Source organism: Odocoileus virginianus, chromosome 4, assembly GCF_023699985.2.
Source record: "Odocoileus virginianus isolate 20LAN1187 ecotype Illinois chromosome 4, Ovbor_1.2, whole genome shotgun sequence".
NCBI lineage: Eukaryota > Metazoa > Chordata > Mammalia > Artiodactyla > Cervidae > Odocoileus > Odocoileus virginianus.
In genome coordinates this window covers 82,638,117-82,782,295 of record NC_069677.1, presented here as the reverse complement: position 1 = coordinate 82,782,295, position 144,179 = coordinate 82,638,117, and the positions used below count along the sequence as shown (strand labels likewise).

At 50.3% G+C, this 144,179-nt stretch overlaps 1 protein-coding gene and 1 non-coding gene across 12 annotated transcripts; one reads left to right on the top strand and one right to left on the bottom strand.

Annotated features, from left to right (window-relative positions):
* Positions 1-26,965: 26,965 nt before the first annotated feature.
* Positions 26,966-139,886, bottom strand: ADARB1 (adenosine deaminase RNA specific B1). 11 transcript variants are annotated; one of them, XM_070466881.1, is made up of 12 exons: positions 139,677-139,886; positions 94,076-94,212; positions 65,374-65,448; positions 65,171-65,209; positions 60,676-61,610; positions 56,573-56,687; positions 55,689-55,857; positions 54,941-55,089; positions 53,480-53,648; positions 48,262-48,443; positions 31,461-31,639; positions 26,966-30,616 (listed from the first exon to the last, which is right to left on the bottom strand). In XM_070466881.1, exons 3-12 carry the CDS (start codon positions 65,399-65,401, stop codon positions 30,437-30,439), a joined length of 2,145 nt encoding a protein of 714 aa, XP_070322982.1. In that variant the 5' UTR covers positions 65,402-65,448; positions 94,076-94,212; positions 139,677-139,886; the 3' UTR covers positions 26,966-30,436. The 11 variants fall into 11 exon arrangements, with proteins under 11 accessions (XP_070322982.1, XP_070322977.1, XP_070322979.1 ...); XM_070466876.1 differs by having other exon boundaries at positions 54,941-55,086; positions 139,677-139,760; XM_070466878.1 differs by lacking the exon at positions 139,677-139,886 and adding an exon at positions 120,235-120,330.
* On the top strand, positions 36,064-36,170 carry LOC139034972 (U6 spliceosomal RNA). Its single transcript, XR_011487533.1, has one exon. It is a non-coding gene; the product is annotated as a U6 spliceosomal RNA (small nuclear RNA).
* Positions 139,887-144,179: the final 4,293 nt, after the last annotated feature.

Below are 144,179 nucleotides of genomic sequence, written 5' to 3'. Positions count from 1 at the left end.
GGGTTGCCATGCCCTACTCCAGGGGATCTTTCCAACCCAGGGGGCGAACCCGGGTCTCCTGCATTGTAGGCAGATTCTTTACCACTGAGCCACCAGGGAAGTCCCCATAGAAAGGTGTAAACAAACCCAAATATATCAGCAATTCCAATAAATGTAAACACATAAAACTTCCAATTAAAAGACTAGATTGAGTAAAGGATGAGACCAACCCTTTAGTCAAGCTCTGAGCTGCTCTCGAGAGGCCTGTCCTGTCCTGGGTGGGAGATGTGGCCAGGCCTCTGGGAGCCTCTGCTGTGACGTGAGCTGGCATGGGCTGGCCCTCTGGGCCCCACAGTGAGGGTACAGCCCCACTGCTTTGGATTCTCACACCCAGGGCTTCAACCCACAGAGCTCAGATGGTCAGAAGTCCAGCATGGAGCCCGAACAAAGAGGTCTTACCTGGATCAACGTCTGGCTCCCTCGGCTGTTGGGGAGCTCAGCCCTTCTCGTGATTTCCACGTGGCTCCTACATCTCTAGTGCCTCGTGGTCTGGTGCCACCGGGCTCTCTGCACCTGCCCCATCACCACCCCCACCTGCCTCTGCCTGGGGGACTCCATGGCCACACCCACGTGCCTGGGTAACCCAGGACAGCCTCCTGTTTTCAGGTCCGAGCCGTGATTGCTGACGTGCATCAGCACCACCCCTTGTGCTGTGAAACGTAAGAGGCTCCTGGGCATCTTGCTCGGGGACAGAGATGACCTGGCCAATTTCTGCCAACCACACCCAGGATCTGAGCCAATCTGGTGTCCTGTTGGTTTCCAGAAGGGATGGAGCTGGCCAGTAGCCAGAGGTGAGGGCCTCACCTGGAAAGGGAGTTTTGTTAACCTTCACCTGCAGGAAGCAGCAGGGCCATGTCAGGGTTTGGGTTCCAAATACGGAGGGAAATATGATTCCCATGCAAGCTCCCTCCTTTTACCCCCACACGTCTGTCTCCTCAGAAGCACTGTTAAGTGCAACCAGGGCAGGATCAGGAAGCCAGTGCATGGGCGCAGGCACTGCAGGGGGCCAGGCAGTGCAGGGGTGCCGGGGTGAAGGGTGAAGGCAGGCAGGTTGTATACGGGTCCAGGGTGCAGGATGCGTAGGGGTGCCGGTGGTACAGGGGTCCAGGGGTGCAGGCAGTGTAGGGGTGCAGGGCTGTCGGGGTGCAGATTGTGTGGTGGTGCAGGTAGTTCGGGGGTCCAGAGGTGCAGGCTGTGTATGGGTACAGGGGTACAGGTTCGGGGTAGAGGCTGTGTAGGGGCTCAAGGGTATAGGGGTTCAGGCTGTCTAGGGGTTCAGAGATACAAGGTTTTGGGGTTCAGGCTGTGTAGGGGTGCAAGTGGAACAGGCGTGCAGGAGTGCAGACTGTGTGGGGGTGTAGATAGTAGAGGGGTTCAGGGGTGCACACTGTGTAGGGGTGCAACGTGGTGCCTGGGACCTGAAGCTGAGCTCTGCATTTTAGGGCGGGTTCTGCCCTTCCCTGAGCTCACATGCATAAATGGGAAGGTGATCCCGTACCTTCGTCTAGTGAATAGGGCTGGTTTCTGACTTTCGTGTCCAGCTGGTCGGGGAGTGGCTTCCAGCTCTAACACAGCTGGGTCTCAGCCCAGCCACCAAGCAGGGGCAGTGCCCTAGACCACCCTACTTCTCACCACCTGACTTTGGCCTCTTAGTCCTCCAGGTCCCAGTTTCCAAAGCTCTGAATGAAAATAGAGCCCCTGTCTGGGCTTGGGAAGGGCCCCCTAGGCTGCCAGGAACATAAAAAGGCTTCAATAGATGTCAGCCAATGAGCATTATCAGTACAGATAGTGAATCTTCTGAAATGGAAGCTTTTTTAAAAAAGTCAGCCACAGTAAAAAGAAAAAGGCTCAATTAGTGAAAAACACAATGGAGATGGTAGACTGTGTTTTTTTCTGCTCATCTGTGTACATACTTCTTTCTTTCTTTTAGAACATCTGTGATGTGTCTGAGAACCTAAGACTCCTGACTCTTTTGAACCAACTTAAACACAACCCCTCTACAAATAGTACTTAGTAAATTACTACTATGTTATCAGTTATAGCAAAAGTCCCAGAGATGGGTATGTGCTTTGACCCAGCAATCTTGCTTGGGGTGCGGTGAGGGTGGGGGGGTAGCTGAAGAAAATAACTCACCTCAAATAAAACCCCCATGAAGATGTCCATTGTAGTGTTAGTTATAAAAGTGTGCGATGACAAGGCACATGTTGGTCAATGTACGTGTCCTAAGTGGACAAGGGGGCACTGAAAAGTGTAATAGAATCAGGTGTGTAGATGAGCCTTGATGTGAAGTCAAGCGGAAAAGGGATAATATCAGAATAGCACAAACTCCATTTTTACAACCATGAGTTAATTAACGTAAGACATGAGCAAAAATTAATGTGTCCGTTTTGGTGGGTTGCAGATAACTTGCTCATTTTCAGGCTTGTCTTCAGTATTTCTGGTTTCTTGTGATAAGAAAGGGCTTCAGGTGGTGCTAGTGGTAAAGAACCTGCCCGCCAATGCAGGAGACATAAGAGATGCAGGTTCGATCCCTGGGTTGGGAAGATCCTCTGGAGAAGGAAATGGCAGTGCACTCCAATATTTGAAGGGCAGTGTCAACTACAAATTGGCACCCGCCATGGGTGCTTACCATCTACCTCTACAAGGATTAGATCATGTGCGCTGCAGCTGCTGACCTTCAACACCCCCTGAGGGAGTTCAGGGTGGAGAGCAGGAATGAGGCATCTGTGCTCAGGGAAAACTGGCAGGACAGGTCTTCAGATAGTTAGATGGTTTCAGGACTGGATTTTATGAGCCCAGTTTTTGCATCTCCTCGTACCTAGAAAGGGGCTTCCCTGGTGGCTCAGGCAGTAAAGTGCCTGCCTGCATTACGGGAGACCCAGGTTTGATCCCTGGGTTGGGAAGATCCCCTGGAGTAGGGCATGGCAACCCACTCCAGTATTCTTGCCTGGAAAATTCCATGGATGGAGGAGCTGGTGAGCTACAGTCCATGGGGTCACAAAGAGTCAGACACGACCGAGCAACTTCACTCACTTATCACATATCTAGAAAGGCACTACAATCCTCATGGTGACAACTGTTCCCCATGGCTAGCAGAAACCTTCTGGACAAATGTGTGCTAAATTGCATGTACTCCCCCTTCACCAAAATCACATGACCTCCACCTGCCTCTTTGGAGCAGTGTCTCAGAGCTCTCTGCTGCAGTCCTCATTTTGCCCCAAATAAGACATAACTCAAGACTCTTGACATTGTGCCCTTTTTCAGTCGACAACACTCTGTGGGGGTGACCCTGAAGAGGCCCCTGTGGCCACACGTCCAAGGGAAGGTTATTCTCAGCCCTGATCGTGGGTTGGGTACGCGTCTGCATGACTGAAAAGTCATATGTGGTCAGAAGGCCATGAACTCCCTGTAACAGGGACCCTCACAACGCTGTAGGCTCACCCATAGGCCCAGGTGACCACCCCCCGCCTGAGCAGCTGCCAGAGTCCCCCACCACCCACGCTGAAAGAGGAGGACTCGGGAGAGGCAAAGAACTACTGGCTCGTGAGAGAAGCAGGAAGCAGAAACACTGCCACCCGTGGTGTCTCGCCATTAACTCCCTAGTCAGAGAGAAGTAGCCAGGGCTGTGATGCTGTCCACCCTATCTCTGCCGCCAATAGGACTCAGCATCCTTAAATAACAAATTCCCGCCGGAAGCACAGCCCCCACCGTCACCCACCATGAATTTTCTCTGCTTCTGCAACTGCTCTGCTCTGCTGGTTAACATTGTGAGAATTCCTGCTTGGCCAGACCAGAGCCCCCTCACCTTCCTGACTCGACGTCCCCGGGATGCTCCTAGTGGGTGTCAGTAGGCGGACGGTGGTGTGGGGTCTGAGGGGGGCCTGGTTTTCCTCCCCTCATCACCTTTGTCCCTCTGGCTCGCTCGTGCCTCACACCTGGAGGTCAAGCTGCCGCATCCCCCCTGGACAGTGGAAGGGCGCAGCCTGGCCCCAGTAGGGTGACTGTCCAAGTGTGGGCCTTGGGAGCACAGCAGCAGGTGGCTGTGTGTTTGGCCGTGGGGCCCCTTTGTGCTAAACTCTGGGCAATGTTTTCTGGGGTCAGTGATCACCTCCCAGCCAAAAGATGTCTGTGTAGGACTTTCAAGGGGTTCGCATGCTTATGGGCTGGGGAGGAGGTGGGCAAAGATGTGTGGAGGTTTGGCCAAGGGACCCTCGGAAGTTTGGAGTTTTGCCCTGGAAGGACTGGGGTGTCAGCGGGAGGCTGAGATTCTGTGAGGGCAGTGACAGCGGCCAGGGGACAGGCGTGGACATGCCACCAAAGCTGGCTTCCTGCCAGTTCACCTAAACTGAACTTGCCAATCAGATCACAGGCTGATGGCTGGCGGCCCAGAGCCTCTCCTTGAGAGCAGAGCCTGTCATCCCACCCCTGTCCCATGAACCACCCCCAGAGCATCCAGTGACCTTGCCCAGGGCCCACCCACCAGGGCGGGATGACAGGAGAGCTGCAGGGCCAGGAAGATGGAAACATCATCAATTCACACTACTTCTAAAAACATGAGATTTTACTTCTGTCAGAAATCATAACCTGGCCTGGCAATGACACCCCAGTCCAGCAGGTGTGGTCAGAAGTGCACAGGTCTCTGCACTTCCCACTCCTTCCTCCCCGTCAACCACCTCTGTACAACCCTCCTGCCACTTCTGCTGCCCTGACGACTTGGTACCCAGAGCGCCGTAAAGAGGCCAAGAGATGCAAACCAGGGCAGCCGATTCCCTGGGGGCGAGAACCTCAGTCAGTGGAGAGTGGGCACTAGGAGGGGCCCAGGCAGAGACCTTCCCTCTCCCCGGCCCCTGAGTGCTCCCAGAGCCATTTTCTCTGTGCAGCCTGTTCGGGGGAGTCCCTAGAGCTGAATGGATGCAGCTGCCAAGGTGGGTCATTCCAGCTCCTCTTGAAGCAGCAGCCAGTGCCCATGCCTCCCTTTGCACCGACCACATCTCTCCTTGCCCACTTCCCAGTTTCTTACACTCTCTGCCCTGTGTCTTCACCTCCCAGTTAAAGTACCAGCACTTTCATCCTGGCCTCAGTCTCTGTTTTCTGGAGAACCTCAGCTAAGACGAGCCATACCTAAGGGATACCGAAAGCGAAGAACAGCTGTGAGGACTTCTATTTCCTGTGTCTGGCAGATTAGATGCCCTGAACAACCCTTCTGAAGAAAATAGATGGATAGCTGGATTAAAAGAAAACATACAATATATCATAGACCTTTCATGAAAACAAAGAAATCACATGGCACCAAACAGAAGAAAATCAGGAACCCAGGAGGCAAGCTAGGTCCAAACCAGCGTTCAGATGTGAGGTGCCATGCAGGGTCCTACAGACCTGATGCCACTCTGACAACCACCCAGGGCTTGGAGGAAGACATAAGGCTGAGAACCTTCCAAAGTGGGAAACAGACAAGGACAATTCATAAAGCTGGTTGGAAACATAGGCAGAAGTAAGCAGACACACAGGAAAGATTCCCGTGTCAGCCCTGATAGTAGGGAAGGATAAAAGCCCCTCTGAGAATTCATCAACTCAAGCCAGACGTCAGTGACGTTGGTGATCTAAACTGACACTAACTGTGTGGCCAAAATTTCAAGCTGATTATTTATAATAATGGTCCCATATTGGTGGCATCCCCCAGGTAACAGAAGTGAACACAAAATTTTGGCAGAAAAATCAAGTGAAGGACTCAAAGAATTCCAACCAAATACATTTCCAAACCAAGCAAGCAATGATCAAATTATAAAGGAAAAAAAAAAAGTCACCATAAAATTCAGTGTCTAACAACAGATTAGATGCAGCTAAAGAGAGAAAGAGTGAACTGGAAAACAGATCCAAAGAAATTATACAAAATGCAATACAGAGAAACAAAGATATGGAAAACTTACAAGGAGCTGAAAAAAAATTGGAGGATACAAATAGAGGATTAACCATATGTTTAATAAGATTTTTCAAAAGAAATGATAGAGAAAACAGGGAAGAAGCAATGTTTCAAGAGACAGTACCGAGAACTTCTCTGGTAGATTAAAGATACCTGAAAGATTCAGTAAGCCAAATAAACCCAAAGGAGGGTAAATAAAAATAAATCTCTATTAAAATGTATGATGGTGAAACTGCAGAAACCAAGGGAAAAGAGATGTCTAAGAATAGCCAAACAGAAAAATCAGATTATGTATGAGAGAATGATGGTTAGACTATTGACTTCACATTGGTATCAATTGAAGCCATGATTGGTATACTGTCTTCAGTGTCCTGAGAGAAAATAGCCCAGTGTTATAGAAGCTATCATACTATAATTATGGTAATTTTCTTTCAAGCAAAGGAGAAATGTGAGAGTTTAACACAGAAATATGTAATTAAAAGTGAAAGCATACTTCAGATCCATGTTGTCTGATACTGTAGCCGGTAGGTACACATGGCTCTTTAAATTTAAGTTAAATTTACATTAAATAAAAAATTCAGCTCCTCAGTCACCCTAACCATATCTCAGTTGCCCATGAGCCACGCGTGGCTGGTGGCCACCAGACTGAACAGCACAGACTTTCCATCATCACTGCAAGTTCTATTGGACAAGGGATCCTTCATTATCTCCCAGAGCTTGCTCAAATGTATGTCCATTGAGTTGGTGATACTGTCTAACCATCTTATCCTCTGCTTTCCCCTTCTCTTTTTGACCTCAATCTTTCCAAGCATCAGTGTCTTTTTCAATGAGTCAGCTCTTCACATCAGATGGCCAAAGTATTGGAGCTTCAACTTCAGCATCAGTCCTTCCAGTGAATATTCAGGGTTGATTTCCTTTATGTTTGACTGTTTTGATCTCCTTGCTGTCCAAGAGACTCTCAAGATTTTTCCCCAGCACTGCAATTCTAAAGCATCAGTTCTTTGGTGTTCAGCCTTCTTTATGGTCCAGCTCTCATATCTGCACAAGATTATTGGAAAAACCATAGCTTTGACTATACGGACCATTGTTGGCAAAGTGATGTCTCTGTTTTTTAACATGCTGTCTAGATTTGTCATAGCTTTTCCTTAAAGGAGCAAATGTCTTTTAATTTCATGGCTGCAATCACTGCAGTGATTCTGGAGCCCAAGAAAATAAAATCTGTCACTACTTACACTTTTCCCCCTTCTATTTGCCATGAAGGACCGGATGCCATGATCTGAGCTTTTGCAATGTTGACTTTTAAGCTTCTTTCATTTTTGGTTTTTGGCCTCAGGGCATGTGGGATTTTAGATCCCCAACCAGGGGTTGAGCCAGCACTCCCTGAAGTGGAAGTTTAACCACCAGACCACCAGGGAAGCCCCATATACCACAGACTTTTTAAACTAAGTACGCACTCACGAAAGGACACTTAATACCTGAATGATCCCAGAGAACACAACTAGTAAATACATAGAAGAAAAAAGGAAATGACAAAAGGATTTTTAAAGCATGTCAGCAAACAAAATGAAGATAAAAAAGGAGGGAGGAAAAATCTATAAGGGGACAAATTAAAAGCATACACATTAGATCTGAAATGCTGCTATTGTGAATCTTACCATTTTGTGTATAATTAAGGAAGAAAACAGTTAGAACTGGACATGGAACAACAGACTGGTTCCCAATAGGAAAAGGAGTACATCAAGGCTGTATATTGTCACCCTGCTTATTTAACTCACATGCAGAGTACATCATGAGAAATGCTGGGCTGGAAGAAGCACAAGCTGGAATCAAGATTGCCCAGAGAAATATCAATAACCTCAAATATGCAGATGACACCACCCTTATGGCAGAAAGTGAAGAGGAACTAAAAAGCCTCTTGATGAAAGTGAAAGAGAAGAGTGAAAAAGTTGGCTTAAAGCTCAACATTCAGAAAACTAAGATCATGGCATCTGGTCCCATCACTTCATGGGAAATAGATGGGGAGATAGTGGAAACAGTGTCAGACTTTAATTTTTTGAGCTCCAAAATCACTGCAGATGGTAACTGCAGCCACGAAATTAAAAGACGCTTACTCCTTGGAAGGAAAGTTATGACCAACCTAGACAGCATATTAAAAAGCAGAGACGTTGCTTTGCCAAAAAAAGGTCTAGTCAAGGCTATGGTTTTTCCAGTGGTCATGTATGGATGTGAGAGTTGGACTATGAAGAAAACTGAGCACCGAAAAATTGATGCTTTTGAACTGTGGTGTTGGAGAAGACTCTCGAGAGTCCCTTGGACTGCAAGGAGATCCAACCAGTCCATCATAAAGGAGATTAGTCCTGGGTATTCATTGGAAGGACTGATGCAGAAGCTGAAACTCCAGCACTTTGACCACCTCATGAGAAGAGTTGACTCATTGGAAAAGACTCTGATGCTGGGACGGATTGGGGGCAGGAGGAGAAGCAGACGACAGAGGATGAGATGGTTGGATGGCATCACTGACTCGATGGACATGGGTTTGAGTAAACTCCGGGAGTTGGTGATGGGACAGGGAGGCCTAGCGTGCTGCGATTCGTGGGGTCGCAAAGAGTTGGACAGGACTGAGCGATTGAACTGAACTGAACTGAAGGAAGAAAAAACACTAACAATTGAAGGATGATGATAATTTCTTACCATGTCAATTATAAGACATATACTAATTTTGCATATATGTGAAAAATGTACATCTTAGAATTGATGGAATCAGGTAATAATATGGAGAAAATTAATCCTATTTTGCCAGCATTTACATGTGTAAATATAATACATAAAGTATAAACATGGACTAAGTCACACCATTTAAAGATATATAGTGTCGGGTTTTTTTTTTTCTCTTTTAAGTATTTATTTATTTGGCTACGCCAGGTCTTAGTTGCAGCATGTGGGATCTAGTTTCCCAACCAGGGATCAGACATGGCACCCTGCATTGGACATGTGGAGTCCCAGCCACTGGAACCAGGAAAGTTCCTGGATAACTTTTAGAATTTCAAATTATCTACTGTTTAGAAATCAGGCGATCACACACCATATTGTCCAAACCAGGTTACTTTGGACCATAAGAGGGGGTTCTAAACCTGGTTCTGGTTTAGAACCAGGGATGGCATAAACCATCACTCTCCAGGGCAAATCAAGAAGTATGGTTCTCCCACTTATAGGAGTGTTCAGTCTCTCAGTTTTGTCGACTCTTTGTGACCCCATAGACTGTGGCCTGCCAGGCTCCTCTGTCTGTGGGATTGTACAGGTAACAATACTGGAGTGGGTTGCCATTTTCTTCTCCATGAGAGATCAACCTTAAAAACAAGGGCATTAAAAAAATAGGTCAAAGTTAGAAGCAGAGAAACAAATTAAGCACTAATGAAAGACAGATGACAGATGACATAGTCTTAAAACGAGCGCCTGAGAGGGGCTGTGTCTGTTGCATCGTCTCCCCACAGGTTATGAAGGACAAGGACCCAATCTCACCCTGTATCCTCTCTTCTCCGAGGAACCTCGGGACTCCCAAGGAATGCACCCTGGGCGCGGGCCCACCTTCCTGTCGTTTCTGTGTCAATCTCTCCCCGCTGCATCATCTGTATCTGGCGGCCCTCTGCATGGGACTGTCCCCCGAGGTCTCACTGTTTGCTCTAGGACTGTTGATGTTCAGGAAGGGCTCACAGACTCCAATGTGCTTGGATCTGGTATTGTTGCCAAAGTGAGCATGACATTCTCTCCAGCTGTGACCCTGACTACAAACGCTCCAAACACACCTATTTTTTCCCTTAGTTTTGTCGCCAGGGGTGGGAAAGTAGGCAAGTAGAGCAAACTGAGTGACAGTAATGAATTTTGAATTTCAGTGTCCTTTTAATGTCAGGGGCTAAGTCACCCACCCTGCTGGTCACTAGGAATCCAGGGATTGGCTTTGTCCCCACGATGCTTCAGTTTCAACACAGGTAACCCTAAAAAGGGTGCCTTCTTCTGGATTCAGGCAGCACAGGGGTTGGGGCACAGAAGGAACGGCAGCCCATCTCCAGCTGCCTGGGCTCCAATCCCCCAGTGGATGAAGGGCGAGTGACCAGGCTCTGGTTGCTCTGCTGCTGGGCAGGTGACAACATTTTAAACTACGGTCGGCATTTCCACCCTTAAAGGTTAAAGATCAAGCAGTTTGAAATAATCTGGAAAAGAAACTGTCTCTACTTTGTCCCTTACATGACCCAGGGTTAGCTGTTCCTGACAGAAGGTCTAGAATAAACCAGGCACTTGTGAGACATGGGATTTTTTTTAAATAAAAGATACACTCTGGATGCGGTGGATCCCCCATCCCAGGGCCCCAAGGCATCATGATGAGCTGATTAGCTCTGGGCAGAAGGAGAAAGACAAACACTGCTTTGAATATCAATGTCATCTGACTTTGCTTAAAATTATTCCAGCTCCAAAAAGCCCTTCCCACCCACACTCTCTCAATCTCTTGGTTCTTTCTCCCCAAAGGAGGCTGTAGGGAGTGGGCTCAGGACATACAGTTGGACACTCAGCCCTGCAGACCCAAACCTGGGAGGGTCCTGTGCCCATGACATTCAGGGGACTGTCTTATGCCCTATGGGCCCAGTCAGCCTCATGACGGGGTCTCAGGGGTATCGGTCTTGGCTAGAGGCCCACACCAGGGCTTGGGAGTGGGGCAGTCACTACCCAAGCAAAAGGCTCTGTGGGACTCCCAGTGTGGACAGGATGGGTGGGGCAAGAGGGTCTCGAAGAGAGGCCCTCACAATTTCAGTTTTGCTGACAATCTCTGAGAGATTTCTGACACCCTGTTGTTATTGTTTAGCGGCTCAGTTGTGTCTGACTCTTGTGACCCCATGGACTGCAGCACAAAAGGCTTTCCTGTCCTTCACCATCTCCTGGAGATTCCCCAAACTAATCTCCACTGACTCGGTTATACCATTCAACCATCTCATCCTGTCAACTCCTTCACCTCCTGCCTTCATTCTTTCCCAGCTTCAGGGACTTTTCTAAAGAGTGGGCTCTTGGCATCAGGTGGTCGAAGTATTGGAGCTTTACCTTCAGCCTCACTCCTTCCAAAGAATATTCAGGGTTGATATCCTTTAATATTCACTGGTTTGATCTCCTTGCAGTCCAAGGGACTCTCAAGAGTCTTCTCCAACATCACAGTTCAAAAGCATCAATTCCTTGGCACTTATCTTTCTTCATGATCCAACTCTCACATCTATACATGACTACGGGAAAAACCATAGCTTTGACTATATGGACTTTGGTGGCAAAGGAATGTCTCTGTTTTTTAATACGCTGTCTAGGTTTGTCATAGCTTTTCTTCCAAGGAGCAAACACCTTTAATTTCATGACTGCAGTCACCATCTGCAGTGATTTTGGAGCCCAAGAAAATGAAGTCTGTTACTGACTCCTCGTCTATTTGCATGAAGTCATGGGACCAGATGCCATGATCTTAGTTATCAGAATGTTGAATTTTCAGCCAGCTTTTTCACCCTCCTCTTTCACCTTCATCAAGAGTGTCTAGAGTTCCTCTTCACTTGTCTATCACAAGGGTGGTGTCATCTGCATATCTGAAATTATTGATATTTCTCCCTGCGATCTTGAATCCAGCTTGTGCTTCATCCAGTTCAGCATTTCACGTGATGTACTCTGCATGTAAGTTAAATAAGCAGGGTGACAACATGTAGCCTTGACATACTCCTTCCCCAACTTTGAAAGTGTCCGTTGTTCAACGTCCGGTTCTAACCATTGCTTCCTGAACTTCATACAGGTTTCGCAGGAGGCAAGGTGGTCTGGTATTCCCATCTCCTTAAGATTTTCCACAGTTTGGTGTGATCCAAACAGTGAAAGCCTTAACATCATCAATGAAGCAGAAGTAGATGTTTTTCTGGAATTCCCTTGCTTTTTCTATGATCCAGAAGATATTGGCAATGTGATCTCTGGTTCCTTTGCCTTTTCTAAGTCCAGCTTGAGCAATGGGAGTTCTCGATTTACATACTGTTGAAGCCTAGCTTGGATAATTTTGAGCAGTAACTCTTCATATACTTTACGACTAAATTTCGGATCACAGGTATTCCCACTCCTGCGTCCTGCCTGGGACACTGTGCCCCTGACTTTCAGGCAGACTCCTGCTGCCTCAGACAGCAGCACCAGTGTCTGTCCTGGCGGGAGCCTGTCACCCCTCCCGGCAGCCGGTGGACGAGTCTACAGACCAGAAGGGACCACCTCTCCCCTGGTTCCTGTTACCCGATCTTCTGCTCCCTAGACTTGGACCTCTGGGTCCCCTGGACCATGCACCTGGGTGACTTCTTCAACCCTGGATCCAACACCCAGGACAGTCCTGGGGCCACCAGAGGAGCCCCGAGACGTTAACTGAACAAACGGAAGGAAATAACGGAGAACACCCCCAGCCCAAACACACACTCTGATCCAGGACACTGCAGTGCAATGCTCACTCGAACACACCTGGACGGCTCCTTTGCAGGTGGCTCTGCCCCAAGGCTGCCCTCTGGGCACCTCCCCAGGGCCTGTACCTGACCCCAAGGTCTGCTGTGAGCCTGGGTGGGACACACTGCCTTCCCCCACGGCCACCTCCCCGAGCCTGGACACGAGCGACCCCTTTCTAATTCAGAGCCTCTCCTGAGAACTGTCTCCCAGACCCTGGCATGCCTCCCCTCCCCCACCTCAGTGACCAGCCCTGGTCGTCAGGCACCTGTTTCCCTTGGAGACGGAACACTCCCCAAGGTTCTGAGCGGTTGGTGGTGGCCCACAGGACATTGGCCCTCGGAGGCGGAGCTGGCGAGCCCTCCCTGCCATGGAGGGTGTGCTGCCTGCGCCTGGGGTCCACAGCCAGCTAACCCTGGAGCAGCTAGGGGGCGCTCTGCTGCTGGCTTCTGAGAGCTTGACCCGCGTCCCAGGCCTCCCTCTGCTGTCCGGGGGGGCCCTGGTTTGCGTCGTGTGGCTGCTCTGGGTCCTGAGGAGACGGCACAGTGTGCGCAGAGGGAAGGCGCCCGGCGGGAGGTGTCCTGCCCGCGAGGAGGCCTGTGGACGAAGGAGCCAGACAAGCGGCCCCCCCACGGCACCGGCCGCCGGAGCCCCCGGACCGCCCGACGGGGAACCGGGCGTCCCCGTGCACCGCACCCCGTGCCTGTCGGCACTGAACGCACAGCCGAGCGGCTCCTCTCATCAGGACACCGTGGCCTTTGTGGAAAAGGCGCAGAAGAGCCGGGAACCTCAAAGCCCCCGAGTGACCGATGACAGACCCGGCCTCAGAGCATTCGAGAAGAGTGGGGAGCAGCCTTGCCCGAAAGCTGTGAGCGATTTGAATGAAAACGCTCTTGTTGCCGAGCGTCCAGGGCTGCTGGCCCAGGAACTTGCGAGATGGAAGCAGAGAGTCCAGGAGAAGGAGGAGGAGAAAGAGAGGCTGCGGGAGGTGAGCGCACGGAGGCAGCAGGAGCTGGAAGCCCAGGTCTGCCAGGCAGAGGCCCTGGCTAGGCAACTGCTGCGGGTCTTCCCGGTCCCCGATCTCCTTGGGGGCTGTGGGGGTGACGGGGACGTCGAACCGGCTGGCTGTGCCCCGGTCCAGCAGCCAGAAGGTGTCCTGAAGAAGGTGGGCGCTGGCGGGGACTTGTGTGTGTCCCTCCCGGGGCCAGAGCCCCAACCCCAGGGAAAAGCCAGACAGGAGCTGGAAGAAAAGCGGCGCTTCGCGAGGCTCCTGAGGGAGACGGTGCGTCTGCAGCGGGAGAAGGCGGCCCTGAGAGCAGCGGCCTTCCAGTTGGAGCACGACGTGCAGCTGCTGAAACACAAGCTGCAGGTGCTGCCGGGACAGCATGCTCGGCTCTTGGCGGAGCTGCAGGAGAGGGAGCTGGAGGCGGAGACCCGCTGCCTGGAGCTGGAGAGGAGGCTGCCCGCCACGCTGGAGGACCTGGCCGCCCAGGAGGAGGCCCGTGGCATCTACCGTGAGATGGCCAAGCGCCTGGGCCATGAGCTGGAGGTGAGCGTCACCTTCCATCGCGAGGAGACCCTCTTCCAAGAGAGGATGGTGTGGGAGAGCTGGATGGCTGCCGAGCAGACCTGGAGGAAGTTCCAGGAGCTCAGGAGCGACAACGCGCACCTCAGGCAGGAGCTGGCTGCTGACCTGGCCCCCTCCCAGCCCTGCCCCTGGGGACCCGGAGCACCAGCCAGTGCCCCAGAGGCTCCCTGGCTGATTGGACCCCCTAGGAGGGGGAGCCTCGGGGGTCCTGGGAGACAGGCAGGTCTTGATTGGGCTCCAGCATTCAGCCTAACTGCCAGCACTACACCCAAGACCCACGTGTGTCTGTGAAGGAATCGTCCTTCCTCTCCACGTGCAGCTCCCAGGACTAAACATGCCCCAGTGACTCCAGATCCCATCATGACTTCTCATGATGACGAAATTCCCCCAGGGAGCCTTTAGAAGTATATTCTATAAGTCTTGTGGTTTCATTTAAATGAGATGCCCACTGTGATCGTGAGCCTCCTCTGTTTGGGCCTTGAAAGAAGTGTTTCAGATGATGAGAATGCTTCTGTGACTGGGGCCAGGACTAAAATTGACCGGAATAAGTTTTCACTGGTTTTTAAAACAGAAGGAGAGCAAACAAAACAAGAAAACCTTAAGGAAAAAACAAACTCCTGGCAAACTACTTAGTATTTGTGTTAGTTTCGTCTTCACTCATAATTTACTCCTAATTCATAGATTAGAGAAAGCTAGGCAAACTACTTATGATTTGTATTAGTTTATACTTAACTCATAATTTACTCCAACTTCATGGATTAGAAAAAGCTATGCAAACTACTTAGGATTTGTATTAGTTTCGTCTTCACTCATAATTTACTCCTAATTCATAGATTAGAGAAAGCTAGGCAAACTACTTACGATTTGTATTAGGTTATACAACTCATAATTTACTCCTAATTCATAAATTAGAAAAAGTTAGGCAAACTACTTAGTATTTGTATTAGTTTAGTCTACACTCATAATTTACTCTTAATTCATAGATTAGAAAAAGCTAGGCAAAGTACTTTATATTTGTATTAGTTTAGTCTTAACTCATAATTTACTCCTAATTCATAGATTAGAGAAAGTTAGGCAAACTACTTATGATTTGTATTAGTTTATACTTAACTCATAATTTACTCCTACTTCATAGATCAGAAAAAGCTAGGCAAACTACTTAGTATTTGTGTTAGTTTAGTCTTTACTCATAATTTACTCTTAATTCATAGATTAGAAAAAGCTAATATTTTGCAGCCACTGTTTCTTACCTAATTAATTTCTTTTTAATCTTCGTTGCTTTGTTTGAGATCATATTTTCCTTTAACTTTTCTGAAGATGTGCACTCAAATTCACAAGTTTTCTTTTGACGCCATCCTCACGGACACATACACACTTCACAAGACAGGTATTAGACCCTGTTAGCTGTGTCGTGTACCTGAAAAATGTAAAAGAAGACTTAAAAAGTGTTTTAAATAAATATGTGTCTGGGAGGAAACAATGGTGCATGTGTCATTTCTGGAAATCAGGCCCATCTCAGATATGCAGAGGGATGGATTCCCTGAGATCGTGAGCAGGTTCCAGCGGGACACCTCCCCATGGGGAGTACATGAGACACTGAGCTGAGGCTGTGTCCTGAGCAGTGGCAGGAAGAAGGGAAGGACCAAGGACAGGCCTCCAGGGGTCAGCAGGGAAGCTGTCCCTGCCCTGGGCATGGAGGGAGGAGGGGAAGAGGTGGGGTTTGATATGGGGAGGGGCTTGTCAGGATCATGGAAAGAGACCCCACCTGGGTGCTCTCCCCACACTGATGCAGGAGCAGTGGATGGTGCCCTAGACCTGGCTAGTGCTGGCAAAGTGGAGCCTTGGGACAGGACAGGCCAAAGTGGACGCTTGGAGGTGTGGGGAGTGAGCGTTACACCGTAGTGCCCTGGATCAGAGTGTGTGTTTGGGGTGTGGATGTTCCCCTTTATTTCCATCCATCTGTTCCATTAACATATGCGGGCTCCTCTGGGGTCCCCAGCACTGTCCTAGGTGTTGGATCCTGGAATGAACACAACACCCAGGTGCATGGTCTAGGGGACCCAAGGGTCTAGCTCTCGGGAGGAAAGAAACCAGTTGAGAGACGGTCTCATCTGCTCTCCAGACTCATCCACCAGTTGCCTGGTGGGCTGACAAGCTCCCACCAGGACGGACATTGGTGCTGCTTGTCTGTCTGAGGCAGGGCGAGTCAGCGTGGAAGTCAGGGCACAGTGTCCCAGGCAGGGTGCAGGAGTGGGAATGCCTGAGATTCGGTGTCAGGGGCGGGAAATGTGGCAAAGGTGATCTGGGTTAGGGGCAGGGCAGGGCTTCTTGCTCCCAAGCAGGTCCTCTCATGCTGAGACCCCACCACGGAGGGGCAGCCCTGGGGAGGGAGTTGAGGGAAGTGGGGGTGATGGCTGTTCCCTGCAGACCCGTATAGGGGTGGGAAGACTGTAGTGTAGGGGCAGGAGGTGGGGAGAGCACTCATGGGTCTGCAGGGAGTGTTGGGTGGCCCTCGGGTGGTCATCATGGGATGGAGGAGGAGGCTGGGGAGCTTGTGGTGTCAGAGGGGAATGGGATGACCCAGAGCTTTCTAAGGGCACTGTTGTCATCGGGACCTGGGTACCATGTCTGGGCAGGCCTTGGGAAGCCCTGGAGAAGGAGGGGAGGCCCATGAGAGCTCTTCTTGGGGACAGAGGACAGTGAGTGGATCTGTCCCTCTGGACTCATGGGGTTCCTGCCGACCCGCATCCTGCCATCAGATCTCACCACCCAGGACCTCCCACACGGGGCCTCCCAGGGTAGGAGCAGGGGCTGGAAGCAGGTGAGGCCTCTTGAGGGGGTTCCCCTGCCCGCTGTGGTGCTCCTCAGGGACCAGGGTGGAGCAGGCTTCCTCTTGCACTTGCACGGCCTGGGAGGCACCCAAGTGCCCTCGGGTGGGCCTGTACCCTCACTGCTGGAACTGCCTGGCTCTTCACCTGTCTGGGCAGCAAAATGGAGGGAGGATTCAGGGGGGACTCTCTGGAGGGGCTGGCCCTGAGCTAGGTAGTGATGGAGGAGCAAGAGTTTGCTGCAGTGCTTCCCACACCTTAACTCACAGGGACCCCCTGGAGAGCTTGTTGCCAAGCAGGTCCTGATTCCCAGGTTCTGGTCTGGGTCTGACTGTTCACTGTTCCCTGGAGACCCTCAGGTTGGGACCAGTCAGGAAAAACATAATCTTTAGAAGATGAAGCAGCAGGAAGGGGGAATGAAGGGCAGCCACAAACAGACGAGGCAGGAGGAGTGTGGCAGAGCTGGTGTGTAAGATGTGCAGGTTAGCTGCCCAAGCTTTCCTCCCAGAAGCTCCCCTCACCCCTGGACCCACATAGTCCCGAGGACACAGCCCATCTCAGAGCAGCATCAGGAATCTCGGATTCATAGTCATCCTTGGGGAAGCCAGCCTTGGACACTCACTTGCGTCCTGATCCCTGTGGTCAGCAGATGGCTTGGTTTATTTCTGGTTTCTATTGGTTCAGTTGATCCCTTTTTTGTCTGTTCTTTTTAACTAACACAGTGCTGTTTTTACTACAGTAGCTTTGCATTAAACCTGAACGTCAGTTAATGTATTATAATTTCTCCAAGTTTGTTCCTTATTAAATTGTATTGGCTATTCTAGGGATTTTGAATTTAATATAATTTTTGAGAAGCTTGTTTGGTGGTTGATGGTGGCATTCCATCTACAGGTAAATTCGAAGAAACCGACATCATAAAAATTTTGTGTCCAATCCTGTAAACACTATAGTTCAGTTGCTCGGTCATGTCCAACTCTGTGAACCCAAGGACGGCAGCACACCAGGCTTCTCTGTCCTTCACCAGGTCCCGGAGCTTTGAAGTTTCAAAACTCATGTCCATCAGAACGGTGATGCCATTCAGCCATCTCATCCTCTGTCGTCCCCTTCTCTTCCTGAGTTCAGTCTTTCCCAGAATCAGGGTCTTTTCCAATCAGTTAGTTCTTTACATGAGGTGGCAAAGTATTAGAGCTTCAGCTTCACTTTAGCATAAGTCCTTCCAATCAATATTCAGGGTTAATTTCCTTTAGGATTGACTGGTTTGATCTCCTTGCTATTCAAGGGACTCTCAAGAGTCTTCTCCAACATTACAATTCAAAAGCATCAATTTTTAGGTTCTCAGCTTTCTTTATGGTCCAACTCTCACATCCATACAAGATGACTGGAAAAACCATAGCTTTAACTATATGGACCCTTATCGGTAAAGTAATGTTTCTGCTTTTTAATATGCTGTCTAGGTTGGTCATAGCTTTTCTTCCAAGGAGCAAGCATCTTTTAATTTCATGGCTGCAGTCACCATCTGCAGTGGTTTTGGAGCCCAAGAAAATAGTCTCTCCCTGTTTCCATGGTTTCCCCATCTATTTGCCATGAAGTGATGGGACTGGATACTATGATCTTAGCTTTCTGAATGTTGAGTTTTAAGCCAACTTTTTTACTCTCCTCTTTCACCTTCATCAAGAGGCTCTTTAGTTCCTCTTTGCTTTCCGCCATAAGGGTGGTGTCATCTGGGTATCTGAGGTTTTACTATTTCTCCCAGCAATCTTAATTCCAGCTTGTGATTCATCCAGTCCAGAATTTCACATGATGTACCCTGCAGATAAATTAAATATGCAAGGTGACAGTATACAGCCTTGATGTACTCCTTTCCCAATTTGGAACCAGTCTGTTGTTCCACATTTCTTCTGTTGATTCTTGACCTGCATACAGACTTCTCAAGAGGCAGATACGGTGGTCTAGTAGTTCCATCTCTTGAAGAATTTTCCACAGTTTCTTGTGATCCACACAGCTAAAGGCTTTAGCAGAGTCAATGAAGCTGAAATGGATGCTTTTCTGGAATTCTCTCACTTTTTCTATTATCTAGCAGATGTTGGTAATTTGATCTCTGGTTCCTCTGCCTTTTCTAAATCCAACTTGAACATCTGGAAGTTCTCGGTTCACATACTGTTGAAACCTCGCTTGGAGAATTTTGAGCATTACTTTGCTTGGCGTGAGAGATGTGTGCAATTGTTCGTAGTTTGAAAATTGTTTGGCATTGCCTTTCTTTGGGATTGGAATGAAAATTGACCTTTTCCAGACCTGTTGCCACTGCTGACTTTTTCAAATTTGCTGGCCTATCGAGTGCAGCACTTTAACAGCATCATCTTTTAGGGTTTGCAATAGCTCAGCTGGAATTCCATCACCTCCACTAGCTTTGTTTGTAGTGATGCTTCCTAAGGCCCACTACACCTCACACTCTAGGATGTCTGGCTCTAGCTGAGTGACCATACCATCGTGGCCATCTGGGTCATTAAGATATTTTTTGTGTAGTTCTTCTGTGTATTCTTGCCACTTCTTCTTAATATCTTCTGCTTTGGTTAAGTTTGTACCATTTCTATCTCTTACTGTGCCCATCTTTTCATGAAATGTTCCCTTGGTATCTCTAATTTTCTGGAAGAGATTTCTAGTCTTTCCCATTCTGTTGTTTTCTTCTATTTCTTTGCATTGATCACTTTGGAAGGCTTTCTTATCTTTCCTTGCTATTCTTTGGAACTCTGCATTCAGATGGATATATCTTTCCTTTTCTCCTTTGCCTTTCACTTCTCTTCTTTTCTCTTATTTGTAAGGCCTCCTCAGACAACCATTTTGCCTTCTTGCATTTCTTCTTCTTGGGTATGATTTTGATTACCACCTCATGTACATTGTTACAAACTTCCCTCCATAGTTCTTCAGGATACTCTATCTATCAGATCTAATCCGTTGAATATATTTGTCACTTCCACTGTATTTGATTTACATCACACCTGGTCTAGATGTTTTCCCTACTTTCGTCAATTTAATTCTGAATTTTGCAATAAAGAGTTCATAATGTAAATACTATAGATCACCATTGATTTGGGTTCCATTTTATATATCTCAATACCATGCGGGTCTATGCTCAGTCTTTCAGTTGCGTCTGACTCTGTGACCCTCTGGTTTGTAGCCCTGCCAGGCTCCTCTTCCATGGGATTCTCCAGGCAAGAACACTGCAGTGGGTTGCCATTATAGCTTTTGTAATTAAGGTAGTAGGTATTTGTTCACTTACTATATTTTTTACTCTACATGCCCTCACAACTTTTCTTATCTTAGTATTTTATGTTTTTGGATAATATTATAAAATTGTTATTGTTAAATATTTTATAAAAATATATAGAAATTTATATATGTATACACACATACATTTATGTGTATTTGTGTTTGTGTCTACTGCCTGTCCCTCTATCTATATCTACCATCTATCCATCTATATCATCCATCTGGTGTGAGCACCACTTCTCTGAATTGGCTAAATTATAATCCTCAGTTCAGGGAGGGTTCCATCAGTAGCCATGCTTGGCAGGTATGTTTCATGCATGCACACATATGAGTGTATACTTGGTAAGGCAAGAAGCCCCTTTAATGTCTCCCATAACAATAGCTTCACTAGTCATCAGTTGTGTCCTGCCCTCTCCCCAAGACCTCTTGCTCCCCCCTGCTCATAGAATATCATCCTAAACCTACCTCTGAATTGACTGAATTGTCCCTTTGTGTTTGGGCCTTCAGTAACATTTCTAGGTTTCTGCTATAACAAGTAATTCTATAATAAATATTCTTTTTTGGTATATCTAGTCCAAATACTGATTATGTTTCTGGGATGTGTTCTTATAACTGGAATTTTTATGTCATCAACATCCACATTCCACGGTCTACAATGCATCTTCCAATATCCACAATCACTTTCCACCATCCCCAGGTCAATTCCCATGGCCCACCACCTCTCACTCTTCTGCATCCACCATCCACAATTTACTCCTCACTATCCTTCAGCAACCATCAGTCACCACCATCTGCTTTGCACCATCAACATACCACCTTTCACCACCTCCCACCCATCACCCATGACTCACTTTCTTTATCCCATCCTCCACCACTGGCCATCTGCTTTCCACTTTCAACATTCCACACTCCACTACACTCGTTTCCCCAATTACCACCCACCACCCACCCTCCAAAACCCACCACACACCATCTGCCAGCCTCTGTCTACCTCTGACAGTCCACCTGTTACTTCCCACCTTTCACCGCGCACATCCACAATCCACCACCCAACATCCACCATTCATTTACCACCCAACATCCTCTATCCACAATAGATCATCCACCTAAAACCCTGTAACCTCACCATCCATTTCCCACTATCCACTTCCAACCATCACATGCCCTTATTCAAATTCCATTCTCTACTATCCACCTTCCACCACCACCCTTCCACCGTTACTTCACTTTCCACCACCCATCCTCCTTTCCCTACCATCCCCATTCACCACCTTCTACTGTTGATTTTTCACCTTCCACTGTCCTCCAACCTCCATCCACCTTTTACCACCCACATTTACCACCCATTAGCTACCACACACCACCTACCACTCATCATCCAAAACTCACTGTGCACCATCCATCTATTCACCTGCCACCACTCACCTTGACCCATCTGCCTTCCACTTGTCACCTACAACCTCAATCCTCCATTGCCCATCTTCCACCTTCCCAAACCCATATTTCACTGTCCATCATATGACATCCACTACTCACATCCACATAAGTTTTCAGCTTCAACAAGCAGAACAACCTTCCACCTGTGACCACTCATTGTCTACCTACCACCAACCCTCCACCATCACCCTCCACCTTCCAGGCTTTACCATCCACCTGCCTCCTGCCACCTTCCACCATTCACCTTCCATCAAACACCACTATTTTCCACCACCCCCACCAGCCACTTTCTACCACACACCATCCACCATGGACCTATTACATCCTCCCATCTAACTTCTACCATTTACCAGCCACCACCATCATCCATGATCCATTTCTACCTTCTCTGCTCCACCATGCTCCTCGACTGTTTCCAACCCACTTTCCTCTCTTTGACTTTCCAGCATCTTTTATCCTCTTTGCCTATCCTTCCTTTTCATCACTTTGTGATCACCAGATTTTACTTATTCATAATATTTCCTGGATGTGTATTTCTTTTTAAATACTCTCAGTTGACAATTACTCAAACAATGTAAATACATACTGGAGAAAGGAATGGCAAACCACTCTGGTATTCTTGCCTTGAGAATTCCATGGACAGAGGAGCCTGGAGGACTACATAACAACATTGATAGGCGACTATCACATGAAAGTGAAAAAAATGGCTTAAAATTCAACATTCAGAAAACTAAGATCATGGCATCCAGTCCCATCACTCCATGGCAAATAGATGGAGAAACAATGGAAACAGTGACAGACTTTACTTTCTTGGGCTCCAAAATCACTCCAGATGGTGACTGCAGCCATGAAATTAAAAGACGCTTGTTCCTTGAAAGAAAAGCTATGACCAACCTAGATAGCATATTAAAAAGCAGAGACGTTAGTTTGCCAATAAAAGTCCGTCTAGTCAAACCTATGGTTTTCCCAATAGTCATGTATGGATGTGAGAGCTGGACCATAAAGATAGCTGACAGCTGAAGAATTGATGCTTTTGAACTGTGGTGTTGGAGAAGACTCTTGAGAGTCCCTTGAACAGCAAGGAGATCAAACCAGTCAACCCTAAAGGAAATAAATCCTAAATATTCATTGGAAGGATTGATGCTGAAGCTGAAGTTCCAATACTTTGGTCATCTGATGGGAAGAACTGACTCATTGGAAAAGACCATGATGCTGGGAAAGATTGAAGGCAGGAGGAGAAGAGGACGACAGGATGAGATGGTTGGATGGTATCACCCACTCGATGAATATGAGTTTGAGAAGCTCTTGGAGTTGGTGATAGACAGGGAATCTTGTTGTGCTGCAGTCCATGGGGTCACAAAGAGCTGGACACAACTGAGTGACTGAACTGAACTGATTACACACAAAAGCAACATCTGAGGTAAAACGCATTCCTTAATGAGATGAGGACTGTTCTTCTAAATAGATGGTTCTCAGGCGCGAAGGATCAAGAGCAGTCTGCTGCAACAAGACCAGCTCAGTCTTAGCTATGCTTAGTTTTTTCAATAGCTGTAAAGCCAGGACACTTTGCAGAATACAAAGAGAAGGAGGCATTGATACATGATAGCAATGTCCCTCAACTGCTTATTGAACTCCAACCTAATAGCCTTTCATCAGAAGGTGATCTGTAATAAAAATTACAAAAAATTTAAATTGCTTTATCAGGTCTTGACCAGGTTACCTTTTTATTCAAATGCTCTGAAAGCAAAGGATTTGAAACTCTGTACTTGTCAGATGATATGTTATCCTGTCATTCTCAATTGCTGGGACACTTACTGGCACGGCCTCACCTCTGCTTATAGTGATTCTCCATCACCAAGCGGTACTTTGTTCAACCTGATACATTCCAAGAGGGCTGGGAATGTGCAAATGTTCACTTCATTGCTTTTTAGCCCATTTGACATTTTTTCGATAAAATGCTCTGGCCATTCCATTGTTTTAAATCTATTTTCACCAATCCTTGGAGGTGCAGATTATTTTCATTCTATTGATCCTAATGGCCCATGTCTGCCATGCAGCCTAACCCTCCTTGTCAAGCCTGGGAACCGAGTTATACTTGGTCAGACCAGGTCTGACCCAGTTTTCTGATTGAAATAAAAACATTAACATGATTTTCCAGTGATTTTCAAAAAGAAAATCCTGAGAAATAAAATTATAGGACACACCTTATAAATGTCTGAAGGCAGTGAGGCCAAGATTTAGAACACCTAGATATAATTAATTGACCCACTTTATAATCTGCCATTAAAAGAAAATCAGTCTATATACTGATTTCCTAACTTAATTTGTAAAATTTAATGAAAGTATATAGGCAAATGTTCAGGTTATATACTGAGTGAGGAGAATGATGACAAAAAATGTGTATATGTTGGTACTGGACATTATTTCCAGGAGCTAAAGGCTAAGTAAAAATTAAGTCTAAAAAGCATTTTAAAAAGCTCTGCCTCACTAATTCATGATCAAAGGCTCCTTCATGTTTAATGAAAAAGAAAGTTATGCATTGCTAAAACTAATAAGTCTGATAGCTAGCACTTTCCAATGTATGTCTGCAGTGTTATTTAAGAATATTGTTTATCCATGTAAGATAAGAAAAGAGTAGGGAAGTGAGTAGTCTGATTCATGAAATCATTGAAGGCCGGGAGGAATTCAGTATTCACGAGAAGCTCGTGTTCACGAGGCCAGACTTTATCCAAACATAGTTGACTTTCGCTTTGGCTCCGCTGTTTCCTGCCCCAGGAAAACATTTAAACCATAAAAGCAAAAAGAACAGTGTAATGAATTCCTATGTATCAGCTCGAGCAATTTCCTACGTTTGGCCGATAACGTTTCATCTAGACCTTCCCGTCATTTATGCTGCTTTTTCTTTTAAGCAAGTTCCAGAGTTGTTCATCTGCAAAGACTTCACTGTGTATCCTAGCAGCGCCTTTGTGATGGTGACAAATGACATGGACTCCCCATTAGCCAGATGTCAGTACCTGGCTGCTAGTGTCCAAATATTTTAGCATTTCTCTCTTCCTTTCTCCACCGGTTTTCTGATTGTAAATGCATTCTTTTATTGAGATCGTCCATTATGTTCACTATTTCAAATTCTTCTTTGCTCTCACATTTTCTTCTTTCTTTTAGAATGTTCATTGAGCTCATTTTAAATTCTTGGGCTCTCTGTTTGAAAATATTAGCACATACTGTGATGGAGTCTAAATCACTGTCTCCATTCTAATGATCAAATAGTTGTACTCATCACACGTCTTCTGCTCAGGTCATTCCTCAGGGTGCTGTGGCCGCTTGGCAGCTGGCCTCAATGGCCACGGCCCCAGGGAGCTGAGGGGTGGGGAGAGGTGGGGAGCACTGGGCGGGGGTGGGGGAGGGCCCCGGCTCAGCAGCCTTGCCGCTTAGTGCTACAGGTGGACGCTCCCAGCTCAGGGCCCTTGCACGGCCCAGAGCCAATCATCGATTTTACAGCTGTGAAGATGGCAGCCCACGCTTCATAAACGATAAAAAAATACGATGATCTGGCAAGTCCTGGGGCCTGCTGTCCCCATAGACACCCAGTGGGTTCTCACTGTACCCTCGTAACTGGAGCCAGTAGTGTGGGGACCGTGGTTCTGACCAGAGGGTGGTCGCTGTCACTCACGCATCTGATTGGGATGAGCAATGCCTCTCATCACAGCTTTCAGAGGCTGCACCGACCCGTCCTCAATTCTGGGGCCCTTTCAACCTAACAGGTATGCTTCAGCGTGATCTGCACGTCTGCACCCCGTTCTCGGGCCTGGGGACTGCAGGGCGGCCAGTGAGGCCCAAGAGAGGGCATCCAAAGTACAAGGCTCCCCCAGGGCCCGGAGGGCGCCCAGCAGGCCGAGGCTCGGGCACAATGATGAGCCAATGGCTCTGAGGATCCAGCACCTTGTTCTCAACACAGCTGTGAGCTCATATTGTGTGGCTTTAAACAGCAGCTGGGTTCCACCTCTCCCCAGAATGCTGTAGTTTCATTGCTGGGCCAGTGCCCCAGTTCACCAGGCCCACTCAGGCTGGTCCCTCTGTCTTTTACTAAGGAAGTTATTAATGATGTGACTAATTTGATTTTAATGTTAACAATGACGTAGCAACTTACTAGGACTTCCCTGGTGGCTCAGATGGTAAAGCGTCTACCTACAATGTGGAAGGTCCGGGTTCCATCCCTGGGTTGGGAAGATCCTCTGGAGAAGGAAATGGCAACCCACTCCAGTACTCTTGCCTGGAAAATCCCATGGATGGAGGAGCCCGGTAAACTACAGTCTGTGGGGTTGCAAAGAGTCAGACACGACTGAGCGACTTCACTTCACAGCAACTTACTAAGCAGCTGCTTTCCCAGACGTCCAGCAGCCGAGCGAGTCTTCAGGGCAGCCCCCAGACCCCCTCCCAACCTGGGAGCGGATTTTCAGCCTTTCCTGCAGGAGAATGTGTGCTCCTTGTGGTCAGCCCCGTCACAGAACCCAGGGTCTTGCCGCCTCTCAAAGGAGCCACAGGAAGACCCCACGACTCTGTGGACTGAACCTGTGAAGAAGAGGCTGCTCCCAACCTTTTCTCTGAAGCGTCATCGGTCTTTCTGATGACACATATCTTCATTCGAATGTTGCTTTTATTGTGGGGAAAGAAATGGAGACAGAATCAAAACTGACGCGAAGAGAGCAAACCACTTGTCTCTAACAGTGCTGCTTTTTATTTGTATGGGACTGTTCACTTTCCAGAAACTTTTCCTATTTGCTTTTCATGTTGTTGTAGGAATACTGGACAAAGGTAAATTTTTTAAAATGGAAAATAAAATGAAAACGACTTCCCACCCCGTCATCCACACACAGTGACCAGACTCAGTCCTTTCAGACTGTTCCGTGCATGCTTGTACCCCCCTTCCATGAAGCATCCAAATTTCTCCACAACCGTGAACTTAAACACTTGCTTTACAGTCAGTTTTCCACTCTATTGGGAATGTCCTTCCAAAACACTAGCCCTGAACATTATTGCAACCAGGGGCCACCTCACGACCCCAACACCTAGATGGTCTGGTCAGCACCACCCTGGGGTGTGGTCCCCCCTTTGCTGCCCCATCCACGTCCCTCCACACGCCTCCTGTCACGCGGGCTCATGTCCCCCCTCCCCAACAGATGGGACAGGAGCAGGGTGGCTATGCAGTGTCCGCTCCTCTGCCCTGAACTTGCGGACTGGACTTGGAGGGCTGACCCCGGGGCAGGCGCTCGGGGCAGGCGCTCAGAGCAGGCACAGGGGGGGAGTGGAGCCCAGCGGCAGCGCCCCCAGCAGGTGTTGCTCCTGACACCCCTTCCCGAGCAAGAAGGGGGATACCAGGGAGGAGAGAGAGTCTGGGCAAGGCTGTGGTGGTGAAACATGGTTTTATTGAGAACATCTCATGCCCTCTGTCTGAGTGACAGCGTCTCATGCTCGGTTCTGGCTGGTCTCGGTGCAGGAGGAAGCTCATGCGGGGATCACGTGTGGCCTGGACATTAGTGTAGACGTGCGGACACCAAGGGCTGAGCCCTAGTGACAGCGTCCTCAGCTGAGTTACATTCATAGAAAGTGTCTGAGTTCTAGAACAAAATTAAAAGCATATAACTCAAAATCGGAGAAGCAAACCGTTTTCGGGGCTCACTCCACAGACCACCTTGAACTGCTCACGGCTGCGTCCGTGATGCACTGTCAGCACAAGCTATGGCCAAAACACAAATCCTTGGCGGGGGCAGGGGGGGTGCAGACCTCCTGCCAGAATAGGAGCTCAGAGTCAGGACTAAGTGAGAATCCCCCCACCTCCCACCACTCCCAGTTGTGTGGACACAAACCCAGCACCCCGGGCTGGCTGCTGGTGAGGAAGAGATGGTCCCAGGACTCACAAAACTGGACCCACACGGTCACACTCTGCTTTTTCCATCTGTATAGGTTTGATGAAAAATAAACATTCTGAGAGATTCACTGATTCCACAGAATTTAAGAGATGGGAATGCCAGCTCACTTTATTTCTCATGCCGGATCAAAGTGATGATTGGGGCAGACCTTACATGTTGGTGTAAGGTATTTTGGAAATGCCAAACATCCATCCTTTTTGTCTGTTTTGAGAAAAGGGGTAGGTGGTGAACCCTGGGACCTGCCCAGCAAAGAGACCCAGAGGCTCAGCCCCAAGACAAGGAGAGTAAGGGCTCTGCAGTCTGGAGGGCAACGAAATTATTCCAAGGAAATAAATTCCAGAGAAGTATATATCTCACGAAATGCTGGGTTGTACATGTTAAAATAAAACAACTCGTTTTGATCACAATAAAAATCTCCAGGCGAAAAGCCCCTTTAAGACTCCATCAGCAGGGAGGAGGACAGTGCCCTGACCCCAAGCAGGGGTGAGGGCTAGAGAGCCCAGGATAGGGGCCCGCCTCGGCCCCACCCCCACGAGCCCTGGCTCACTCTTCCACAACACAGGACAGCTGCCCCCTGGGCTGGGCACTGCAGAGGGGCCAATGTCTTGGCACAATTAATACTCCAGGCTCAGCCAACAAGTCAAAACAGAGCCCCTCCCATCCCCACTGGTCAAGCTGTCCTCAAAAATGTAACATTTTTTTCAAGAGATCAAGTTCTTGGTTATGTCAAATCTCTGTTTCCAAAGCCCAGATTAAGGACCCGAGAGGTGAAGGACTTGAGGGAACAGCTCCGTGGTGATGCCCTATGGGCATCGGGGAGGGGTGTGTAAGATGCTGGGCTCCCTGATCTCTTTGGGGGTTGAGGGAGTGCGCTCCCTGCTTTTCCTGCCTACAGACAGATAGACACACAGATGGAGGAGACTGGGAGTGCTCAGGATGATCGGACTGGAGACTTCCTGCCTATGAGCAGCATCCAGCTGTCCTGTTACAGGAGCAGGGCTGGAATCCCTCTGGCCCTGCCCACCCAGGGCTCCCTGAGCCTCCCACCCCTGTGAACCTTGGCCACCTTCCCCCTGGCACCTCCTTGGCATCCCCAAGAGGCCTGAGCAAGAGCCCTGCGCCAGGCCCGTGCTGCCTGGGGGCACAGACTGGCCTGGGAGAGGCAGCGGCACACAGCTGAGGCCCCGGGGACCTGCACATAAGGCATTCAATTATCTGGGGTGGGGGGAGATGGGCGTGCAGGGTAGCTTGTGTGTGCGCAACACCGTTCCTCTGGACTTTGCAACCAAAATCCACGTATTTTTTAAAAAACTAAGTCCATCTTCCAATCCCCATTAGAAAAAAATACCATCTATAGAGACGAGAATACAAATGCAGGGGCTCACAGACATCTTCTCTGAGTGTGCAGGTCCCACCGGGCCCTGTGCTGGCAGGGTCAGGCTGAGCCACGCTCCACAGACGGAGGTGTGGGTGATCTGTCCTTTGACCCGGTCATCCCTGTGTGTGGACAGCACCCCCAGCATGCGCCCACAGGGCACACTATCTCATGTCTCTGTGATGCAAGGAGACACCCGGAAGCCAGCCCTCTTCAGCCCCCACCTCCCACCCTGAGCACAAGGGTCACGGCCAGGGCCGCCCTGCTCCTGCTTATTAGGTCCATAGAGGACACCCCCTACTCCCCAACACACCCCCTGGGCACACAGCCTGACTCCTGGACTTGGCTGGGGAGCGGGTCTGCCCTCTTGCCCACACACCCTAAGACCAGGAACTGGCACTGACCCCGCAAAGGGTGGGAAGCTCCTCTGGGGTCCTGAGTGAAGCAGGAGGCAGTCAGTGTGGACTCTGCTCAGCAGGGACGGCCTCCCAAAGCCCCCACCCCCCTCCCTGACCCCAGACTCGCTGGCTCGGCCTGCCCGGGCTCGTCCCTGCAGTGGGGTGCCTACCCGTGTCCCGGGTGTCCCAGACGCCAGACCACCCCCTTCCCTGCCGTGACACCAACACCTGACCTCTGTCGAGACCACGCGAGCAACACGCTGTCTCGCCAGCTTTCAGCCTGAACACTTCTTATATTTCAAACACACGTCTTTGATAAAGTGGGAAGGAATAATTTAAAAATACGCCTTCAGTGGCATTTTCCAAGAGTGAATATTTACGTAGTTCATCCTATTTCCATCCTGCGAGGATTTTGGGACAGTCGTTCACATCCACGCAATTCAGAGGAGGGATCAGAGGGAATCCTAGGCCATTTATTGTGCAGTTGGCCTGTGGACTCCTTCTGGTCCTTAAGAGTTAAATACTGCTTAAAAAACCCAAGTGAATGGCCAGGCTCACCGGCCACGTTTGACCTGTGATTACCAAGAGGTTTTCCAGGATATGGTCTGACAAGGGGTACAGAAGCTTCTAGAAGAGGGGGCTGCAGGACCTGGGCCACGGTCCCAGGGGCCACCTGGCGGGTCACTGTGCGGCAGGTCGGCCTCTGTGGGAGGGCAGCGACTATGGGGGAAGGGGCCATGGGCAGACGGGGATGGTTTCCTTAGGCTAGCTTCCTCGCTACTTCCTAACACCCTCCATATGGAAATGCCTCTTTGCACTTAAAACAATGTGGCATAAGAGTGACCTGGCATAATTATTTCTTATTTTATAAACCACATTCCTAGTTCTGAATAAATTATTCAAGAATTTCACACAAAGTAATTTCTATTTTCCTAAACTTCAGGAAGCCCTACTTAGTAGAACTCAATTTCTAAACGTAAACTGAGATTGAAAGCAGTCACTGGATGACTCAGAGGGGAAACGCTGCTGCTGAGATGCAGGTGGGGACCGGGACCTGGTGCCCCCACCCACCACCCCACCCCCGCCCCGCACTGCACGCCTGCCCCCAGGACAGCGCCCGCCCACCCACACCTGCCCCAGCCCGGCTGTGAGGTTGGGGCTGTGCTGCCCGCCGTCAGGGTGTGAGTGAGAACTGGTCCTGTTCCGTGGGCTTCTCCACCCAGGCGCCCAGCCCAGCCTTGATGAAGGCTCTGAACAAACAGGCCTTGGCAGCCTGGTACTCCTTGGCGACCAGCTTGGACTCATGGTACACGTTGGGTTTGGTGATCTTGGAGCGCAGTAAGTTGGAGGGAACCTGTGAAAAGACAAAAAGGCAAGTACGGCTGTTCAAGCCGTAACAGTGGAAAACACTATCCAGTACGGTGTTCGAAGGATAGCATTTGAACCTGTGCTGCTTCTGGGGGACCCCACTGACCCCAAGAACCACATCACACAGAGCCACGCCAGATGCCCCCGTGCGCCTGCGTCCTCAGCCCCAGTGGTGGCTTCGCAGTTAAACAGGCGGGCTGCTGGCGACCCATGAGCAGGGGACTCAAACGATACACTAACGCTTTTGGGTCTTGAACGAACACCGCTCTGCTGTTTGGTCACAGAGAACTCGGTTCGCCCTGCCTTGGCCAACGCGTTTCTGTGCAGCCAGGATCTGCAGGGAGGGCAGCTGCTGTGAGGCTGCCTGCATGGTGACCCTCTTGCCACGTGGACACAGCAACTTCTGTCCATCCCAGATAAAAGCTTCTGACTCGACTTAATAGGTGAAAACTGGTCACATATGGATCCACCAGAGAAGATTTTATCTGGGGGAAAGGGGACCTGTTGCTGTGGAAACCCTCCAACTCCAAAAGAAATCTCAAAATCAACAGGTTTGAGAGGCTTCCTGAAGGGCTGAGTGAACTCAGGGCAGCCCCAGGTTGCAGGGCCCAGAAGTCTGCAGCGAGGGGGAGCGCCTGCCAGGCAGAGCTGGTGGGGAGCCGAGTGGGGGGGCTTGGGAGTCCTGGGTTCATATGGGGGTGGGGACCAGGGGTTGCGGGGTGAGCCTGCTTTGGATCTGAGGAGGCAGGGCCTGACTGCCCGCTGAGAGCAGCCAGAGGAGACGGGGAAGGGTGGCCGCGAGTGGGTGGGGGATCTGGGCGCCTCAGTACCTTGCCGTGTACACGCATCCAGCGACAGTACAACGCGTGCTTACACAGGCGCGAGGCGCGGCCCAGCTCGTCCTTCCCCGTGGTGGCGTTGATGACCTCGATGGCCGAGTCGCCCACCGTCCAGTTGACGCTGAAGTTGGGGGCCTTCCCTGGCTGCCGCGCCTCCGCATTGCTGATGCCTGGAATGGAACGAGACAGGGCAGGTGACACGGGTGCTGTGGGGACAGGTCTGATGGTTGTCAGCCAGGCACATCCGCCCTCCCAGCAGCTCAGCTCAGTCCAGTGATGCAGCCCAGAAACACGCCCCTGTGGGGAGGCGAGCAGGTCCACAGAAACCCCCAAACCTGAGACTTCATGCACTCTGAGTTCCCTTGGGGCCCAAACTGCTGACATCCAGGAGCAGATGGGCTCCGTTTCCAGGTTAATTCAGGGGCCACGAGGCTGTGCACCTCGGCATGTTTGTGCTTGGGCCCTGCTGCCGAGGCCAGGCAGGTTCAGACCCCTCCCCACACGCATGACACTCAAGACCCAGCAAACTCGCCTCTCAGCTAGTGTGCTGGTACTTTCTCAGCAGGGTACAACTCTCCTGTCTTAGCCAGTCAGAGGCTCGTGCTGTGGGGCTGACAGGTGGATGTCCTCAGGTCACTGGGGACAGAATGCAAGTGCCCACCACGGGCAGAGTGACGCAACCCCACGGATCCAGACAGAGGCCACAGGGCTTGCAACAAGAGCTGGTTTACGGTGGCGGTACCGGACCTCAGGGAGCTCCCCCCTGGGCCCCTCGCTCTTAGTGACCACCTCCTCCTCCTTGCACAGAGTGTTAAAGCCAGGACAGCAGATCCAGGCAGTCCACGGCTGGCACCCAGGCCTTGCTCAGAAGCCTCACTTCTTCAGGGCAAAGCAGCAAGAGAAGGAACGGGGAAAACTCATGTTTACAGGCCACCAACCTCAGGGATCCATTTCAAGGGACAATATGTATTCAATGTGATGTCATTGCCCCCTCCCCAAGATGTGCAGGGGAGGGGTGGGTGCCCACTGTGCCTGGCCTCCCCTCGGCCCCTCCACTGCCTGGTGGGTGCTGGCGTCTGAATTCACATTTGGATAGCACTGGGTGGAGCTTCCTGAAGACCCGGGTATTTAACACAGACCCCACGATGGAACCCCCGGGGTGGCTGCCCAGTCTGTCTTCCCCAGGGAGGTGGGGGCGGGGGGCTGTCCCAGGAGAGGACGGGTATTGGGCACTGGATGGGAGCATGTGCTGGGAGCACTCCACCCTGGGTCACCTGTCCTTCTGAGGTGACTGCCAGGGTGGCTTTAGGTCAGCAAGTGAACACTTGAAAAATGACGATTTGTCCCCAGGAAAGAGCACAGAAGAAGAGGCGCACGTCCCCTCGAGTCATTTGCCCACAGAACTGCCTGGCCCTGCTAATCTTTGTTCTGACTCACCAGTCCTCCTGGATACAGTGGCCACCTCTGAGGTCTTTGGCCAAGCCCCACGCAGGGGGTCCAGCTGCCTGACTGGCTGCACGCCCTCCTCCCAGAGGCAGTGAAGAAGAGCCTAACCACGGAGGGGTGGAGCCCCCGATGAGGCCGAGTGGAGAACACACCGCCCGCGCAGAGCAGAGGCGCGCTGGTCCTGACCTCCGGGGACGTCTCCTGCAGCCCCAGCCCGTCGACCCACCTGGCCTGTCTTCTCGAGTGTGCACAGCCCCCGCCCGCGGAATCCTCCCAGCAAGGCCAGTCCCCCCTGCAGTCCCCCACTGGGGCCCAGGGCGCTCCTCCCCAGCAGCCTGCCTCCAGCTTGGCGTGGGGGACTTGACAGCTGAATGAATCATTTTTTTCATTCTAAGACATGAGCCCTGAATTATTTCACTTTCCATAAATGCTTTAACTAAATTAGAGGACATCTCACAGAGTGAGCAAACCCTCAATAAACTGAGCCTCTGGCCCCAGAGTCTGCCCCCATCCCCACTCCTCCGCCACGGCAGCCACCAGCAGCCTGACCCTGCATCACTGATCGTTGCTGCCTGCCTTAGTATGTGTTACACAAGTGCTTTCCAGACCTTCAAAATTAACGTGTGATCTCTGCACTTACTAAAAACATGTATTAACAAGGCTTATTCCTTACATCCTCTCTGTTCTCAGAGTTACTGTCTCTCAGTTGTTTTCTCACACAGATCACTCTCTTCTGTGTTTATATTCCTCAGAAGTTTGATGGCCATTCATTCACATTTGTGAGTAAACGTCTTGGCTGATGAACAGAGGCATCTGGCATGGCCTCCTGAGCCTCTTTCCAGGAAGGGCCTGAGCATACAGGGAGAGCCTGGACCCACGCCGGTCTAGACCAAGAGTCCAGAGTCCAGCTTGGCCACGGGAGCCTCACCGTGGGCAGGACCCCCGCCAGGGAAGCTCTGGCGTCATCCCGGATGTCCCAGGGCAGCACGTCCTCAATGCTAACCCTCTGTTGCCAGGTCGCTTCTGCCCTGCGAGCTGGGGGTCCCCCAGGCACTTTCATCAGCTGCTGGGTCTGGGGCAGCTGTCACGAGCACACATGCCCAGGTGTAGTTGGTTCTGCAGGTCCCCTGGCCAGCACTGAGTGCACTCAAGGCCACAGCCTCTCGAGGACAGAGTCAGGACCAGTGGCTCGGGGGAAGAAAAGGGGTCTGTTTAGGTACAACTGGTAGGGAATCTTGTAATGGAACGGAATCTTCTGTGAATGAATGGATAACGCTTATATTATTTTCTTTTGCAATCCCATGACTCCTTGACATAAGATCAAAATCAAGGGTTACTCTTCAATGTTACTTAAACCTTAGAATTGCAACATTTTACACTAAAACTAGACATGGTCGGTTAACTAACTGTATAAATATTTTTTACATGAAAGTGTTAGTCACTCAGTCATGTCCAACTCTGCAATCCCATGGACTGTAGCCTGCCAGGCTCCTCTGTTCGTGAGATTCTGCAGGCAAGAATACTGAAGTGAGTAGCCATTTCCTCCTTCAGGGGATCTTACCAAATCAGGGATCGAACCCAGGTCTCCTGCATTACAGGCAGATTGTTTACTGTCTGAGCCACCAGGGAAACTCCATAAATATTTTTCATATTCTGAGTTAAATAAACTACCATCTTTAGAAAGAATGGAGAAAATAAAGCTACAAGACAGCAGCCCATCCAAGGTTCTAGTACCAGCCATGTACTTTCCTGGGGCAGGGAGCCCACATGGGCCCAGGAGCTCCTGTCTATGAGTCTCTGGGGTCAACACTCCCGCAGGACAGACGCCCAGAAGGAGCTTGTGTTTCCGGGGCTGCAAAGTGAGAACGGGAGTAATGAGCTAACCACAGGCCATCATGCAGAAAACAGAAAAAGCAGCAACAGCTTGGCAGCCTTGAGAGTGTCTCTGCTGCGGTATATCCAGCGTGCTGAGTCAGAGCTTCTAGAGCAAAAGCATGAGAAACTGAACTGGCCAGGTAACTGACACAAGGGAAACTCAGGAAGCTTGGCTGGTGGCGCTGGTATTTCTCTTGCTTCCCTTGTGAGGGTGCTTCCTGTGCCGCACACGGTGTGATCAGATGCATCACACACACAGTGAAGAGTAACGGATGCCTAGGGGACCACAGCTCCTGTTACAGAGGCTACTGTTCACTCATTAAATGGCCAGGACAATGTGCAGTTACAATCCGCTCTGAGTGTGGCCTTCATTCTGCAAACGCACAAAAGCCCGAGCAGAGCTGAAGGGGAAGGACACCACGTGCACAGCCCAGCAACGGCCACGAAGTCCGTCGGCCGGGCCGTGTGTCCCACGCCTGCAGCCCCTGGAGTGGAGCACCAGGGGACGTCCATCTCATTTCATCAGCAGAGGCCCCTGGGCTGATGGAGGGGGTGGGAACCAACGGGAAGCATGAGTCTGCGAGGGCACGGCGGCCACACACACTCCTTCTGTCGTCTTCAGCTCCCCAACCCAGACACAGATCGTGAGACTGCGGGCGCCACACGGTGGACCTCAGGCCAAATCAGACCCCCTTCTTACACCAGCTCGGGGTGGGGGGGTGTTTAAAGCCAACTTAGGCGAAACACTGGCTGCTCTGGTCCAGAAGGTGATATGCACGCTGCTGGCAACCTGGCCCAGAGGAGCAAGACAGCCTCACCCCCAGGACAACAGGGCTGGTGGGTGGAAGGGAAAGTGCCCCCACCCCAAGCAACACACCCTGAGGACAAGAGGGGAATTCCAACTCTGGTGCAGGGGAAAGAGAATATCTGGGCAGGGAAGGGCAGCAGACCCCAGGACAGACACAGAACATGCGCCTCCATGGGAGGCAACTCAGACAGGGTTCAAGGCCTCCATGTGTCACTATATATACTAGTGTGGGCAAGAATCCCTCAGAAGAAATGGAGGACCCCTCAAACTGAACAAGAATCCTAGATGCGGTACTTGGGTGCAATCTCAAAAATGACAGAATGAACTCAGGTCATTTCCAAGGCAAACCATTCAGCATCACAGTAATCCAAGTCTAGGCCCCGACCACTAACACCTGAAGAAGCTGAACAGTTCTATGAAGACCTACAAGACCTCCTAGAACTAACACCAAAAAAAGATGTTCTTGTGCTCGCTTCGGCAGCACATATACCAAAATTGGAACTATACAGAGAAGATTAGCACGGCCCCTGCGCAAGGATGACAGGCAAATTTGTGAAGCGTTCCATATTTTTTACGCAAAAATAAACTCAAAATGGATTAAAGATCTAAATGTAAGACCAGAAACTATAAAACTCCTAGAGGAGAACATAGGCAAAACACTCTCCGACATAAACCACAGCAGGATCCTCTATGACCCACCTCCCAGAATACTGGAAATAAAAGCAAAAATAAACAAATGGGACCTAATTAAACTTAAAAGCTTTTGTACAACAAAGGAAACTATAAGCAAGGTAAAAAGACAGCCTTCAGATTGGGAGAAAATAATAGCAAACGAAGCAACAGACAAAGGATTAACCTCAAAAATATGCAAGCAACTCCTGCAGCTCAATTCCAGAAAAATAATTGACCCAATCAAAAAATGGGCCAAAGAACTAAACAGACATTTCTCCAAGGAAGACATACAGATGGATAACAAACACATGAAAAGATGCTCAACATCACTCATTATCAGAGAAATGCAAATCAAAACCACAATGAAGTACCATTACACGCCAGTCAGGATGGCTGCTATCCAAAAGTCTACAAGCAATAAATGCTGGAGAGGGTGTGGAGAAAAGGGAACCCTCTTACACTGTTGGTGGGAATGCAAACTAGTACAGCCACTATGGAAAACAGTGTGGAGATTTCTTAAAAAACTGGAAATAGAACTGCCATATGACCCAGCAATCCCACTCCTGGGCATACACATGAGGAAACCAGAACTGAAAGAGACACATGCACCTAATGTTCATCACAGCACTGTTTATAATAGCCAGGACATGGAAGCAACCTAGATGCCCATCAGCAGACGAATGGATAAGGAAGCTATGGTACATATACACCATGGAATATTACTCAGCCATTAAAAAGAATTCATTTGAATCAGTTCTAATGAGATGGATGAAACTGGAGCCCATTATACAGATTGAAGTAAGCCAGAAAGATAAAGACCAATACAGTATACTAACGCATATATATGGAATTTAGAAAGATGGTAACAATAACCCTATATGCAAAACAGAAAAAGAGACACAGATGTACAGAACAGAATTTTGGACTCTGTGGGAGAAGGTGAGGGTGGGATGTTTCAAGAGAACGGCATCGAAACATGTATATTATCTAGGGTGAAACAGATCACCAGCCCAGGCTGGATGCATGAGACAAGTGCTCGGGCCTGGTGCACTGGGAAGACCCAGAAGAATCGGGTGGAGAGGGAGGTGGGAGGGGGGATGGGGATGGGGAATACTTGTAAATCTATGGCTGATTCATGTTAATGTATGACAAAAACCACTACAATATTGTAAAGTAATTAGCCTCCAACTAATAAAAATAAATGAAAAAAATAAATAAAAATAAATTAAAAGTAAAAGAAATTAAAAAAAAAAAAAGATGTTCTTTTCATCAGAGGAGACAGAAATGCAAAGTAGGAAGTCAAGAGATACTTGGAATAACAGGCAAGTTTGGGCTTGGGAGTACAAAATGAAGCAGGGCAAAGGCTAACAGAATTTTGCCAAAAGAACACACTGGTCATTAGCAAACATCCTTTTCTAAGAACACAAGAGATGACTCAATTCACAGACATCGCCAGATAGTAAATACCGAAATCAGACTGAGTATGTTCTTTACAGCAGAAGACAGAGAAGCTCTATACAGTCAGCAAAAACAAGACCAAGAGCTGACTATGGCTCAGATAATGAGCTCCTTATTGTAAAATTCAGGCTTAAATTGAAGAAAGTAGGGGAAACTACTAGGGTACTCAGGTATGACCTAAATCAAATCCCTTATGATTATACAGTGGAAGTGACAAATAGATTCAAGGGATTAGATCTGGTAAGAGTGCCTGAAGAAATACGGACAGGGGTTCCTAACATTGTACAGGATGACCAAAATCATCCCAAAGAAACAGAAATGCAAGAGAGCAAAGTGGTTGTCTGAGGAGGCCTTAAAAACAGCTAAGAAAATAAGAGAAAAAAGGCAAAGGAGAAAGGGAAAAATATGCCCAAGTGAATGCACAGTTCCAGAGAACAGCAAGGACAGACAAGAATGCCTTCTTAGGTTAACAATGCAAAGAATTAGAGGAAAACAACAGAATGGGGAAGACTAGAAATCTCTTCAAGAAAACTGGAGATACCAAGGGAACATTTCCTGCAAGGATGGGCACAATAAAGGACAGAAACGGTATGGACCTAACAGAAGCAGAAGATATTAAGAGGTGGCAAGAATACACAGAAGAAATATACAATAAAGGTCTTAATGACCCAGATAACCTTGATGGTATGGTCATTCACCTAGAGCCAGACATCCTGGAGGGTGAATTCAACTGGGCCTTAGGAAGCATCACTACAAACAAAGCTAGTTGAGGGGATGGGATTTCAGCTGAGGTATTTCAACTCCTAAAAGATGAATTTGTCAAAGTGCTACACTTAATATATCAGCAAATTTGAAAAACTCAGCAGTGGCCACAGGACTGAAAAAGGTCAGTTTTCATTTCCAATTGCAAAAATGGCAATGCCAAAGAATGTTCAAACTACTGTACAATTGCACTCATTTCACATGCTAGCAAGGTAATGTCAAAAATCCTTCAAGTTAGGCTTCAGTAGTACATGAACTGAGAACTTCCAGATGTACAAGCTGGATTTAGAAAAGGCAAGGGAATGAGAGATTAAATACACAACATCCGATGGACCATTAAGAAAGCAAGGGAATTTCAGAAAACACATCTACTATTGCTTCACTGACTATGCTAAAGCTTTGACTGTGTGGATCACAAGAAACTGTGGAAAATTCTTAAAGAGCCTGCCTCTTGAGAAATCTGTATGCAGGTCAAGAATCAACAGTTAGAACCAGACATGGAACAACAGACTGGTTCCAAATTGGGAAAGGAGTACATCAAGGCTATATATTGTCACCCTGCTTATTTAACTTATATGCAGAGTACATCATGCGAAATGCCAGGCTGGATGAATCACAAGTTGGAATCAAGACTGTCGAGAGAAATATCAACAACCTCAGATATGCAGATGATACAACTCTAATGGTAGAAAGTGAAGAGGAGAGTGAAAAAGTTGGCTTAAAACTCAACATTCAAAAAACTAAGATCATGGCATCTGTGGAAATAGATGTGGAAATAATGGAAACAGTGACAGACTTTATTTTCTTGGGCTCCAGAATCACTGTGGATGGTGACTGCAGCCATGAAATTAAAAGATGTTGGCTCCTTGGAAGGAAAGCTATGACGAATCTAGACAGTGTATTAAAAAGCAGAGACATCTCTTTGCCAACCAAGTCAAAGCTATGGTTTTTCCAGTAATCTTGTATGGATGTAAGAGTTGGATCATAAAGAAGGCTAAGTGTCAAAGAATTGATGCTTTCAAATTGTGGTGATGAAGTAGACTCTTGAGTCCCTTGGACAACAAGGAGATCAAACCAGTCAATCCTAAAGGAAATCAACCCTGAATATTCATTGGAAGGACTGCTGCTGAAGCTCCAATACTTTGGCCACCAGATGCGAAGAGCTGACTCATTAGAAAAGACTTTGATGCTGGGAAAGATTGAGGGTATGAGGAGAAAGAGGCAACAGAGGACAAGATGGTTGGATGGCATCACCAACTCAAAGGACATGAGCTTGAGCAAACTCTGGGAGATGGTGAAGGACAGGGAAGCCTGGCGTGCTACAGTTCATGGGGTTACAAAGAGTCAGACACAACTGAGCGACTGAACAACAGCAATAATAACTAGTGATTCTGGGCATCTCTTCCTGTGGACCATCCATGTCTTCTTTAGAAAAATGTCTATTCAGGATTTCAGCCCATATTTTGTTTATTTTTTAGTACTGAGTCGTATGCACTTTTTGTACACATTGGATATTAACCTCTGATCAGTTATATCATTAGCAAATATTTCCTCCCAGTTGGTAGGTTGTCTTTTCATCTTGTTGATGGTTTCCTTTGCTATGCAAAAGCTTTTATGTTTAATTAGGCCCCATTTGTTTAATTTTGCTTTTATTTCTTTCCTCTTTAGAGACTGATCCAAGAAAATACTGCTACGATCTTTGTCAAAGAGGGCTCCACCTAGGTTCTCTTCTAGGAGTTTTATGGCTTCAGTTCTTACAACTAGGTCTTTAGAAACCATTTTGAGTTTATTTTTGGGTATGGTGTGAGGGTATGTTCTAACTTCACTGATTACAGGTGGCCAGCTTCCCTAACACCACTTGCTGAAGAGACCGTCTTTTCTCTATTGTATATCCTTGCTTCCCGCCTCAAAGGCTAATTGACTACAGGTGTGTGGGTTAGTTTCAGGGCTCTCTAATTCTGTTCCACTGATCCATGCATCTCTTTCTGTGCCAATACAACACTGTTTTGATTAATGTAGCTTTGTTGTATAGTCTGAAGTCAGGAAGCATGATTCCTCCAGTTTTATTCTTTTTTTTCCAAGATTGCTTTGCCAATTCAGGGTTTTTTGCGGTTCCAGAGAATTTTAAGATTATTTGATCTAGATCTGAAAAATGTCATGGGCATTTTGATAGAGATTGCATTATATCTGTAGATGTCTTTGGATAGAATGGCCATTTTAATAATATTAATATTCCCAATCCAAGAGCATGGGATATCTTTCCATTTCTTTGCATCATCCTCAATTTCCTTCATCAATGCTTTATAATTTTCAGGTCTTTCAGATCCTTGGTTAAGTTTATTCCTAAGTATTTCATTCTTTTTGATGCAATTTTAAATGGAATTCTTTTTAAATTTCCTCTTTCTGATACTTTATTATTAGTGTGTGTGCTGTGTGCTAAATTGCTTCAGTCATGTCCAACTCTTTGCAACCCTATAGACTGGTAGCCTGCCAGGCTCCTCTGTCCATGGGGTTCTCTAGGCAAGAAAACTGGAGTGGGTTGCCATGCCCTCCTCCAGGGGATCTTCCTGACCCAGGGATTAAAACTGTGTCTCTTATGTCTCCTGCATTGACAGGGGGGTTCTTCACTACTAGCACCATCTGGGAAGCCATTATTAGCATACAGGAACAAAAATGATTTCTCTATAGTAATCTTGGATTCTGCAATCTTGCTGAATTCACTTATTAGTTATAACAGTATTTGGGTGGAGACTTTAGGGTTCTCTGTAGAGATTATCAGATCATCTTCCAACCTGGGTACCTTCTATTTCTTTTTCTTCTCTGACTGCTGTGGCTAAGACTTCCAAAACTGTATTAAATAGAAGTGGCAAGAGTGTTGCCACTTGTCTTCTTTCTGAATTTAATAGGAAAGCTTTCAGCTTTTCACCATTGAGTATTATGTTGGCCGTGCGTTTGTTGTAAATGGCCTTTACATTGTTATGTTCCCTCTATGCTCGCTTTAATGAAAGCTTTGATCATGAATGCATGCTGAATTTTTTCAAATGCTTTTCTTGAGTCTATTGAGATGATCATATGATGTTTATCTTTCATTTTGTTAATGCGGTATATCACATTGACTGACACGTGAACATTAAACCATCCCTGTGACCCTAAAGTAAATAAATTTGACCATGGTACATGATCCTTTTAATGTATTGCTGGATTTCGTTTGCTCATATTTTGTTGAGGAATTTTCTATCTATATTCATCAAAGATTGGCTCAAAGTTTTGTCTATTTATAGTATCTTTGGTTTTAGTATCAGGGCAATGGAGGCCTCATAGAATCAGTTTGGAAGTGTTTCATCCTCTTCAATTTTGGGGAAGAGTTTAAGGATATATAGAAGTTCTTCTTTGTATGTTTGGTAGAATTCCCCTGTAAGGTCATGAACTTTGTTTGCTAGTTTTTTTTCTAATTACAAATTCAATTTCACTTCTAGTGATTGGTCAGCTCAAATCGTCTGTTTATTCTTGACTCCATCTTGCCAGGTTGTGTGCTTATAGAAATCTGTGCATTTCTTCTAGATTGTCCAATGTGTTGGCATATAACTATTCATAGTACTCTTACGATCTTACGTGTTTTTGTGGTATTTCCCCTCTTTCACTTCTTATTTTATTTGGATCCTCTCTCTCTTCTTCTTGATGAGACTGACTTTGTTATCAACTTTTTATGTCTGTACCAAAAAACCAGCTCTGGCTTTCATTTATCTTTTCCATTTCCTTTTTAAAACTATGTTTAAATTTCTCTCTCTGATCTTTAATATTTCCTTCCTTCTGACTTTGGGCTTCATTTGTTCTTTTTCTAAATTTTTAGATGGCAGCTTAAGTTGTTTACTTGAAGTTTTTCTTCTTACTTGAGGAAGGGCTGTATTGCCATGAACTTCCCTTTAGTACTACTTTTGCCACATACCATATATTTGGAAAGTTGTGTTCCATTTTCATTTATATCAAAGTATTTTCTGACTTCCTCTTTGATTCATCATTGACCCATTGTTTTTCAGTAGCATGCTGTTTAGTGTCCACAGATTTGTTTTCTTTCTGTTTCTCTATCAGTAGCTGATTTCTAGTTTCATACTACTATGGGCAGAAAAAAATACCTGATATAATTTCTGTCCTCTAAAATTGCTGAAGTTTGTTTTGTGACATAGTATGTAACCTATCCTGGAGAACATTCCATGTGCACTTAAAAGAATGTATGTTCTCCTGGTTTGGGACATAATGTCTTATAGATATCAATCAAGTCCAACTAGTCTAATTTGTCATTTAAGACCACCTTTGCCTTATTGGTTTTCTTTCTGATCTGTCTACTGATGTCAGTGGAGTGTTAAAGTCGCCTATTATTGTGTTATTGTCAGTTTGCTCCTTTACATCAGTTAGTATTTGCTTTATAAATTTAGGTGCTCCTGTATATGTTAACATATTATTGATTGGGTTTTTTTGCAGAAACTAATGCCTGTGGCTGGCAATTTGTTATGTAAATAAATATTGAAACACTCCAGTTAATAACATTCTGGTAACAAAAGGAGTATTAATACATCTCTAGTCATATGTGGTTAAGGAATGTTATATCCTCCTCTTGTACTGATTTCCTTTATCACTATATAATGCCATTCTTTGTCTTTGTTAATAGTCTTTGTTTTAAAGTCTACTTTGTTTGATATGAGTATTGCTCCCTTCTTTTTCTTGTTGTTTCTATTTGTGTATCTTTATCCATCCCCTTTCAGTCTGTGTGTGTTTCACCCTGAAGTGAGTCTCCTGTAGGCAGCATACTGAAGGGTCTGTTTATTATCCAACTAGCCACCCTGTGTCCTTTAATCAGAGTACTTAGTCCATCAACACTTAAAGCAATTACTGATTTGTACGTTTTTATTGCCATTTTGTTACTAGTTTTCCAGTTGTTTTCATAGTTCTTCTATGTTCTTTTCTTCTTCTTTTTGCTTCTCCTGTCAAGGTTTGATGATTTTCTTTAGTAGTATGGCTGCAATCCATGGGGTCACAAAAGAATAGGACATGACAGAGTGACTAAACAAAAACAATGCTTCCGTTCCTTTCTTTTTGATTTTTGTGCATCTGTCGTAGGTTTTGGATTTGTTGTTACCTTGGGGTTCACATGTCTTGACCCATAATCATATCTACTAGATTTACACTGATAAGTCATTTAAGTTCAAACACACTCTGAAAGAGCTACATTCTATACTCTCCTCCCCCACATTTTGTGTTTTTGGTATCATATTTTACATCTTCCATGTTTACCCCTTTACTGTTTTATTCTGGCCGATTATGGTTGAATATTTACTATATCTGATAACAGTATAAACTGTTTTACAAATAGTTAAATCAAGATTATATATACATTAAATTGTTTGTCATTCAGAGGGATACTAGGGGTTCACACTAATTTCTAACACCTCAGAACTGACAAATGGGTGAAAAACATTAACCAAGTTTGAATAAGGGGAAATGTCCATTTCTTTGTGATTGACCTGTTTTTTATGAATGGAAATTGTCATAATTTATGAGTTCCAAGCTGCAAAGCATGTCTGCTATTGGACAGAAATATGGGCATTATGATATGTAACTCTATTCAGTGTTACTTCTTTTCCCATCAACTCGCTGTTAAAAGTTTATGAATATGCTTACAAATAATATCAAAACTCACTATAAAATGCATTATTTAAGACAGTAGCATTTTAATCCATAACTTTCTATGGAAAATATAAATAAATAAACCTAGTTTTTTCATTTTTTTGTTTTCCTAATCAAATTACAACATTCCTGTACTTTAAATTATTTTTCACTGTTTACATAATTAAGTTACTACCTAAGGTAGAAGGCAGCATCCCTGCAAAGTCTTCACTATGTTAAGGTCAGATAATCAATTTCCTATCCCAAAAGACACAACTAATAGAGTACAGAGAATTATCACTAAATATTAGCAGATGCTTTTGTTAAGATGAGCTTTTATGGGGACTATTACAATAATGGAGTAGGAAGGAAATAAAATTTCATGTATCTCTGTGAATTCTGTGAAAGCCCCATAGTTTTTTTGTTTTAAACTTATCATTATTTTTAATACACATACATGTATCTATTCTTCTTTAAATTATTTTCCCAATTAGGTCGTTACAGAATATGGAGCAGAGCTCCCTATAGAGCTCTACTGTATACAGTAGGTCCCTGCTGGTTATCCATTTTAAACATAACAGTGTGTGTATGTCCGTCCCGAACTCCCTAACTATCCTTTCCCCCCACTTCCTCCTTGGTAACCACATGTTCATTCTCAGTCTGTGAGTCTGTTTGGTTTGTAAATAAGTTCATCTGTATCATTTCTTTTTGGATTCCACAAAAAGCAATATCACATCATGTCTCTTTCTATGTCTGGCTGACTTCACTCAGTATTGACAATCTCTAGGTCCATCCATGTTGCTGTAAATGGCGTTACTTTATTCTTTTTATGGCTGAGTAATATTCCACTGTATACATGTACCACATCTTCTTTATCCATCCATCTGTCGATGGACATTTAGGTTGCTTCCATACCCTAGCTATTGTAAAGAGTGCTGTTGTGAACACTGGGGGTGCATATATCTATTTTCCTTTACTGTTTATCATAGTCATAGTTGCTTTTATTATTTTTTTGGTCATTTAATTACATACTGGATTATTTAAGTGATTGTCTTACTCCATATTTGCCTTTCCTAATGGGATTTTCTCTTTCCTATATTTTCTTACTTCTTTTCCATTTAGAGAAAGCCCTTCAATAATTCTTTTAGGGTACATTCAGTACTGCTGGAATTCTAGTTTTTGCTTGTCTGAGAAATTCTTCATCTTTTCTTCTATTCTAAATTATAATCTTGCTGGGAAGCGTATCCTGGGTTGTATGTTCTTCTTCAGCACTGTGAATATACTGTGATACTCCTTTCTGGCTGCCAATAGCCTTACCAGGAAGCTCATGTAACTGACCCCTTGTTTTTCTCTTGTTGCCTTAAGAATTCTTTAGCTTTTGCCATTTTAATGATGTGTTGGTGTGGGTTTGATTAGGTTCATGTTGTTTGGGACTTTCTGTGCTTCCTGTACCTGGATATCTGTTTCCTTCTTTAGGTCTGAAAAGTTTTCAGCCATAATTTCCTTGGTTGAAGACATTTTTTACGCTCCCTTCTCCTTCTAGAACTCCTACAACGTGAATGTTGGCACATCTGATGTTACTGCAGAGATCCCGTATGTTCCGTTCACTTTTGTTTTGGTTTGTTGTCTTTCTGTCTACTGCTCTGGTTGGGTGAGTTCCATTACTCTCTCTTCCAGGTCATTTCTGTGTTCTTCCGTGTCATTCCATCTATTATCCATGGCTTCTAGAGTGCTCTTTAACCTCAGATATTGAATCATCTATTTCTGATTGGGGCTTCATTAAATTTTCCATTTCCTGTGCTTCTGTTCAGGGGGTAGGTGAGCCCCGCGCCCTCACCCCACCGCCTCGCGCTCGTCCTCTGTGTTACTGTTTGGTGGCACTGTTGGCAGTGAGATTGGCACTGTGGGTCTCACCCCACGACCCCAGGCAGCCTAGCTGTGACCACAACCCTGGAGCCTGGGCACCACGATAGTCAAGCAGCTCGATCTTCCTCACTGAGTTCTCTTGGTGCACCTGCCAGCAAACAGGGCCAGTGAGAAACTCAGACCTGGGGGCCAGTGGAGGAGAGTCAGGAGCCAGAACTGCCCTGAACTTGCAGGTGCTGGATCTGAAACTAATCTGAAAAGGAGAAACAAGAGAGTTCAGAAGGATGGGAAAGTGCATCACGTGAGCGCCCAAGGCAAGGGTTCACCTCCAAGAAGTTCTTTCTTAAACACACACTTTTCATGCTGAAGTTAACGTAAAATTCTCATTTTTAACCTCGACGGCATTTTCAAACACAGTCTGCAGATAAACCTTTTAATAAGTCTATCCAGATTTGCTTTAGTTTCCGGGGAACCTCATTCAGTCATCTCAGCCTTTCTCTGTGTGGCATTCAGGTCCGTTTCTCTCGCTCCCTTCAGACACTACCGTTCCCTCACAGCTGTTACCCGGCATTCTCCTTCCAACATGGGGATGACTTGCGATAAACTATGAGGTGGAAAAGAGCAACACACAGGGCATGACCTGCTAGGCAGGCAGCCGAGCACCATGTGTGCACAGCAGGAGGCCTGGGAGGGCACAGCCCAGGTGGGCCTGGCCACTCACTGGCTGTGGGGACTCCCTGGGAGAAAGGTGAGGGCTGTGCCATGGGCCCATTTAAAAGGAGTGTGACCTCCTGAGTTCCTGAGACACGGACACCCTCTCCTCCAGACTTCTCCTGTTTGCATCCTTTTGTCTGTGAAGACGCCCTGCACGGTGTCTGTGGGCTTCAGGGCAATACTGGGGAGGAAGAAGGAAGAACAGGTCTTCCTTTGTAAGTTCACGTTTCTAACAAACATACGTGGTGAAACAGTTTTCCAGCATGTGCTCATAGATACAGACCACTCTGCACATGTACGACGTGATAAAAGCACATCTGATTTCACAGGTGAGCAAGCCTGTCAGCGCCCAGGACTCCTTCAGCCAGTGGTGGAGCAACACACCCGGAGCCACCCACCTGGGCACTGGGCGGTGGTGACTTCCGAGTGGCCCCTGGCGCCACCTGTTTCACACATGATGCTCTCAGTGGCTGCGGACACTCAAGACAAGTGACAGCTGGCTGAATCAAGGCACTCTTGCCCCACACACGAAGCACAGACCGAACAAGGAAAACTGTTCTCTGACTCGTGAGAGATTCACAGGCAAACACACATCCACATACACCTGCTTCACACCTACCAGTGTAAGTTCAACGGCAGGGACGCTACAATCTCAACTTGCCATCAAATTTTATCAGTCTACTTTTATCTTTTTTCTCCTAAAAAAATAACGGTTTACAGTAGAGAGTTGTGAAATTGAATTTGGAGCAATTTTTCTCCATTCCCATGTGATCCATGTGCTCTAAAAGACATGCTTTCAAACAAAGCTCCACGTTGCTTTTCTCAGTTAGAGATGGGCTAGTAGCAAGATCACAGACCATGGCAAAACACACACATACCAAGAGGCATTCCAGTTCACGGTTAGGGTTTTAGTTCTAGCTTTAAAAGTAGGTAAAGCGATATTTCCAAAGGATAAAAATACCTTAACTGTGTCCTTTTAAGTAAAGGTGAACTGAGAAGTTAGGGCCCTTGAATTCAAAAGCTCTTGTTCACTTTTCTAGCCACTGACATTCTAGAAGAAAAACAATAAACAACCAGTAACCCAGGGCCCACTAAGCAGGTGCATGTCCCCACTGAGACAGACATCACTGCCTGCCACGGGCACACAGTCCTATCGCCGACCTCCTGCAGAGCTCGTCACTGCAGCTGTGAATCCTCTGTGGGCTGGCCCAGCATCATCTCGGGTGGCTGAGGCCTGTGGAGTCTTCACGGCACCTGCAAGCCTCTACAGTGGATGCAGGACTCAGCAGCATGAGTGCGGGTGAGAGGAAAGCCCACGGGTGCCGAACCTGGGCTCTAATTTCCCTGTAAATGGAGAGGTTTTCAACTGGCAAGAGAGGGGAACCTCGAGGGACCAACTTAAATGACCCATCCGTCGCCTCCGCCCCTTCTGAATAGCCCAACACTGCGCGCCACCCCCCCGCCTCAGTGCAGCCCCCACCGGTGTGTTATTTGTAAGCCCTGCTGCAGTCAGAAAGCGGGGGTACTTGCCGCTGAGCAGAGGCTTGTTGAGGGTGTACAGCGCGGGCAAGTCCTCGATGTTGGAGATGCGCTGGTACATGGCCCTGGAGAGGTGGTCCCCGTGGTACAGGCTGCCCAGAATGATGCTGGAGAAGTAAATGGGCTCCACGAAGATGCTGAGCAGGGACCCCTGGATGCCCACCACATTCCACCTGGAGGCAGAGGAAGAGGGCTTCAGCACGGGATCCCTTTGGCCTGGGCCCTCCATAGCGCCGTGCACGTGGGCATGCTGCTCATTCTGTACAAGTGTTAACCAATTTAAAAGGCAGTTAAATAACTGACTGGGGTTCCCTGGTGGCTCAGCTGGTTAAGAATCTGCCTACAATGCGGGAGACTTGGGTTTGATCCCTGGGTTGGGAAGACCTGCTGGAGAAGGGAACAGCTATCCACTCCAGTGTTCTGGCCTGGAGAATTCTACGGACTGCATAGTCCATGGGGTCGCAGAGTTGGACACGACGAGCGACTTTCACTAAATAACTGACTAAGTAAGATTCTAAAGAGAAAAATCTACTTAATTATTTTATGCTGGAACGATCTTTTGCCTCCATGTTTCCCAAGATGACACATTTACCGAAGATGAGTTCTAAAAACATATCGAGCCACGTTTCTTGTGAGAAAAATCAAAAGAAAAAATAAACCTTAATTTCATTACTTCTAATAAATAAAAAAAACGGCAGCTCCAGAGGGACGGAAACTGGTCTCCTCCTGCTCCCTGGTGGCGGCACTGACTGTCCTGACCCTGCACGTCAGTGCTCTGAGCCCCACAGACAGCAGGAGAGATGCCCTCCATGGCCTCAGGGCTCCAGGTCCCAGCACCCAGGGGGCAAAGCTCACTGGCTTCAGGTGTCTCTTCCCTCACACCCCTTCCCCAGGCCAGCAGCATGGGCATCCTCTGCTCCCTGCAGAGCTCCAGCCCTCAGCCAAGGGTCCCCAGTGCCCCCACCTTGGTCTGTGCAAAGTCCTTGTCTCTGGGCACCCCCCCTCAGCTGTCACTGGAGCCCACCAGGTGCCCCCTCTGCTGAACCCCTGCAGATCTTACCATCTGTCCCCCACCTTCTCCCATTAATGGGCTCCACGCGGGAGGGATTCGTCTGTTTAGCACACTAAAACATCCCAGAATTTAGGGACCTGGCCTCACAGCGCAGTGTATGCTGACTGGACAAATCCCCGGCTCCCCCCACCCTCTAAGAAGGAAATTAGAGCACAGGTTTTCTCCTATCTAGCAAGGAACAGTAAGGAAGGATTCAGTGCGCACAAAACCCACAGGGAGCCCTTTCTTATGTAAATCAGAGGCTTGTCAGGGGGTTTAGGCCCCATTAAGCTGAATTCAGCCTCCTGGGGCAAACTTCAAAACCCTGCTCTTGCAGAAACCTATACGAGTTACAAGTCATTAATTCTGAACACATGCTTCGCAAGCGAGTCCTAGGCCCCGATTGCTCCACGGAGGCCCTGGTGGGAAGTGGTCCACCCACTCGGCTCAGCTCCCCTGGTCGAGCCTCACGGGGAACACGGAGGGGCCGACTTTACCAGCAGCAAACATGCATGGGGTGTGCGTCGTACAAGCCCACCGCCCCCAGCAACCACCTCTGAAAACTGGCTGTCCCTGTGACCCCACAGCCTCCCCACGACAGGGGGGCTCACAGTCAATGCCCCCAGCCCCCTCTGTGTCTGGGGGAGGGGGAGGAGGCAGTGGTGGGGGACAGGGCTCTGCATGGTCACGCACACTGCTGCCCTCAGGCAGGTGGTCTCTGCTTCCTCCCCAGCTCTGCGCAGAGCACAGGCTGTCCTACTCCCTCCCACGGCCCAGTCAACCAAATTCACCCAGAGGTGAGAGCCCCCGGGACCCCTCACCACCACCCCCGCACCGTGGTCTCACCGAAGCCTGCCCACTGCCCTGACCCCTCTGGGACCGGAACCGTCTGTGGGAGGCAGCCCTGCCCTCTGTGAGACCCAGGCCAGCCCCCCAGACCCTGTTCATGGTGACCATGTGACTGCCAGAGGCAGGGGCAGCCCTCAGGGGCACCAAAGATCAGAGGGTGGGAGCTCAGCCCCGCCCCTGCTTCCGGGGTTGAATTAATCACCAAAGACCAAGGATTCAATCATCTGCATGGAGACCCCAGAGGACAGGGCTGGGAGTGTCCTCCACCACGCCCTGCTGCCTTAACCACTCAGCAAGATGGGCTTACTTTTCCACTTGAGTGTCAAGTGCTATGAAAAATGATGAGATTTTGATCGAAGTTACAGATTGGGAGGAAAATCAAGCCACTAGAAATAATGTTGGATGTGGCATATATGTGGATGTTTTAGATTAGTGGACGGCTTGTCATTTTGTTTCCCTTCCTGGCTTGGTCTGGGGATAAGGGATGAGCTGGGGCCCTTCCCCACATTCCTGATCTGTAAAAATGACTGTATGTATGAAGAGGATACCTCCCTAGAATGCAGAGAACTCACTCAAGGGTCTCCTGCAAGAGCTGCATCCTCTTTCTCTGCAGCCAGCTCTTTGATTTTCCCCAATTTATTTACTTCTTGGGAGTGAGGGCGTGACTGGTTTACTTTTTCTTAATGTTTGGAACTCCATTCAAATTTCTTACACATGCTTGAGTCAATTTTAGGAACATACATGTTTCTACAAAGCTTCTATGTCATCTCAGTTTCAATGGTGTCCGTAACTCTCACTGCGGCCATCTGCGCACGTGTCCGTTCCTACTAGATCCTGACACCCTTTCCTCCTCCCCTGACTTGGCCTGGCTGCACCCTGTGTCTTGGTCAGACTTCCAGAGGTCTGCCAATTCTATTACCTTTCTCAAAGTAGCACCCTGGGATTCTGACTGTTCGCTGCTCATCGCTGCCGCATCGAGCACTAACGTCTGCTCTCTGTCCTTCCCTCCCGTCTGCGAATTTGGACTTGCTCTCTTGTTCTCGGCTGTGGTGTTTGATGTCGTTCACTTACGACCATCTCCTTACTTCCCCTGCAATTGCTTCTGTGAGCTGCTGAGGCTTGATGGACATACCGTGCCCTGCCTGGGGTTAGAGCACAGAATTTGGGGAGTCCTGGCATGCAAACACCCTCCTGGGCCGGGAAGATCCCCTAGAGAAGGAAATGGCAACCCACTCCAGTATTCTTGCCTGGAGGATCCCATGGACAGAGGAGCCTGGTGGGGTTGTCACCAGTCCACGGGGTTGCAAAGAGTCAGACATGACTTAGCAACTAAACCACAACCAAACCCCCACCCCCAACCCTCTAGACTCTCCCGCCTTACTCCAGGCCTTCCTGCCCTTCCTGCTCTGCCCCATCCCTGGGCCACCATTGACCTGCTTCTGTCACTTTCTAGAAATCTACAGCAATGGAACCACATGGTAAGCACTCCTTTGGTTCCTGGCATGGCTGCACAGTTCTTCTGTGCTGTGACCACATACCACTGACTAAACATCACAGCTTATTCTGTCCCTTGCCTGAGCAGTGCCCCAAGGCACAGATACTCCCATTTAACCCTGTTTAAAGACTGACAGCCGTTCGAGCTGTTCCCAGATGTGGAGAAGCAGCTTCAATCACTCCAGTGTGAGCCTGCATGGACAGTGCTTCCATCTCTCTCCAGAAACAGGAGTAAAGTGAAATGCCAGAAATGCCTTTAACATCTAAGACACAGGTGAGCTGTCCTCACAGTTGGCTGCAGTGTCTGTCCCCAGCCTGGGAGGACGACGCTCCAGGGATTGGGGTCCCCACCAAACCCGACAGGGCTCTAACCCTGGAGTGAAGAATGTGCTCTCTTAGGACATCTTTTTTGGTAAAGTGTCCATTAAAATATTTTGCCCATTTTAAAAACAGTTTTTTTCCCCCTTGTTGGTTTTAAAAGTCTTTGTATAGTGTGGATCTAGGTCCTTTATCAGATGTACGATGTGTAAATATTTTCTTCTAGTCAGTGACTTTATTTATCATTCTTTTAACAGAGTCTTTCAGAGAAGCAATTTTTAATTTGATTATGTCTAACACCATTTTTTTTCCTCTCAAGGAGCATGCTTCTGATGTTGCATCTAAGACATAACCCATCCCAGTGGCCAGGATTTTCTCCTCTTCTAAAACTTTTACACAGTTAGGTCTATGACACATTTTCAGTTAACTTTTGTATATGGTGAAAAATAGGAAACACACTTGTTTCTTTTTACATAGGGTGTTCAGTTGTCCCAGCATCATTTGTTAACAACACTATTCTTTCTCTACTGAACTAGCTTTGAACCTTGATCAAAAATCAGCTGTGACCAACAATGTGGGACTTGAAGTTTAAAACACAACACCATTCACATTAACACCTCCCAAAATTAAATATTTAGATACAAATCTAACAAAAATACAAGACCTCTACAAGGAAAACTATAAAACTGACAAAAGAATCAAACAATTAAGTAAATGGAGAGACAGCCCATGTTCATGGAGAGGAAGACTCGACTCTTCCCAACCTGAGCTGCAGACTCAGCACAAACCCATCAAGACTCTAGCACAGCGTTCCGCAGATGCTGACAAACGGATTCCGAAGCTTACATCAAGGGGCAGAAGGCCCAGAAGAGCCTATACAACACAGGAGAACAAAGCTGGAGGACTGACCACCTGACCTCAAGACCTACTATGAAGCTACAGGAACCCATCTCGTGATGTATCAGAAAAGTACACCTGGTCATTCAGATGATCAGAAATATATTTTTCTTATATACGTTTGGTCTTCTTCTGGGGTTCCTGGCTCACAGCTCCTAGGCCCTGGGAACTTCCTAAGTGATTAACCATAGGTGTCTATGTTAATGAGGTAGATTGTGTCACCCACCTGAGGATGGGGGGCTAGTTGGCTGTGGAGCCAAATACTGATTACATACGGTGGGAACTTTCAGCCTTATCTTCTTGACCTCCCGGTAAGAAGACACCAGCTGGAGGCTGAGTTCCCATACCAACAGCCATGATTTTTAATCAATGGTGCATTTGTAGTGAAGCCTCCATAAAAACTCAAAAGGACCTGGCTCCAGAGCCTCTGTCCACAGAGACCACACCTCTCTTCTCAAGGTGGCCCCTGAAGCACCTTTTAAAACCTGAGTCCTTCAGTGAATCTGTGGGACACATGCCCGGGTGTCTCTGGAAACACTCCGGGGCCCCCAGGCATGCAGGGGTGGGGGCGGGCCCAGGTGTACATCCAAGGGGACTTACCTTGCCATCTTGTCACTGCAGGACATGGTGAGCAGCCGCTCCCCCTGCAGCACCCCGTCCCATGTCTGGACGCTGGCGTTGGAGCGAACGGGGATGGTCCCCTCACCAGACTCTATCTTCGTCCGCAGCTGTCCGCGGGCTTTTCGATTTGGATGTCTATCTGCTGGCTCTAAGACAGAGACACAAGGTCCTCTTGAGAGGGTCTGCTGGTCAACCATCTATTTAACTCACCAGAAAGCATGTCTAACAACACTCTATCAATTCAAAATGCGATTCACACGCATGTGTGCATGTGTTCATTCTACATGCACCTAAGACATGTATGTGTGTTTGATGCAAGCACAAAAAATTGGACAGGAGGATACAATACAAACCAAATTCACAAAAATGGTTTCCTTGGTGGTTGGGAGAAAAGAGGGCCTCCACTTTAACCAAATGATGTATTTCTAGGATTAGAAACTAGCTAAAGCAGACAGAACACAAGGCTGACATTTGCTAATTCTAGGTGATGGATATTAGAGTATTTGCTATATTTCTTTGCTGCATATTTAAATTTTCAAAAATAAATCTATAGGGATGTGGAAATAAACCCATAGGAAACATTCACAAACACCCAGAGATTTTTTTACACGAATACAGTGATTTAAATGTTATTTTTATGTTTTAAAAATATTTGTCAATTTCTACAGTGCATACTTGCTGCTTTTTATTTTTTTTTATAATTTTGTTTTTTCTTTTTAAAAATTTTTATCTATCTATTTATTTATCTGGGCTGGGTCTTCTTTGTGGACTGCAGGGTCTTAGATCTTGGTTGCAGCACATGGGATCTTTAATCGCAACATGTGGGATCTAGTTCCCTGATTAGGATCGAACCCAGGCCCCCTGCATTGGGAGTGAGAAGGCTTAGCCAACTGGGTCATGAGGGAAGTCCCCACCTGTTGCTTTTATAATCAAGAAAAATAATGTAATCAAATGTTCTATTTGGAACAAATAGTGCTTAAGCTCATAAGTAGAGTTGTGGATACAAATTACTATGAAACAAGAGCACGAACAAGAATGAGAGGAACACAGAGGTCAGAGCGAGGCCTTCCTGTCCATTGACACCTGCTTCTGAGACTCGGTCACACTCTCGTGATATCACAACCTACCAGAAACACGGACCACGACGTGCATTTCCAATCTAGAGATGCATGTCATCCAAATTCAAAACCTGAACACAATTTTGATTTAATATCCTCACTCTAATTTCTTATATGAATCTACATTTTCATTCATTAAAAATTTAAAATTACTAATTGAGAAGAAAAGTTCATGTTTTTATACATTCTTATCAGATTCACATCCAAGGTTGAAATTTTTGAAGAAGAAACGATATTAATACAGGTTTGTCCTTTTCTCTGTTATAACACAGTCATGAACTTTCTTGGGAAGCAGTGGCTGCCGCCGAGCCTGGCGTGGTACCTTCCAGGATGGGTTCGTGTGGTGAGAAGATCCTGGCGTCCCCGCAGGGGGAGGTGCTGATGTACAGGTGGAACTGGACATTCTCCTTCAGCTTGAAGCCGCCCCGCTCGGACTTCTCAAAGATGGATCTCTTTTGATCATCTTTGCTACTGAAAGGAGTAAGTTGCAAAGATAAACCTTAAAGCTGAACACAATCAAAACTCAGTCTCTCATAGCTCAAAGGCCAGTGTTTTCAACAGGGTAAGATAAGCTTGCACTGGGGTATTTACTTGACATGTTTATGATAATTAGCACGGCTCCCGTCCGCTCACCAATGAGATAGGTCATCAGCACACAAGTGACCCTGTGCTCCTCATTCACAACTTCAGAACAGAAAGGCTGCGAGTAGGACATGGCCTGCTGCAGGAAGCAGTCAGACTCAACAGTCAGCCATCTGGGCATGGTGACCTCCCCAGCACTTATTCCTGTATAAAGCGAAAGCCTGGGGTCTGGAACACAGACATGACCCCTCTGACTGCACGCATGGCGGGTATGTATGTGGGCATGTGAGTTATATAACTCAGCCAACTCTACTTGACAGCCTGAGCTTCAAGAGCAAAAGGGATCCCAAACTGTAACCCAGAAAGTTACTACATTGAGAATTTTTCAGTGATGACAGACACAGTGAAAAGGATGCAATACACTTTGATTGGAGGAAAATTTTTTTTATGGAAAACAGCTTCCTTCACCCATTTCCTCAGACACTCACTTTAAGTAAAGCTCAAGCTGTGTGTAGAGAAACCTCAGCAGGGATCTGCGGGCTATGATCTCCGCGTGGCAGTCGTTGAGTGCGAGCCCACGGTCACTCATGTACTCGCCATTGATGCACTTTGTTCCCGTGGAGATGCTGATCACCTTGGCATCCTTCACATCTGTGCCTGGAACAGAGGAGAAACCATCTCGTGATTCCTCTCCAGGAATCAGCTCAGCCAGCTGGGCTGAGCAGATACTCCAGGAAGAGAGGGCCCCGAGACAGCCCCAGCTCCAGCCCCCAGGAGCCGAAGGTCCTCCGGCCGCCCCAGGGACGCAGGCACTGGCCGTGGTTGTGGTTCCTGCTCCCAGGAGGGGTCCCTGTGGATGCTGCTCAGGGGGCTCACTCCTGGGAGGTGGAAGAGGACTTGGGGAGGGACCCCTTCACAGCTGGGAACTTAGGGGCAAATTTAGCCGGGTTTCTGTTGCCATCCCTGAGCGTGTTTCCCCCACAGACTCCCTATGCTTATAGAAGCCTCCTCTCGCAGGGAAGGGTTATCTGGCAACAGTGACATGAACTGACATACCAGAGACGGCTACTCTCAGTGAAGCAAAAACCAACAGGTTTCCTGCATTTCCAAGACTTGCTCAAGATGATTCATATAAGATTACTGGAATCAAATACTAATACAGGACGCTTCCTCCAAACAAAACACTCAGGTTAAACAGATGAAATGGTGGGGGAAGAAACATAAGTGCAGCTCCTCCAGTTGCACACAGCATACATTCTGAAGGAGAATGAAAAAGTAGCCTCCTGCTGCTGTCAAAGACTTCTGTAGACTGAGAGTGGGTCTTCTTCATTAAGCATGAGAATACGCAGTGGACACACACCGACATGGTTACCTGTTGTCATGACGATTCCAGCAAGGACCTTCCTGCGCGCGTGGGGGGAGGCGAAGCTGTCTGTCAGGTCCCCAAACTTATCCAGCACCAGGCGGGCCACGGCATCGGCCAGGACCTGAGGACCAAGAGGGGGTCAGCGCCCTCTGGGGTTACGTTCTGGGGCCTCTTCTCTGAGCCACATGGTAGGTCTGGCAAATCAGCACATGCACGCATGCATGCACACAGTTTTTCCTCCAAGACATTTCTTGGAAACAGGCATCCAAGGGGCATAGTAGGGTCTCTACAGACAGGCTGGTAGGAGCCCAGCCACGTGGGAGCAGCTAAGGCCTCCCATCCCAGCCCTGTCTCCAGGGGGACCCCAGGCCCAGGGCGGCAAGGTCACCTGCTTCTCTCTGTGGCTTGGAACCAGAGCTCTGAGTCCTGCAGCCACACTCCCCAAGCACTAGGGCTTCTGGAGGAAGTAAGACCACAGGAGGGACCGACCGATCACCTCAGGGCAGAAGCCAGAACGGCCCTGCAGGGGACACTCAGGAAGGAAAGGGGAGTCAGAAGGGAAATCATATCTCAGCACCTCCCTCCCAAGGCACCAGTCCAACTGTGCCTGTTACTTCCGCATCTGAGACCAGCGAGCAGCACCGCTCTGAGCCCCATAAGCGAGGTCTCTGCCCCCTAGCTGGGATGACGGGAAGGCTGCAGGGCCACTGTGCACAGCGACTGCTGGTCACGTCTGGGGAGCGTACAGCACTGTTCTTGGGAGCAAACGGCTTCCAGAGTGTGGACCTGGGCCTTCTTCTACAGCATGGACTGAGGGACCCCCTGTGTTCTGGGAACAATGCTTGATGGGAGGGGGTGCAAGAAGTCACCCACGTCCCAGCAGCTCACACTTGTCTCGAGTCCCCAGCTAAGCCCTCAGTGAAACACTCCTGAATGGACAGAAGAGCCATCATCCTCAGTGGCAGCTTATCCGGAAAGAACAGTCGTCAGGACATTGTCCCATCCCCACACCAGCAACGAGCCCCAGAAGATGGTGCTCACGGCCGAGTAGGAGGGGAACAGGAGAGTGGGGACAGGGCCAGGACCCCACCCTGCACCCTCGGAAGAGGAACAAGGTCATGGGTGAGTGCAAGAAAGGCAGCAAGACTGCGGACAGGGCCAGAAGTGGAGGGAATGTGAGCAAGAGGAGACAGCGGCCCCCCTACAGGGTGAGGAGCTCCAGCTGGACTGACAGAGAGTCTGGGCTGCCGCCATGCCTCTGCCTGGGCAGTCCCCCACCCACCATCCCCCCGACACGCTGGCATGAAGCCCCTCCCTCCAGCTTTGGGGCTCTCACAGTCAGTGGGGACTGGGTGGACTCCTGGGACGCCTTGTTTGGGCCACGTCCATCAAGTTCATGGATAGCCCTGCACTCACCATGTGGGCAGTACCATCGGACTTTAATCTCTCAGTGCCGCATGAAGGCAACATGGAAGTAACAAGTCCCTGGGACCAGGGACGGCCCCCTCAGATCCTTCAGGGTGACCCCAGGAAGACAGCAAGACACCTCCCTCCCAGAATGTATGTCTGGAAAAGACCATCGAGTCCAGAAATGATGCTAAGAGGACCGACTCTCTGAAGGCCGCCCACAGGTCCTCCGAGGAGAGCATGACTGCATCCTTGGGCACCACTTGAGGGCAAGGAGCCGCCCTGGGGCCCCTGGAAGCAGTGGGGGATGGGGAGGAGACAGTTCACCTCCCCAGACCCGGCTGACCTAGGCCACCACAGCAGTGGGCAGGGCTGATGAGGCCCCTCCCAAGCCAGCAGCTCTAGTCACTGCTCCCCGCTGCTGTCACGGCCAGGACAGAAGCAGGCCGCCAGTGCACACGCACGCACGCACACTCATCCCTCCCCCCACAGGTGACTCCCAGGCAGCTTTCGATGACCCCAGTCTCTTTACACGACTGCTGACACTAGGAGAAACAGCGCGTATCAGGAGTCACCGCAACCACAGCATGGATGAACCTCAGCTAAAAGACTGCATCAAATAGTCAACTTGAAACAAAGTCCCTCGAGAACTGGTGCCCCAACGTGTGCAACGATAAATGGACCAATGGTCCTTATAAATCATATAACAAGTGGCTAACACGGGAAGCAGTTACTTGGCTCATTAAAAAAAAAAACAGTAATATACTTTGAATATATTACTTTACATTGATGCTGTTTTGGTTGCTTTAAGCAAAATAATAATAATAAAGTTCCTTCTTTCACAGTTGAGAACTATTGGTCCTCAAGGGTCCCCCAAGGGCAGGATGGGCGTGGGTTTTCCTGAGGGAGCGCAGGCTGGCCTGTCAATCTGGGCTCCTCCATACCTTCTCATCACATCAATGTGTATTTTATCCTCAAACTGAATCTTATGATGATAGAAAGGATTAGAAAACATAGTGAGACTTTCTCCCTGAAATAAACATCTTCATGATAGACCAGAAAGATGTTGGATTTCCATGAAAAGAAGCAATAAATAACCAAACAGTTTTAGGGTGTTGAAATACCTAAGCATTTCTTTCTCCTTCACTCTCCTCAGAGGCCCCCCTGGAATGTCCCCTCTTCACCCTGAGATGACCCCTCACCTTCTTGTGAGATGACATCACCCTTAACCCTGAAATGTCCCTTCTCTTCATGCTGAAATGTCCCCTCTCCTCACCGTGAGATGACCCCTCCCTCACTTGAGATGACCCCTCCCTCACCTGAGATGACCCCCCCCTCACCCTGAGATGACCCCTCTCCTCACCCTGAGATGACCCCTCCCCTCACCCTGAGATGCCCCCACCCTCACCCTGAGATGACCCCTCCTTCACCCTGATCAGGATGACCCCTCCCTCACCTGAGTCCTCTCTCCTCACCCTGAGATGACCCCTCCCTCACTTGAGATGACCCCTCCCTCACCTGAGATGACCCCCCCCTCACCCTGAGATGACCCCTCTCCTCACCCTGAGATGACCCCTCTCCTCACCCTGAGATGACCCCTCTCCTCACCCTGAGATGACTCCTCCCTCACCCTGATCAGGATGACCCCTCCCTCACCCTGAGATGACCCCCCCTCACCCTGAGATGACCCCTCCCTCACCCTGAGATGACCCCTCCCTCACCCTGAGATGACCCCTCTCCTCACCCTGAGATGACCCCTCCCTCACCCTGAGATGACCCCTCTCCTCACCCTGAGATGACCCCTCCCTCACCCTGAGATGACCCCTCCCTCACCCTGATCAGGATGACCCCTCCCTCACCTGAGATGACCCCTCCCTCACCCTGAGATGACCCCTCCCTCACCCTGAGATGACCCCTCCTTCACCCTGATCAGGATGACCCCTCCCTCACTTGAGATGACCCCTCCCTCACCCTGATCAGGATGACCCCTCCCTCACCTGAGATGACCCCCCCTCACCCTGAGATGACCCCTCCCCTCTTCACCTGATTTTCCTGCTCCGTGCCCTGTCCAAGGCCAAACTAAAAGCAGTGCCCACCTGTGGCTGAGCAGACAGAGCTGTAGGGACCCCACGGGGACTCCAGGTGCAGAGAGCCCTGGGACCCTGGGGCTCTGGAGCACTCGTAGAGGCCCCGACGCCCCAGCTCTCCTGACACGTGCTCACCACTGTGGAGGCTTGGCCTCTGCCTGGACACGCTTCACAAGGCCCTGGTACATTGACCCCAACTTGGGTTTCAGCTGCTGACCGGCCGGCCTCACCTCTCCTGCATCTGGGGATCCATGTGAGCCGTGGAGGGAAGAGACCGCTGAGCTGTGACAGGTGCAGGGCTCTGGCCCCTCTCCTGCCCTCCCTGCTCCTCTGAGACAGGCTCTGCGGGGTGTGGTCGCCACAGGGTGGGCAAGAAGGTGAGCGCACCTCGGCCTGCCTACGGTGGGCAGCACTGACCACAGAGCACCTGTCGGCGTTGGCTTCAGCTGGGCTCCCCGTGACCACACAGCCAGCATAGTAAAGGGAAGGCCACCTGGCCTGGCTTACAGGAGCTCTCTCTCTGCTGGGGACAGGGTGGTAGAGAAAGAGTGACCCTGACAACCACACCTTGTCTCAGAGCGTTAGCCACACACGGCGCTCAGCGGCTCTCCTCACCTGCGGCAGATGCAGCTGCAGGCCCTCGCTGGGGATGGGCTGGCGAGATGGGGTTTGATCCAAGTGCAAGTTAAAGATAGTCGCCAGGGCGGACTGCGCGGCCCGGGCCTTGGCCAGCTTTTTGTTCCTCCCAGAGCCTTCAAAGAACTGGCCGTCCACAACCACGGACATGACGAAGTTCTTGGCGTGGCTCTCCCCACTCTCTGAGAGGAAGTCGTATTTGAGTCCCGGGCGCAGCTCATTCAAGATCATCACGGGGTTCTTCCCGCTGGGCGGCGGGAAAGGCGGGGGCCCAGGCAGGGGCGGCTGGGCCAGGCCGGCGGGCGCCGGGGATGCGGCCAGGCTGAGGTCCCCGCTGGAGCTGAAGGAATCGTCGCCGTTGGAGCCCAGGTAGAAGGGCACCTCCGACCTGTCGGGCGTCTCGAAGCCGTTGAAGAGCGCGTCAGGGAAGTCGGCCTGGTCAGACGTAAAGTCCGCGTTGGTAGACAGGCTGCGGCCCATGGCCAGGTGGGCCTCGGACGCGTTGGGGAACTGGACAAATGAGCGCAGGGCCTTCTCAGCTGCGTGCAGCTTGGCCTTCTTCTTCGTGGGGCCGGAGCCCTCAAACACCTGCCCGTTGACCTCGACAGACATGAGGAAAAGGGGCGCATGTACTGGCCCCGTCTGCGACAGCAGCGTGTACTGCAGACCGGGCTTGATCTCGTTCAGCTGCATCAGCGCATTCTTGGGCAGTGCTGGCCCCGGCGCCCTCCTCCGCTTCTTCAGGCGGAACTTGGCATGGCCGTTGCTGCCCTCATCCAGGGCCCGCTTCCTGCTGGTGCCCCCGCTGCCCCCGTTGGAGAGCGGGGCACCCTCGCCAGGCCCTGGGGCGCTGCCGTCCTTGGGGGGCGCGCCGTCCATATTGCAGTTTTCCTTAACATCTGTGCTGCTCGAACCTGCGGTGCCCAGAAAGAGTAACTTACAACGCCTTCGTTGCAGGATCTTGTAAATGCAAAATTTATAGATTCCTTTATCTCTCTTTGTAACTGGTTAAGTGATGTGTGCTTATACATCTTATTCCTGGCTGTACTTTTAACCACAGAACTATCCGCCTACACTAGAACGAGCAATTTGATGTTCTGCTAAATAATGGCTAATCCTGTTTCTATTCAGTATCAACGACTGCTTTTGCATCAAAAGGTGAATCTTTAAATCGTCTTTTTCTATGAGAATATTCTGAAGCATCTAAAGTTATCTACTCAAGTTTCTCAAAATGTGGAATAAACTAATCCAAGAAGACCTTACATTAATAATCTAACATCAGTATCAACAAAGTGCCTTTTATTCTAGCATTTCCTCCTTTTCAAGGCTGTTTCTTATACCACACCCATATTGGGCTTTCAACTGCAGCCTTTCCAGAAGAGAAAACATGATTTAAAATACACATTCACAAGTCACTTAGTTTTTCTGGTTTAAAATATTCAATTAATATGTGCAGTTGTTTGATTTGGTTCATGGATAAGTCTTAGAAAACTGTTTATGTAAAGTGTTCTGGCCTTTTAGAAATTATTTTGAAGGACACAGCTTCTTCTTCTGGTGCTCAGTTAACATTTTTTCAATATGTTATGGGGACCGATTTGCCTCTGAATCCTTAATACACCCCATGATAGAAAAAAACATATAAGGCCAGACATGAAGACTGACATTGCTAGTGGTGGCCACAGCTTCCTAACTTTCCTGAGGCTGGCAATGTGCTCTTTTTTAGAAAAACAAATATTTGATGAAATTACAAAATAATTTGGTTATAGTACCTTTTAAAGGTAGTTTATTTTTACAACTAATAAATATAATTTTAGAACTCTAAAAGTTCATGGCAAAATAAATATGATTTTAATTTAAAAAAATGGGAATAAAAAAGCACTCACTCTTCCCTTTAAGTGTATCAAGCTTTTTGGAAAAGAGAAAAAGCAGTAACTTCTTGTTTTCCTGGTCAGCTTGCATAGGCCACTGGCTGCAGGAAGCACAAGGTTAATGACCACCGGGCTTTACAATACTGTTGATATGAGTGTACTTAAAGCCCTACTGCTACCTTTTGAGAATCCACAAGTGTTTTCAGCAATGGACTATTGCTCACAATCATAAGCTGGTTTACAGGTGCCCCATTAGGTGGCCCCTGCTCCAACTCTACTGTTTAATGTGAAAGAAGATTCTGACTATGCTAAGGAGGCTGTTTTTATTATGTAACGTGAAAGTAGACTCTGACCACGCTAAGGAGGCTGAGGATGGCCATAAAGACCTTCGCCAGCTGGACGCATGCAAGGCACTTCACTCGGCAGCAGTCTGGGTCCCCGGCTGCCAGTGCCTACAGTTCAAGCTCCCAGGCTCCTGGGCTGCCATCATCACCGAGATGCGAGAATGGTGCTGATGCAAACACAGCCACAGGGAGACTCACTCTATCTCCGCTGGCTGAGATTAGGACACTGCTAAGCATCCCCTGGTGGCTCAGACAGTAAAGAGTCTGCCTGCGGTGTGGGAGACCAGGGTTCAATCCCTGGGTCGGGAAGATCCCCTAGTGAAGGAAACGGCAACCCACTCCAGGATTCTTGCCTGGAAAATCTCATGGGTGGAGGAGCCTGGCAGGCTAGAGTCCATGGGGTCGCAAGGAGCTGGACATGACTGAGCGACTCCACTTTCACTTTTCAAGCCTTCCTATGACTCACTGTCTCCCAGGCACAACTGACGCACACACCACTTCTCCCAGTTGACAAAGCCGACGGAATGAACACTAAATTTTCATTTATAACATCCTCCAGCAAAAGCTCAATAGGTTACTCCTTTCGGTGCTCAAAGGAAACAGAAGGTTAGAGAGGGCAGAGCGAGACAGTTTAGATGAACAAGTGAGCGAGAACATGGCACACGGCATGGCTGCGTACTTTCTCATGTTACTGCTAAACAGAATGATCAGTAAAGAAGTCAAGTCATGATAAACATTCTGACATGCATTTAATCAAACGTTCATACTCTCTGAAACCAGTGCTTTCCTTGAAGAAGTAAAAATAGTGTTAATTATAGAAAAATACACTTTCTACAAGAGAGTTCACATAAATTCTACATACTTATGTGCTTCAGTTCACATGAATTCTACATTCTCATGTGCTTCAGAAGCTTGGAAATACTACTCATGCTCTACTTTGCTAAAAATGCTTCTACATAAAGGCAAATATAACACTAGAACTGCAAGAAGACATCCCACCCTGACAACTCTTCTTAAATAGATGCTTTCTATTTCCATATCATGCTATTTTATTTCATAAATGTGAATACTAATCATGATAAAAATGTTTCATTGCTTTCAAAATGACAGAAAAATATGGGACTGGCATTTCAGTTTCAACACTAGAACCAGCAGCTTATCTTTCCAGAAAACGTATTCAGAAGGACTCTTTATCTGGTAACTGACCCCCAGAGCAGTCTGGGGACAGTTACATAACCCACAGCATTGAGAAACTTTCTCCCAAACCCGACAGTCAGCACCATGGACGACAGCTCACAGTCCTGATGGCAGGGGGAGGGCTGCATGGGTGACAGTGGGTGTGGGGAGTGGGTTGGCCCCAAAGCCCCCCAAGAGTGACTGCTGGGGCAGCAGCCTGGAGAAAGTGCAGGCAACCAGAGGCCGCACTCACGCCACGAGAGGAGGCGTTGCCACGTGGCCTGAAACCATACCTGGTCACGACTTCTCATGCCAGTGTCCCAGGGGTGGCCTCTCACATGAGGGCACATAATTGCAGGGTCACCCGGCAGAAACCCAGCAACCCACGGTACCCACTACTCTCGGGGACAGAGGCCTGGATTTTGTGGGCAGACGTGACAGCCCCAGTGCCTCGGCTACAGGCTTTGGGTGAGGCCGCAGGACACTGGGCTGAGGTGTGTCCTCATCCTGAGTGACTGTTCATCCCTGACACCTGCGGGCTCTTCCAGGGACACCTCAGCACACACAGCTAACAGGGAAGGGCACACACTACACACACCAGAACTCTCAGGTCTCTGCTGTGACCTCCCTACAGAACACTCCCAGCCTCTGTGGGAACATTCAACCTGATCTAACGGCTCTGCTGCCCGGGATCAGCAACTAACAGAACAGAGAGGTGTGTCCACTGACCCTTTACAGGGAATAGTGTCAAGGGTGGGGCCAAGGTCCAGGGAGGGCAGTGAGGAGGGGCTTCAGCCAGCTCCAGCCCCGAGGCTCATCAAACAAGACCAAGAGACTCAGGTGAGCCCTTCCTTCAAAGCGCAGGACAGCCCACTGCATCTGAAGATTCTAGGCACTGTCACCTACACGGCCAATCTCAGAGGCCACCTTAGATTTACACAGACGGAAATCAGGGCCATTGTTACGAGAAGCATGCAGGGACACAAAGCATGCGGCTTTATGGCGTGTGTGCCTGGAGGCTGGGCCCCTCCTTTCAGCCATATGCACTGGGGCCCCAGGGCGAAAAGAATAAAAATTCAGACAAACCGCTATAAGGAAAACGCCCACAGCAGACTCCGAGACCTACTGTAGAGAATATATGAAAATTAAACACGTGCCACTGTGAACAGGCTGTATCAAAGGAAAAAAAACCACCCTCCCCAAATCAGTCCCACTGCATAAATTTACAACACTAAGATTTTAATAGAAAAATGAGCCACTTGACACTACAGGATAGGCCTGGATCTTACTCATGTTTTCTTCATCTTCTACATCCATGGCAAAATACTCTTGAGGGTTTCTTGTCTGGCGGAGGCTGTTTCTGTCTGAAAGACATCAAGAAGAGCACATTGAGTGTACAAGTAATGTAAGTCTCCTCTGTGGGAAAATGGTAAGACAGGATGGTTAGGTCTGCCCTCTGGATAGCATTTTGACACTCCCACGTCCTGAGCATGTACCAGTCCTGGCCAGGACTCTGCAGCTGGAGTGGGGGTGGGGGGTGCAGCAGATTTCAGGCCACGTTGCAGAGGGCAGCCTTGATTCTGGGGGTCAGAACCATGGAGAGCTCCAAGCCAGGGCAGGATGAGGACCTATGCATCATAGACTCCTCATCAAGATAGACCCCAGAAAGAACTCAGGCCCAGCTGCCATGTGATCTCTGCTCTGGGAGACTTCAGTAGAGTTAAAGCTGTGGAGCAAGAACAAACACACCTCAGCATTCACTCCACCAGTCCCCTCTCATCTTGAGCAGCATCGCATGGATGACATTAAAAAGCAGGTAATTCCTCAAATCTGATCTAATTTCTTAACCATGTATAACTTATTATTTTGTTGGCAGGAGAAACCACAGGAAATCCTCAAAGAACAATTATTCCAATTATATAATTTTTAACAAATTCAAGAGTTTCCTCTTCCTAAATATTTTGGCTGTGCTTTGCAGGATTATACTAACATATTTGCTGCTGTTTGGTTGCTAAGTCATGTCCGACTCTTTGTGGACCCAATCGACTGCAGCACGCCAGGCTTCTCTGTCCTCCACAATCTCCTGAAGTTTGCTCAAATTCACGTCTATTGAGTCGGTGGTGCCAGCCAACCATCTCATCCTCTGCCACCCACTTCTCCTCTTGCCCTCAATCTTTCCCAACATCAGGGTCTTTTCCAATGAGTTGGCTCTTCCCATCAGGTGGCCAAACTATTGGAACTTCAGCATCAGCCCTTTCAGTGAGTATTCAGGGTTGATTTCCTTTAGGATTGACTGGTTTAATCTCCTTGCTGTCCAAGGGAAGACTCTCAAAAGTCTTCTCCGGCAGCACAATTTGAAAGCATCAATTCTTCAGCAATCAGCCTTCTTTACAGTTCAACTCTGACATCGTACATAACTACTGGAAAAACCATAGCTTTGATTATGGTGGCGAACTGATATCTCTGGATTTTATTTTTTTATTTTTATTTTTTTTATATCTCTGGTTTTTAATATGCTGTCTATGTGTGACATAGCTTTTCTTCTGAGGAGCAAGTATCTTAATTTCATGGCTATAGTCACTGTCCACAGTAATCTTGGAGCCCAAGAAAATTAAATCTGTCTCTGTTTCCACTTTTTCCCTTTCTATTTCCCATGAAGTGATGGGATCAGATGCCATGACCTTTGTTTTTTGAATGTTGCATTTCAAAACAGCTTTTTCACTCTTCTCTCTCACCCTCATCAACAGGCTCTTTAGCTCCTCTTCACATTCTGCCATCAGAGCGGTATCACCTGCAGAGCTGAGGGTGGTGATATTTCTCCCGACAGTCTTGATTCCAGCTTGTGCTTCATCCAGTCCAGCATTTTGCATGATGTACTCTGCATATAAGTTAAAAAAGCAGGATGACAATATGTAGCCTTGACATATTTCTTTCCCAATTTTGAACCAGTTAGTTGTTTCACGTCTGGTTATAATTGTTGCTTCTTGTCCTGCATACAGGTTTCTCAGGAGACAGGTAAGGTGTTCTGGTATGCCATCTCTTGAAGAATTTTCCATAGCTTCTTGTGATCCACACAGTCAAAGGCTTTAGCAATGAAGCAGAAGCAGATGTTTTTCTGGAATTTCCCTGCTTTCTCTATGATCTAACTGATGTTGGCAATTGGATCCCTGGTTCCTCTGCCTTTTTTAAACCCATAATAAAGACTCCCATCAAGTTGCCATTGAGGAAAAAAAGAGATTGGCAAATTTTGTAGTAACATGTTGCTTTGTATACAAATTAAATTATAAATCAGTAAAAGGAAAATTTATTGCTTTTAAGAAAATGGTGACTAAATGAGCTAAATCATGCTTATATCTTATATATCCCTCTCATATAACACATATATAAAATAGTTTCCAGGACAATCATTTGTTGATAACATTAACCCTTACTGTGTATCTAGCAAATACACAGTTAAATGAGTTAAAAGTTGAATGGGTTTCTGTTTTTTGGCTGTGCCATGCAGCATGTGGGATCACAGTTCCCCAAGCAGAGATCGAACCTGGGCCCCTGCAGTGGAAGCACAGAGTGCTAACCACTGGGTTGCCAGAAGCCCCTATGAGTTTCTATTTAGACTCCTTTATTCAAGAAAGTGTTTCATATAATTTTTAAAGTACTAATATTTTATATTCATGAATTACTTCAACATATATTTTCTGAAAATTTACTATATGAAAAGCACAGTACTGGATACTATAAGAACCTAAAATGAATGACAGACCCCGCAACTGAGAAACTTAAATAAAAATATTGTCTGGATAGCTGATATATTAAGGAATTACTTTTGATCATTTTAGGTGTGGAAATAGTGTTTTTATCTTTTGGTAATGTATAACGAAATACTTACAGATGAAATGGTACCTGGGATTTATTATAAAGATGATACAGTGCAGTGGGAGAAAGTAGATACGGGTGAAACTGAGGAGCTGGCAATGCTGGTGCTGCCGGGGACGTGGGGTTCAGGCTGCAGTTCTGTGCTGGTGTGTTTTAGCCTTCCCACTATGGAGACTGTTACTAAAAGCAATTCCCTTGAGCTCTAGAATGGACGTGAGTGCTGACCGCCCCTCACCCGGGGGAGGTATGGATGCTCTGGGGAGCCTCGTGCGCTGGCTGCGCAGAGCCTGGAGGGGAGGGGCGTTTGGGAAGCACAGAGGCTGAGTGAGAAAGGACTTACAAAGCGCTGCTGAGAGACTCGGAGGACCAGTCCTCGAAGCAACCACACGAGCCGTCCAAGCACCCTGCTCTCTCTGGCTGAGAGCTGGATTCAAAGCGGGCAGAGGGGCTCACGTGGTGGGAGGTCAGAGGGCACGTCCGTCCCCTCCCCTTCAGCCCGACTGAAAACCCCAGACGGCACAGCACAGCACAGCGAGAAGGCTCGGGCAGGGGTAGGGGAGAAGACGGCAGAGCAGCTGGGACCCGAGGATGGTGTGGCTGTGAGTCCCGCAGTCTTGTTTGCATCGCCACCCCAGACCTGGAGCTGAAGGCACCAGCAACCTGCAAGCACCAGTGAGCAGACCAAAACTCCCAACAAAACTGTCTCTCCGGCCAAGGGGCCAGGAGAAGCCCTCCCAGCGGGACAGGAGGCTGACAGACTGAACTGCCCCATTCCAGCCAGACCGCAGCCTCCCACCCAGCAGGAACATGGGGTGGGGGAGCCTTGAGTCCCATCCCCTCTGGGCTGTGATGACCCCTCCCACCCCACCTGCGATGCAGTCAGGGAGCAGAGCTGGGAGCCTGGACCACCCCCACCCCGTGGCACCCAGGTGCTTGCCCCCTCCTCGCTGGGGTGGCGCAGGAGGCCCCACCCAGCAGTGCCAGAGGAGGCTGGGGAGCCTGGACGTGCGCTCCCACTGGCGGCAATGAGGCGGGTCTCCCCTCCTTTACAGTGAAACAGAGGGTCAGGCAGGATTCGGATCCGGTAACATAATACGTCCAGGTTGCACTCAAAGTCACTCACCAGACTGAGAACCTCAACCTGAATGAACGAAGGCAACAGACGCCTACCCCAGGACATCAGCATTATCTGAGAAGGGCTTTCAAGCGGCAATCAAAACAGAAGTGGGAGGAACCAGGAACCAGTCTCAACACAGCCTACACAGCCCACGTCACCAAGACAGACAGGCAGACCACACAGAACAGAACAGGGGACTCGGAGACCAGCCCGCACAGCATACTCATTCACTGTTGACAAAGGCAGAGGAGCCACACAGTGAGGGGAAGACAGCCTTGTCCACAGACAGCGCTGGGTCAGCCAGCCATCTCAGCTCACACCCGACACAGGCCCTCGGAATGAACCACAGGCTTAATACAAAGCATAAAACTAGAAAATGTTCACAAGAATCATACCCCAAACTCAGGACTGGGCGAACAGTCTGCAGACTAGCCATCAAATCCATAGAAGAAGAGAAGGATAAACTGGAACCCATCAAAATTTAAGGCTTTTGCTCTGTTAACAACCCTGTTAAGAAGATGAAAAGACCAGCTATGGACTGTGAGCAGATAAGTGAAAATCACGCATGCAACAAACAGAACAAAACTCTCAAGAACAGAACACACACTCACATGAGAAAGAGACATTTCACCAAAGAGCGCAGACAGACAGAAACACACGGGAAATGATGTCCATCGTCATCAGCCACAAGGGAAAGGGCCTGAGAACCACAAGCACCCACCACACACCTACGAAAACGGCTGAAGCAGAGGACTGACGACCCCAAAGGCCAGCGAAGACAAGGGGAACTGGATCACCACACAGCCACTTGGGAACCGGCCTGATGGGTTCTTAAAACCAAACACAGACAGCTATCCCAGAGAAATGAAGACTTACATTCACATAAAAAAAAAAACAACAGCATGGGAGAATGTTTACAGCAACTTTATTCATAACAGCCCCAACCCAGAGACAACCCAGATGCCCTTCTGCAGGTGCCCGGCTGGATACATGTGGACCGTTCACACCTGGAGCACCACAGACAATAAAAAGCAACCAACCGTCAACAAGCAACAACCTGGGTGAGTCTCCAGAGGACTCAGCTGAGTGGATAAGCCAACCCAAGGGTCACATACGTTACACCTATTTACACACTGGGAGCCTCCGGCAAGCCAGGATGAACTGCGCGGGTCACTCAGACACAGATTTCTCTCACTAAACGCACACTGCCCACTGCACACCCCAAGGCCGGCTGAGGCCAAGGACAGGGACACAGAAGGCCGACGACCCATTACATGGGTTTTTGACGGCAGCTCTGGTCGACACCCAACCCTGCATAGTTCAAGGGTCAACTTTCAAGGGTTCCTAAAATGAGACAATCATAGAAATAGGGAGCAGAGCAGTGGCTGTGGGGGTTGGGGAGGATGTGGGCATGGCTACAAAGCACAAGGGGGTCGGGGTCCTGGTGACATCAGACGCTCTGGACCTCTTCCCAGGGTCTGCCTCCCACTGAGACCGCACACCGTGTAAAGGGAACACAATTCCCCTGTATTCACAGCTGCACGTGAATGTAGATTCTCTCAAAATAAAAATGCCAATTTAAAAGTAGGCAGAGGTATGTTCATATTCATATGTAACTAATCATGACTGGTGTGCTGAGAGGCTGGCTTCCCTGGGGTCTGGGACGAGGGGAACACACGCCGCCAGTGACCATGATGGGCAGTCTGAGCCACAGGAGGAGTCCTGTGGCCCCAGAGTCCACTCGGTCTACAGGTCGTGCCTTGTTTTCTTGCTCTTTCATACTCAAGTCCTATAAAAGGACAGGGAAAATGTCTCACAGTAGAAAATAGCCAGGCTGTGCACTGTGCCGGGGAGTACGCGTGTAACAGAATGGAAGCCAGAGACCTCTTGCAGGGTAGAAGCCGGGATTTCCAGCTTGCGCAAATGCCAGCTTTCATACTGAAGGTTATAAAACAAAGCAAAATGGCAAATACAAGCACTTCAGAGCATTTTACATAACCATTTTTTTTTCATTCTGAAAAGCACCTTATATGGCCTGGACCACAAACACCTAAGGATGAAAACCCCATCAAAAATCCCATATGGACAAAATTCCAGGAACTGCCAGTTAAAGAAAAGCTCTATTTGATAGCAACATTCGAATAATTTCTTCATTTTGCAGGATTCCCCCAAAGCATTAAGAAGTAGGCAGTGAGGTATGGAAAGACTATTAAACTTGGCATCAAAAGACCTGGGATTTCAGTTTAACTTGGTTCCAGTTATAATTTCAACTTTCCTTTTTTAAAGTAGAACTAGACACACTGACGCTGAAGTTTCTGTGGAGAAATAATCAGATTTGAATAATTAGGAAAACTCTGAACTGAGGAGCGACGAGGTGGGGCTGGTCCTCCTAGACTGGAAAGGATGTGGCCCCAGAATGTGCTCACAGCTCATGGACACAGAGCAGAGAGACAGACTCGGGACAGAAGGGCTTCCCCACCACTGACCAACACATTTTATAACGAGTGGGGCCGGACCTGGGGTGACCGCTGGAGGAAGAGGAGGCTGGGCCCTGGGTCAGGGTCGGTTCTCTGTGGGTTTGCGTCTGACTTCCATAACTCCACCCAATGGCAAAGCTTTACTTTCTAAGTGGCTGGTGGGTAGATGGTCATCTGTTGTGTGATTCCTTACACACTTGTAGGTGTTTCTGATGTAAGACAAAGTATAAATAAATACATAAACTATAGCATTTCTCTCCGCATCTTATCTCTCACTGTAGAAACACCAACATGCACACATGTCTCCCCTCTCTTGGTGAAAAGAAGGTTTTCTGGAATAAAGCACAACAAACAGGACTTATTCACATTCACGATGCATCAGAACATGAATTCTCTGTTGTGCTGGAAAAAAAAAAAAAGCTATCTTGAGGAATTCACTAAAAATTTAAAAAATGTTAAGAGAGACAGTAAACTTGACAAAACTTACTAGTAATTATTACTCATTTTAATCTACCTTATGCTCTGAAAAGAATGGTTTTGAAAAAGTTTTACATATTCTTAATGACTGTTATGGGTTTCAGTTAGGAGCCATACACTACAACATTTTAAAGAGAGAATTGTTAAAATGAAGATTCTTCATGTTAATTCTTTTTACTATAAATCAATCAACTTGCTAAGGGGCTTCCCTGGTGGCTCAAATGGTAAAGAATCTGCCTGCAATGCGGGAGACCTGGGTTCAATCCCTGGATTGGGAAGATCCCCTGGAAGAGGGCATGGCAACCCACTCCAGTATTCTTGCCTGGAGAATTTCATGGACAGAGGAGCCTGGCAGGCTACAGTCCATGAGGTCGCAAAGAGTAGGACACAACTAAGCACAGCACAGACTAATTTTGCAGCTATGGGAAAAAATTGAATGCTGATTTTTTATTTAACAAATGTGACTGAAGTACAAAATTCTTTAATTTAAAAAATAATTTCAAATTCAACAACTTAATCATGCATGCTTAGAGAATGCATTCATGACTTGCATTTTGCTTCCAATATTTTGCTTTCTAAACATAGTATCACTAAAATATTCAAAACAATCAACTTATAACAGTTTACAATGAAATATTTTCCTTTCTAGGAAACCACCCAAACAATAGATGTTCAGTTCAGTTTACCTTTAGAGACTCAGTACACACTGAACATGGTAAGGCAGACTGTGTACAACAAATAAGGTTCAAGCACTAGGTTCAGAAAATGTAGTTTTCCTAGTGAAATGTAACACAGAATAATTAAAATATGCACAGCAACCAACAGGAAAACTCTTGGAAGCACTTATATCAAGCTTGCAGAAAGTGAAGCTAAAACACAAAAGACAACTGCTTTCCTACATACGAGCAATGAACTAAAATTTGACATAAAAAACAATATTGTTTACATTAGGATCACTCCCCCAATGAAATAAATTTAACAAAATACGTAAAAGATCCATATGAGGAAAAGTACAAAACTCTGATGAACAAAACCAAAAAACTAAATAAGTGCAGATATAATCCCTATACATGGATAGAAAGACTCAACAATGTTGGTGTTGGCTCTTCCCAACTTCACCTATAGATTCAACAAAATCCCAATAAAATCCCAGCAAGGTATTTTGTGGAAATCAACTGACTTGTTCCCATGTTCATATGGAGAGGCAAACACCTGGAGCAGCCAACATAATGTGAAGGAGAAGAACAGAGGGGCCCTATCTGACCTCAAGACTTATTGTGTATATGGCTATGGGAATCAAGACAGATCTGCACAAAGATGGTGGAATAGAAGGAATGCGCTCATCTCCTCCTGCAAGAGCACCAAAATCACAACTAGCTGTTGAACCGCCATCAACAGAAGGACGCTGGAACCCACCAAAAAAAGATACTACATCCAAAGACAAAGAAGAAGTGTACAACCACAGTAAAATCAAACCCCATACCTGTTGGGTGGGTGACCCACAAGCTACAGAACAATAATACCAAAGAAGTTCCCCTGCTGTTGTGAAGGTTCTGAGCCCCACAACAGGCTTCCCAGCCTGGGGATCCAACAAAGGGACTGGGAATGCCCAGGGAATCGGGCTGAATGAACTTTTGGACCAACCCAATACAGTCCACAGACCTAACCCCCACGTTTCTTTTAGAATTTCAACTATCAGACGAGGCTCCCCACTGGAGGAGCTCCTCCCCAGGGAGCCTGGTCCCCACTCATGCTGGGAAGCCCATCAGTACAAGTGCAGTAACATGCACCCACACATGTGTCACAGTCTATTCTGGGAGCCCTGGGCCCTCTGTCCACAACTGCTGCTCATCAGAGGTCAGCAACTTCCCCTCCCTGTATCCTCCCCTGGCAGACATGTTATCTCCTACTCTTGCCAGAGACTGGCTCAGATCCTTCCTTCCTGAGGCAGACATGGAACTCCTCTCTCTTCACTCACCAAAGGGCACTTCGGGTGGCCCGCTGCAGAGCAGTCTCAAGGCCTACCATCCTATCACCCATGCCTGCAGACACAGGCCCCAATCCTGGTGCTGGCACATGAGGGTGCCAATAGCTACTTGTTGCATGAAAGGATGCCTGGGTGGGTGGGTGGGTGGATGAGTGGATGGACTGGATGAATGAGTGAATGGGCAGGTGAACTAATGGACGGATGGATGGGTGGGTGGGTGGTAGGATGAGTGGATGGACTAGATCAATGAGTGGGTGAACAAATGGATGGATGGATGGATGGGTGGATGGATAAGTGTTCTCCCTCCCTATGCCTCCAGCTGGCACAGTGCTCTGCCCCTCACAAGGAGGTGTTCTCTCAGCAAGACAGAAGCAGGGAAGGAGCTTGAAGCCTCAGGTTTCTCCATCTACCAGAAAAAGTAGGCCCAGTCTCTGGTGCCCTGTCCTCCGGCGGTACTCAGAGGAGGCTAACCGCCGTGGGTCTGGGCTTCCATTTCTACAACAAGCCCCATGCCTATCCACTTCTCCATTCTGGAAAGATGGGGGCGCCCAGATGACCTGAGCACAGGAGAGCAACCATCACAGAGTGTACAGATAAGGGTGCTATAACACTCAGGACCCAGCACTCACTAGGGAAGCCCATAATCCCAAAACACAGGAGCCTGTTCACATGGGGTTCCTCCCCTCTCAGACCCGTTCTCAGCTTCTCAGCCAGAGGCCAGGAGTGGAGGAGGCCACAGTGGAGCTGGTGGCACTGCTTGGGGCCTGGGGAGGCTGGGGTGTGCTCCACTGTCCCCGGGCGTGACCTGGGCTCCAGCCCACCTTGGGCCTTGGGCACAGTGCCCACCAGAGCAACAGCATCTGCCTCACAGGTCCTGGTTGGTAATTAAACTGCACATCACTCTCTTCTAACTGCAATTCATTTCCTGATGACTGAGTTAATCCACTGGAGTCTCATCCACAGCCACAGCCAACACCTGCCTTGCAGAGGGGGTGACCACAGGGATAATTCAGGATCGGTGAAAAACCACTGAGACCCCAATACTGAGAGCAAGTCGCCTGCTGCTATGCTGTACTGACAACCAACGACATTTGAAAAGCCACATGTCACACCAGGCTTTACACGTGACTGGGAGCACCTTAAAATTACACAATACCAAAGACTACATTTCAAATCCTGTAAAATGCTGCCAGTTTGGTATAAACGGGATGGCCAGTCCTAATAACACTCATAAATTTGAAAGGCGTTTTTATTAGTTTCAAACATAGGGTGTGTGGAAAACAGGAGCAGGCATTCACGTGTGCCCCACTCATCAGCGGTGTCCACGATGAGCATGCACACACAGTGTCCACCATGAGCATGCACGTACAGCGGCCACCATGAGCGTGGACACATAGCGATGTGCAGAGAGCACAGCTACATCTCCTTACACTCAACCTCCCAAGATGCTGGTCTGAAAATGCAAACAGCTTTCCTAGTGCAGAAAAAGATTCCAGCACACGTGAAGACATTCATAATTTGTGTACGGTGGGGTTCACGCAAACCACTTGAGTTACAGCAAGCTTCAAATGATGACACAATTGTTCTTACACTTCTCAAAACTTTCCCCAATTTAAATGTCTAGTGATGAAGGACCATGGGAAAAAAGGGGGCAAGTCTAAATTTAGGGTCTTTGGATGAGAATTCTTGCAGTTTTGGCTCCTGCCTTTGTCTCAATTCCCTGCTGCTTGTCTTCCTGCCATCTTGCTCTCCCACACCTGACTGATGCTGTCACCCAGGTGCGGGAGCAGCAGGGACACGCTGAGAGGCAGCACCCACGTGCCCTCGGGTCCCGGACAAGCATGTGGGCACAGCACCCCTGGAGGTCTCGCACTGTGAGCCAGCCCCGCTGCTCCCACAAGTGTGATTCTCTGTGTCGGTCAGCAAGATGCTCACATCGAAAGGCTGCCAGTATCAAGATGGGTTTCCTCCTCCTCCTCCTCTCGGGAAGTGAACTAAAAACTGAGGCTCATTCTATTTCCTGGAGAAGTGACTGTCTCCCGCTGCAGAAGACCCCGAAGATGCGGTGCTCCTGAAAGACCCTTTCCAGCCCTGTCGGCTGCTGGGTAATGAGGTGGCACCCAGAAAACACCCAGCTTTTCCCTCAGGAGGGGCGTCTTTGCACTGATCACATTTTCTGTTAGTTCATGCATGTTACATGGAGACAGCAAACTCTCAACATCTCTTAAAGCAGCAATTTGCCTCAAAGCCAGGAGTGTGTGATTTTTATAGTCAAGGGCAACTTCTGAATCTGGTGTTAAAAAAAAAAAATGATTTTAACATTTTAACACATTAAGTTGAATTATAGACTGAAATCGTCTGAAGTGGTGAATTGAATGCTCTCCGCGTTTTTAAAAGGCAAACACCTAACAGTGGTAAACAGCATGAAGAGCAGTTTTAAGGCTGGAAAAGTCAGTAAGGAAGCGTGTCAGCAGAAGGGAAATTACAGAGTACCCGTCTCTAGAGGGAGAATCCCCCAGGACTCCAAGCTGCACACTTCTGAGACTCCATAAACATCTTTCTAAACAATATTTTAAACCTGGAAGCCAACGGGATCTCTAGACATGTTTCCAGACATGTTTTTTTTTAAATCTGCCTTTGTAAGCTGGCCCCTCACTGACATTCTGTGAAGTGCCAACAGAGAAAAAGAGGAGGGCTTTAAATGGAGAGTTGGGATCACCGGCATCAATAAGATGAATTCACAGCACAAGTCAGAACACATTCCCACAGCGCATTTGCATCCAGGATCTGCATTTCAGAATAAAAGAGGACGACTCACCTTTCCTCTCGGAGCGTCTCCTGCGCCTCCTCTTACACCGGCGGCCCCTGATGCTGAGGACAGTCCCCATAGCCTGGGTCCCCGTGATGAGCAAGCCAGCCCGGGGCAGCTCAGCCCTAGTCTGGCCCCGCGGCCACTGGGGTGGACGCTCAGCCAACCCTCTGAGCTGCACAGCTGTGACGGCCGCCCAGGGACACGTGGGAGGGCGGCTCCTCCCCTGCCCCAGGCTCACTCATCAGAGGCAGACGGAGGGGCCACCAGCCGGAGGGTGACCCGGGACCCTCAGCCCTGAAACAGAGGCAGGGACATGACCCTGAAGGGGGAGGACAGACATGCTCTCCCCGGCAAACAGAATCCGACCTGAAAAACCCCAGCATCTTCAGAACACACAGAGCCCTCCAGTAATGAAGTGGAACCGCCAGGAGACCAGTTCATAAAACACGCTGCACAAAGTAATGCGGCCAGGCAGAACCACACAGGGGGCCAGGACCCCGTTTCCTGGGGACAACGCCACTGACCTGCATGTGGGCAGCCAGGCCAGGCAGAGCCACTCACCCCTTCCCAGGCAGCCAGGCGCACAGGCACGCACGCGCGCACACACACACACACACACAGTTACACACTCGTATGCGCACACACAGAGGCACATCTCGGGGCACGGGACCCCCACACTCGGGCTGGCCCACGCCCTTGGCCCCCCTCATCCAGACAGGCTGTGTAGACAGTCTCCCACATCTAGGGGGCCCTGTCCTCCCAACAAAAGGCAGCTGCAGCTGGGAGGACATGAATGGCAGAGTCCTTCAACCAAAGAGAAGTCAATCAATGTGTCAAACTCTTCTTTTCAACATGACTGACTGTGTCTTGCAAAAAAGAAAAAAAAAAAGTTCCTTTCCTGGTAATGCCAGCATCCCTTCTACAATTTAGTATTCCAAAGGTGCACACGAATTAACGCCAGATTCACCAACTGCACGCAAAGCTGAGCCATGTCTTGTCACATCGGGCAGCTTCTATTACCTTAGACCTATGGGTGTGCCCATCCAAATGTGCCCCACAGAACAGGTTGCCCTGCACAGCCCCCTCCCCAAGGCTCCAGGCAGTGGGCACCAGGGGAACAAAATCCACCCCTGGCCTGGGGTGGGGGTGGGGCAGGGGGACCAGAGTGCAAACCCGAGCGGTGGGCTAGCTTGGTGGGCAGAGCCCAGGGACTGTCCCCAGCCTCGGTACAGCCGTTCATGCCGCTGATGGAGGCAGTCATGCTAACTCTGCTTTCCTGGACTCTGTCCAGTATTTTCCCACGTGGCATCCATACGCCACACGGCACATTACTTTAACTGTATTTTCTTTCTGTTGATGCTCTGGCATGGGGAGAGGCCTTGCTGACCCCAAGAGAGACTGCCCCTCCCCAGTGAGCCGATTCTCAGAGACAGCAGAGGGCTCAGCCAGGGGCAGTGCAAACCCCAGTGCCCACCACCATCCAACCTCTCCCCAGACCCTTCTGCCTCACCCCAAGGCTCCCAGGCAGGGACCGTGCCACCGGAAGTCACTGTTCCAGCCCAGAGCCTGTCAGCATGACCCGAACTGGTTGGTCCTGCGTGGCTGACTCTGTTCCCATGTTGTTATTCAGTTGTTAACACAACAAAGCTGCGTCCGACTCTGCAACCCCATGGACTGCAGCACGCCAGGCTTCCCTGTCCTTCACTATTTTCTGGAGTTTGCTCAGATTCATGTCCACTGAGTCAGTGATGCCATCTAAGCATCTTGTCCTCTGCCACCCTCTTTTCCTTTTGTCTTCAATCTTTCCCAGCATCAGGGTCTTTTCCAATGAGTTGGCTCTTCGCATCAGGTGGCTAAAGTATTGAAGCTTCAGCTTCAGCATCAGTCCTTCCAATGAATATTCAGGGTTGATTTCCTTTAGGATTGACAGCTTTGATCTCCTTGCTGTCCAAGGGACTCTCAAGAGTCTTCTCCAACACCACAGTTCAAAAGCATCAATTCTCTGGTGCTCAGCCTTCTTTATGATCCAACTCTCACATCCATCCATGACTACTGGAAAAACCATAATTTTGACTATATGGAACTTTGTAGGCAAAGTGATGTCACTGTTTTTTAATATGCTGTCTAGTATTGTCATAGCTTTTCTTCCAACAAGCAAGTGTCTTTTAATTTCATAGCTGCAGTCACTGTCCACATCGATTTTGGAGCTCAAGGAAAGACAATCTGTCACTGTATCCACTTTCCCCCCATCTATTAGGCATGAAGTGCTGGGACCAGATGCCATGATCTTAGTTTTTTGAATGTTGAGTTTTAAGCTCTTTCACCCTCATCAAGAAGTTATTTAGTTCTTCTTTCCTTTCTGTTATTAGAGTAGTATCATTTGCATATCTGAGGTTGTTATTTCTCCTGGCAATCTTGATTTCAGCTTGTGATTCATCCAGCATGGTATTTCACATGATGTACTCTTATGGCTCAGCTGGTAAAGAATCTGCCTGCAATGTGGGAGACCTGGGTTCCATCCTGGGTTGGGAAGACCCCCTGGAGAAGGAATGGCTACCCACTCCAGTATTCTGGCCTGGAGAACTCCATGGACTGTATAGTCCATGGGGTCACAAAGAGTTGGACATGACTGAGCGACTTTCACTCACTCACTCACTCTGCATAGAAGTTAAATAATCAGGGTGACAGTATACAGCCTTGATGTACATACTCTTTTCCCAATTTGGAACCAGTATGTTGTTCCATGTCTGGTTCTAACTGCTGCTTTTTGACCTGCACACAAATTTCTCAGGAGACAAGTAAGGTGGCCTGGTATTACATCTCTTTAAGAATTTTCCAGTTTGTTGTGTTCCACACAGTCAAAGGCTTTAGCATAGTCAATGAAAGAGAAGTAGATGTTTTTTGGAATTCTCTTGCTTTTTCTAAGATCCAACACATGTTGGCAATTAGATCTTGGTTCTTCTGCCTTTTCTAAATCCAGTTTGTATATCTAGAAGTTCTTGGTTCACATACTACTGAAGTGTAACTTGAAGGATTTTGAGCATTATCTTGCTGGCATGTGAAATGAGTGCAGTTGTGCAGTAGTTTGAACATTCTTTGGCATTCCCTTTCTTTGAGATTGGAATGAAAACTGACCTTTTCCAGTCCTGTGGCTCTATTGCCAAATTTTCCAAATTTGCTGGCATATGAGTGCAGCACTTTCACAGCATCATCTTTTAGGGTTTGAAATAGTTCAGCTGGAATTCCATCACCTCCACTAGCTTTGTTTGTAGTGATGCCTCCTAAGGCCCACTTGACTTAGCACTCCAGGATGTCTGGCCTGAGGTCCATGATCACACCATTATGATTATCTGGGTCATTAAGACAGTTTTTGTATAGTTCTTCTGTGTATTCTGGCCACTTCTTCTTAATATCTTCTGCTTCTGTTAGCTGTCCCCATGGCAACTCCCCAAAGGCCTTCTCACTGCCTTATCCCTCCAGACCCCACTGGGTGCTACCATGTTCTGCAGGGCATGTGTGCAGCCAGACCTCTCCAGGGCACCCACTGCTCACAATGATCCCGTGGGTGCAAGAGGACACAGTTTGGTTCTCAAGACACCTGGTGTGATGACATTGAGTCCATTTAGGTTCTTTTCAACTAAAGGGCAGGTAACAGTCTATGAGACACAAGGGCAAGCTAGCTTCCTACAAGCATGTGCACAAGCCCACTTCACACCCACTATACATTCATATCAAGAGGCAGGCAAAGTGGCAGTTACATGCATACAGCCTTCACTTCATAAACTGATAGCGTGCTTTTTCTCATCAAACGACATGACTCAGTGCACAATGAAACTTCATCAAGTAATAAGTGCCACATTCTCAAGAGTAAGCGTGAGGCAGAATCCACCAGAATGACAGGGCGAGCAGGGCCCTGACCATGCCAAGCCTGTGGCTATGGTCAGGCAGGGCCCTCAAGGAGTACCATGCTTCTCTCTGCGTCTTAATTTATCTCACAGCCACTCCACACGGAGTCCCCAGAGGTGAAGTAGTGACCTCTCTCTGCATCTATCATAGTCTTCTTTCTTCCCATCTCCTTCTTTCACCTTTAGGATTATTTAAGAGAAGCATAAAAATAGAATTCCCATGTTCATGAGAATCAAGAGATTCACAGCAGAATGGCAATGATTTGCTGTTTCAGATAGGGATTCCAGAACCATTAAATTGACAGTTTATAATCTAAAAAAATACTTCAAAGCTCTTTTTCTAATTTAAAAATACATCAATTTTGGACTTCAGCGGCCACATCTTTGCAAGTTAATAACTACTGAATTCCAAGAGAAAGTCATAAATAGCCAGACACCATTTAGCATCTGACATTGCTGGTACCTAATTAACTTTATTTTTATCTAGGTCCTAGAGTAAAGACACCAAAATTTAATGTTCCTAGACTATTAATCTAAAATAAGACTCTTGAAAACTATTTTTCTACCCTTACAAGAAGGAAAAAAAAAGTTTATTCCATTAGAGTTCTAAACCCTCTAAATGAGTCAGTTATTCATTAGTTACTCATGTATAATCAAGACATGGGAAATTGTAACAGTACTTGATTTAATATTAATATTATGGCACCTGAGAAATATCTCTTAGTAAGAAAAGCAGCACTCACTCACCCCCTCATCCCGCTGTCCCCTGGGGAGGAGTGGGCGTGGGGCAGGGCGGAGGAGGCAGGCAGGGCCGGAGACCAGTGCCGACAGCCCCAGCGGCTCCGAGCCCGCCAGCGGACGAGGCGAGACACAGCCAGATCCACACAGCGGAGTGGAGCAGCACAGCGGGCAGGCCGGCCTGATGGCTCGGGTCTGCGGCAAAAGAGAAAGGAGGCCCGGCTTTCAGCCTGAGAGCACAGAAGGACGGAGCTGCTGAGTTCAGAGGCCTGTAGCGGGCTGGGGGTGCGTCACTGGGAGTTCACTCTGAGGTGCCAAGCTGGAGATGAGGTAGTCCGCCAGAAGATGCGGGGGGACCTGGGGTCTGAGTACAGAGAGCAAGAGAAAGGTCTGGGCAGGTGTGGGACTCACCTACAGAGAGGAGGTGAGAGTCTTGAGTGTGGATGGGATACCCGCTGCTGTTGGGCGGTGAGGAGAGGGAGCAGCCATGAGGTGGTGTGCATAGGACAGGTTTATCCAATGACCACCACCTGCTGGTCACTACCGTGCTTCAGCTCACTTAAACATCACCAAATCTCAGTAAAGAAGACTCTGCATGACCGCACGAGGGGCACCCTGGACACAACCACCATCTGTTTCATGACCAGAAGGGATGCCAGTCAAGCCTCTGCGAGGGGAGTTGTGCAGTGCACAGCCTGCATGAATGTACAGTGCAGCCGTGATGACAGCATAGAGGTCTCCCTGCTGAAGCCCCGCTCTACCTCCTACTAGCCTGGGGACCACAGGAACTCCTCACCCTCCTGGCTCCCAGGTGACAGTGAAGGTTCCCGCCAGGCTTGCTGGGGAGACCAAGTAAGGACAGTGCGCAGAGCAGGGCAGGGGCCCCTCAGCTTTAACTGCTCTTGTATTAGCAGCACCGCTTTATAGAGGAGCCTGCCAGCTAGAGAGGCTAAGTGACCTGTCCACAATCACAACTAGGCAGGCAGCAGGACCTGTTCAGAACCCAGGACATGCCCAGCTCAGACCCAGCAATTCAACCTCTGCAACACAGCCAACACAGCAAAAGCATGGCCACTCAAGTTTACTTTTTAGTACATTAAGATTCTACAGTACTATCAAAATGACATGCACATATTTCTTTAACATTGCACATTTCTACTTTCTATGACAGAAGAGTTTCAAGCAGACTAAGGTGACTGTAGTTGTCTGTCTACTTGCAACATTGCTCCACTCAGGTAAGATCATGGATTCAAGTAAGCTTTTACCATTTTCTTTTAAAGTGACTTTACCAAGGAACTTTGGATTAAAATAAAAATCTACACAGCTTAAATAAGTAAAGCAGGTGTTGAATTTGAAAACAAAAATCAGGGAGACACTTGAACTGAAATTAGGTCCAATACCCAATCATGGTGGACAGTGACTACAACCATGATATTAAAAGGTGCTTGCTTCTTGGAAGAAAAGCTATGACAAACAGGCAGCGTATTAAAAAACAGAGACATCATTGGCCAACAAAGATCCTTATAGTCAAGGCTATGGTTTTTCCAGTAGTCATGTATGAATGTGAGAGCTGGACCATAACAAAGGCTGAGCACTGAAGAATTAATGCTTTCGAACTGTAGTGCTAGAGAAAACTCTTGAGAGTCTCTTGCACTGCAAGATTAAACCAGTCAATCCTAAAGGAAATCAATCCTGAATATTAATTGGAAGGCCTGATGCTGAAGCTGAAGCTCCAATACTTTGGCTACCTGATGGGAAGAGTCGACTCTTTGGAAAAGACCCTGATGCTGATAAAGATTGAGGGCAGGAAAAGGGGGTGATACATGAGATGGTTGGATGGCATCACTGACTCAGTGGACATGAGTTTCAACAAGACAGTGCTCAAGAGCCAGAAGACAGTGGAGGACAGGAGCCTGGCGTGCTGCCATTCATGGGGATGCAAAGAGTTGAACACAACTGAGCAACTGAACAAAGTCACCTATAGCAAGGAAGTAGCCACAGATGGTGGTAGGCAGATGGCTCAAGTGTTCCATGGATGATGGAGGTGATCCACAAGTGGCCATGGTGGTCCTTGGATGAGTGCCCGCAGCAGAGGCCATCTCAAACCCAAGAGGCCTGGGCTGTGCAGGGAGGGCTCGGACACCTAGCTAAAGATGAAAGGAAAGTCTGAAATAAACACTGCCATCAAATCTGAACATAAATTTGAAGCTAAACAGAGTTTAACAATTGATAGTCATGATTGGATAGGTATTTTTTCTCTATTGTATATTCTTTAAAATTTATTTATTAATTGAAGGATAATTGCATTACAGAATTTTGTTGTTTTCTGTCAAACATCAACATGAATCAGTCATAGGTATACATATATGTATATTTTTCTTTAAACATTATTTTTTGAAGCATTCTCTAAAATGCTTTAGCTATTACTGATTATTAATAACAGATTAGAACATAAACTTTTTGAAATACAAAGTAAATCTGGCTGGTTCTTCAAAGAAGACACAGCGATTTTGCTCAGTCTAGAGTAGAAAACCTCTAGCCTAGTTGATCTATTTACAAATGATTCCAGGGTTGTCGTTTTTTAACTGGGTATGTGTAGATGAAAGAGCTGATGTGAACATATGTAGGTACAAGGAAGGTTCAGTTCAGTTCAGTTGCTCAGCCATGTCTGACTCTTTGTGACCCGTGGACTGCAGCATGCCAGGCTTCCCTGTCCATCACCAACTCCCAGAGCTTGCTCATACTCATGTCCATTGAGTTGGTGATACCATCCAACCACCTCATCCTCTGTTGTCCCCTTCTCCTCCTGCCTTCAATCTTGCCCAGCAGCAGGGTCTTTTCCAAAGAGACAATTCTTCGCATCAAGTGGCCAAAGTATTGGAGCTTCAGCTTCACCATCAGTCCTTCCAATGAATATTCAGGGTTGAGTTCCTTTAGGATAGATTGGTTTGATCTCTATGCAGTCCAAGGAACTCTCAACAGTCTTCTCCAACACCCCATGACAAAAGCATCAATTCTTTGGCACTCAGCTTTCTTTATAGTCCAACTCTCACATCCATATATGACCACTGGAAAAACCATAGCTTTGACTAGATGGACCTTTGCTGGCAAAGTAATGTCTCTGCTTTTTAATATGCTGCCTAGGTTGGTCACAGCTTTTCTTCCAAGGAGGAAGCATCCTTTAATTTCATGGCTGCAGTCACCAACAGTGATTGTGGAGGCCAAGAAAAGAAAGTCTGTCACAACGAAGGTACAAGAGGACAAAAGTGACCAGATTTGATTACAAACTTCAGCAAGACTGAAGAGGAAGAAACAACTTGAAAAGAGATCAGAGGTGTGAAAGCCGAGACCCGCAGGTGGTGTCTGAGGCATGCAATTCTTGAGCCTGAGGAGCAGACACATGAGGGGCACACTCAGAGCCGTGAGGGGGGAAAACATCTCAGGGTGTGAAGATCCGAATCTGCCACCAAATGGACGCCATGTGCAAGGAGACGGTGATAAAAGGCAACAACGAAAACCCATACCTTTGTCAGCAGTGTCACTGAAATCCGTGACTAGAGAGCACCAAGGGAATCGAGACCAAAGCAGTCTGGTTACTGAGGCCATGAAGCTGGGCTGGAGGGCAGTGGCGGGGAGTCACCCAGTCTCAGAGGGGGTGACCCAGCTCAGGTCCCTCAAGCTGATCACCTACAAAGGTGGGAGCCTAGGAGACCCCGAGTCCCAGGGTGGGGCAGCCCGCAGGCCTCACCCCACCTGCAGGAGGCCCTCAGGAGACGTATCATCCTGGGCGGACGTTCACAGGGAGGTGTGGGAACAGGTCCCTTACTCGTTCTGGCCCGCAGGGATCTCAGCTGGCTGGAGTGTGCCTTCATCCCAAATGTCTAGCACTCTGGGATCTCACAGGCAGAATCTGAGCCACGACTTGGAGGCCCTGGATTATACCATGGATCCCGGCGCCTGCCTGGCCAGACCCGACCCCTCTCCCTCAGATCCTGTCCTGCCGCAAGGTCAGCCTCAGGAAAGCAAGTGAGGGTGGGGACAGGACAACAGAGTGGGCATGGCTTCAACACAGCCGGAGGGCTGCAAGACACGGTTTACGAAAGAGGAATTTTAAACCTTAAGTAGTCACATTATTTCTTCACTTTATGTTGGCAGCTCTTCACTAAAGATCAAACGCACATATACAAATTTTGATTAGTCTTATTAAAATTAGCAATCTGTTACCACACATTTAGAACTTGAGAGTACAGACTGGGGTTTTTTTTTTTCTTTTGCATTTTTTCGTAACTATTGCCTATTTGAAATATTAAGCTAAAATAGTAGAACTACAGAATTATGTTACACATAAATAAGCAAAGCAATACTTTTTTAAAGATGACAACAAATTATGCAACTGTACAAGTCTGTAACAGACTCAATTTATTAGTATAGTTAAACATAAATTATTTGATAAAATTTAATTTATAAATCAGGTCACTCACTAAACTAAACCAGCTGTAAGTATTCCATGCCATTGTCTCCTGGCTCCTTTAAAACGGCTAAAACAAAGCCAGTGAACCGAAACTTTCCTGCAGACTTTTCTACAGGAAGTTGGTATCTGGGTTCAGGATGTAAAACGCTTTTCTCGTTATCTCAGCACGACCCCACAGCGCCACCTACTGTCTGAAGGTGTCTACGTGGGGCTCTGGGCATGCTGGACAGTGCAGTCTGCCCTCTCCACCGCTATGTCCCGGTTCTCCGTCGGTGGCAGGCAATGACACAGACCACCACCAACAGACAAGGCCACTCTGCGATGAGGGTGGATGGGGACATCTGAGCGGGCCAGAGGGCGCCTCTGGGAGGAAGGAGACACGGTGGCGCTGTGCTAAGTGCACACACTGTCAGCACACGTCTAACTGCTCACAGAAAAGTGATTTTTATCACATGTCAACTATATCTCAATAAGGTCAGCTTTAAAAAAATCCCATAAAAAAAGCACAAATTGTATGAGAAAGTCATAGTTCAGTTTGAAATAAAATAGAAGGTATGTAGATTTCAAGAGGAAGGAATGAACGGATTCCAAACACAGAAAGCATCAGTTGGAAAAGACTGGAAAGCACAGTCTCTCTCATCAGGACAGCAGAGGGTGGTGCCACCAGCTCCCACTGCTATGGCTGAAATGTCACACGAGGAGGTCAGGCCAGGAAGCTGGCAAACTGCCCCAAGCACAGAGCTGTGTCAGGGAGGCCAAGATCCAAACTCGGGCTGCAGCCACGTCTCACCACCCGCTCCACCACCCCAGACAACACAAGAATGCAGGAAGAGGGTAACATTGAACAAAAAAGCCACGACCCAATGATAAGGCTAGTTAAGATGCCCTCCATGCCCCCACTCTGACAGCTGCAGCCCCCTTGGGCCCACCAGGCTGCTGGGATCCTCTCCTGTCCCCAGTCCCCTGCTCCGTGCCCACCTCTCCATGCCATCTGCCCGGAAAATATACAAGGTTCAGGAGTCCCCACCCCCATGAAGCCTGCAGCCCCTGCCTGGAGAGCAGGTCGCCTGCCTCTGCCCCGACTCCTGTCACAGCAGCAGCACACACCACTGTCATCACTTGCTTCCTACCCACCGCCAGCCACGTCCATCCCCGGGGCTACAGAGGCCTGAGTGCCACCAGGAGCCAAGAGGCCCACCCTCTCCTCTAAGCAGCTCTGGGCTTTGTTCTTCCAGGATGGGGCCCATGGAGCTCTCATCACCACTGCCAGCTGCCACCTGCCAAACTCCAGGGAGTGACGAGAGACCACATGGAATGTCCCAGCTCATGTTCAAAAGGTGGACCATAAACCCAGCAGCGGTCCACAGGGTCCTGGGCACAGCCAGGGGTGCATTAGTAAGGTGGTCAGGAAACACCAATCTTCTTTTTTTTTTTTTCATTTATTTTTATTAGTTGGAGGCTAATTACTTTACATCATTGCAGTGGTTTTTGTCATACATTGAAATGAATTAGCCATGGATTTACATGTATTCCCCATCCCGGTCTCCCCTCCCACCTCCCTCTCCACCCGGTCCCTCTGGGTCTTTCCAGTGCACCAGGCTGGAAACACCAATCTTCTAGAATTCTCCATGTGCACAGGAGGGGCAGGCGGTCTCATAGATTCAGCCTTTCAAATTTTCGAGTGGTGACTACATAACAAACCCGTCCACAAGAGGGCGATGCTAGTATTTCTAAAAATCCCTCCGTGAGGACACAGGGAAGAACACCAGATTTTCCTGTATTTACAAAGATCGAGCAACAGAGGATGGGATGGTTGGACGGCATCACTGACTCAATGGACATGAATCTGATTAAAACTCCAGGAGATACTGGAGGACAGAGGAAACTGGTGAGCTGTAGTCCGTGAGGTCACAAAGACTTGGACACACTTAGTGACTAAACAATATAAACGAATCTCTTTTCTTTTACACATCAGTCTTAAGTGTCTGGATCGATTATCTGGTATTGAGTCATGACTAGAGCTCTAAACAGCTAGCAGAAAATCACCAATTCTTCTCTAAGAACAACAGATATAACCGCACACAACACTGCAAAGGTAACTGAATTTTTATTTACCAAGTCGTACTTTTGAGGTTGTGCTGGGCTTAGTCGCTCAGTTGTGTCTGACTCTTTGCAGCCCCATGGACTGTAGCCTGCCAGACTCCTCTGTCCATGGGATTCTCCAGGCAAGAAAACTGGAGTGGGTTGCCATGCCATCCTCCAGGGTTATCTTCCCAACCCAGGGATCAAACCCAGGTCTCCTGCATTGCAGGCAGATTATTTACCGTCTGAGCCCCCAGGGAAGCCCACTCGTGAGGTTAACTGTGCACTGTTTTGCCTGCAGCCACCCTCAGCCAGGGATATGCAGAGAAGGAACATGAGGGCCCCTCCTGGGTCCTCTCTGGGATGCTGCCCCTGGGAGAGGTCCCACCCCTGGCCTGCAGGTCCCCCTCACAGCCGATGCTGCCTGGTGGCAACCACGACTGCTTCCAGTAGCATCAGTGGGTGCCGTCTGTCCCACCCACCCTGGTCCCAAGGGCCTCGGTTAGCGCCTGCTCACAGGTGTGAGGCACGTATCTGCTAGATAATGACAGGCTGGGTCCAGGGTGCAAGAGATATTCCTTGAACACTGCTGCAGGTGCTAAGAAGCAGAATTACCAGAGTAACAAACTCCCAATCTCGGGGGCCCTCAACTGCGGCCACAGTCCCTCTGTCCACTGTCTCCATGCCACCCTCCCCTCTGCCTGCCAACATCTGGCAGGTCTGTAGCTTCACTAGACGTTCCCTGCCACCTGAGCCCCATCTGAGGCCTGGAGCTGAGAAAGAAGGGGCCTGGGATATTGAGGGCGGTACCCCCAATTATGCAAGACCAGCCAGGGGATCATAAACCCAGTGCCTGGTCCACACCATCACCCACCAGGAGGGTTGGGGAGGAGGCCAGAGCCGCGGTCAGAGGTGACAGCCTGGGGAGAGTTCTCCCAGCAGGTGGGCTCCAGGTTGGGGGAGAAGATGGAGTTCTTCCCTCCCCCCCAGCTCCAGCCCCTGGTCCACTCACCCCAGCCTCATCCCAACCCCAGGCCCCCCAGCAGTCCAGCTGCAGCACCCTCCACGCACCTGACCACCTAGCAGGCCCCCATCCTTCCCAGCCTGTCTGACGGGCAGTGAGGCGCAGAAGCAGGCCAGCAGTTCCAGAATGAGCTCCTGGCCCTGCTGATGAGCCTGTAAGGCCTCCCTGAGAGTACGCTCACAGCAGCCTCTAACTGTCTCCCCTGCACTGAGCGCTGAGGCCACAGCCGCGGTGACACCCTCAGGGCCTCCTTGGGCACCAGGAGTGCCAGGCAGCAGCAAGGGGGGGAGGGTGAGCAGAGTAGGGTTCCCCAGGAACCAGCCTCTCCACTCTGGCTTCAAGTCCACATGCGCAGCCTCAGTCAAGGGCCGCTGCTAGGGTCTCAGGCTTTAGGTTGCACATATCTTGGGACAGACCCCAGAAGTAGAACGCCAGACCCACCTGGGGCCCAGGTGCCCACCTTGGGGATGGTTCTGGGAGGATCCCCAGGTGGCTTTCAGGCTGGTGCTGGGCCAACCTCCAGACATGCTGGGTTTCGCTGCCAGTGGGCACTGCTGCATATGTCCACTGGCCAACCCTATTTCATTTCTGGTGCCAAACCTGTGCAAGCTTTCTTGCCCTTTTCTCCCCATTTTCTTGTCCATATTGGTTTGTAGGGACCCATATGCATTATGCGCTTGAGAGACCATGCAGGCCTCTGCCTGCCTGGTACACACCAATCAGATATACATCCTGCGAGGCACAGACCTATGTCAGATGCATACCTCAGCCAGGTGCAGGAGCAGTAAATTCTTCCCCAGTTAGCGGGTGTTGGCACCACATTTCATTCCACACCTTGCTTCTCCCTCCCCCTTGATGGTGGCAGAGCTGCAGACTTGATGGGCCTGCTGCCACAGGAGGCATGGGGAAGGGATGTGTAGATATGATGAAGGCCCTGAATCAGCTGGCTGAGTTAGCGTAAAGGGGACCTCCCTGGGTGGGCTCATCCAATTAGGGTGGAGGAAAGAAATCCGAATGGGAGGCAGCAGAAGAGGCTCCCTCCCCCTCCCCGTGTCCAGGGGTTGGGGCCAAAGGCCTGCATCCTGCAACCACAAGTAACTCGGTGGGCTGGGTAGGGCCCTTGGGCCTCTAAACTCTGGACCAGGTGACAGTGGGAGCAAGGAATCTGGCCCTGACCCTGAGATGGCTGGAGGACACTTGCTGCAGTTTATTTCACAGTGACAAGAAGTTAGTCCATGGGCATGCTGACCACCGATGCTTCCAAGGATAGAACTGGGTTCACACTCCGCACTGAGCCAGCGGGTGACCTCTGAAGGCTGGGGAAGTGTGGCTGGCCTGACGCTGGCCACGCCAACTGCACCAACCACAACCACCGCGCCCACCACGCCCACGACGCTGGCCACGCCCACCACACCAGCCGCGCCCACGCCCTGGGCTAGCGCGCCTCCTCCAAGTGGCCTGGGGAAGCAGGCCCTCACCGCCCCACGGGGCAGGACACAAGCTTCCCAATGAGTGATGACTGGATCACCAAGGTTCACATGCAGAAGCCTCCAGAAGAGCACGGTCCCCAGCAGGATCCGTTTCCCGCTCGGCCTCCTGGTTCCAGAGCAGAAGAGCGAACACTGGCAGGCCTGAGCTAGGCGGACCGCGGTTCCCTGGGCAGCACTGGGGTCCCACAGGGCCAGTCTCTGCCCCTGGCTGCCCGAGACCCGTGACCTCACAAACAGGGGCGCTTCTGCCTGGACGCCCCTTGTTGAGCTGATGCTGATGAGTCAGGCAGGCCACGCAAGGACACCTTCTCGGCAGCAGTGACTCATGCCAGAAGCACACTGAGACACTCTTCATTCTCAGCCAAACTTTTCTTTAGTTCACTGACCTTCAGAAGTGTTTGTAAACTGAAGTGTCATCTGCGTTAAACAGATTCTGTTAGCCAATAAATCACAGTAAGGGGGAAAAGTCAAGTTTCTACCCCAACATGTAAGGATTCAGCCACCTGCCTAAGCACTAAGCCCTCGCAGCACTGCCTCCCACTCCCCCCATTGCTGGTGTTAGTTAGGAGCACCTGGGGTCACCTGCACCTGCCAGGGCCTGCCTGATGCCCAGGAGACCCCTCCCAGGCCCACAGCTGCCCCGGCTTTCAGAACACCCAGCAGGCCTGTGAGGATCTGGAGACCACCCTGTCCCCGACAGACCCTCCTTGCCACTTTCTTCTCTCTGCCAAGGCTCCTGTCAGCGGTAGCCACGTGTGCACGTGGTCTGGTCGTCACAGGGCTGGGGCGCTCGGGCACCATATGGGGAGAGGGAATGTGTGAGACAAGCACGACCGTCCTAGAAATAACTGTCCCGTCTGAAGGACTGACATGCAGGTGACAAAGAGATTCATGGGGACACAGGCCCAGGCCTGGTACAACACGGTCACAACTTCCCACACACCCAGCAGTCCAGAGTGTAACCCCGTGTGAAGGCAGAGAGGACCACAGCCTACTGCTCTGAGAGCCAGTCCGTGAGCTGAGGGCCGTCCCGCTCGGGTTAGCCCCACAGTCCCACGTCCCCATCGTGGCACCCGCAGCTCTGTGTCTGCAGGTGTATGCGTAGCACAGGGTGGTCACAGGTCTGCGTGAGAGCTATTGCATTGTGCACCCTCAATTTCTCTTTTACTACAGGTGGATGTGGTCATAATTACAATGATTTCACTTCAGAATTAGAAGGGGAGTCTATACGTATTTGTCATAAGCAGACTGCGGGGACTGGTGGCAATGAGACACTGAGGAAAGCCTCAGCGTCTGAGCAGAGCCAGGCCTCCCTGGGACCCCTTCAGATTAACTCCCTGAGGGAGCGTAAGGGCTTCCCAGCTGGCACTAGTGGTAAAGAGCCCACCTGCCAATGTAGGAGATGTAAGAGACTCAGCTCGATCCCTGGGTTGGGAAGATCCCCTAGAGGAGGGCATGGCAACCCACTCCAGTGTTCTTGCCTGGAGAATCCCATGGACAGAGGAGCCTGACAGGCTACAGTCCATAGGGTCGCCAAGAATCAGACACGACTGAAGCAACTTGGCTTGCACAGCACGCACGGGGCCTTAAATTCTGCAGGGGCTCCACAGCCCGAGCTCAAGAGGCTCCAGCCTCGGAAGGTGTTCTCACCTGTGAGACACAGGAAGCAACTTCAGCCTGTTTAAGGAGCAAGAGAAGTGGAAGCAGGGACTGGCCTGGAGCTAAAAATACAGGCTGCCTGCAGTGCTCCCGCCAGACGGCAAATGAGGCTACTGATCAGGAGCGCGGCAGCCAAGAGATACTTTATCCAGCCAGAAACTTGCGTGCTTTTTTCTTTTTCAAATCACTGTGAAAAAAAAGATTAATACACGGGATTACGGTTGCTAGAATTAGCTCTCATTTTATGAAACAAATGCAAAGTGTCTACTCTGCAGGTCCCACCTATCAGCACAGACTCAGCAGCAGCAGACCTGATTCCTGACACTGGGTGTCTGACCATTCCTGTCCTCCGTTCTGCTTCAGATGCCGCCTTCTGTCTTGCTTTTTTTTTCTGTGCCTTCAGGGACAACTGCCGTGTGCACAGGATCAACAACAATTCGCTTCTTCAGTGCATGCTTACGTCACATTAAAAAACACTTTCTAACTCACTTCAACAGCATAATTAAAGCGATAGTTTACATCACATGATAACTGTCTCTGTGGTTTAGCTATGAAAGCACCTGTTTAGCAAACAGGAGACCTTGGGTTTGAATCCCAGACGGGCCTAAGAGGGCAATGTTTTGGGGGCTTCCCTGATGGCGCAGTGGTAAAGAATCCACCTTCCAATGCAGGAGATGCAGGTTCAATCCCTGGGTCGGGAAGATCCCCTAGAGAAGGAAATAGCAACCCACTCCAGTATTCTTGACTGGGAAGTCTCATGGACAGAGGAGCCTGGTGACCCACAGTCCACGGGGTCGTAAAGAGTCAGACACGACTGGACAACTAAATAACAAGAACGTTACATCTACAGCACCCTGCATGTAGGTGGCCATAAATCACAGCTCACTTGCAGTGCTAATGCATGGTCTCACTCTGGGCTTTTTACCATCTCCCAATCAACTCTGGCTACAGAGAAACTGATTTAAGATCACTAATTGAGCTAAAAGATGAGTTGTGGTTACAAATACAACTCCGTCCCACTGGCACAAGCAGTGGTAAAAGTAATCATGGTTTTTCCCTCTCCATATACTTGCTGGCTATGTACAAAAAAGAAAAAGAGAAAGAAAGCACCAGTTGAAGATTAGACAAAACCCCTTTTAAAGGTTTCCCTGGGAACCAGGGACCTGACGTTCCTGAGGTCTACGGACACAGAAACGACAGGTGGGGTCTTCCAGGTACAATCCCAGGGCCCTGTGGTCAGGCAGGGCACATCTCCCGCCCCTAACCGACCCCACGGGCTCCACGCCCACCACGGCCCAGAGGGGGCTGTGTCCTGGCTGACACGCCTCAGCCCCCGGGAGGGAGTGGACGAGAGAGTGGACGAACGCAGAACGCCCTCTTTCTGCACGCAGCAGCCTCTGGCAGCCACTTCCTATAATACTTCTTCCCCAGGAAAAAAACCTCCAAAGTTCAGCGTTCGACCTTCCTGACTCAGTCACTCTGCCGGCCACAAACTAACCTTACGTCATACGAACGACCGGGATTTTGACAGTCGTCTCAGCTTCCCTCAAAAGCAGACGCTGCATCATGTAATAGTCACCAACAATAAGTACCGAAGAAATGTTCTTTTAATTACCTCAAAGAAAATAATCTGCGGTGAAGGCTTTACGGCGAGTCCCTGGTAGTGCCCAGCCCTGTGCCACCCGCGGCGGCCACTGGGGGGCAGCAGAGCATGCGCTGAGGCTGCAGGGACAGCAACGTCCGACTGTCTGTAGGAAGCTCCTAACAAAATGTGTTTTAAACAGCCAGCCAAAAGGCTTAATTAATGAGTTTACGTGGGGCCAGAGGCAATTTTTTTATGAGTCAAAAGTCAGCAGAGGTTTACAGGTTCCACTCTTACCGTGAATCCCACGTGTTCCTGTGCCTCCTGGGCCCTGCGGAGCGGGTGGAGCTGAGATGATCCGAGCGTGGCGCCCGCTCGGCGAGCTTCCTTTAGGCCCTTGTCCAGCTCTCCATGCCGACCGGAAAGCCTTCCCCCTGTAACAGACGGTTCCCGTGCTTCATGTTAACTTCAACCCAACAATAAATCTTTTCCACCATCACAGACGTCAAAGTGAAAAAGTGAAGGCACTCAGTCACGTCCGGCTCGTTGAGACCCCGTGAACTGTAGCCCACCAGGCCCCTCCGTCCACGGGATTTCTCAGGCAAGAATACTGGAGTGGGTTGCCATTTCCTTCTCCAGGGGATCCTCCCGACCGAACCCGGGTCTCCTGCATTGCAGGCAGACGCTTTAACCTCTGAGCCACCAGGGAAGCCAACTCCATAACACATCCTGCTCATGAAAAGTCCTCTTCCAGGGAACTGATCCTGCAGGCTGCACAGCACTGCCCCAAAAAAACCAGTCCTCTCTTGAATATGGGGGCTTCCCTGGTAGCTCAGTGGTAAAGAATCTGCCTGCAAATGCAGAAGACGCAGGTTCAATCCTTGGGTCGGGAAGAACCCCTGAAGAAGAAATGGCAACGCACTCCAGTATTCTTGCCTGAAGAATTCCATGAACAGGGGAGCCTGGTGGACTACAGTCCATGGGATCACAAAGAGTCAGACACAACTGAGCGACTGAACAACAACTCCTAGATATGTTTCACTTACTTCTAATGTGTTCTTAATTTTTAAAGCCGATATCCCATGATCACTTCCACCTTGCCACAACACGCAGGTGCACACATGACATACACTATTAGATCTCCACTCGCCAACAGGCCAGTGCAAACAAGCACCAACCCACACGCTAAGGAATGAGACCTCGGGCAGAGTCCTGTCCAGACCCATCTTCTGAGAAAGCAGACACCACCTGTGCAGGCCTGTGCACACGCGTGTGAGTCCAGACAGACCCGGAGTTGCAGGCTTGGCATCCCCCCCACCCCTCCCCACCCGGGTCACCACTGACAGCCATCCCTGTGTCTGGAGCGGAGCCTGGGAAACAACTCTCCAGATCACTTCCTCCCAACCAGCGGGGCGATGGAACCTGCTGACATACCTATGAGACCTGACAATGGAGAGCCTGTATTTTCTTTCTGAAAAACAAGCTGATATCCAAACGACACCTGCTTCTCCAGTGCAGACCTCCTGGCCCACGTCTGCGGGGAGAGCGGTGGGTCTCAGAGGGGCAGTGGCAAGACCAAGGCGGACAGTGCATCTGACCGCGGTGTGGCCAACCTGTGCACACCCCCATCCCCAGCCATCAGGACCCTCCCTCTGCATAGCCACAGCTGCAGGTCCGCAGGCTCTGACACACCTCTCTGCTGTGACGGGCTCAGATGCCCCTAGAACGTGTGCCAGTGGGTGTCTGTGAGGACAGGGCACACGGCATCCCCATCTCCTTTGGCGGCATCTCCAGGTGTGACGGGCTTTCACTGCAGAGCCCCGCAGGCCTGGGGTTACGGTCACAGCCATCTTGTCCAGCACAGAGGTTCTGAGCCGAGTGCCCAGAGCCGTTCACAGCGTCACCCACCCATCATCACCCAGCTGCAGGAGGTGCCAGCCATGTCACTCACGAAGCCTCCTCGGGCAGGACACTAAGAACCAATGAACCCAGGCATCAGCCTAAACGATGGCCCCCAACACATGGCCAACCTCCAGATATTTGGGCCAGCCCAGCTGAGGTTCCCATCACTGTGGAGCACAGACAGGCCATCCACACACACCCCGCAAATCCCTGACCCATGAAGACACAAGCAGAACAACACTGTGGCTGTTCTCTGAAGCTGAGTCTTGGGTGCGTAAGTTAAGCAGCAAGAGACCCACAGAATGGAGCTACTCCAAAAGTCTTGTAAACTTAGGTAAAATGAGCAAATTACAAGAAAAATGCAACTCAACAAAGCTGACTCAGGAAGAAATGGAAAATGTGAGTAGACTACCAACATTAAAGTAGAATCAAGAGAGAAAAAAAAATCACTGTACGAACAACAGTCCACGCCTGGATGGCTCCCCCAGGAAATTCGCCCAATACTCAGCAGGAACACATCTGCCGAGCGCGAGGAGGAAGGAAGAAGTGTCAGCCAAACTACTCCCAGGGACAGACGTAAACACCCTTGACAAAACGTCAGTGAATGTAGTTCTGACTAATCCTGCATGATCTAGCTGGATTTGTGCTGGGAACACGAGAATGACTGCATGCGTGGAGATCTATTGATGTAATCCTCCGTGCTAATAAACCTAGAGGGCCGTAAGAGGACATCCCATGACCCCACTATAGGCAGCTCAGTAGCAGGCACAGTTGAGCTGGATTCCAAGGGACCCAGGCTTCCGTGCTGATGTAGAGAGAACGGCAAGCACAGTGCTGTTCTGAAACACGGGACGGCGGCCATGTCCACATGGGGAGGGGCCATGGTCAAGGAGGAGCTCTAGGGAGACCGAGACATGTCTGCTTTTACCCTGGGGAGGGCAGAGGACAGACGTGTCATCAGAACCCACTCTCCTGACCCACACGCCTTTGTAGGAGTCACACAGCTTATAACATAGATGTAGGAGAAAATCACAAGGCACAGAAGACACCCGTCCATGGTGCCCACAGCTAGGGAGCACTGTCTGTAACGATGGAGCCCAGCACAGCTGACCCAGGAACGACCCGGGAACGACCCAGTGCTGCAGAACTACTACTGACAGAAAGGTGACCCATTCACACCCAAGCTGGGCCAGGGCCAGCAGCACCTGCCACACTGTGAACCAGACGAGACCAGTGACGAGACCACCTGCAGCAGCAAAGAGAGCCGAGGAGCCTGCGTGTCAAGGGTGGCAAGACCCCAAGGAGGGTCAGGAGAGGCAGCTGGAAGGTTCCTGCAAGTGGAAGTGCAAGTGTTAGTCGCTCAGTTGTGTCTGACTCTGTGACCCCATGGACTGTAGCCCGCCAGGCTCCTCTGTCCATGGGATTCTCCAGGCAGCAATACTGGAGTGGGCTGCCATTCCCTTCTCCAGGGGTTCTTCCTGGGATCCAAACCTGGGTTCAAACCTGGGTTTCCTGCCCTGTAGGCAGATTCTTTACCATCTGAACCATCAGGGAGGTTTCCTATTTCTTGCAAAAGAGAAGGAGAGAGGCTCTGTGGGAGAAGCGAGAGGCGCGCAGGGAGCCAGGCTGCAGGGAGAGGAGGCCAGCTGATGGCGCAGGCTCAGGGGCCAGAACCCTGCCCGGCTCGATACACCCGGTGCGCCACAGGAGAAGGGCAGGGCCTGGGCACCCTAAAACTCCGGAAGGGGTGGAGAGGGTGGGACACGGAGGAGCCTTGTCAGCTGGAGGCTCCATGGTCTCCGGTCCCTGACACACCCAGGCACCACCACCACTGCCTCCCGGAGTCCTCACCTGCTGGCTGCGCCTGGCTCAGGACACCCTCCTGACAGCAGTGTGACCACTCATTAGTCAGGCTGCAAGGGTTTCCGCAGGGCGTCACCTGTATCTGCTGACAAAAGGAGCTCAGATGCCACAGCAATGCTGGTGAAACAGGGTCAGGTGGGGCTGCGCTCGTGGGCACTAACCGCAAACACAGAACCAGTCCCGTGACATGAACGCGTCGCTCGGCACCTGATGGACTGCTGTGCCCTTGGAAACCTTGCTGATGGAATGGAGCTCTCGGATTTCCTTGAAAAGTGGTATTTATCGTTACAATTTTACTAGACTCTGAAAATTAAGGCTTCACTCTGCCCCCAAATAAGTATCTCACATTCTACCTTGCAGATGCGTAGCACCATTCATAAGTGTGCAGATACCCACTCAGTATTCTTGGGCTTCCCTCGTGGCTCAAGCTGGAAAAGAATCTGCCTGCAATGCGGGAGACCTGGGTTTGATCCCTGGGTTGGGAAGATCTGGAAAAGGGAAAGGCCACCCACTCCAGTATTCTGGCCTGGAGAATTCCATAGACTGCATGAGGTCGCAAAGAGTCGGACACGACTGAGCAACTTTCACTCACTCACTCTGCCCCTACATTCTACCTTGTGGGTATGTAGCATCGTTCGTGAGTATGCAGTTACACAAACCAGATTCCCTGATATTAGAGATGCCGACTATCCAAGATACAAGGCTTCACAGGCTCAAGGCAGGGGACAGAGAATGGTCAGCAGAGGGATGCTGACACACAGGGGTACTTGTGCATCACTGGTACCACCACTGCTTCAAGTGCTTAACTAGTCCTGCGATCGTCCATCAAAGGAGGGTCAGCCAGGGGCACCGGGAGGAGGAGCTGCGGGGGCTGGTACTGGAGGAGGGGTCGCGGGGAGGGGGGGGCCCATGAGTCACCGAGCAGGCAGGGAGGGCACTGGGAGGGTCCTCGGGCAAGGCAGCAGGAGGAGGGGCTTGGGGGGTACCAGGAGGTGGGAACATGGAGGGGCACCAGAAGAGGGGCCGCAGGGGGGACCCCCAAGTCACTGGGTCAGGAAGGGCCCCCTGAGTCACTGAGCCAGGCAGGGGGTGCGGACACCCCTCAGCTGAGGCTGAGACGGAAAGCAGGAGGAGCCCCTCCAGATGCCTTTGGTAGAGGAGAGGCTCTCAGCAGAAGCTGGTGTGAGAACAAGGAATCTGGGCTGTGTTTTCTGAAAGATCAGGCTGATAGCTCTGTGGGCAATGCCAGGGGTGAGGCCGGGACAGCTGGGGGGCAGAGGGATGACAAGAGATGGAAATGTCAGGCTTCCTATTGGGAGGCTCAGTGGACGGGCCTTGGAGACGAGGCCTGTGGATGGAGGAGTGAATCAAAGCCGAGTGACTTTGAGGATCCTCACTCCGAGGATCCTGGGTCCACCCAGAGGGCAGAGCGGCTCTTCAACAACTAGCATGAGAAAATGCAAAGGAAGTTCTAGAAGACAAGTGTCTTCAACTGTTCTGAACTAGGGAAACCTCTGAGCATTGATATTTCAGCTCCGATATGACAAAAGCTTCCCTGGCTAAGATTTCAGAAGAATCAAGTGGATCCTGGTATGCGACCACTGTGGAGAAAAGCAGTAGCTTCATACGGTAAAACTACAACAAACACTTAATATAAAAACGTCCCGAGGAAGGGGACACCCAAGGAAGGGAAGTTGTGGGGGGGCCCTCACTCCCTCTGGGAAGTCTATGAAGAAAGACTTGCCCGAGGAAATGATTCTCTAGTCCAGAGGCCTTGGTTTGATTTCATCTCTTTTTGTATTACTTACACTCCCACTTGGAACTCCCCGACAGTTCAGTGGTTAGGACTCGGCGCTTCCACTGCCAGGATCCAGGTTCAAACCCTGGTTTGGGATCTAAGACCCTGCACGCTGAGGAAATGCTCCGCACTGTGCATTTATTCCGCGACATCCGAGAACCACCCTCGTCAATGCTCCCAAGCAGGGCCCACTCCAGTCTGAGCCAGCGGGGACGGGGTCCAGGAGAGGGCACTGGATCTACCTGGTCCTGAAGGCTCAGCCAGATACAGGTTCTCACGTGACCGTGGGACCGCCCAGCAGGGCCCCAATTTACCCGCCTTTTATTCCCCCTGCATTTGGGGCTTAATAGCCCCAGTCAAAGTGGACTTTATTCTACTCAGTAAATTAAATCTACCCCACCTTCTGAGCAAGCAAGATACTGTCCTTCCCCTCAGAAGAAAGATTCCTTTGGGATGAAGCACTGACAGTTGCAACAACATGCTGGGTCTCTGAGTCATCGCGCCAAGTGAGATGAGCCAGACAGAGAGGGCCGTGTGGCCTGGTCCGTCCACGTGAACCAGAGCTGCAAAGGATCCACCGCGACAGGACCGGGCAGGGAGGGGGCGTTCACCACCTTCACAGGGCGATGCCCCCTGGGGCTCAACACAGCCAGCTGCACCCGTTACAACACGTGCAGGGTCCAGGCATACGTCAACTGCACCCCAAAAAAGCTGCGGTTAAAAAAAGACTACTTTGTTCTGTACTTTAAAACCCCACTTATTTTTTGAAATGAACTGGTGAACATTATTGGAAATATTTTTATGACCTGAAGGAAACGTTATTTTGTTTTTCAAACTTTCAACAATCAAATGCTTCATGGGCAATTAAAGCATGCTGAAAATATTAAAACAATTCATTAAGTAGGTGGGAGGCTGCTCCCTGTCTGTATATATTTTATTGTTTTATGATCATTTTTAGAGAAACCCAATGTTCCCAACACTAGGAATAAGCCCTGCATCTCCACTGGAAGACAGCAGAGATGGAGTGGAAGAGAAGGAGCCAGACAGAGACCCAGAGAGGGAAAGACACACAGAGAGAGACACACACATAAAGAGAAGGAGAGGCACACAGAGGGAAGAGCAGAGAGACAGCGAGAGAGGGCCAGAGATGCAGGCGGGAAGAGAGCGAGCTGTCACCCAGCGCCCAGGGCCCTGGGCAGGGCAGGGCAGGCCTCCCCTGCCTCTCCTGCACTCGGGCCCAGGACAAGCGATGCTGACACGGGCTGCAGGCAGCACCGGCATCACCAGCCCAGAGCAGGAGTGACTCCATCCTGGGCACAGGGCAGAGGCCTGGTCAGCAGAACGGCAAGTGCAGCAGATGGGGAGGGACAGGTGTTCTGAGCCCGCCCCGTCCTCAGGCCCTGCTCCCTTCGGGACAAATCAGCGAGACTAGTGGGTGAGCAGAGGAGGTGTCTTTGGCAAGGGGAGCCCAAAGGCATGCTGGCCTAGAGTGGAGCCTCGCACCCCATCACAGCCGACAAACAACAGGACCCAGAGTAGCAGGCGAGGGGGGCCAGCCCCAGAGGATGTCCGCCTGTCCCTAGGCTGCAGCCGCTGCCCAGAGACCCCAGGAAACCCACAAGACAGGTCGTGCCACTCCCCCAAGAATCCCGCACTGGATCCTGAACAGAGCAACTGGAGGAAACAAAATGCTCTCCAGACTGAAATGCACAAGCCAAGCGTGGAAGGCAGAGTGACAGGAAGGATTAACACGCAGAGCAGAACTCAGGAAGCAGCCTGTGACTGAAAGAAAGAACAGGGCTCTGAGACCCGCACAGACCAGAGCGGAGGGAGTGCAGGGATCCACCATTCACTGCAAGGTCTAAAAATACCAATAATGCGGAAACTGCCCTAAGGACGCATGTCCCGGAGTGACAACAGTGCCAACTTCCACAGTCACATCCCTGTGTTACATAAACCTGGGCCAGCCATCCACCTCTTGGATCCGATTCATGTGTCAAACTAACACATTCTTAGAAGCTCTTAATTAAAGCCCAAACAAATGTGATCTTTGTATTTCTTAAGTAATGTTATAATTTTAAAAGCCATCAGTAAGGTTACGTATCAAATACTGAAAATTAATATATCCTATTATCCATTGCAGGAAGATGAGCTGTCTAGACAGGAAAAACCTTTAATCATTTCTGATAGAAAGTTCTCAAATCTGTCTCCCTGCTCTTACATAAGGTGAACTAAATATAAGTTTTTAACCAGAAAATGGTCTTTGGTTAGGGATCAGAGAGGAGAAGGGGGCAGGTCCCTAGAAGCAGGCAATAGCCAGCTGGTTGCGGGGCTGCGGGATCAGCCCAGTCACTCCCAATGAATAAATGAAGCTATTAAAAACTATGAGCTTAGACCCCAGAGAGTCTGGGGCCAGGCGGGGTGGGGGTGGCGAGACCCCCACCAGCAAGAGACACGGGCAGTAGCCCCTCCACAGTGAGGAAAGCCGAGAGGGCTAGACTGGTGCCTGGGGCCTGCGGCAACCAGGCGCAGCAGTCAGCTCAGGAGGAGGAGGTGAGGTAGAGGACAGGGAGGATAGAGATGAGGCAGGCAGCCTGAGGGCGTCCCAGACCCTCAGAGGAGGGAAGAGGACACACTTCCCAGTGCTCCTAACGGCCGCCATGACCTTGGCCGGAAGCCTCTCGAGGACACAGGTTACAAGAATTAAAACCTAGTGGCCGACTTCTCTTACAAACAGACACACAGAAACCGTAACAAAAATACAAGAGAATTCAAACCCCAGCACGTGTGCCAATATATCACCACCAGCTCCTTGTGTTCATACTGAGCGGGCACGGTGGACTGGATCTGAAAACAAATCCATACCCTCGTCACCAGCAACCAGACTCCCCAGTGATCCCACGGGGGTTCTCCCGACTGCACCAGTGTGGTGAGCCTGGGGCTCTTCCCCAAAATGTGGAAAAGAACCAAAAACAGGGCAAGGGAAATAAAGAAGCCAAGAGCACGAAAGTCGGCATCCCTGCTAATCACAAAGATGAAGACCAAGCCCACAGAGGTCTCCCCAGCCCCGTCCTTCCTCTGGGAGGAGGAGGGCCGCGGGGCTCGGCATCTTCAGAAGACGCTGGTCCTCCGCCAGGAAGTCGTGAGAGAGCCGCAGGCTGAGGCAGGAGGGGCCAGTGCCTGTGGGGCATCTGTCCTTTGCTTCCATGCATGATGCCCCCCGCCCGGTGGGTGCTGGGCAGAGGGAAACAGTGGCCCCACATCTTATCTAGAGGAAGGGTGCACCGAAGGGTCCTCAAGTCTGTGGAAACATAAAATTAGACACACAATGGGGTGTGTGTGTGTGTGTGTGTGTCCAGACACACCTTCCTAGGACATGTGAACAGAGCTGCAGTCAGACGTCCCGAGACCCTCTGGCCTGCACCCTGCTTCAGGTCACCCTGCTGGGGCTGACCTCGCACCCAGTCTCTTCTTTTTGCTTTTTAATGATCTTCAGCCTTTCCTTTGCTCGTTTGCTCATTTACCTGGGGGTCGTCGTGCTGCACATGGGCTCTCCAGCCGTGGCAAGCGGGAGCTACTCTCTGTTGCCCTGCGTGGACTTCTCGCTGTGGCGGCTTCTCCTGTGGGGCAATGGGCTGTAGGCGTGTGGGCTCCGTGGGCCTCAGCAGTTACTGCACGTGGGCTCAGGAGTCTGCTGCGTGGGCTTAGTTGCCCTGGGGCATGTGGGATCTTCCCAGAGAAGGAATCGAACCTGTGTCCCCTGCACCAGCAGGCAGAGTCTTATCCACTGTACCACCAGGGCAGCCCCACTCCTCTCTTTGGCACTTAACCGACAAGATGTTACAGCCTCTTGTTTTGGTATAACTATCAATCAATGGTAACCTACAAAGTGAATTATTAAGGAGAACTAAAAGTTGTAATTCATAACCCAAACCTGGGGTGTTCTCGAGTTTGCAGAGGGCCATGCACCCCCAAGTTCAGAAAGAACGGTTCTTTATCAATGATGGCTTTAATTTATCATGGACTTCAATGGCTACTATTGTGTTTTTTTTTTATGTCATTATAACATCAGCTTTGCTTTATCATTTCATATTAGTTTAACATGGACTATTTGGGTACACAGGGAGGAAATATGGTCCGTTTTCCCAGACCATAATTTTTCAATAACTAAACTTATCAGTATCATAAATGATCTTCAACTTTATGGCAAAACAGGTGTATAGAGCCCCTCTGAATTGTGATGCGGTAGAGACGTTTATCAGGAAACCATGTGCTGACTCTGAGTCTGTGAAATTTAACTAACTTGCAACACACTATCTAGGTAAATGTAACAATATTATCCAGCTATTTTTAAGTTTATGGGGCAGGCTTACATAATACAAAATGACAAGTATATGCTGCTGACAAATTTACTGGAACTGGCTCATTTAATTTCTTTCCAATTCTCTGATAATGCTGGGCAGTTCTTCCAGTGGAAAGAAAGAACCCCGACTGTTGGAGATGTTCAAGGTACAGAACCCTGCTGCTCACAGTGATCTAAAAGGCTTTTAATTGAAAACAGTGATAAAGTCCACACCTTCCTTCCTTCCTTCCCAAGGCCCTGTCAAAGGGTCAGAAAACGTACATTCTGGAGGTGAATGAGCCGAAATAGCGCTGAAAATTCACCAAGGGGGCTCAGCAGTGGAGGAAGCTGGGACGGGCGATCATGGCAGAAGGCAGGTGGATCCAGGCTGACTCATGTAGGTGGAAGGAGCCATGTGCAGGACGGCAGGGCAGGGGTTCCAAGAGCAAGGAGCCAAGAGCAGGACTTGAGAATGACTGTTGAAAGACAGGCCAAGAGTCTGAAGGGGGCCCAAGCACGGGCCTGGAGGAGAAGCAGAGGGGAGCAAAGGGCAGTCCTCAGTCAGATGAGCAGCACTCAAGGCCACGCAGGGACATGAGGGGAGAGCAGGAGATCTACCTGCAGAGGAACGAGCATCGCTGTCCTGACTTCCCATCAGCGACACCAGACCCTGGAAGATACTAGAGAATACTTGCCAAGTTCCAAAGGAAAGTGACATGGACCAAGAATTCTAGACCCAGCCAATTATCGATCGAGTTCAGGAACAAAAAAACCCACATGTTTGAAGACTGTGTGCAGGAACCCAGGAAGTCTCTCAGCTGTGCATTCTATAAGGAAGTGGATGAAGGAGGCGCGCCAGCAAAAGAGAAATGGAATCTAAGAAATGAACATCATGGGGTATGAGGACCCACAGCAGCTGGAGCAGCCAGAGGCAATACGGAAGCCCCACAGGAAGGCAGGAGGTGCCGTCTGAATGTCCTCTTTGCTGGGCAGGAGCTCTGATTCGGAACTGCATTTTCTGCTACTTGGCTCTGCAGTGAAATACATTTATATGATCATAGTACTATACACGCCGCTCTCCTTCTGTTAACGTTCCTGGACTAACACTGTAGAAAAAGCACAGAAAGCCTAAAATAATGGGAGATGAGAAACAGACTACAAATGTTTAGAGCTTAGTCAATATAAAGCTAAAAATGTAACTCGTAAAAGTCAAGCACTGGAGAGGCGCTGCTTGCTGGCTCCGCACAGGAACAGAAGTGAGACCAAGTGATGACGGTCAGGACCAGAAGGATGGGGAAGCAGAGGCGCTGCACGCCGTCAGCTGCTCACCTCGGGGAGCACAGAGGACGGGAGGGGACGGGTGACTCGGTTCCTACCGCATGCTCACAGCACTTTGGGCTTTTAAACAGTTAAACTGCAAGGGCATCCTCATCCATCAGGGCATATTGAATGACTGCAGGGCATCTGCAGGAGAGAAGCATAAGCTCTCCTGGTAAACATGGCAAAATGAGCCCGAAAACAAGGTTGTGAGCACTGTATTAGTTACATAAAATCAGAAGGCTTCTGAAAATATTTTTACCTGTGGAAGCAAACAGATAACAGATAAAATGTATCAGTCCTAAGAGGAGGGAGGACCCTGTGCACTAACATGCCCACAAGGTAATGGAAATGGTATGTTACAACCGTGAAGAGAGTAAGCCAGTATCTAATGGAGAAAGCCCACAGATATGTCATGTATGTGTATATACGTGCTGTATGATGTGTACATAGATCTCAGGGATCCCATGTGCACAACAGGAGTCCCATACATACCACAGAAATGCCACACAGACAACAGAAACCCCACACATGTCACAGGAAGCCCACAGACATGACGAGAGACCCACACCCAGCACAGAAGGAAGTCAGGACTACAAGCACTTTTAGCTGCCCCCTTCCACGTTTCTCCTGCGTGTACACTTGAACACTCACACGCCCCACACACCGGCCGGGAGGGTGCACAGACATCATGGGAAGATGCCAGAGTGCTTGGAGACAGCCTCCCTGGAAACTCAGGCGGGCAGCGGGCACAGCGTCCTGGAGGAGAGTGAGGCCGGGGCAGTGTCCGGGGCTGCTCCTCTTTGCTGCGCCACCGTCCTCAGAGGAAGAGACCCAGACATACAACAGTGCCATCCACTCCACGTGGGACCTGCAGCAAAGTCCTTACTGAATGACACTGTACAGTGAAAACTAAATATAAACCATTTTTCCAGTCGTTGCTGCTAATCTGTAGCACGTGTTGCTCCAATGACACAAGAGACCCACAGAAATACACAGATGAACAGCAGTCTCTCAAATGTGTTTAGGGAAAAATAAAACATGTCCGTATGCAAGAAGACTCAGAGGACACAGACAAATGCTATCAGCACAGCTGCCATCAGGCAGAGGGATCACTCCACCTCCTTCCTCCTAGTTTGCATCCCTGCAGAGTACACAGTTCACAACAATATTTTGTTTCTGAATAAAACATAAAATCTTACTCAAACTCAGCAGTGCGAGGAGTGTTCTGCAGAGACCTCAGCTGAGGCAAAGGACACACGTGGTGGGACAGTGGAGCCAGAGGACACAGACCCTGTCCCGCCAGCCCCGCCCGGACAAGGTGGATCCCAGACTGACCCTACTTGTAAGACAAACCTGGCTCAAAGGAGGACCAGGGGACACACTGACCAACCAGCATCCCTGGAAGCACTCACCACCCCCTGCCCCGTTATCTGCCCTAATGAGCGGGCCAAGTCTCCAAGGTGGAAACGCAGCACAGGCCCCACGTGGTGGCAACCAAGGAGAGATCATTGAGCTAACAGGTGTCTGTCTCCCCAGCTTCTGCCTGTGCAGATGACAAAGCAAGCTCCCTTCTGGACAAGTCCACGTTCCAAACACTAAGTTAGGGGGATGACCTCGCCCCACAGTCCAGGGGACGAGGCCCGGCTCAGGCTCCGCCCGCGACCCTGCGTGTTACACAACAGCATGCAGACCCCACAGGGGCATTCAGAGCAAATGAGTCACCCTGACCTTCCAGCAACCTTGACGACTTCTGCAAGAAGCCTCAGGTTTCATCAACACAAGTAAAGAAAGACATCTCAGTAAACACGTGAAGTTCAAAACCCGAGACTTCAGGAAAAGGGGGAGGGTGCTGAAGCCAGAGGCATGCACGACCAGGAGGTCACCCCTCATCACAACGGGACCCGGGAACGAGAACTCTGGAGAGGGCACCGGCAGGGCAAGGGGTGCCGTGGCGTTCTGAGCTCGCGTGCCGGGTGAACCCTGCCTCCTGTGCGGGGCAGCCCTGGGGGTGGAGGTGGGGAGCCGTGGGCCAGCAGGGCTCCACGCCCAGTGCTCGGCGTCCTGCTCTGTGACAACCTGCTGGGCTGTGTGTCTCCATTCTGTGCGCCTTCCATGCCCGTGATGCCTCTCAACAACAGTTCAAACATGAACTGTTTTAAGTCACTGCTGACTCAGAACAGGTGAGAGAGCAGTAAGAGCACAAGGGTTCCGAGAGAGTCGAGGGCCCTCACCCCCCAGGGGGGCCTCCACAGAGGAACAAGTTCTCGCAGGGCCAGCGGCCATCCTCTCCAGAAGAACCAAACCGGACAGAGATGCATGGCGCGCTTTTATGAGGCGGGACAAGAGTCTGCGCAACGCTTTCCATGAGATTCGTCATGTTCGTTTATTACTTTTAACAATGGCCAAAGATTCATCACCTGTTCAAAACAAAATGAATCCTGCTGGGAGCTAACTAGAAAGGTCAAAGGTGCTATAAATAAATGCTAGCAAGTCCTTAACTGTGAGACTCTCCAAAGGGACAGAGGCTTAAACATATCAGGCTGACCCCTCCCATGGCTAACAGAGAGGGGTTCACGCTCTGAGGAATTAAAATACATTCCTGCCAGTGACTATTATTTAGCTTAATTCCTGTAGGAAAACATAAATAAAAACCAAACAGTAAGCAGATCCTCCGCACACTAGCCTCATCTGGCTCTCTGACAAAACGGCCCTCATGAGTGTCCACCCCATGACCCTCTGCCCTGGGACTCTGCTGGACTGCCTGGAGAAAACAACCACTGCTCGGGGCAGGTCTGTGCTGTTCTCCAACTTGCTGAGAAAGAATTAACAATTACTTCATAGAGTAAACGGATTAACATTTTAAAGTGTGTTTCATGAACGGAAAATGAACATGCTACCCTGAGGTTAATCCCACCACTTTTGGAGCATCTCGTGCTGAAAGTGGCTTCTTGTCAAGGCATAAAATTATGCAGAGAAAAGAATCGCACATTTTCTCCTCAAACTCTGGAAGTGAAAAGGCCAAGTAAAAATAAATACAAAGCAAACTGACTAATCTGGGCTTCTCTCCTCCCTGCGCTGGCTAATAGAGCAGAAAGCTAAAGTTAGAAAGCAAAGCGGTCTGAGCTTTCTGGAGAAAGGCTGAGGATATAAATACACGCTCACATCTGACTCGGGGCTGAGTCGTGACTGCGGAGCAGCCCTGCGCCCGACCCGCACATTTCCATGAGCAGCCGAAGAGGAAACTCCTCACCCCGCGGCTGGCGAGTGGTTGTGCGCCAGGAATGATCCGCTCGCAGAAGGACCCCAAAGGGAATTCTAGGAGTAGATTAACTATGTCTCCCGAAAATCAGATCCAACTGGCTTTTCTATCGTTTCACCTGAAGGCACACTAAGAGCCGCTGCAAACACTGGTTAAACCTCAAACCTGGTGACAAAAAAGGCAGACCAGATGAAAATGCTGAGGCACCCAGCCACTCTTCAGCAAGCAGGGGCCCAGGCCCCTGGAGGCCAGCTGCTGTGACGGGCTGAGAAGGAGCACACGCCAGCTCAGAGGAAGGGGCGCGGAGGGACGCCACTGGCCACAACAGCACTCACACGCAGAAACAGGTGCTTGACACGCCAGCAGGGCCACGACCTCACGTGTGAGCCCACGCAGACAGGCACGCGTGTGCTCGGGCGTGGCTGTGCTGGGACACACACGTGAGCTCAGAGCTATGCCCCCAGGCAGCTGCTGGGTCCCCCTCTGCTCCCTGATCTCTGATGAGAGCAGAGAGCCCAGACCCCCTGTCCCCCTGGCCACTGACACGCCAGAGGGACTTGGGTCCGAGGCACACCCACCCGTGCGCCCACATGTACCACGAGGAGGCACAGCCCCAGACGGTCACTGCAGTCCCCTCTGGGTGGCGAGATGACATCTTTTGCTTTCGTCTGCTCGTCTCTGCAAAGCAAACGATTCTCACAAGAGAAAAAGTTCCAGCGGTGAGAGGGGCAAGCCCCACAGGAGAGGAGCGGCTGAACTCTGGCTGCCACTGTGCCCCACACCACTGTCCCCTGCTGTCCCCTACTCAGGCCCTCGGCATCCACTGCACCTGAGCAGACCAACTTCTGTCTCTATTTAATTTAAATGCCAACCAGCATGGCAGGCGGCGCTGCTGTCAGAGTCCCTGAAAGTCTTACAGCCACTCGGGGAGGCGGCTCCCGTGCCTCCCTCCCAGGCCCTCTTCATGGTGAGGCCTCTCTCCTCCCCTCCAGATGGCCCCCAAGATGAAATGAAGCTTCAAGGCCTGGCACGCAGAGCAGGAAGATGCCAGGGACAGGAGCTCCCGATGGGATGGGTGATGCCCGAGCTGCCTGTAAAGGACGGGCCACCCGCAGCGTGGTGGGAAGGGAGGGGAGTGAGGGACAGAGGGGGATGCGAGCCTGCCAGATCTCTCATCCACCCCAACGCCCACTGTCTCTCCTGCAGAGAGTCCAGGCCGGGCTGCGGCCACAGAGAAGGCCTGAGAGTGTTTGGTGGGAGGGCAGGGAGCAAGCCTCCAGCCAGCCATCCTCCTGGACCCCCCCAGGGGGCGGGCCTGTCACCGTCTCCCACTGCTGACCCTGGTGTGGTGGTAGGGCTTTGTCTCAACGTGAGCGACAGGGTGGCTGCTGAAGCTGGCTGGGGCCAAGCTGAACCCCAGCAAGAAGCAGGCCTCAGCCCCATAGGCGGCCGGCAGGACGGACAACACCCCCCCATGTTGTCACCCACATGGAATGGGGGCACATGGCTCCCAGTCTGGAAGGGGCCTTGGCCTGGCTCCCCACCCCACCCCAGGTGAATGCTCACTCCCACACACTGGGCACAGGAGGGCCGGAAGCAGCCCTGAAGCTCCTCAGTCAGACCTTTGAGGCTGCCTTCCCTGTGTGTGCAAGGCTGTGGGCTCGTAGGTCCACACGTGGGACACAAAATCAAAACAATGTGGCCTTTAACCAGAACCCAGGAGCAGAGAAGGCTGTCCAGTGTCCACAGAGGGTATCAGCGGTGAGACAGCGGTCTGAGGGCCAGCGTGGGAGGGCCTGGCACAGCCCAGGCCGCAGGTCTGACCTGCAGGCAGGCCTCTCCTCCCCGTCTCACTTCTTCACGTGAACTTCCCGAGACACACGCCAGCGGAGCAAGGCTGGGTGAGCCAGCTCAAGGACGGATGAAGGGGCACCCACAGGGCCTCACCCATCCCCCTAAATCCACACACGCATCGCAGACACCTTCCCACCAAGCAGAGCGTGAAATCCATGTGAGCACAAAGCCACCTACGGCAAAGGGCAGCCGAGCAGCAGCTCCTAAACTTCAGGTGTGGGGAGAGGGAAGGACAAACAGCCCGAGGGACCCATGGGACCCAGGAAGGGACCCAGGGGCCCAGCAGCTCACGCATACAGCTGCCCAAACACTTGCTCCATGCTCAGAACCTACGAACAATGAAATCAAGGGCAGGGTTGTCACTTCCATCATAAAACCCATTTCCAGGCCAGTCACAGGTCAGCTCAGAGTCAACCACTGTGAACTCGGCCTCTTGATGGAGCCAAGAGGCCCCCTCATCCACTGACCGTCTTCTCCCACTAAGCACATACACACTGACAGTTTTCCAAAGGGCTTTGGAATTTCTGCCCATCTGATGTGTGAGAAACAGTACCTCCAAGAAGCTGAAGGGCTATTTTTACATGTGTGTGCAAACACATGTGTACCTATGTACACACGTGTGCGTGCATATGCATGTGTGCACACATTCATATAGGGTGTGTGTGCATGATCATGTTGCTGCAGAGGTGTGTGCGTATGTGTGGACATGCATGCATGTGCACGTGCTTGAGCATGTGTGCATAGGCCTGTGTGCAGGTCTGTGTGTGCACATGCATACACATGTGCGCATGTGTGATATGTTGCACAGATGTTTCTCACAGCTGACCTGTCTTCTAACATCAGTGTATGTACATGTGTGTGTGATCATGTGCCTATGTGTGCATGCCATGTGCACGTGTTGAGTAGATGTTTTTACAGCTGACCTTTCTGACTTCTGACCTCACGCAGTGTGCACGTGTCTGTTCATGTGCACATGTGTGCATGCATGTGCATGCTGTGTGGTGCATGTGATATGTTGCGGAGATGTCTCTCACAGCTGACCTTTCTGACTTCTGACCTCATGCACAGTGCTGCTGCTGCTGTTTGAATCCTGGTCAGACAGAAGTTCCTCATCGCCGCAGTACTGTAATGTCATAAGATCCGCCCTCTCCTGACTGACTCTCAACTCTGAATCATGTTTTAAAAGCCCTTCCCCCCAAAAAATAAATAAATAAAAGCCCTTCCCAGCACTGAGGTTGTACCGGCAGGTGTTTCTAACACTAGAATAGTCTCCTCAGATCCATTTGGCGCTTATCCTCATACGTGGTCTAAGGCATAAACCTGATGTTGTCTTTTACAAAACAGTGTCAGACTGTCCCCAAATCACTTACTCAAAGTTCATCCTGGCCCAGCACTCTGAGATGCCGCCTTCGTCAGACCCGAGGTTTCCGTCTGTACCTCAGCTTCTTCCTGCCCTTCTGGTCTGCTGGGCTGTCTGTCTACTCGTGTTTGTCCTGCCCCGTCACCACCTTATCTCACTTAGAGGATGACTTAATGTCTGGCAGGGCTCTTCTTGGCCCTTTCTCTTCTGAGTTTTCTAGGTGGTCACAAATGTTCTTCTGTTAATGACACAATCAACATGTCCAGCCCCAGGGAAAAAACACAACTGACGTAGAAAGACCTGCCATCTCACTGATGCTGCAACAACCAAACCAGGAAAAGCCTGTCCCGTCTGCCGAAGGCTACCTTTGCGTCTTCCTGGAGAACTTTCAGAATGTTCTTCCTTAGGTTTTGAACAATTCTTATTCCATTTACTCCTAAGGACTTTATTTTGCTATTGTAAAGGGAGCTGTCTTTCCCCCAATATCTTCTAATGGGTTAACTCTGTGAATGTGAAAGGCACTATGAACATCTGTGTATTAACTCTGTATTTCCACTACCTCAGCAAATTCTTTCATAACCTGAGTTGCTCTCATCACTGACTCTCTTGAGTGATGGCCTCTGCATGGACAGCCCAGGTGTGAGTAGCCCCGCTTCCACCGCAGAAAGTTCCGCTGGAAAGTACTGCCCGGGTTTGCTGCAAGAGGGGCCACTCACCCCCTCTGGTCCAAGCCCCAGCCTTGTGTCCTCCTATTCTTTCCTCAGCCTGGCTGGGAGGGACAGTGTGATCAGTCATCACACTGCACACCTGTGTTTGGCGCAGCCCCTGCCTCCTGCCTTCCCCTTGGTCCGTAGCCAGGTCTACGTCTCTGAGCGGAGCACAGGGAATGAAAGGAGGATCAATTAGCGCCTAAAATTTATTTTCCAATAAAACCTTCTTTACTTTTCTGACTCTTATTTAAACCTCTGGTAAGACTTTTTCAGACAGAAAAACGAAATTTCCATCTGGGACAAACTGAATGATTGACACCGGTGGACCTGGAAAAGAGATCCTTAAGATGTCTAAACGTTACATTCAGTGGAATTTGAAACAAACACGTGTTTCTGCCTCCCCTTTCATGAGTGCAGCATCCGATGATCACACGCCTCACCGACCCCACGCCTAGCCCCGGGGATCGCGCTCACACAGGGACGTGGGACTCCTTGCATCCTGCTGCTCAGGGTCTTTCACTGGGAGGACCCGAGGCCACCGCAGATGCAGTAACACGGTTTGTAAATGTGACACGGGCTGAACTTCTTTATGTTGCTGGGAAAATTAATTTTTTATTAATTTGTTGCTCTAATTCCCAAGTCACTCATTAATAGAGAGGAAGAAAAAAGGGGTCAGCAAACATGCCAAAGGCCCGCGGCCTCCCAGTGCTCTCCCAGGGCTTACTGTGGAGACCACACCCAGGAAGCTCAGTGCAGGCACCACAGTGGTCAGGCCTAGGCAAGTTCATGCGGTGGGACGGCTGTACAGAAACGATCATGGAAACAGAAGGATGAGTTAGCTGACAGACCACGTGTGTACTGAATATACTAGTCTAGGCTGCAACACGGAGCAGGCCCACCACCTGCCCTGAACACAGAGAGCTCTGTTGGACCCAGAAAAGGGCTTTAAACTCAGCAGGCATCTCGGAGAGAAGGACCTTTAAAAACCTCCAGAGGAATTTAATAAGCCTGGTTTTACAGGATACAATTGCAACAAAAACAAAGAAAGGAATTACTACTGCTGTGAAGAAGGAAAAAAAAAAAAGCAGCTTTGAAAGCCTGAACCCTATTGACGACGCTTGAAAATCTAAGAACAGCTTTGTAAACAAGCTGAGAAGAATCTTAAGACTCCAAATGGCATCAAGGTGCTTTCTCTTCAGGAGAGAAGGAGCACCAGGGTCTTGACATTCCCCCACAGCTGCTCCACTGGACAAAAGCAACAGTGTCATGAGCAAAACAGTCTGAAAAAGAAAAGAAGATGAGTTCAGCCCCAGTTCCTAGACAGAGGCCTGTTATGAAAAGAGCACACAGCTCACGCACGGGTCCAGAAAGCCCAGCCAGGGTGAGGGTGTCATTTGCTTCTGAGGCTGGTGAACTCCACGTGGTCGGTCCCACATCCTCCCATGGCCTCTGGTGCATCTTCACGAAAGAGGTCAGTTCCTGAAATAAACCCCCTTACCAAGTCTCTAGATAGCAGGTGTACCCGAGAGCCAGAACCAACACTTTGGGGTGCTTTCATCTGTACAGTGTTCGAAACACTTCCCTGTTTCCTTACAGCTGGCTCTCAGGGGCTGTCTCCTTTAGAATACGTGTATGTGTGTGAGAGCTCAGTTTCTGACTCTCTGAGACCCCATGGACTGTGGCCCACCATCTCCTCTGTCCATGGGATTCTCCAGGCAAGAATACTGGACTGGCTTCCCATTCCCTTCTCCAGGGGATCTTCCCAACCCAGGGAACTCACATACACTGCATCTCCACTGGCAGGTGGGTTTTTTACCAGAATACTGGAATATACCAGTATATTCATTGACCAACACAAGAGACCTGGTCTTGCCCCTCGGTTATCACACGAAGGGCCAAAATGAACCCAAATGTTCCTCTAAAAACACAAATGCCACCATCAAAAAGTGAAAATCAAAGGCTCAGTGATGCATCTGAAGCAGCAGAAGAGCCTCGGAGGAGGTGAGCCAGCCAGCTCATACAACCCCGGCACCGTCACCCTGAGTGGGAGGCGAGTTTCTTCCACTGAACCCTGTCCTTCATTTGGGAGGGTGTCCCTTTGGGGAAAACACAGATTGGTATTAAGGTCATAAAACCCAAGACCCCTCCCAGCCAGCAGTCACCCCAGGCAGCCAGCAGGAGCATGTGCAGAGGCAGCACTCGGAGCAGGGCTCCCAGGCCAGCAGGCAGGAAGCTCACAGGGCTGCCGTCCGCTGCAAAGCAGAGCCCCCACTCCCCAAGGTCACACGGTGTCCCACTTGGAAAAGCAGACACCTTAACTCTGCCGGAGGCACTGCCAGCAAGCAGGACAGTTTCCGCTTACAGCCCTCGCTAGTGACCTGAGCTTTTCTCCCTGAGCAGGGTCTGCACTGGCAAACCCACAAGGGACACTGACCAGGGCAACAAACCCAGGTGAGATCTATGAGAACCCAGGTGAGATCTATGAGAACCCAGGTGAGATCTACAGAACCAAGGTGAGATCTACGAGAACCCAGGTGAGATCTACGAGAACCCAGGTGAGATCTATGAGAACCCAGATGAGATCTATGAGAACCCAGGTGAGATCTATGAGAACCCAGGTGAGATCTACAAGAACCCAGGTGAGATCTACAGAACCCAGGTGAGATCTACAAGGACCAAGGTGATATCTACAGAACCCAGGTGAGATCTACAAGAACCCAAGTGACATCTACGAGAACCAAGGTGACATCTACGAGAACCCAGGTGAGATCTACGAGAACCAAGGTGATATCTACAGAACCCAGGTGAGATCTACAGAACCAAGGTGAGATCTACAGAACCATGTGAGATATACGAGAACCCAGGTGAGATCTACGAGAACCCAGGTGAGATCTACAGAACCCAGGTGACATCTACGAGAACCAAGGTGACATCTACAAGAACCCAGGTGATATCTATGAGAACTAAGGTGACATCTACGAGAACCAAGCAGACGCTGTTGCCTAAGTCGGACTTTAGCTAGTGAAACCAGCAAGTCACAGTCTGTTCAGACTCCTCAGTTTCCCCTGGTGACCATCTGCTGCTCCAGGGCTCCGGCCAGGCCCCCACGTGACATGCAGCCATCATGTCCCCTCAGCACCTCTGGGCTGGGACAGTCTCTCAGACCTTCTTGTCTTTAACGACCTTGACAGTTTGGAAGAGGAGCCAGGCGTTCAGGACACCTCTCAGTGAAGACCACAGGGCAGAGGGGCCCTTCTCAGCACGTCCCGTCCGGGGTGGGTGCCGTCACGTGACCTACATGGTGGACGCTGACTGTGGTCACCGGTGTGGGTGTGTCCATCAGGTCTCTCCACTGTGCTGCCCCCACCTCCCCCCGTCCTCTGGAAGGAGGTCGCTGAGCCCACCCCCCACCCGAGGAGGGGGCGCTCCCCTGCCCTGAGGATGGGGCCGCTGCAGAGCCACGTGGAGCCTCCTGGGTTCCTGGTTTCCTTCTCTGTCACTTGTTTATGTCAGGGTGGCCCCGTGGGTATTTATTTATTTTATGCTTCGGGCCATGATCCAGTACGACTCTGTTCTGTTGCTGAACCTATTCCAGCACTGGCCCTCGGGAGTTCCTCGGTTGGCTCTGCTGAACCCTGACATGCCCGTCCGTGGGGGCTGGGTTTTTTTTTTAGCACTTCTATACTTTCTGGCACTACCGGGGCTCTAGATCATCTTGGGTATTTCCTGCACAGCCTCAGAAAGGAACCCTCACTCTTTTATCACATGTTCATTTATGGAGCATGAAGTTACATGTTAAAAAACACGAGTAGCAGACAGCTAGCTCTGCCTACCTTCCAAAGGTAGGCATCTTCCTCCTGGGAATGGCACCTTGACCTTGTTCAGAAGTAATGACTTTCTCCCACTGGACATGACTGGGTGGTCCTGTGCAAAGGGTTACCTGCAGGGAGTAAGATGGGGGAGGAAGCCCAAACTTTTCATTTTAAACTGCCTGCATAATTTTTCCAAGGATGTGTATTAATTCCATCATTATTTTTAATGTAAAAAAAAAAAATTTAAACCCTTGTGTTGTAAGTACAGACCAAATCTAAGAAAGACAGAGAATACTAACAATTCTGATTTTGAATAAAAATAAACACACAGCGTGCTCACTTTAGAATGAACTGAGTCTAGCAAAGCACATACCACGTGTTCACTCTTTTTCTTACACAATTTTAAGTTGCTCTTTCACTCATTTAACAATCAGCAAAGACTCTGGTTAACTAACATGAATAGCAGTCAAAGTATTCAAATGCTTTTGCTGAATACACAGTATTTAGAAACTTTTACAAAACGCTTTGCTTGAGAAGTTTTATAGCTGCAAAGATGGTGGAGTTCACCATAACTCCCCAAAGCAAAAGCATTCTTGATCTACATGAGAAGAGTTACCCCTTAAACTCCAGGACAGGAAGTAAATGTTGTACAGTAGCAAAAGAGAAGCATTAGCCAAAAAAATGTTTTAGTTACATCACAGGTATACTTAAGAAAAAGTATAATTTATAATTTCAAGGTTTTTAAAACCAAGTCTCTGTGTGCATACTTTAGGAGGCAAGGTTTTCCGATGTCCCCTAAAATATCCACACCTGGGGATCTGCAGAACCCAGCGGCGCTGGCGGCGGATAGAAGTGGGAGGGGGGAGACCCAGGGAAGGCGGCTCGCTAACACCGGACCCAAGGCTGGGCGCGCGCACCACCGCTCCGGAGAGTGCGAAGGCGCAGGCGCGCGGGCAGCCCAGGGCGGACCGTTAACAGTAGCGGACCCGAGTTCTCCCAGACCTCGCCGCCGACAGGACCCCGAAAGGTCTCTGCGGAGCAGACTCAGCGGGCACTGAAGCGTCCCGCTGGCCTGACCAGAAGGAGCCTGAGCGCACGGCCATGGCGACCCCGCCCACGATGGTGCTGCTGCTGCTGCTGGCGCTGCTCCTGCCCACGCAGACCTGCATGGAGCCCACGAACAGCGCGCCCACCTCGACCCCCATCCCGACCTGGGAGCGCAACACCTCGGAGAGCCGCGCCTTGCCCGGCATCGAGCTCAGAGCCCGCAGCCCGAGCCCCGTGCCTGGCCCACTCGCCCTGCTGGCCCCACTTGCCCTGTGGCTGGTCCTTGGGTAGGGACGCTGCGTCCAGGCCTGCCCAGCGTGGACACTGTGCACCAGCACCTCGCCAGCCTCCACGTCTCGACCTCACGGACAGAAACAGGTCCAGAAAGCAGAACCCCAACACCGCCCGTGTGCGGTCAGTGATTGTCCCAGCGACTCCAGTGAACAGCCTGAAAGGAGATGCCACATCCCAGCGAACTGAAGATAGGGCTCAGGAAATCTGGGTACCAGGAAATCAGAAGATAGTTTATCTCTACTTTGGTTCATTAAATTTAAAGTCATAAAATGGCTGGGTGGTGTGCAAAGCGTGTCTCTGAACTGTGGGCCATTGGCAGCAGGCAGGCCTCCCACCAGTGCAGCTTGTAAGCTGCAGTTTTCTTAGGAGCTGGTGGCTGCATTTGACCTGGGGACAGTAAGTAACAGAGGCCTACACAGTGAATGGCAGATGGTCCCCAAATTCAGACCTGGCGAGTCACCTGTGCACCCTGCTTCCCCACACCCCCCGCACTGACCCAGAGAGCAGACGCACATAACCTCACTGAACTGTAGGTGCTATTGCTTTATTTCTGTATGTTCAACAATTTTTACAATTTAAAGGTGAGGGTTTTTTTTTTTAACATATTTAAAAATCTTGAACGTAAGGTTTCGGTAAAAAGGTAAATTGAGCGTTTGGAAAATGAAGATTGGAACTTGCCTAGGTTGAGTTCACACAAATTTCATGCTCTTTTTATAAGGTGTGTTTTCTCTTTACAAATCCACACCTGGACTGCTTGCTATCAGTGTTTTCAGACAGTATCTGGGGCAAAGCCTAAAATAGATTCCAGAGGTAACTCTAATACAGCCAGTGATGTACAGACACCCCCTCTAGAGTCTGTGGTTCATGGTTGCACGTGGACACTCCAGCACCCAGAGGCTACAGGCCTTCATAACCAAACACGTGCCAGCCTTAGAGGGCATTCCAGAAACACCGGGGCCAGAGATCTGGAGGACAAGGATAGCACGTGTGAACAAACACTGCATGTGTCCTGCGTCACATGCTGTGTTTAGTGTATAATTATGCTTTGATTTAAAGTATTTGCACTGAACATAAGTGGCAGTTTTTTTAAGCTTATAGAGCAATTGAAAGAAAAAGATCCTAATTTAACAGCTAGGTTTTACTCTGCAGTAAAGAATGGTGACCAATAACAGCTTTATTTCACTAAAATAATGATGAAAATGCTGCTCTCCCACAGGAAACTACATTTTCTTGGCCACCAATCCTACAAAACCCATTTCTCAAGGAGTGGTGCTGAATTAACACCCCTTACGAGAAGACTTGGGAATTCCTTTCAGTCTCCAGCATCTATTAGATTTCACCTCTGAAGCCTGGAGAAGCCCTTGCCAGCTCCACTCCTGCTGGTAAATGATCAGGTATCTATTTTGTTAGGGGAACTGTGTTCCTGTCCTGTGGTCAGCCATGGCTGCTCTGCAGGGAACATGCTCACTCTGGTCTACCAGGCTGAAATACTAAGAATAGCCTGGCCATGTGTCCAATCCCAAGGCAAGGCAGTAGGGCTCAAGGGTAAGGAGACCAGTTTCCGACTGCCTGAGCATCCACTCTACTGCGGGGCACTCTGCCAGGTGTCCCATCCAGTTCTTCCCAGTACCTGCTGTCCACACACACTGTCACAAATGCTTCACATGATCATATAATCCTCATCTTGCAGATGGGGAAACTGAGGCCCAGAAGGTTAAATGTCAAGGTCACACAGTAACAGGCAAGGTCAGCATGACCCAAACCCAGTTTGGTTCCAGAGACCAGGCCCATGACCATGTCCCAAAGCCACCTCTCAACAGAACATCAGAAGACACCACCACAAACAGGTGAGCCAGGACCACCTCAGTGGCAGTCACTTGATGGAGAAGAACAGCCCAGGAAAAGCCAGGAGGCGGGAACAAGTGAAGCACGTAGAAGAGCTGGGAGGCTGGGGTGGACCTGGTAGATGGGGGATTGTGGCGTGGGGCGAGTGGTCAGAAGGGGGAGGCTAGGGTGGATCAGGCACAAGGCTGGGGTGGATCTGGCACAAGGCTGGGTGGACCAGGCATAAGGAAACAGTGGTTCAGAGGGAAGCCAAGGCCAGCTGGAGGCCAGGGAAAGCAGGGAGCTGGTAGCTAAGAATGAAGTCAGGGTTCTCTGTAGATGCAACGGCACGTCAGGAAAGACTGAAAGCGCAAGGTGAGACGGTCTGACCTCCGCTACCTCGCGGAGGACGTGGAGAGACGGAAGACTCAGGGCCCACTGGGACGCGTCTGTCAAGGCCAGAGGAGACAGCAGTGGCCTGCAGGCCGCGGGGAGGGGGGGAGCAGGCGTCCAGGAGGAGATGAGTGCAGGGACAGCAATGACAGAGTGTGAGAAGGACTGGAGGCAACAGCAGGGAAGGTCTGGGACAGCTGCCAGGCCTCCAGCAGAAAACCTGGGGGTGTTGTGACACTGACTGGGGGGAAAAGGGTAGAAAATTTAGGAAAATAGAGAGACTGGTTCCAAATGTTCAGTTTGGGTCCTGTGACTCGTCAGCGTGGAGCGGGGGGTGCACCGTGCTCCTGGTAGGCCCCGGCCCAGAGCTCCGTGGCAGCTGGAGACAGAAAAGCAAACCTCCTTCACGTCCAAGTGTGCGCATGCAGAACAGACCTGCTGCTCCAGGCCTCCCATCACTACAGCCGCCTCCCAGCAAGCTCTGTTCAGGCAAAGGCACCCCTGCACCCCACACGCAGCCCCAACACGCCTGAGCGCTCCACCTGCCCTAATTCTGACAGTAGACACAACCGCCTGCCGCCCACAGACCCTCCGCCAGCCTCCTCTCCTGCAACCCAGGCTTCTAGCAAAGCTCTGTTCCAGCCCCATCAACTAACAAAGAGAAGGTTCAGGGCCTACCTGGTGGTGAGCGACTCTCTCTGAAGAACTGAAGCGGCCGTCCACCTGCTCTTGCCACCCCTCTCTGGGGGCCGCAGAGGAAACCCAGCCCCTTCCCTGCAGGAAACAAGGTGGCGGGGGTCGGAGGGAGTGCCAGGGGAACAGCCGTACCAAATCCCAGAAGGGTGTCCCCGGAGGTGCCCCTTGGCTCCCAGGACTATGAGGTCAACCCTTGGGGGGGTTTCTCCTCAGAAGCCACAAAGAGGCGGCAAGAAAGGGGCAAGGGTCAGCAGGGCCCCCCGGGGGTCACAGAGGTATGAGGGGGGCTCATCAGGGGCCATGTGAGGAAGGGCCACCATCCCTGAGGCCGCCCCATGTCAGGCTTCCCCCCACCGGAGATGGCCAAGCCCACGGCGGGTGAGAAGGCCGCCTTTCTGCTCCGGTTGCCCTGAGGGGAGAAGCCAGCTCCCCCTCAAGAAGGGAGGAGGCAGCAACAATGGTCTGGGGGAGGGTGGCCCACCCCCGAGACCAGCTCCTCAAGTCACTGTGCAGGAGGGCTCGTCCCCGTTGAGGTCACCTGCCCGGCCATGCTTGCCACCAGCGGGGTCGGTCTGACTAATCTGAGATGAAAGAGGAGCAGCCTGTACACTAATGATGATGTCGTCCCACAAGCCTGGGCTTCCTCTCTTCTCCACAAGCCCGTTCACGGGGTGTGGGGCCCTCCCCACAGAGGAACTTGAGCCAAGAAGAGTGGGTGCAGGTGACAGGAGGCCACACCCTATAGCCCTGCCAGGCCTCCCCCGACCATCTCCCTGCTCCTTGCAGAGGCTGACTCTGGAGACACCCTCCCAGGCCAGCGGGGTGGCGGCAGGGCCCCTCAAAGAGACCCGTGCTCTGCTTGCCCTCAGAACAGCCGCCCCGAGCGAGGCCAAGGAGCCAGCGGAATGGTGGCACAGCAGAGAGGAGAGACGGAGGGTCCCAGCCCCCGACAGGAGCCAGTGGTCTGCTACTTGCTGCCAAACCACCCCAGAGCCAAACGCAGGCCCAGGAGAAAGCCCCCAGCAACCCAGGACCGCCTCTGGTTTCCAAAAGCTCACATGCCAGGGCAGGGGACAGACAGCACACATGCCTACAAGCAAATAGTGCACCTTGAATGCTCACAATAGGGGGTGGGAAGGCCAGGGGGCCAGCTCGCGGAGGGCTGAATGGGGAGCCGCGGCAGCCCCGTGAACACCAGGAGACAGCCATCGCCCATGGCGGGAAGAGCAGACACTCCGGCCCTGGGGGGTGGGGGGAGGGCGCAGAGCAGCACACAGGGCGATGGAGGGAAGACTGCGAGCTCCTGCCGAGGGAGTGCCCTCCTGGTGTGACGGGAAGTTCACCAGAAAGGTTCCCGGGCAGGATGTGCACCCAGAAAGATGCCTGCTGGGGCCAGATGAACGGTGGGCTTCTCGAGAGCAAGTCCAGACCCAGGAAACCAAGGAGGAGTGCCCACGGCTCGGAGTGAGGCTCAAGCAGGAGACAGGAACTGGGAGGAGAGGATGACAACCAGGCTGAGACACAGCGAAGCTGAGATGGGGGCTGAGCACATGGCCAGCCAGTGGGGAGCAGGGGTGGGCAGGAGAGGCCCCGACCCGAGAGCAGGAGGGAGGGTAGTCTAAGGCTGAGGGTGGACAGGAAGATAATCTGGCATGGGCCACTCAACAAAGAAGGTTCCCAGGGGCTGGAAGAGCCACGTGGAGGGGTGGCGAGGCGACCTGACCGCAACAGCCCAGGAGATGCGGACAGTGGGGCCAGGAGGCAGGAGGCACCTGTGCAGAGAGCCCCCAGGCTGGCCCTTGAGGGAGGCGCATTCACCTGGGCTGGGGTGTGGGGGACAGGGCTCACTGAAGCAGACACTCTGGGGCTGCTTCTCCGGGCAGAGGGGTGTCCCGACCAGTGACCACACCAGCCCAGACAGCAGTGAGGGCACTTGGCGGCAGTGGTGGCAAACCATCCGAAGCAGATTATCCTCCCAACCCACAATTCAAAAGCACCCCAGGGAATGAAGCCAAAGCTTTCCAAACTTTACTTAAAGATTTTCCACCCTAAAGGTGACTTCAGACAACAAACCAGCATTGGGTCCAAAGTAGGCTACAGCCCTTGGGGAGAACCCACCCTCGATAAAGACAGGCAAGCGGCCCTGCACTGGCTGGTCTTCTGGGCCTTTAACGAGACACATTAAAGACTGTGTTTAAACCCAGCTGCTCTCCGGGTTGTGAAACCTACTTCTGGACATTTCTGAACAAATCATTTGATTTATTCTTCGGAAAGGAGCCTCACTTTTTATGTACAAAATCACCAGAAACCCATCTTAACAAAAAAGACATTATGTACTAAAAACAAGACACCACCTCTAAGAATGCTTTGAATAAAAACGTTGCAATCACATAGAGCAATACAAATACTCAGATGAGTCACAAGTTGAGAAGGCAACTAAAAAGACTGTCCTATGAAATGCCGGAAGGCAAGTTATTTCATCAGATTTTATCAAACCTCTTCTGGGCACTGTGTACAGCGGGGACATGAAGCCCAGCCCTAAGGTGCCCAGCAGGAAGGACATGAAGGCAGGAAGTTCCAGACTGTGACTGAGAAATCCAGGAGGCCTGCCTGTACCCTGCACCCCCAGACTAGGCCTCCACCTCCTTCCAGGAGAGGCTGTGCCCTCGCAGTGAGACCGCAGCCCTGAGCTTGCCCACCGAGCCTCCCCGTAGAGGGCAAGGCTGGTCCCAGGGCCGCAGAGTCAGAGGACAGCAGGGGGGGGGCTCTGAAGGTGGCACCATGAGAGGTCCCGCGTCTCTCTCTTCCAATTGCTAGCCATGGAATTGATAGCCAGCGGGTCTGGAAAGTGGCCAGCAGGAGAGGAGCCGCCCTGGGACAGCAGTGCCCAGGGTGAAAGAGGGCCCCGCAGCCTGGGTCCAGCTCCAGAGCCGCGCAGGAAGTGAGAAGGAGGCCATCCTCCAGCAGCTGCCCCCACCTCAGTGCCCAGTGCCCAGCAGCCAGGGTCTTGAGGTCCCTCTTGGCCAGAGTCACGTGCGGGTGGGTGTGACTCCACAGGGTGTCGGGAGCCAAGCTTCCTTCCTCCCAGAGACCGTACTTATCTCAGAGCCTCGGTTTCCTGGTTTTCATTGTGACTATTGTGTAAACACTGGGGTGGGGGCAATCTGAGACTCCCCAGAAGGGAGTCAGAGGCCTGTAACAGACAACCTCGTGGGCTCTAGAAAGCGGGACACAGACTTCCTCAGCGTTAGGAAACTCAAGGTGACAGTGGTTTCGACATCTATAGGACCCAGGATCCACCTTCAAGAAAAAGAACCAAGAATACAAATGTATGGTGACAAGTGACTGCTACTTCACAGTACTAAGAGGCTCTACTCACTAAATCACTTTAAATAAGGACACAAGAGTTAGGTTTGACCATTAGAGCTTCATCGACCTCCACCCCCCCCATGTCATCTGCTGTGTCTGGTACAATCTCTAACTCATCCACTCTTCTGGTATCTATAGAAGGATGTTTTGCTTTCATATTCTGTGATACTATTAGTATCTGACTTATACATTTAAGTACAGATTAATAAGATGTATCCATTTTAAAATCCAATAGGACCACAACAATGGAAAATTACTTCTGACAAGGGTTCTTGAATTTTAAGATTTAAAGGTAGTCTGTGAGGATTCAACCTTCAGATTAAGCCCTCACCCCCAGAATTGTTACTTTCAAAGACTGAATTCCAAGGTGTAGCTTATACCCCCACCAAAAGATATTTAATCCCATGAAAAACGCTTTCCATTACATCCATTTTTATAATAAATCCTCCTCATAAGCCAGTTGCAATACAGTCAGAAGAGAAAGGAGCGCCAGCTCACAGAGCATTTACTAATGGTCACAAGTCATTCATGGCAGAAGGCTCTCAGAGGTTATGTCCATCCTTGATACTGAGGGCCAGACCACACCTCTGGACTGACAACAGGCAGCAGTGACCCATCCTTCCCTGGAAGGTTCTTCTGTGCAGACGGACACTCGGGGGCCAGGAGCCAAGGCCTACCCATGCTGTACTTTCACACATCTGACTTCCTCATATCCTCCCGGAGGGGCAGCAAAGTTGATCTCCGAGGTCTTTTAAGATCCTGAGTAAATAAACTACAACTGATTTTTCCTATTAAAATGAAATACTGACTTTTAAATTAAAGACAAACTAATTGTGCAAAGGACTGAAAAGCAGAAATCCCAATCAGCTTAGCAAAGATGGGGAGGTAAACTTGCAAGGCCCGCCAGCTTGCACCCTAATTTTCCAGCTGCCCCTATGCCGGCTACCCCAGATCAAGGTCCTTTTGCTCCTCCTCCCCACAGAAGCCTCCTCTCTCCTGGCCTGTAGCCCATGGGGCACAGGGACCTGGCCCCCACCTCCTCCACCTCTCCTGGTTCCAGAGCTCCCAGTGAATGTCTAACAAGGATCGGTGACTGGTCTCCCACCCTCAGAGCAGCCGAGCTGCCAGCCAGCCCCATACACCCTGATGCCGTCCAGAGCGAGATGAGACCACGGTGGTGGGGAGCAGCCCCTGGACACCTGCCTCCCCAACCAGAACTGTAGCGGAGACCGCCAGCTCATCCCCAGCTCCTCCTCAGACAACAGGCCACACACCATAAACAGCGTCACTTCACTAAACTTCTTCAGTTAGTCTACTGATCAAGCCCTTCAAAAACACTGAACTCTCCTAACGTAAAAGTCAGCAGATGCAATTCTTTGCCTTTTCCTGGTGAGAGTTTGGTAAAAGCAGAAACTGCTGCATAAGGAGTTCAGGTAAAATGTCAACTAGCATCGGAGCAGGGAATCTCAAAACTGGAGCAGTGGAAGGAACTGGATTAATTTAGGGTTGATTTAAGATAACACCAGCAGCAAAGTGGATGTCTCAGGAGAAAACTCACAAGGGTGATCAGAGCAGAAACACACACAACTTAAAGGTATATGAGCGCTTGGGCTCTATGAAGGAGGAGTGCGTGTATGCTCAGTTGCTCGGTCATGTCCAACTCTATGGCCCCACGGACCTTAGCCCAACAGGCTCCCCTGTCCATGAGATTCTCCAGGCAAGAATACCAGAGTGGGTTGCTATGCCCTCCTCCAGGGGATCCTCCTGACCCAGGGATCGAACCCACATCTCCGTGGTTCCTGGAATGCAAGCAGATTCTTTACCAGCTATGCCACTGGTGAAGCCTGCTATGAAGAAAGAGACTGAATCTTTTATTCACTGCTATACCTTTGGCCGGAGAAGGCAATGGCACCCCACTCCAGTCCTCTTGCCTGGAAAATCCCATGGATGGAGGAGCCTGGTAGGCTGCAGTCCATGGGGTCGCTAAGAGTTGGGCACGACTGAGCGACTTCTCTTTCACTTTTCACTTTCATGCATTGGAGAAGGAAATGGCAACCCACTCCAGTATTCCTACCTGGAGAATCCCAGGGACAGAGGAGCCTGGTGGGCTGCCGTCTATGGGGTTGCACAGAGTCAGACATGACTGAAGCGACTTAGCAGCAGCAGCAGCAGCATACCTTTGGCACCCAAATGCCTGACACTGGTGGATGCTCATAAAATGCCTACTGAATGACTAAACAAATAAATGAAGAGAAAAGACCCTAACTAATACTAAGGAAGATGAAAAGCTACATGATTATAACATGCTAGCAACCCCTCAGATTTAAAGAAAGTTACTATCAGAGAACCCTCACTGTTTTCTAGTAAAGTTAGTGTCACAATAGTAATCATGAGTCCAATGTTCAATTCTTCATCAGAGCTCACTGTGACCCAATGTCTTACCCTCTCTACATGAGGTGTCTGTGGGGAGAGAGGAGCTGTGAACACAGGAAAGAATGCCAGGGCTCCAGACGGGGCAAGGACCCGGGGTGACTAAGGTTAGACCCAGGGCATGGGTGCCAGTGTGGATGGCCAGGAAGCACAGAGGATGTCTGAGATGGTCCCGTGAGCCACATGGGCGTGGCCATCAGTCAGCAGGCTGCCCACCAAACTTGGCAGCTAGGCTAGCTTCTACCAGCTGGAGAGAACTGTTGTATCTCAGGACCACCAGCCAATAGCTTGTTAGTATCGTGAAATAGGTGATGGTGAGAAGATTTACGCCGCGGAAATTGGCAAATGCTACAAATCAGGGCTTTTTACACCAGCACCAGCACCAAAAAAGCCATCTGTTAAACATCGATCAGCACAGCCCTGTACACCATGTCTCAAAAGCACACAGGACAAGGGGGAGAGAAGAGACACATTCTAAAAGAGAGAAAACATTAAAATAAATAGCAAGTTAAATAGCAAATTAAATAAATTTAGTCAGGATACAATGGCATTTCTGAACCCTGGGCAAAGGGCAGAGCAAGCAACAACTGAGGCAGCTGCCTAGCCAAGCAGAAAAAAATACTAGATCCTGGCCTTAAACTGTACAGAAGCAGATTTCACGTGGATTAATAGGCTGTGTGGAAAACAACAGAAGACGGTTGGAAGAAGAACGACTCCTGAAACAGTAAAGTGTTCTCATGCAGATTCAAAACCAAGTCATAAAGGAAAAGACTGACAAATCTGAACATTTAAAAATTTTAAATTTCCCTTCGGAAAAAATGGGCTTCCCTTGTGGCTCAGCTGGTAAAGAATCCGCCTGCAATGCAGGAGACTTGGGTTCAATCCCTGGGGAAGGGAAAGGCTACCCACTCCAACATTCCAACCTGGAGAATCCCATGGACTATACAGTCCATGGGGTTGCAAAGAGTCGGACATGACTGAGAGACTTTCACTTCACTTTGGAAAAAATAATAAAATCAAAAGATCAAGAACAACCCAGGACAACCCTCCTGCTGCTGAGATGTCCCTACCTGCGCCTCTAGAGGTCACTGCCTCTGGGTCACAGGGTCTCTGCCCACTGGGTCTAGGCCACCACGATGCTCTCACCTTGGGAAGAGCCATGCCCCTCTGCCAAGGGTGCAGGTCACATGTCTCCAGAATGTTCCATGCCCGGTCCAGGTGGCCAGAACTTCCGGTAAGAAGGCATGAGTTTCTCGTTGGGCCAACACTGACCCTCCCCTGGGACAGAGTTAGGAGCCATACACACATCTCGCTGCCTTGTCTCCTTAGGCCCCTCCAGGCTGAGACCGCCTCAATCGCCCAGTCTCTTGGGATGTGGACATGTTAAGGGCCTGGCCTGGTGTCTTGGGGACGTCCTGTGTGGGGCAGGCCTGCACTGTGCCCGTGCCCAAGCAGGAGGGTGGGCACGAGGGTGACTGTCTTATCACGGGTGACACTGCCCAGATCATCGGGTGGGGTGTTGTCTTGCTGGCTCTCTCCACTCTAAAGTTACTGCTTTTCCCTTTTCAATAAATAAGTAACTTGGGGAACAGATACTTTGAGACGAGACAAATATCCTGTTTCTCCTCAAACTCTCACTAATTTAGCATCAGTCCTGAGCCCTGCCTAAAGTAATTATTACCCTGGTGTCTGCCTCTCAGTGATCCTGTCTTCACTCCCCGCCGTGGCTTAGCTGGAACTCTGGTTCCCCTCTCCTTGGTTACTGACTGCTGCTTATGCGCACCAGCACGGAGTGATGGGCCTTACTTTATTCTAGGGATTATGAGCCACGCCATCGCCATGGACGTCCTCGCTCAGACCCACCAGCTCTGCCCCACCCCCTCCACGTGGGCCGGTCCCTGCCGGGCTCCTCCTTGCTTCCTGCACCTAGGGCTTCCAGTAGCATCTTCTTGGAGGAGCCCTGCTTCTCTGCTCGGGAGGGCCCCTGACTCTCCTTGGGGGACTGGCTGAGGAGCTGAGTGGCCTGGGCTCTGACATTGATCCTCTCTGCCCATCTGTGCACACGGACACCTGCTTCCAGCCCAGTGCCCAGGCTCCTCTGCCCCCTCCCCTTGTCCGCACCTTCCTCCCGGACCCCGCCCCTGCCACACACCCGCTCTCCCACCTGTGTGGACACTGCACCGCTAACCTGGCCCGGGGAGAGAGAGAGGGACAGAGGGTGTGCAGCCCTTCTTGTCTGTGGCCTTACAGAACCCAGATAAGTTTGTTTTCCAAAATCCAGCTGATCCCTCCCCACCCCCACTGTAGTTCCGTGACTGTTTGTCCTACACGGAGCTTTGGTTCTCTGTTGCATTCTGGGTCCTGCACATCCTGGCTGACGCTCTTTTGTTTTGTCTTGGCATCTGTGGTTCCCAGAGTTGGGCGTACTGACGGGGTCGCTCAGAGACGCCCCTGCCAGCCCTCCACCCTCCTGCGTCCTCCCTCCTTCCCACCGGCCAGGGCCCCAGCCCTCTCGCCCTGGCTCTCTTTTTCGGTTTCCCTTCCGCAGGAAGGCACAGATACACGTTTGCTCACTTCAAGGGCGCTCACTGGCCAAGCTCCAGTGCTTGGCCCAACTCCCTTCCTGTATGTTCTGGAAATCGCCTCAGATCAGAGACCGACACCTCCACATAGCTCATTACGGTGTGGTCACCCAGAGCCCATCTGCCTGCCCCTGACTGCACAGTTAGGTCACTGCCGTCTGTATTTCCATCTTATTAGCAGTGAGTCCTTGGGCTGAATTCCTGGAAGAGGACTGCAGGGTCAAAGCATGAAGCCCGTGGCATCTGCAGGCCGGGTGTGGATTTTAACAAACCTCGGAGTTCCTCCTTGACAGCTTCTAATGAGTGAAAGGAAAAGCCGGACACTGGGGAAGGGTTCCTCAGCCCCACACTCGGCCCCGAGGGTGCCATCACGTCACAGTACTTCATCCGGGAAGTAACGGGTCCACACTGCTCTGGACGCACAGTGCCCCTCACAGGGACAGGCCTGAGTGCGCCTGGGGTCCTGAGAGAGGCTGTGCCATCATCCTAAGCCCACCTGAGCGCCGGTTCCCACAGAGACGCACCCACTAACACTCAGCACACTGTTCACAGAGGCAAAAGGCAGAAACTATCTAAATGCCCGTCCCTGGTGGAGGGTAATACAGGTGTGTGACCCTCATGCAGCAGAGTCCTAGTCGACAACTAAAAGGAACAAACCACTGATCCACTTACACCACAGGTGAACCCCAAAAAAGTCATGTGAGGCGAAAGAAGCCTGATTCAAAAGACTCCATGCTGCACGATTCTATTTACATGAAATGCCCAGAAAAGGCACCTTTAGAGAAAGAGAAAGCAGATCAGTGGTTGCTCACAGCTGGAGGTCGGAATAGGAATTAACCACAGACACAAGGGGCACTCTGGGGTCATGGCAACGTTTTAAACTGGGCTGTAGTCCTAGGTGCATAACTCAGAAATTCATGAAAAGCGCTGACTTGTCCACTTACCGAGGGTGAAGCTCACACTAGCTTTTAAAGCAAGAAAGCAAAACTTCCCCAGGGCCTGCCGGTCCCTGTACTCCCTGCCCACGACCTCCAAGCACTTGAAGATGGACACGCAGGCCACAAGCTGACTGTGTGCACCATCTATCCATCTGTATGGACTCTCTCCCCCACCAGCGAGGCTGAGCAGGCTCCTGGGGCTTGTGCCCGTGAACAGCACACACTGGCCGTGCAGCACTTCCCTCCCCAGCTGCTCCCAGAAGAGCTCTGGCCCCACAAGTCCTGAGCACCTTACCCAGCTACACGGCTAGTGCGTAGCTCAAAGCCCTGATGAACTGTAGGGAAAGCCCCGCTTTTCCTACAGCAAGGCTTTCGGAGAGAAATGCTGAAAGCCATCAAGCGCCTCCTTCCCAGCTGTGCTGCCCACGCCCAGGGCTAACAGCTCAGGGAGAACTCAAGGGGCGCTGGCCGGGTCACACAGCACCTGCTTTTCCTGTGGAAATGTCATCAGTACCCTTGGTTTCACTGGACGGTAAAATCAAAGAGTAGAAAGCATCACCGTGAAAACCTGAAAACCCAATCCTCACCCAATTTAATTCAACAACTAATACAGTCTCGTCCCCAGAGACTGAGAAGATAGAGACAGGGCTCATCTGGACTCCCCAGCACTCCAGTATCCTTGCCTGGAGAATCCCATGGACAGAGGAGCCTGGAGGACTATGGTCCATGGTATCGCACAGAGTCAGATGTGATGGAGTACAATCTAGTCTCGTCCCCAGAGACCGAAAAAACAAGAGACAGGGGTCATCTGGACGTCCCAGAGACCAGAGTTTCCTCAGCGAGTCAGAACCCAGGACTCCGCCCCGGTCCTGTGTCCTGAACCCCTCCTGGCTCTCCTTCAGGAAAGCTGCGGGTCCGGGAGGTGACAGGACGCCTCGTGCCGAGCCCAGGTGCGGGTGCAGCCACATCGCCGGGTGACTGGCGCCCCGTGCTGGCCTCGAAGCACTGTTCTCGACCTACACTTGTTGACAGCTGGCTGAGGACCCTCAGAGCACCCAGAGTCTGTCATCTGACTCCCAGGTACAACAGCTTTCTAGGAACAGGGTGACCTTGGACAGCGCCAGCTCGACCACCACTTTACACTCAAGGACTGCGGGAGGGACGCGGGAGAGCCCAGCGCGTGGGAATGGGGCTGCACAGAGTGCCAAGGCCCCATTCCAGTGCACCCTACCACGGGCCCCCTGCCAAACAGCTCTTAAACAACATTCCTTCCAGCCTTTAAACCCTCTGAGCCTCCACCGTGAATCTACTTCATTTTATTTGGCTGCTTTTCTGATATCTCCTAGAATTATTCAAAGCATCCTCACTTTCATCAAGATGTATCACCTGATACACTGTATCATTAGGAATATCACTTTTCTACAACGGATACTGTTAGTTCTTATGAGGATGCATTTCAATCCGTCACCTGAAAGGGGTTAGAAGAACACAGCTTTTTTTTTAAGTTGAGAACTGCCTGTTTTCAACAGATTAACTGCTATATTGCACTTGATAGTTTCAGAACAAGTTTGAATGTTTTGTAAATGTTTCTGTTCTACAAAGAAAAGCACAGAAATCTGGAGATAACACAGACATATGGGCCGTAAATATATGACTGATTCACCAAGCACAATAATGGGAGCCACTGGGGGAGGGGGCAGCTGGGGGTGCAGTATGCTCGGGTGGAAAAAAATATATTTTCAGAGGCAGACAGCCTCATTTTGGATTCTACTACCTACACTGCAAGTTAGAAAAACTTATTCATTCATTCAACAAACACTGGTAAGTGCCTCTATCTGCCAGGCACTGTTCTGGGCCCTTAGGATAAAGACAGAATTAAGATCCCTGCCCTCCTGAGGCCTCCACTCTGCCAGGCAGGCTGGTGAAAGGAGCGGGGGGCAGGGGGGGGGCAGAAGAACAGAACAGACTGAAGGGTCCACAGCAGAGGGGAAGGGGAGGGAAGGGCATGGAGGAGTGAAGCCATGGGACAGCTGGAGGGGTGGCCCGAGGGGAGGGCAGGATGGGGGCAGGTACAGGGCTCTAGTGCAGGCTTGAGTCTGGCTGCCGGTCAAGAACGGACGGGGGGTGGGGAGGAGTGGGGAGGGCAGGGGGCAATGGAGGGGAGGCTGTAAGGCAGCTACTCGGGTGAGCCAGATAAGAGGGGACAACCATGGTTCCACAGAATGGGAACCCTCTGAGATTACCGTCAGGAGTAAACGAGATTAAACTGGTTCCATCACACCTGACACATAGCAGGGGCTTAATAAATGTCAGCTAAATGTTATTAAATTAATAATAATAATAATAATAATTTAATTAAATTATTCTGCTTTCCCAGGAAGTTACTGAGCCACTTCTACCAGTTCTTGATTGGAAAAATAGGGGCAATGAAACATCTACTGTGAGAAATGGCTGACAGAAGCAAAGTCTTGCCCCACATAAGTGTAAGCACACACGTGCCTGCCTTTCACAAACAACGCGTGTTATGTCTACAGATCACACCTACGTATGTACAGATAAATACTCTGCACACCTCACAGAAGGGGGAAGTGATGTGCAGACTCAAACCGAACCCACCATAAGCTGATGCCCATGACTGAGATTCCCCACCTCGGACCCTCTGGCCTTAGCAGCATCGGATCCACAGCTCCAAGAACCAGTCTTAACCCTCCTGGTCCCCCGCCTCCCAGACCCCCTGCGTCACCAAACCCTGCTGACTCGGCGGACACCACTGTTCTCTCCTCCCCAGCGGCCCCACACGGCTCCAGCCAGGTCTCTGTCCTCCGCCACGGGCTCCTGTCTTGCTCCAGGGCCCCTCGCCCCTCTCTGCAGGCCCTTCCCAGGCCCAGGAGAGCCCCCACGGCTGGCATCCCCACACACACCCCGATGAAGGCTGCCGGCCTCCCTCAGTCACTCTGATAAGTGGCCTCCACCTTGGGGCGTCCCCCACCTGTCCCCCACCTCCACCTGGCTGGATCGTCCCACAGGAAGGCTGGCTCCCAGAGGCAGTGTCCCCCTCCACGAGTCTGGCCGGAGAAGGTCCCCAGCCAAAGCTCCACATCCACAGAGGGCAGGGGGACATGACCAGCTCCCCTTCGGCTCCCCCATGGCCTGAGGACAAGGGGTCGGGGGGCCTTGTGTGTTTCAGCCTATTGACTGAACCACTGAGAAGGCTGACATTTCGCAACTCCAAACCTAAAAACCCCAAATAACCACACACAGTACAAATCAGCACGCAGGGAAGATGTTCTACCATTTCACCAGGCAACTGGAAGTGAATGCTGCTGCCTGAGGGGAGCTTCGGCCCACAGGGCCCAAAGCAACAGTGCCCACCTCCAGGTGGTGGGGGCAGCTGGACGCAACTTCCTCTAGCGCTTTCAGACAAATAAAGGGCAAACCAGGAACCAAGTCTGGTTAGTCCTCTGCGCAGGACTGGATTCGGTGAATAAAGGTGCCAACTTCTAGTTGAGTTAATGATACTTCTAGAGACAAGTGAATATTTTTAATAAAGAAAAATGCCATTTCCACATGTATCTTTCTGTAAGGATGCCCCAAGGTATGTTTAGCACCACAAGCTAATAAGAAACTAGATCCTAAGTCCGACAGCACAGTTCCCAAGGTTCTTGGACTGAGCACAAAATTATATTTTATTTTATGCCCTCCTTTCAAAGGGGTAGTATGTCTCTTAGCAATATTCTCGGAGGCTCCCACGCACAGAAGTCTCGCCTCGCTCCGGGGGCTGTACCGCCCTGCTGCTCCACCCCGGCCGCTTCCCCTCTGCTAGAAATCTGTCCTGTCAGCCCCAGGACACACAACAATCACTCTACCTGAAAATTAACAATAAAAGCTCCCTTGAGCCCACAGCCCTCCGGTCAGTGTCCCATTACTCTGTCCCCTCCCGGGGGTCCTCCACACCTGATGCTCTCCACCCACCACAGGCCACCTCCTCCTATCAAACCCCAGACCCTCCTCCTCTGCGGACCCCATGCCCAAAGCCCCCAGGCTCAGTCCTCACCCTTCTGTCTACACCCAGGGCCCAGCCTATAGTCTCCAACACCAGCAATATACAAATGACCCCCAGCCTCTCCTTGAACCCAACCCTGAATTTCTGCGCAGACCCACACACCTCCACTAGATGACTGATCACAGAGATAACAAGCAGAGTAAACCCTCCTAAGTACCGCCAGTGAACAACTGCTTCAGGCCCTTTACATCAGCTTAGCTATCGAGCCACGGGCCATGGAGGACCAGGGTTGCCGCACCTCCTACGGGAGAGAAAAACTGCAGCGCTGGATGGTGACACGGCCGGTGGCCCCTGCTCTGAGGACCTGACACCTCCCCACCTCACAGCTCCGCTGGCTGGCTGCTCTGCCAACCGACACCTGGGGGCATTTCTGGGCTGTTCCATCTCAGAGTCTGCCAGCAATCCCCACAGGCCACCACCAAATACGCCAGGGCTCCTGGGCCCTAAGACCTGAGTTTTCCCACGTTGTCATGACGTTGAGGTGGGGTGGGGGCTGAGCAGTCACTCAAGCCCAGCAGTTCCTCGAGGAGGCATGGCTGAAGGAGCTCCCTACCCCGTCAACGGGTCAGTCCACAAATCATTCAAGGACCGGAAACCTCTTCTTAACACCTGCCGGGAGGACAGAAAGCACCCAGACTCCGGGGATCGTGTGTCCGAAGCTTGGACGCGCCCCAGAGACAGCAGTGGTACAGTCGAGAAAGACACCATTTCGGCAACAGATGGTAATAGCACAGCACACCCAGCCGTGGCACTGACCTGGAGGAACTAAATTCTAAAGGAGAAAAGCAATATTATAATTACTGTATTTCATTTTCCTTCTACATCAAAGTGAGACTGGCATGGTTTTAAGTCTATTCGTAAAGTCTGAAAGCTATTTCAATGGGTATAAGTGAGTGCACGCACACAAGTGACAGGAAAGCACTGTGTAGCAGGCAAATGGGCAGCATTTTCTGGTTAACAGTACAAAATGATGCCAAAATCGGTGACCTCCACACCTCTGCCCTGGTGCCAGGCTCCAGCAGGTCACTATGGCCCTGCTGCCCCCCTCCAGCCCTGGGCAGGAACGGGGGAGTCCGCCCTTGGCCCATTCTGTGGTCTCCCAACACCGAGCTTTACACACACGTAATGTGGGAGACTGAGAGTACTGCCCGCCTTACAGATGATCACAAGAATTTAATTAATATATGTGAAGCGCTTAAATGGCCTGGCACACCACAAGCTCCCAATAAACACTGCTATATAACAGCCAGAGCAATTCTTCTCAAAGAGAAAGCAGATCGTGTCATCTGTTGTCCAAAGCTGTGACGCCAACAAGGACGGCAAGCAGGCTGGCCAGCAGCCCCAGTAAGGCTGAGGCTACCTTCTAAATTCCACACCCCAAGCCAGGCTCCACAAGCCACAGCCAGCCGCCAGTCTCTGGGCTCACTTCCTGCCACCCTCCCTCCAGGCCACACTGGGCTCCTGGCTATTATCAGCACCGGACAGGAAGCTGGGACGATGGGGCCACTGTGAGTCCAGAACCCCCTTCACCAGCGCCCAGCCAGGCGGCGCCCAGCTCCCTCCACCCTGAGCTCTCCCCACAGAATCTCCCGGCCTGCTGGTCCCATCCCCTTCCCAGCAGGGCACTCAGAACTTTGTAAATTTTACATTGGAATACAGTTGATTTACAATGATATGTTAATATCAGATGTACAGCAAATGAGTCACCCATACATATACATACATCTATTCTTTTTCAGATTCTTTCCCCGCATAGGTAGATTATAGAACATTGAGTAGAGTTCCCTGTCCCCTACAGTACATAGGTCCTTGTTGGTTATCTATTTTATATACAGCAGTGTGTGTATGTTAACCCCAAACTGCTAATCTATCCCACCCCTACTTTTCCTTTAGTAACCAACCATAATTCTGTTTTCTATGTCTGTGCATCTCTTTCTGTTTTGTAAATAAGTTCATTTGTATCTCTCTGTTTAACTACACATATAGTGATACCATATGATATTTGTTTTTCTCTGCCTGACAATTCACTTGATATGGTAATCTCTAGGTCCATCCACGCTGCTGCAGATGACATTATTTCGTTCTCTTTGGTGGCTGAGTAACATTCCCTTGTGTGCGTGTACCACATCTTTCCACCCATTCCTCTGTCAGTGGACACTTAGGCTGCTCCCCTGTCTTGGCTACTGCAAATTATGCTGCAGTGAACACTGGGGTGCACGTATCATTTTGAATTATGGTTTTCCCTGGCCAGCACTTAGGACTGGAGCTGGGGCTTAGGATCCTCATCTCCTCCAGAATGTGAACCCCTGAGGGCAGGAACTACCCCGCTGTGTTTACTCCCCAGTCTCCAGCACCTAGAACAGGACCTGACACATGGCAAATACTTGTGGGATGAGCACGGGAATGAAACGAAACTGCCCTCCATGCAAACAGGGGATCACTGCACTCTCCGCAAGAATACCAGGGCCCTCTCAGCTACTCCCCCCCGCCCTGCTCCCTGCATTTTAAATCCACCACAAAGATAAACTGAAAACCAAACTCGTTTTTTGGTACATTCCTAGAACGCAACACACACATACAGGCCAGCAGCCGGCAATCCTAATCAGACCACCAAGAATACAGCAAGGCCAGGTGAACACCTCTGTCCACGCTCCAAACAAAATGTAACTTTGGAAAGAAAAGTCACTCTCAGAACAAGGAAATCTTAATGACTTCAACTTACAATTTTTAACTGAAATTCTGTTTGTCTTTCCTACCTCACATATTATGAACATACTTTTTAAAGGTTTTTTTCTTTTTTTTTTTTCAACAGCAGCATTACCAGGGGCACTAGTGGTAAAGATCTTGCCTGCCAATGGAGGAGACATAAGAGATGCAGGTTCCATTCCTGGGTTGGAAAGATCCCCTGGAGGAGGGCATGGTAACCCACTCCGGTATCCTTGCCTGGAGAATCCCATGGACATGGGAGCCTGGTGGGCTACAGTCCATGGCGTCACCAAGAGTCAAACATGACTGAAGTGACTTAGCACACACACAGGCATTTCTATCACACCAAATTTCAGATTCAGAAATTTGTGTTTAGAAAACTGACACAAAAAACCATCAAGTTTTCCAATAAAATCTGACCTCTCTAAGCTCTTATTTCATACCAAGATTGACTTTTTTTTTTTTGCTCGTATAACGGGATCTTAGTTCCCTGACCAGGGATCAAACTCTGGGACTCAGCAGTGGGAGCGCCGAGTCCTAACCACTGACACCTCCAGGGAATTCCTCCAACAATTTTTCTTAAACAAGTTTTTTATAGGCTGGATAGTTTCACCTATTAATCTCTAAAATGTACTTTCTAACTATCTCTAACCTAAATATTTAAATAAATTCCTTGGTGCTAAGTACTTACATAGCTCATCACAGCATTCAAGGGAATACAAACCAGCTCTTAAATAAACCTTAGAGCTAAGGAATTTTGACAATTAATAAAAAATGATTAGTGGATTTTGCTTGCACACTAATATATAAAAAAATATTCACTGCAGTACTTTTAGCAGATGTTAAAAATTATATTAAAGCATACACATAATCATGTATGTTTCGACTGCTGCTGGGACAATCCACAGTCAAATGACCACAGCAGTGGCAGGGACCCGGGTGGCTGGGGGTGGAGTGGAATGGGGTTTTCTTATGTGTTTATACCTCTATGCAGTATGCCTGCTCATACTTTCACATCTATAAATACAAATTTCAATGGTACACATTTTAAAATTTTATAACTGAAAGTATAGATTTAACTTTTAAAATGTAATACTATAACTGTTTAGTAAAACAAACTGCCAGCTTTCAAGCTTTTTTGAACTCTGCCTAATTTGTTCAGCACTATATCGAAGGAGCCTAAAACAGTGAGCAGCACGACACAGGTAAGTACCTGCCAAGTGAATCAGTCTGCTTCATTTGTCCACCAGATAAATATAAATTTAAAGAATGCTCCTATTCCAATCTAAAAGCAGTTGAGATGCTTTTACAACCTGTAAATTTACGGAGGACTGGATTCACCTATAAGCTGAGAAGTTTCTTGAGGAAGCTGTTACTAGCTAACTGTCCGTCCTTCACCTCCCAGGTCAGAACTGACCTCATGAGCATGCTGCATCTCCAGAGCCATGTGTCATCACTTTCTCAGAGCTGGACCAATTTTCTTTTCACCACTGCCCCCTGCGGAAAGGCCTCTTTTTTTTTTTTTTTCCTCTTCCACTTACAGCTTCAATTTTTGTTGAAGATGTCCCTGAATACATTGAGTTTCAGGAACGTTCAGACATCAAACAGGACGCCACTCAGAGACAAGGCTCTCCCTGCAAAGCAGGGGTCAGTCCCTGCCTCCACCCCAGCAGACAGCAAAGCGGGCTCACCACCCAGCTCAGCCGCTCTCAGCCAATACTTTACGGGCTCTGCTGTGGGTGGCCTGGGAAGGGGACCCTGTCCCTGGAGGGACCCTGCAGGGAGGGCAGCGACTTCTCACACCTAGGAAGAAGGGTACCAGCCAACCTTTGCATTTTCCTTCTCCCTTTCCCCTCAGGGAAACCCTCTGCAAGCAGGTAAAGGAATCTCAGCCTCAGAGAAACCATGGTATCAAAAGACACTGCCCAGACTGCTCCTAACACAACCCAGGTTTTGGAAAATGTAACTCTAGGTGGCACCTTTTGAAGGAATAAAACACACTGGAAATTTAGGAGATATCAAAGAGAGTTAAAATTTGCAACCCCATGGACTGTAGCACCAGGCTCCTCTGTCCATGGGATTTTCCAGGCAAGAGTACTGGAGTGGGTTGCCATTCCCTTCTCCAGAGGAGCTTCCCAACCCAGGGATCGAACAAGGGTCTCCACATTGTAGGCAGACGCTTTACCATCTGAGCCACCAGGGAAATCTCAAAACTTAACTGATCATCATTTCAATTAGGGCACTAAGAGTAGAAAAGTCAGTCTGACACCAAGCCAGTTTTCCTTATACTTAGAGGACTGAATGCTAACCACTATTGCTTGTGTAGAGGGAAAAAATAAATAAATAAACGCCCTTATCATTAGTAACAACCCAAACCTGCTGGCTAAAAATACGAACTGCGAACCAAACACGGCGCTGTGGGTCTCGCATATATAAATCGGTATTAGAACACATTTCAGGTTCTCCAGTTTGTACACTAGGACTCCCACCCGCTGTAGCGTCCACAGCCCATCTTGACAACCTTCCCCCAGACCCGTCCACAGCTCGGTGATTTTCCTACTGCAGATCTGACCACGACAGAATTCACCTCGAGCCCCCAGTCGCCTCAGACGCCCGACACCCGCGGGAACTTCCCCGCCCCGCGACACCCGCGGCGAAAAGCATCCCACGCGGACACTGCGCCCTAGAGAGGGGACGCGGGCCGCCCTGGCGCAGCCTCCCCTCCCCGGGGGCGCAGCCTCCCCCTGGGGGTGCCTCTCCCCTCTGCGCAGCGCAGGGCACCCCGCGCGGACACGGCGCTCTCCCGAAGGGGACCCGGGGGCCGTCCCGGGCGCAGCCTGGTCCCAGGAGCAGCCTTCCCTCCCTAGGGCGCAGCGCATCCGGAGCAGAAACGGCACCCCCGGGGAGGAGACAGGGTTGTCCCCGGGGGCGCAGGCTCCCCTCCATCCCGGGTTCGGTGTACACGCTCTGGGGAGCAGCTTCACTCTGGGAACGCAGCCTCCCTCCATCCCGCGGCGCGGCGCGGCGCGGCGCAGCGCAGCGCATCCCGCGCTTATGCGGCGCCCGGGGAGGAGACGCGGGGCCGTCCTGGGCGAAGCCTCCCCTCGCGGGCGGCCGCGGCCCCTCCGGACAGGGCTCGGGGCAGCACGGGTCCCGCTCGAGCCGCACGCCCGGCGCGGCCTCACCACCTGCCCGGAGGCGCTTACATAAACGCGTCCGCGGCGCTGCCCAGCGCTGCCCGGCAGCGTGGTCGGGCCGTGGTGTCCGCCCGCGGTGTCCAAGCCCCGCCGTCCCCCCAGACCCCGCCGCCCTGCCGCCCCCGCCAGCGCGCCTCACCTCAGCCGCGGGCCGCTCAGCTCCGCGCAGCTCAACGCCGGGGCTCGGACAGCGAATCCGTGGGACTCCGCTCGGGCGCCGGGGGCTGCGGCGCGCTGGCCGTGGCCTGGCGCGGCCCCGAGCGCGCCCCCGAGCGCGCCCCCGAGCGCGGCCAGACCGGCCGCCGCCTCAGCCGTCGCCTCAGCCTCCGCCCTCCGCCCCCAGCATCGGCTCCGCCCTCCCACCGCCCCCGTCGCCGGCCGCGCGCACGCCGGGGAGCGTCGCCACGACGCAGGAGGGCGCGCGCACGTATGTCGCGGCGAACACTGCCGGTGGTACGCGGAGGACCGAGGGGACGCGATGCTAGGGTGGGGGTGGGCTCCAGGGACCCGGGTGGGGCGGGAGAAGCGGGAAACCCGGCGGGGCCCGCACCTCGAGACCCCCGCCCTGAAGCACGAAGCCCTTGATCAGGCGAGCGGGTCCACACAGTCCCTGCGCTGGAGGGCGCGCCGGCAGCGGGACGTGAAGGTGCATCCGGCCTGTGAGGGGTCGGGTCGGGACGAGTTGGGAGGAGGAGGAGGTGGGGTCAAGGCCCCAGGGGCGCCCTGGGTGCGAGCAGAAGCGAGTCCAGGTGAGCGGTTGGGGGTGGTGGTCGATGGGTTTACTGTGAGGCAGTGAAAGCTTCTTGCAGCTGGGCAGTACGCGGACTCTTGTCTGTATCTACCAAGAACGTTTGCACACCGGACGGCAAGCATTTGAAGAAGTGCCACGTCCCAGAGCGGAATAAGCAACTCGAGGCCGCAGGTCTACTCAACATAAAATAGTTGGGTAGGGAAAACTAGTTCTTGAATGCACTTGGGCCACTGGTGGTCTGCCAGGGCAGCCGGGCAAGCCTGGGGTCTCCACCTGCGAAAGGCCGATGACCTCAAGACTCTGAGGTCAAGTGGAGGACTGCCGCCCTCTTCAGCTGTGGGGCCAGGCTGTCTCTGCGGACCTCTGCCTGTTTTCTCCTGTTAAAATGGGGGAGAAAAGTCAAATGTGGGGGAAAAGGCCAGCGCAGTGCTCCAGGATGGTTCCCTCTTGCAGCTATTCCTGGTCATCAGACAAAACTGAGCTGCTCTGAGACTCAGTGGCTTGGAGCATAATGTAACCACAGGGGAAAGTGCAGCAGCTGGCCAGTTATCTGCTTCAGGTTGCTATCTGATGGAAAGGAAAGCCTGCCTTCGGGGCCAGCCAGCCTCCAGGCAAGTCCAGCGCCCTCCTGAGGGCTAAGTGCCAGCACAGGGTTTGAAGGGGTGCTTGTGAGGGCGTGGAGAAGTCAAGACTCCTGTAATGCCTCCTAGGAGTTCATCCTTAATGAACAAAAACCACCTGAAAACTAAGTGACTCGAAGCATTCCATTATTTGCTCATGATTCTGAGGGCCAGCAGGTGGAACGGCTCATCTCTGCTACTTGGGGTGCAGCCCATATTAACTGGGACTCCCATGGGCCACTCCCCTCCCATGGTTTGTGGGCCGGGACCCCCTGTGACCCCGGCTGTTGCTTGCACTGGCATGACTCGGTCACCAGCAAGAGAAACAGCCGGCAGAGCTCCATCACAGGGCTTTTCGGACCCTGCACGGTGTTTGCTAACATCCCTTTGGCGGAAGTAAGCAAAGGGCCCAGCCCGAGCCTGTACGAAGGGGGGATGTGTGTGCCCTGGAGGCCGTGGTCTCCTGCCTGTCCTGCAAGGAAACATGAGCCTCCCTCCTGTCGGAACAGGTGGTATAAACCTCAGCAGCAGGGTTGAGAGCAGTGCCACCATGACCCCAGCCTGCACGCTGCTCCTGCTGTGAGGCCAACCTCACGACAGCTGTAGAACCTGAGGTCACCCCGACTGTTGTACTCTAACCTCTGCCTCCATCATCTCCAGAGATGGGTTTATGGTGGAGGTCTCCCGACCTGGGGGCATGACATGCAGAGCTTGCCAGTACAGGTGGTCATGGGAGACAGTGACTTTCAGGCACCAGGACCAAGACGGGTACACCAGACAGGGAGGGTCCTGCAGGTGCCTGAGAGGTCAGGTTCCTTGAGGTGGGATTCCACAGCCCCCTGAGGAAAGCTGGTCCTTGTCCCTTTCACTATCAGTGTCAGACCCATGGCTGTCCAGGAAGGGGCCCTGGTCTCCACAGAGGTGCTGGCAGCTGTGATCACACAGCCTTTGGTGCAAAGAGCAGCAACCAGACCACCACCACCACCCAGACACCATTCTGTTGTTTACCTCCCCTGTGCAAACTGGGAAAGTGAAGGTTGTCCAAGGAAATGTGGGTGATGCCTGGAGATTTCGCTTGTAGGAATCCGGCTATCCCCTCCCTGCGCCAGGAGTTAGGGGATAAGATCCACATGAGTGCGTGAAGCCTCTGCTGGGAGCACTGGCTGCCTTGCTGCTTCTCACCAGCTGAACCAGACAGCTCGACCATGCAGCTGAATGAGGACTTCTCTGGTCGCCACATGCAGGACAGAATGGTGCAGAAGGACTTGTCAGGGACTAAGGAGAAAGACCTCGCCTGCTCCAGGGCAGGGGTGTGACTGGTTTCAGCTTGTAGCTCAAGGCTGTTTGGGAACAACTGGAAGGAGGGGTGAGGGGCTCAGACCAATGGCCAGGAGCTGTTGGGTGAGCGTTCACATCCTGACTCTCAGGACTGCTTTCCACAGAATGTTGCACCCCAGGTGTAGAAACCACTGTCTTGTCCAACAATCCAGTGAAGTGTGGCAGTCCTGCAACCCTAAGAGGGGGCGGCTGTCAGCCTGGCTTTCGAACCCTCAGTTCTAGCCTGGGGGCCGCCCGTCCTGCTCACATGGGGCGAGCTGGCCTGTGTGACCCAGTCCCTGTCCCCCGCTGGCCGAGCATGGTCCAGGCCAGTCCTGCTGAGAGTGCCACCCGGCCACAGTCACAGTTCACTCAGGCCATGCTACACTGCATGGAGTGTTGGTTTCAGTCACTTGATGCTGAGGAAGGACCACCTTTAATTGTTCTTTGGAAGCCACTTTCACTGTCGTCCCTGTGAAACGTGTGTATGTATGTGTGTGTGTGTGTGTGTGTGTGTGTGAGAGAGAGTAGCTCAGTCTTGTCCCAGTCTTTGCGACCCCATAGACTATAGCCCGCCAGGCTCCTCTGTCCATGGAATTCTCCAGGCAAGAATACTGAGTGGGTACCCATTCCCTGGAGAAAGGATTGTGGTTCCCTTCTCCAGACTGGGGATCAAATCCAGGTTTTCTGCATTGCGGGTGGATTCTTTACTCTCTGAGCCACCAGGGTAGGCCAGATGACAATCTAAGTTACTGATTTCTTGGTTTCTGAAAATGTCAGGAAGCTAAAACTGCTAATGAGTGGTAACCAGTATACTGTCTTACATTTATTTGAGACATATTTTTTGTCTTTTTTTTTTTTTTTTAAGCATGAGAGTAGAGTGATAAAAATCAGATGCTACTAAACCTTCAGCCAGCTCCTCCCGGGAGTGGACACCTAGCTTGGCGTCTGCTCAGCTCCTGATGAACCTCCTCTTCTAGGCCCCCAGCCCCCTCTGTGAATCCTGCCTGGGCACGAGATGGGCCCGGAGCAGCCTCACCTTTGCTGGGAACACTCACCACCCACCCCCAGCTCCAGGATCAGAGGAGGAATTCTGACCCAGGGTGGTTACACTAGGAACCTGGGGCTGACACGACTCAGCCAGGGCCCCTCTGTGCACCAAGTCCTGAAATGTTTAAACCCAGAGGCGGTCAGGCTGGTTTTCATCCCCTGCCACAAAGCCCTACCAGGAAGGCAGCCTGAGGTGAGTCACAGGGCGCCAGGCAGGCAGAGGCAGGACACTGAGGACCTTCAGATGGTGTTTTGGTGCCTCGGGCCGTGTGTTCTGTGCACATTGGGAAATGAACTTGCCGTGATGTTGTCCATAGTCTGGAGCTGGGGGTGGAGTGGGAGGGAGGGTAGGGGGAGGGCAGGGGTTTTCAGGGCTGTGCCAGCCTGGTGTGAGGGGCACAGGCTGGGCTGGACAGGTTCACCCCACCCTGCCTCTCACTAGCCTGTGACTCGGACATCATCTGGCTGCTCAGAGCCTGCTCCTCATCCATGATGCCCATGTCACAGGCCAGTCCAAGGCCCCACGTGCAGAGAGGCTCAAGGTCAGGGCGTGGGCCCTGCGTGCTGAGGTGTTTTCATCCCAGGAGCATCAGGTGATCAGAGCAAGCTTCCCCGGGATGCCGCAGCCTCAAGCGGAGCCCCTGAGGGCCAGGAGGCCTTGGGGGTGAGGTTTCCCAGGCAGAGGGGTACTCCATCAGCATGTGATCCAGGAGTCATGCTGACTGGGCCCCCTGAGTCCTCTGCCCTCCCCAGGCCACCAGTGGTCACACCAGAGGCCTACCTGTGACTCCTGGGGACAGGCCTATGGCCCATGTCTGTATTGTCCACAAGCTCAGGATGACTTGTGCATTCATGAAGTGCTGGGACGAGGAATCGAGAACAGACACACATGTGACCTGAAAAG

Coding starts and splice junctions, on each gene's coding strand:
- ADARB1 (XM_070466881.1), bottom strand. CDS start 65,401: ATGGATGTAGAAGATGAAGAAAACATGA. Junction 56,688..60,675: donor TGCAGCTGCATCTGCCGCAG/GTGAGGAGAGCC, acceptor CTTGGTCCTCAG/GTCCTGGCCGATGCCGTGGC. Junction 55,090..55,688: donor CAGCTTGAGCTTTACTTAAA/GTGAGTGTCTGA, acceptor TACTCCTTTCAG/TAGCAAAGATGATCAAAAGA.